The sequence below is a fragment of the Mustela erminea genome, chromosome 15 (assembly GCF_009829155.1).
Source record: "Mustela erminea isolate mMusErm1 chromosome 15, mMusErm1.Pri, whole genome shotgun sequence".
In the NCBI taxonomy this organism is placed as follows: Eukaryota; Metazoa; Chordata; class Mammalia; order Carnivora; family Mustelidae; genus Mustela; species Mustela erminea.
The window spans coordinates 28449341-28590730 of record NC_045628.1 but is presented as its reverse complement, the minus strand read 5'-3'; the positions used below and the strand labels follow the sequence as shown (position 1 = coordinate 28590730).

The 141390-nt window shown below is 36.0% G+C and overlaps 1 protein-coding gene and 1 long non-coding RNA gene across 13 annotated transcripts; one reads left to right on the top strand and one right to left on the bottom strand.

Annotated features, from left to right (window-relative positions):
- Positions 1-23996: 23996 nt before the first annotated feature.
- RBM26 (RNA binding motif protein 26) lies at positions 23997-111176 on the bottom strand. Of its 12 annotated transcripts, none has more exons than XM_032314305.1 (22): positions 110648-111176; positions 81133-81251; positions 80364-80500; positions 77136-77224; positions 76260-76477; positions 74286-74546; positions 73284-73523; positions 72693-72863; positions 72078-72233; positions 65695-65806; positions 64444-64603; positions 62212-62376; positions 61443-61574; positions 60166-60237; positions 52839-52964; positions 52438-52512; positions 50865-51032; positions 49097-49201; positions 45546-45746; positions 42775-42861; positions 34377-34490; positions 23997-27132 (listed from the first exon to the last, which is right to left on the bottom strand). In XM_032314305.1, exons 1-22 carry the CDS (start codon positions 110716-110718, stop codon positions 27109-27111), a joined length of 3003 nt encoding a protein of 1000 aa, XP_032170196.1. In that variant the 5' UTR covers positions 110719-111176; the 3' UTR covers positions 23997-27108. The 12 variants fall into 12 exon arrangements, with proteins under 12 accessions (XP_032170196.1, XP_032170189.1, XP_032170190.1 ...); XM_032314298.1 differs by lacking the exon at positions 23997-27132 and adding an exon at positions 31983-32738 and having other exon boundaries at positions 110648-111175; XM_032314299.1 differs by lacking the exon at positions 23997-27132 and adding an exon at positions 31983-32738 and having other exon boundaries at positions 61443-61565; positions 110648-111175.
- A 20674-nt stretch (positions 111177-131850) lies between these two features.
- LOC116574446 lies at positions 131851-134321 on the top strand. The gene is made up of 3 exons (XR_004279315.1): positions 131851-131890; positions 134069-134175; positions 134282-134321. It is a non-coding gene; the product is annotated as an uncharacterized LOC116574446 (long non-coding RNA).
- The last annotated feature ends 7069 nt before the right edge of the window (positions 134322-141390 follow it).

Below are 141390 nucleotides of genomic sequence, written 5' to 3'. Positions count from 1 at the left end.
CCAATTGGGACGCCTGGGTGGCTCAGTTGGTTGGACGACTGCCTTCGGCTCAGGTCATGATCCTGGAGTCCCGGGATCGAGTCCCACATCGGGCTCCCAGCTCCATGGGGAGTCTGCTTCTCCCTCTGACCTTCTCCTCGCTCATGTTCTCTCTCACTGTCTCTCTCTCAAATAAATAAATAAAATCTTTAAAAAAAAAATTAAAATTAAAAAATTAAAAAAAAGAAATCCAATAAAACACTTAACAAAATTCCAAACCAGAGGCTGAGGGCAAAAGAATGTTGTTCAAACATTTTTAATTCACACAAAATTTCGTGGATTTATGGTAGTTTTTTTTCCCACTCTAAGCTCTGATCTTACCTCGTGCGAGATAAAGGGGGTTCCCTCTCTTTGTTGTCCACAAAGCAGCAAAAAAGGAACCTAGTTCTCAGATCCAAGGAAATGTGGGATTTGGACTGTAGTCAGTATGATCATGTGATTTGCATCGGGCAGGGGAACAACCAACAATTACCTTCCCATAGGAAAGAGGTGTTCCTGGAGCGCCTGTGGGTGGCTCAGTCAGTTAAGCATCTGCCTTCAGCTTAGGTCATGATCCCAGAGTCTTGGGATAGCCCTGCACGGAGCCCCGATCCCCACAAGGAGCCCCAGACGGAGATTCCTGCTCAGCAGGAAGCCTGCCTCTGCCTCTCCCACTCCTCATACATGTGGTCCCTCTCTTGCTGTGTGTGTCTCTCTCTCTGTCAAATATATAAATTAAGTCTTTAAAAAATAAAAATAAAGAGGTGCCCCTGTTTTACTGACTCCTTTCAGTTTTCCTCTCTTTTCTTGAAATATAATAATCTTCTTCTAATTCTCCTGCTTGCTCAAGCTATCTCCCTAGTTTGCTTTTTTTTCTTTCACTGTCAGCCTACGAAAACGAGTTACATCCCCTGACTCTTGTTCATTATTTCTATTTCCTCCTTCGATGTAACTTTTGAATTTGATCTCCAAACCTGCGTCTCCAATCTCAATCATCCAGCCCGCTACATAGCCGTCACATCACTGGACTATCTAACTTCACAGATTCAGAATTGCATGCAGCATTTCTGCCCAAGCTAGCTCTCTCAGTTTCATTATTTTAGTTAATATTCTGCCCAAGTTTGAATTGTCAATAAATTTTGATTTCTTCATCTTTCCTGGCTTTAAATTTTATCTGGTCCCAGGCCTATTTAATTCTTTTCATGAAATCTTTGTTTTGCATGCGCCTCCCTTTCCATTCTTTACCATCATGATACCCAGTACTTCACACCAGGACCACTGAAACCATCTTCTAACTGATCTCCTTTTCTCCAGGCTTTTCTATCTCTGGATTTTAGCATGCCATCTGCACAACCATCCCACACCTTACTTTTGTTAGGTTGACCTCCAGGAAAGGGGAGAAGACCCTTCTATAACTTACCACTACACGTAGTATGAACACTACCTCCTTTTCATGGGTGGAACTTTTATCATGGGCATGATTCCCTCCCAAATAAAATCAAAGCACTCGCTGATTTTAGGAGAGATCATATACTTTCTCTGTCTCTGACTTTCCCCATGAATGCACTGTCCCTGCCTAGCTGGATATAAACTCCCATCTTCAAATCCCACTTGTCATTTAAAACCTAGAACCAATGCCTCCATAAACTCTTCCTGGACCATGTACACATAATCTGTGTACAAGGAGTCAAAAAGCAGCATCCCACAGAATGACACTCAGATGTATTTTGTTAAGTCAACATTGTGTTGTTGCCATCATTTAGGTTATATTTTAATACTCTTAGGGACTACATACACTCTTCAGTTTCCTTACCGCTTGATTTTGAGAACCATGGTCTATGCTATGTCATGCTGATGGCATTATTTCATAATCTTTGTCTATGGTTTGTAAAAATAAGTTTTGTTTATTTTTCCAACTTGTGAATTTCCTAAGGTCAGAGAAGTGTTTCTATACAATTAATATTTTATTTTTTTAAAGACTTAATTTATTTGTTTACAGAGACACAGCAAGACAGGGACCACAAGCAGGGGGGAGTGGGAGAGGCAGAAGCAGGCTCCCTGCTGAGCAAGGAGCCCAATGCATGGCTCAATCCCAGGACCCTGGGATCATGACCTGAGCTGAAGGCAATTACTTGACCTATTGAGCCACCCAGGCACCTCACAATTAAAATTTTAAAAAGGGCAAGATGAAAAAGCACTTTGTACACATAATTAGCCAAAGAGTTATTGGCCACCATGTCTCTTTTACTCCAAATTCTGCGAGTACCAACACCAGGAGGGTATCTTTGAGCCATGCAGGAACCAAAATGGTTTTATTACGGGGGAAGAAAAATCGTTCCGTAAACGTCTTCTCTCCTCTTTTCCTATTCCCCACCCAACTGATAACTTTTATTTTTATATAAATTCACAGATCTCCTCAGCATTTTATCCCAGTTGAAGTTTAATATTAAAACAAAAACTTTTGCATGCAAAAGCATCCATTTGAGACCTCTTCAAATCCCAAATAAGAGTAGTTGTTGAAGCAACTAGATCCAATATAAAGAAATGAGCAAAAATGATTTTAAAGGAAAAACATATGGAAATTCGGAGAGAGAAAAAGAATCTCGGTGTTTGCAATGGTTTGGAAATAAAAGAGGAAAAATATTTGCAGGAAATAGTTTGAAAAAAGAGCAAAAGTAGGAACAGAGTAGTGACCGAAAAAGTAAATTAACTAGTAATTATTAAGTATCTAAAGCCAGTCAAGATTTCACACACCTCATATGACATGTGACTTGTATGTCACAGTGACCATTCGAGTTTGGTATGGTTGTTCTTAGAGGAATTGAAGTTCACAGAATTTACCTGAGGCTATTCAACCCATAAGTAATAACATCATGATTCAAACCGGATCTGTCTGACTCGAAGCCTGCATTCTTGGAACTAAGCTGCACAGCCTCCTAGTAAAATAAAATAGAAATCGTAGGCTTCGTAGATGAACAATTGGTCTAGCAGTTTATTTTAATTAATAAAACTTCTAACTTGATTCAAAAAGAAGTAGAAGCCACAGAAGAAAAATTCTAACGGTCATAAGAAAAACAATGATTAAGAAGGAGTTATCCTAGTGTGAAATGAGTAAGAAGTGAGCGACAAGCATCGAAGCTGCAAGAGAAGACCACAGCAAAAGTTGGGGAGTCCTTGACCTTCGACAGGACTTGGTAGTGATGAGCACACACAGGCAGGAAATACTAGCAAGACCAACACAAGTGAGGGTCGAGATCAAACTTAACATTTTAAAGTGTTCAGACTTTTTGGATGAGGATTTTGCAATATAATTCAATATCCATTAAAATTTTCATGCCTTATGAAACAGAATCTCATCCTCTGGAAACTTAAATCAGCGGAACAATACAAAATGCGGGGTGCTGGAGGGAGGAGAGGCTGAATGAACAGAGATCCGCCATAGCTGTGTTCATGTATTTTAAAAAAACTACTAATAATATGAATATCCAATAGCTTGGGGAAATATTTGGGTAAACTATGTATATTATATAAGCCATTAAAATGCTAAATGTGATTGCTTAGAAATCTTGGGAAATTATTTAAAATAGGTCAAAAGCAAAAAGAAAAGCATTAATCTTGTATGCGCTGTAGTAATAGCTACTATTCTTGAGCTATTCTGATCTAAAAGCATCACACGCATGATCTCATATAAATCTAATAACTTCTCTATGAGGAAGGTGTTATTATAATCTCTGTTATGTAAAAGAGAAGTCTGGAGGTAACAACCAGTTATACCCCAGGTCACACAGTACTGAGTGCATGAGATAGGTTTCCAACCAATGTAGTCTGGCTCTAAGGCCCAGACAATTAACAACCACAGTGTTAATGCCGCCTGCATAATTATAAGATCTGTAATTAAATGAATGCAAAAATGAAATATATGTGGATAAAGACTAAGAAATATTACTGAAGAGGAATTAGCACAACCTCGAAGTAGAATGAAAGTAGACAATGGAGTATATTTAATTTATTATCTTCCTAATCCACAGTCTGTACTAACTGTCATAATAAGAGATCTCTCTGGTAAAGATTTCATTCAATCCTTTCTGGAGGGTTAAATTAATTCTGTAGTCCTTTCCGGATTTTTGGTTTGGAGACACTGAAATCTCATAATACTGTTCATATGTAACTAGTCACATCTAGTTGAAATTTATACATACAGTTTCACAGATACTTCGCCCACAAAAGAAACTACAATGGCATAAAAATAGTGAAGTATAAACAAAATGTAGTAGGAATAAAATTATTCCTCCAGCTCTGTCAAAAACAAAAGTTAAACCCTTAAATTTATCATGTATGTTTTAAAGTAGTGAGCAATTCATACCATAACCTAATTTCTTTGAACTAAAATGTGATTAAACATTGTAAAGAGATTAGTGTACCTTCAAATTTTCAAGTTAGATTTAATCCCTCAGCATCTTAAGGGGGTTATGACAAAGGGAACGCCGCTGTTTTCTTTAGGATAGGACTGTATAAAATTATATATATTCAAATACTTCTTCAATTAGTCCATGTCTTATGACCTACTAAAAATAAATCTCAAAGGAATACTGTAATACATGATGTTACATCCAACTTTTGCAAACCGCAAACTGTCACTGTAATGTCACGTTTCATTTCAACACAATTTCAAGACTATAACACTCCAATTCTCAAAGGTAATTTAAGCTGTATTCAACTTTAAAAGGTTTCAACTTTAGTTAATGCCATCTTCGTTGTGGCTTGAAGATTACATAACCTAAAATACTAGGGACAAGTTAACACAGTAAAGCAATCAGAGGTTTTGTTCTTAACAAAAGAGACATTTTCTCGTGTGGCTCCTGGAAAACAAGTTTTTTCCCTCTGTAGCCACACCATACGTATTGTTTTCATGGGCACCAAGAAATCATCAACTGAACGCCTAGACAAAGAGACTAGTTAAAACCTCTGCGTAATGAACACCGAACCAGACTATACATAATACACAAACATATTTTCAAAACACCCATATCGCATACTATTTAAACAGAGCTCCTATGATTGAGTGTTGTAAGGCAAAGGAATTGTATCCATTGTTTCTAATACTATTTCAAATGGAATCATTTGAAACCTTGATTAAAAATGTATACTGGCATGTCAGGTAAAGTATTAGGGAATAGAAATGTGCTTTTTAAGACCCATTATACAATTTCTGTTATTTGAGAAACAGAAAGTAAGAAACACATAGGTTTCCAAATAATAAGGCTGGCTCCAGCACCCATCCTCAATTTTCTACCAGAGGTTATATAAAGAAATAAAATTATCAAATGGAAGAGCACACAGAGGCATACACCAGCATTGTAAAAATCAATTTAAGAAGTGTAACTGCAGTTGTCTTTCCTGGGTTTTTAATTATGTGTTTGTTTGCCATGGTGGCCTAATTTAGTCAAGAAGATGAGCCAACATTAAAAGCTGGTAGGAGAGGTAAGTAATCCCCAGGGTGGGCTGCTTGTGCTCAAGAGTTTAAAAGCTCCGTACACAGAGGCAGAAGCCAAGACACATTTGAGAAGGGGGTCCACATGACAAACCGTGAAAGGCGAGCAAATCAAATTTTTCACAATTAGTTGAACAACAACTGTGACAGGTTTAGCGCTTAGCATTTTCATTTGTGTGCTCAAATTTGGTTATCTGTCCTCTTTTATGCAAATGCGATGTGACAGGAGAAGCTGGGAGCACTGGAGCAGGCCAATCACTCACAACAGGGGCTGGGGCTGCTCAGCTGAGAGGCCGGGATTAAGTGGACTGAATGCTGATGGATAAATGACAGCAGCCTAGCTGAAAGCCTCATGAACTGATTTAAAACTTCTAAGGGAGGATGCCAAGAATATAATTATGCTTTATGCCCCAGCCTAAACTGTCAAAAATAAAAAGATAAAAGAAGAATATAAATTGTACCAAATGAATATTATCAGCATTCATAATTTAACTAAACCCAACATGTTTATCCTACCCTGGAAAATAGATAAGATTGGAAAGCTCTGTTCTTCTACCACAGCCCTTAGGACTGCAGCAAAGTTTAAAAATTTAAAAGTGGAGCATAATGGAAGGAAATCCTAGACATCGCAGCTTTCTTCTTAAAGGGCACTCATGTCCAGCAAGGCAGGGGCCCTCCCTGCAAAGGTGGCCCAGGCAGTTCACCGTCTACTGTCTCTCTGCAGAGAGCTGGAGGTTCAAGGTTGTGTCTCCTTCAAGCCTAGAGCCGTGAAGCACCATCACCAGCGCCTGGGAGACTCTGAGTGACATTTCCATGAAGCTGCAGGCTGTCTGCATTCTGCCCAACCAGTACTAACAGTCAATGATTCTATCAAGCTGAAAGGGTTGAAAAACATTAGAGCTTGCTATCCCGTTTGCTTCACGAAGGTCTGGTAATTTTATGGTCTCTCTAAGTTCTTAAGAGAATGTTTTACAACACTAAATTTCTCAGAAGGTAGAGCCTCCTGTCTGAAATCCGGGATGTGAACTATTGTCCTCAGTTTCTTTCAACTTCTGACTACAGTCTCTCTATTATCACTACACACACACACACACACACACACACATACACACACATGTGCATGCGCACACACACACAGAGCTTTCTGGGAAGACATCAATGATATAAGACAAAAAAGACAGCAAAAGCCCATACGTATGTACTTTGTGGATAAACACACACAGAAAGGGGAAAATACGATCTGACATTCTCTTCATAAAAAGGGAGGATACCAAACAACGCCATACAATAGGAAGAAACACAGAAAGTAAAGATGGCAACAGAGGCAAATCATGTTTAAATGAACTACATAATACTCATCCTGAAGAAAATAAATACACAAATGGAAAATATGATTTGTCCCAATCAGTGCTATTAGTGGAAGAAAACCTTCCACTCTCTAAGAAACTTTGATATAATTTGTTATCTTAGTCCAGCTCGTAAAATTCAGCATTGTTTACCACAAGATTAACTACTGTAGAGAATGTCATAAAATTCAGAAACTATTAGCTGTTACACATATGTATTTAACAAAACAACGGAATAAAAATACCAATTCTTGTAACAAAGACTTGACCTTAATATGCTAAGAAGTAAGAAATAATTAAACCTATCTTTACAAGACTAGAATAATATAAATAGAACATTTATTACTAAACAAACCTCTTAAAATTTTTTATGGATGTAAAAATATAGTTGCAGAAAAGTACACAAATCATAAGTATATATATCGACATTTTACAAAGTAAATACACCTGTTTAACCACCATCAACATCAAGAAATAGAACTGCAAAATGTTATGTTCCCTTCTCGTTCATTAGCTCTTCAAATGTAGACACTCTTTTGAATTCTGTCAGCACAAATTTCTTTGGCCTGTTTTTGAAATTCATACAAATCAAGTCATACAAAATCTACTCTTCTGCTCTGACTTCCTTTTTTGGGAAGGTGGAAATGTCTGATATCTTTACTTAATATTATGTTTGGGGCATATCTGTGGTGTTGTGTTAAGTATAGTTTACACTTTTTCATTGTATAATATTCCATGGTACGTACAGAATATTCTACTATTGATAAACACGGGTTTGTTGCTATGAGCACTGCTGTACATTTACTTTGGTGCATATATATTTTTGTTTCCATGGAGTATATACTTAGGAATGGAATGCTGGGTCATTGCCTCTCCATGTATATTTTAATATGAATATATAGCGTTAGTAGAATCCTGCCTAATAGCTTTCTAAAGAAGAACAAAGCACTTTTTACATAGTAAGGAAAGCTCCCTATGCCCCATGAAATTTTCTTTCAGGTTACAAAAAAAATTAGCAAGAAAAGAAGTTGACCAAAATTAAATACACATGCCACAGACACAATTCTCAGCCAGAAAATAGTGTGCTTAAATTGAAACCTGAATCGATTTCCCCTATCTCTGTCAGCCAATAGTATTTATTATGCCTCACCGTGAGTAGAAAGCAGTGGTAGGCATCACCTCCAACTCTGATGCAGGCTGCTTAATGAGTTCGTTGAATGCACTAGAAAATGATTAGTTCATTGAGTGGCTTCCCCCAAAGTGTGCCATGTGACTAAAGTTACATATATACTCCCACAAATCTCAGTCATATGTGGCAGACACAGGACCCACTCTACGTCATTCACAACATGAGGCACAATGCTATTCATCTAACATACTGGCTATCCTTTTAGAACAACAAAAGTCTGCTGTTTGGCCTATACAAGTGCTTTTTCAGTGGGTAAATGGAGGCTGCTCTTCCTCGTAGCCAGTCTTATACAGGTGAGGGCTTAGACATCATTGTAAGTCAATCATGACACTAGTGAGGCTCACCTGTTGCCGAAATAGGAATGCACAGCTTAAGAAGCAAATCCAGGGGTGCCTGGGTGGCTCAGTGGGTTAAAGCCTCTGCCTTCGGTTCAGGTCATGATCTCAGGGTCCTGGGATTGAGCCCTGGATCGGGCTCTCTTCTCTGCAGGGAGCCTGCTTCCTCCTCTCTTTTTGCCTGTATCTCTGCCTGCTTGTGATCTCTAATAAATAAATAAAATCTTAAAAAAAAAAAAAAAAAAAGAAAAGGAAGAAGCAGCAGCAAATCCAACTCCTAACTCCTATCTACCAGGCATGGCAACACAGTCATAACTCAGAACATCAGCAGCCTCCAAACAACATTCAAGTTTATGTCAGGGAAGCCTATCCTCTAGTCCACACTCGCTTCTCCCCAAGTTTTCAATAGCTCCTAAGGAGAAGGAGTTGAGATCTGAATCTCTTCCCTCCAAGAAGGTTTCTCATCTGAGACTTTCCCCCACTTTTCCCCCAGAAACAATTATGGTATATGGAGTATTTTCTTTTTCTATTTTGGGGTGGGGTGTAGTTTATACATATTAAAAATGAAATCTTCACCCACTAGCACACAATCAGCTTATCCTTCCCTGGCTCCACATAACCTTTCTTCTGGCAACTGACTCCTCTGTTCACCTGACCCTTGATGATCATTCTCATAACTTCATACTTTACCTTGCTGCTATTCTCTAGCATAAGGTACCATTTCCATCCTTATTTTCCTAGAGAAGTGAGGTCCTTTCCCGGAAGGCCCTTGATTTCAGGCCACCCCCTCTCAAACCCTTACACAAATTCCCTCATGAACCCCTCCAATCCCCTGCCCCTTCCCAGCCGGTATGCCTGCTTCCATCTCCAGTTTTGATCAGCATAGTTCTGTCCTCTCTGCTTCCAAGCTGTTTCCTGGTGTTATCATCCAGAGATATTTAAGCTTCTATCTGAATGACTCATCCCTCCTCTCACAGGCAGTTCAAATTACATTTCCAGGCCTGCATCATTTGACTAAAGTTTCTTAAACAAACATCAGAATCCTCATTAACAATTATATTTCAATTTTTTAGACTCTACCTTAACCAAAACAACCTGAAAAATATAAATAATTTGTGGGGAGAAACTCTTTTTCAAAAATGCCAACATACCTAAGCTCTTCTTCTCCACCAGACAAATTTTTATTCATCAGTTAACACTCTAGCTCAGATATCATCTCTACAGAACCTGCAGCAACTCCTTGAGAAAAGTTAGTCATTTCAATTTTTGAGCTTCATAAGACCATTACAGCATTTAACATGTTGTACTGGAATTATCTACTATGATGTGTGCCTTCTCCATTGGGCCATGAACTCCACAAGAGGAAGGGCTGTGCCTATTCATCTTTCTATCCCCCATTTCAATTCAATTCAGCAAATATTCAACATGCAGCCCTGTGTCAATTTCAAAGTTGGTACTTAATAAATATTTCATGAGAGAATGGAAGAGTGAAGGGAGATAAATTTACATTATTTTAAAACTCTTTCAAAAAGTTCTGGCAGAAACTTCCTTTTTTATTCTTATTTCCAAAAGGAGAAAGTGTATTTTTCCAAAATCCATGTTTAGACCAGGGAACCTCGAGGTTTGTTTTCCCACTTTGTTTTATGTTTATAAACCTAAATTTACGTGATGAATAACTTGAATTATATGGAATAGTACAAGTGGCCTTGGAGGTAATCTAGTCTAGAGAGACAGTTAATATATGGCCCTCTCAGTGCCGCTCTCCACCTCCTGCACCCGGAGCAGACAGCACTAATCGATCATGGCACTCCTTCTCATTAAGCCCAGACTCAGCCTTACAATTCTCAACTCAGCACTTAACAAACAGACTGCTCTCTGGAGTTGGTGGTCAAGATGAATCCTGCTTGTCCCTCTTGGTCTATTCTCTCTTATTACAGATAAGCAAAGTGAGTCCTAGAGCAGTTAAATGACTTTGCCTAGGCCACAGAGCTAATTAGCAGTAGAGGCTGAACCAAACCTTATCACCTAAGACCCTTTGCAATACAATACACTTCTTATGTCTATAGTTGATCAATAAGAATGACTACTTCATAGAAAATGTTAGTTTTGGTTATTATATGTGCATGTGTGTTATACATTAGATTATACATTATATATAATGGTTTAGAACCTTCACTTAGTATTTCTCAACCAATGGTGTCACCGGGCATAAAGACCTCAGTTGATTTTTCATACCAATCCAATCTTCCCTTAAAGCCATGGAGGCAGGGGCACCTGAGTGGCTCAGTGGGTTAAAGCCTCTGCCTTCAGCTCAGGTCATGATCCCAGGGTCCTAGGATCGAGCCCCGCATCGGGCTCTCTGCTCGGCAGGGAGCCTGCTTTCTTCTCTTTCTCTGCCTGCCTCTCTGCCTACTTGTGATCTCTGTCTGTCAAATAAATAAATAAAATCTTTAAAAAAAAAAAAAAAGCCATAGAGGCATGGTTTTTCAAAACTGGTAACAGCTTAGTCCATGTCACTAGAATAAACACACTATAAATTATTTAGTAATCAAAAGTGAAGTGCCAAGAAAAAAAGAAGTGAAGTGCCTCTAAAATTTTGCCATAAAAAACAGTAAACACAAAAAAATTCAACAGTAGCACTGGTCAGTTTAACTGGTATCTTTCTCATAGCTTCTTAGGGTATCAAAGACATATTTGAAAAAATAGCTATGGAAATTATAATATAAGCAGGCCTTATCATCTATATTAGTTTTTCAGTTGGTTGTCCAATTAGTAATTTTTAAACTGTCTCTGTATATTCACATTATCCTCTTCCACCCAGGTGCCACTGCCACCAGCACAAGTCGTGTTAGACAGGACCCCGAACTTCATAATAGTATTTTTTTTAAACAACTCAAATACTGTAGTTGTCTATCTTTATCAGACATAAATGCTTATTATGTGTAAAAGAGTGTATGTAAAAGAAAAAAAAAAAAGAAATATTAAGAAGTACAAACAAGCCATTGTTTTCTTTTCCAGAGCATAAGTTTCAAATTCTCTAAGGGGTGGACTTGTTTCTTCCCAATAGGCCAGGAGGAGTATAAGAAAGAAACCAAGAAAGTTGAAATAAATTAAAATCTCAGAATCCTTAGCCTCTTTTTCTTTGAGTAGCAAACTGAAAAATACTCTCAAAGAATCAACACCCAGGATACCTCATTACCAGAAGCAGAGAGGTAAGCAACCCCACAGCCTGAGAACAGATAAAAGAAGAAAAGCTAAGTTCTTAGACACGGAATCACACAAAGGTTAGCCATTTTAGGAGAAATGAAATAAACTATTAGCAAATAACAATGATAATGGAAGGGGGGATGTCTGATTTTTGTGGACCAAGAAAAAGTGGTTGTTATTGACCTCTGGTTGATATTTGGGCAACCTGTTTCCATTTATTTCAAGGCATGAATTACAAGGGTAGCAGACTTATGACAGTGGCCCTATAGACATGCTTCTTCAGAGACCTGACGTATCAAAGCAAAGCATTAGCAATTTAATTTTTGCAACAATCCTTAGGAGAAATAGTGATGGCTGCTATTGTGGTACTTACCTAGCGCTTTTCAGACCCAGTCCAACCCTCCTACTTCCGGCTTTGATTGTATATCTGCGAATAGCATTTTCTAGACTAAATGCCAATGGGAGGAGCTATTGGGAGACTACCACGGGAAGAAAGGGAGAAGAGATGCTCCCACTTCAGGTCTCATTTGCATCCTTCCAGCATCTTTTGCCACTTTCAGAATCAGCTGTGTGATCCCCTTAGGAATCCAAGCAGCAACTGTGAGTTAGTCCTACTTCCCTGACAGCTATCTGTTCCCTTCTATTCTTTGCTCTTGAAAGAACAACCTCCATCAGTTTTAAGCTGGTGTAACTAATACTCGATTACCCATTTTTATAAACTGCTACATGAACTTATCACTGGGAGACAAGAAGGCAACACAATGACGTGCTTTGCTGTATGTGTGTGAACTGAATAAAAGATGCATAGTGACCAATCACAGAGTTTGAAAGAAGCAATGTGATTGTTCACTGATCATGATACACATCTGTTATTCACACAGTGATATGCAGACTTAAGAGCTAGCATTTAAGTTTATACTTTAAGCAATCACAGTTAATATACTGTGGTTAACTGATTTTGAGTCACAGTGTTGTGGGACTGTGTTAAGTAAACTATGGTACGTGAAATTCATGTACATTGGGTTAGTCTAGAGCAAAGACCGCCTGTAGTTTTTATATTAAGACTCAAATATTTGAGGGTTCATAACTACATTTCTTTTGAATCATAACTCATCCATTTCAAGAAATGTACCTCCAGACTCAAATAACCTTGCTTTTGAAACATATTCATGGTAAAATGTTATGAATGAGGGCTATCCATTCCCCTCTACTCTCTATATTCTCTCATGTGATTGACACCTTTCCTAGTGTTCACATACTAGATACAAGTCATGTGGGTCGTGCCCATTGACCCATTGTTTCCACTGTGGGCTGTTCTACTCAGCAGCGTTTTGTTAAGTACAGCCAAAGATTTGATGAGAGTGGGCACCTGATGTACACATAGATTAGAGTTGTCTGGGACAAAGTTTGAATCGTTGTTTACAATTATTCATAACTTCCTGTTTTAGAATTCTACACCCATGCTCTTTCCCATGTGACACTGTTTTATTAAAGTAAGAAAAGTATATTTACTACCATATTGATGGCTTTGGCTATGTGCCTTGCTTAAGTTGATGAAATATGGGTAGATGTGACAATGTGCCAGACTGAGGTCTCAAGAGGCATGAATTGGTCAATTATCCAACATGAGAAGAGAATGCCCAGGAAGCTGTTGCTTAGCCTCGCCCCCAGAATGAACATACGTTCATATATGTATGAATGAACGTACATACATGACATGAGCTAATGTCAACCCACAGCCTCAAGCAAATCTTCCCAGTTGACCCCAGTTCTAAATAAGTGGAATCACCATCAACCTGTGCACATGCAGAAGAACAAAGGCTTATTGTAAGCCACTGGGATTTTTTTTATATTTCCTTTCACGTCTGTGGGTTTGTTGTTGTTGCTGCTGCTGCTGCTGTTTTATTTGCAATAGCTGAATAATATAATATAATAATAATATAGGACAGCAGAGTGCATTTATTTAGCTAATTAGAAAATCTTCCCAAAGTGTGTACTGGAAAGTACAGAAAAGAATTTCTACCTAGTAGAGAGAGCAGAATGGAGCAGAAACACAGAGAAGGCTGAGAGATTATGGAAAAGAAGCACAGAGTGATAACTGAATAATTCTGGAATTCCAGGCCATATACGCCTCTGAAACCAGTTTTCCCCAAGACATTGAAATAATAGGAAGTAGCCAGAGTTCTCTGCAACACAGAGAGCTCAACTCTGACTATTCCACAGCTGTCATACCTCCTTAGATTAGGGTTTCAGAGTATATTAGAAGCAGGTCGAGTAGAGAAGAGGAAATGATGAGCCTTCCCCAGGATTCTCTGTATCTAAAGCAGATCAGATCTGAGGGTAAATCCAATTCAGATTTCTGAATGCGGCACTGGGAGTGGATGATGGAACTACACTGCATCCATTTTCCTTAACACTATCTGGGCCTTTCCTTTTTCCTAAGATATGTAACCCACAGGAAATAGTTTCCATTTCCTGAGACGTTCGAGTAATTATGAATCCATTGAGCCATTACCGTAGCCCGAGAAAATCCTTAATCCACCCAATTTAATCAGATTTTCTCAAGAGTGAGATGGTGCTATTTTTACCTCCATTATACATACGAGAGGACGGAGACTGACCCTGGAATCGTTCGCTTGAGGTCACACAGTTCCTTTAACCCCAGGTGCTCACCTCCCTACTCCAGCCGTCTTGCGCTGCTTGTCTTTAGGAAGTAGAAGCAAGAACCAAAGTACCAACTCTCATTTTCTTCACCCTGACTCCAAGATAGAGGTCACTGAAAGAAACAAATACCTCAGAGGAAAACAGAACATTTTTGTTTTACTTGCAGCAAGCATAAACAAACATGTTTTTCCTTATACAGGGTGTTTTTACTCTAGTACTAGGTTTTGTTAGTGCACCTTTCTTCTCTGGGATTCTCCCCTTCCTACACCCTTTTTTATCAGTTTTTTCTCCCTTCCCCCCAGAAAAATCCAGGGCAGCCTAATCCACTTATTTTACAAACATTTGGGTGCTTATTATGAGCAAGTTACTTAGGTTTTGTAAATAGAAATTACTATACTTCAGGTGTATTCAGATTTGTAGGGATTGGATGAAAACAGCTATCCTCATACCCTGGCATGGCCCAGCTGCCCTGAGTTCTGAGCAAAAGAACTTTCTATTAAAACTGACTTAAAAGTCCATGAGTTCCATGCATTTCTGTTGGCCTCATCACATTTGGGCAGTCCTCAAATGATCAGGCTGTGGTGGCCGTGTTCTAGTATACTCTATCACTGTGCTCACAACTCATTCTGTCCTCCCTTTCCACGGTGCACCCTGAAATATCTATCGGTTATAAACGACTTCTCTTATTGATTCTTTTCCTTCAGCTTATAAAATACAGACCTTTCCTTTCCTTTACCCAGCAAAGTCTTCAAGCTACCATGCTACATTTTGCCTTCTGCTCGGAATTTCCCACATTCAGTCTCCACCAAACACCAGTCTGACTTCTCCTTCCATGAAATTGCCTATGCACTTTCGAATTTGCCATTCCACGGGTTCCTTCCGTCTTCGTCGTACTGACTTCTTGCTTTATCAAGCCCCCATTGGTGATGTTCTCTCCTTCACTGGCTTTTGGGACATCCTTTCAGTTAGGTCTTTTTTTTAACTAGCTACTCTTTTTCGTCTACTTCAGGGGTACCCTCTCCTCTATCTTTTACAAATATTGGGGTTTACCATCCTTAGTTTTACCACTCTGCATGCTACAAGTCCTCACTGAAGAATCTCACTCAGGTAGTGTATATGGTTCTTCGGCGTGTATCTGCATCCCAGACTCCTCTCCTACACTTCAGATAGCAGACATCTGCCTAGAGGGTATTTCCATTTTTATATCCCTCAAGGCCCTGAAGCTCAACATGTCACACATGAGTTCAACTCCCCTTCTTGTCCTACAAACTTGCTCCCAATCCCATTGGTGCAACTCAGGGTACGACAAGACCATCACCTTTGTTGCTCAGCTTAGAAGCCTGGAGTCTCGGCCTTTGTTATACTCAATGTCATCCCTGCCTCCAGCATATCTGCCTCATCACTGCCAAAATAACCACTTCACATTTCCCTGCCCTCATCTCTTCCTTCTACTCCATCCCCTTCTTTCTTCTAAACTTTCAAACTGTTCAGTGCCTCCCACTCCAACACCTCAGGATGAAGTTCAAAGATCTTACCATGCTCTGAACCTTGTTTCTTTCCAGACTCCTTCTATCTTAGTTTCTATTTCTTTTAAAACCCTTTACATCCCAAGGGCTTCATGCTCCTGGCCACTCCTACTATTTTCATAAATTGATGTTTACGAGAATTTCTTCCCACTAAATATCAGGAGAGTAGATAGAGGGGCGCCTGGGTGGCTCGGCCATTAAGCAGCTGCCTTCAGCTCATGTCATGATCCCAGGGTGCTGGGATTGAGCCCTGCATCGGGCTCCTTGCTCAGCGGAAAGCCTGCTTCTCCCTCTCCCGCTCCCCCTGCTTGTGTTCCTTCTCTCGCTGTTTGCTGTGTCTGTCAAACAAAGAAATAAAATCTTAAAAAAAAAAAAAGAGTAGATAGATCAGAAAAAGATTATAAAAGGGATGGCAAGATATTTGTTTACTCACTGGCTCGAGAGCGCAAGAAATAAAAGGAGCTGTGTTAAAAGATGTTATGCATTGGGTCCCAGGAGCAAAGATGGATAGATTTGAAGAAGGATCATGGACTTCCTCAGACTGCAGTACAGCTTTGCTGCCCTGAAGGTGTGGTACTGGTAAGGGAGAGGGGCACTGTGAAGTGTGGGTGTATCCAGTGAAGCAGTGTTGTAACAGAGGCCACAGAGATTGGCGGTAGAGGCTGTGGGGAAAGGTCCAGTTGAGTCTGGATGACAGAAGAATGACAGAGGACTAGTTGAGACTATTTAGGGAATGCTCAGGGGTAACTGGGAAAAATGATAAAAGTGGGGTGGGAATGATATTTACCATTATAGGGTGGAGGTGATGAAGCAAATGATATTCCTAAGTACCTGCAAAGAAAACTGAAGTCATCTCATGGGAACCCTTTGAATCCTACCCCCAAGCTTTCTAAAAACATGACATTTTCCTCCTCTCCTTACTTTTCTCTATTACCTTCTAAAGGCGGTCCTAAATGTGTTTTGGAGTTTTTCTCATTCCCTGTGTTTTGGCACCTTAAACTATCATTGTTAATCTTTTTACCTTCTTTTTTTTTTTTTTAAGATTTTATTTATTTATTTGACAGACAGAGATCACAAGTAGGTAGAGAGGCAGGCAGAGAGAGAGAGAGGAGGAAGCAGGCTCCCTGCCGAGCAGAGAGCCCGATGCGGGGCTCGATCCCAGGACCCTGAGATCATGACCTGAGCTGAAGGCAGAGGCTTAACCCACTGAGCCACCCAGGCACCCAATCTTTTTACCTTCTTATTAGGACTTTTCTGTGAAGATTAAACATGATTTTCTGGCCTCCCTTTATCCTACTTGCCTTGCAAACTACTGATCTCTCACTCCTACCCTTAAAAAATCTCAAGGAACCTGCCTGTACTGTTTTTACATCCTCACCTTCCTTTTGCTCTTTAGCCTAACCATTTTGTCTCCCATATCCATCATTAAAAAATAAGCAAAACAAAACAACAACAAAAAGACAAAAGCATATTCCGGAGTCAATGATTCCGTTACCCCAAAATCCAATGGACATTTTTCACATTTCATCTTACTTTGCCTTTTAACACTTGACACTTTATCACCACCTCCTTCCTAACATTTTTTTTGGCAGGGGGTGGGCGGGGGAGGGCTGCTATTTATAACTCCCATTCCTAGTTTTGTTCCTACCCTTTGGCTGTCCTTTCTAATTCTCTTTTACAGAATCTGCCTACATTATCTGGATTAAATGTAGACTTCCTAAATCTATATGCAATCTCTAGGAATCTCATTCTCACCCATAGATTAGTATTTCTGTACTAAATCATTCTCAAATTGTTTATCACTGCATTGCAGTCGCACTGGGCTTCCTTCTGCCCTGAAATAGACCATATTTGGTCCTTGTATGGTATTTTCACACAAAACTGCTTATTCCTCAAGAATATGCTCTCCCTCTAGTAAGAGCCTGCTCAGCTTTCAGACCTCAACTAAAAGATCACTTTTTGTGGGAAGACTTTCCTGACATCATAGTTCAGGTCAGGTTTTTTGTTTTTGTTTTTGTTTTTTCCTTTAGAGCATTTAATTAATTTATACTTTTGCTTTTGTTCTCTGTTTTCTCTTTTGGATGATTTCACACACACCACCCACCCTCCCCTGAACTATGGTAAAAAGGGCAGGGAAAAATAAGTAAGCATCAGTTGTTTTAATCATCACCCACCTTTTCATAGGTGAGCTCTGCCATTTCTCAGTATGAAGTCTCTTTCAGGCAGCAGTACTGATGGAAGAATAAATGAACCACCATGTATGCAGGACTACTTCATTTACTGGCACTCGGTATGTAACCAGTGGGAGAAGTAAGTGTGCAGTACTTCCAGAAATTCCCAAGCATGTGAACTCAATTGATTCCTTTTATATACCTCAAGGATTTCATTCGTTATGAGTAGCATGCATCCTTCCAAGGCATTTCTCCAGATTGTGCCCTAAGATGGAACTGGGTGTTAGTATGCCTTTACTTTTTTCCCAAATTAAGCTTTTTGAGATAACTTAAATTCACAAGCAGTTGTAAGAAATAAAGGTCTCGTGTATCCTTTACCAAGTTCCCTCCAATGGTAATATCTTGCAAAAAATGTAGTACAATGTTAACAACCATCTAGTCAAGACACAGAACATTCCCATTACCTTACCATTTCTCATGTTGTCCCTTTACATTCACACCCACCACTTCCATAACACCTAGCAACTTTGTCACTTCAAGAATATTATACAAATGGAATCACACAGTAAGTAGCTTTTTGCGATTGGTTTTTTTTTTTTTTTTAATTTCCACTCAGCATAGTCTGGAAATTCATACAAGGTGTGGCACATACCAATAATGTGGTTTCTGTTTGTTGTTGTTTTTGATGCTGAGTAGTACTTCATGGAATGAATGTATCAGATCATTCACATATTCAGAAACATGTTAGATTACTTCCAGTGGTTTATTATTGTGAACATTTATATATAAGTATTTGTGTGAAAATAAGTTAAATGCCCAGGCGTATAACTTTGGTTGATATGATGGTTGGTTTAGCTATTTTAATAAACTGCCACACTGTTTCCCAGACTGACTATACAATTTAACATTCCCACTAGATCTCTATGAGTGATCCAGTTTCTTTTTAAAAAAAAATTTTTTTTTTTTTAAGAGGTAAGGGGACAAAAGCAGGAGAGAATTTTAAGCAGGCTGCATGCCCAGAACTGAGCCCTGTGTAAGGCTTGATCTCTGGACCCTAAATCATGACTTGAGCTGAAAACAAGAGTGGACCCTTAAGCTACTGAGCCACCTAAGTTCCTCAGTGAGTGATCCGGTTTCTGTGTATCCTTGCCAGCATTTGATTTTGTCACTTTTTCTTTGGCTATTCTGATAGCATGTAAGAACATCTTAGAGTGGTTTTAATTTCCACTTCCCTAATGGCAGAGGATGTCGAGTATATTTTCATGTGTTTATCTGCCACCTGAATAGTCTCTTGGGTGAAATGTCTTTAGCCCATGTACTAGCTGGATTGTTTGCATTTTATTGTTGAGCTTTTAAGGAATTATATATTCTAGATACCAGTGCTGACGCATACTACATGTGGTTTGCAAAATTTCTTCCATTTGTAGCTTATGTTATTACAACAAATTCTTTCACACAGCAAGTTTTAAGTTTTGATGAAGTCCCATTTGTCATGTTGTACGGGACCATACTTTCAGTGTCAAGTCTAAGAACTTTTGCTTAGTCCTGGATCACACAGATTTTTCTTTTCCCTAAAAATTTTATAGTTTTATATTTAAATCCTTGATTCATTTTAATTGTTGAATGACAGGAGAATTCGTTTTTGCCAATAAATGTCATTTGTTCCAGGATCATTTGAAGATTTTATTTCCTACATTCCATTGTTTTTGTACCCTGTCAAAAATCAGTTGGGCGTATTTGTGTGCATCTTTAGGAGGTCTCTATTCTGTTTCACTGATCCATGTGCTTATCCTCCCATGAAGACCCCTCCATTATAAAAACAATCTCAATTACTATAGCTTTAAGTCTTGAAACGGGTAGACTGATTCCTTTCCATTTCTCTTAAAATTGTATTCTCTTTTGCCTTTCCATATAAACTTTAAGATAATCTTACCTATAAAAAACTTATTGGGATTTTGGTATTATATTAAACCTGTGTGTGAATTCGGAGAATGAACATATTATGTTGGGTTTTCCAATCCATGAACTCCAGCTTTCCATTTATTTATGTCTTCCTTGGTTATTGGCATTTTGCAGTTTTTAGCATACAAGTCCTGTACATGGTTAGATTTTCTTTTAGGTATATCATTTTTTTTTTCCCCCAGTTTGGTTGTAACTAGCATTGCACTTTAAATTTCAGTCTCCCACCTGTTTGATGCTAGTATATAGAAAAAAAAATATTCTTTTATGTTTATGATTCGTAGTAAGCAATAGCTAGAATTGCACACAGAAAGGCCCTAACTGTTCATCTTTTGGAAAATTCCCAGGTCCAACTGGGCAAGAGCAGTCACACATAGGTTATGTAAGTATGTAGCACAGTGAAAATCTTAGGAAATTGAACTTGGTTGAACATTAGGTCTGAATGGTGTGGCTTATGCTTTATGTGGTAATGTAAGTTATGCTGAGGTGCTCTTGAGGCAGAGAAAAAGGGTGGGTCTTTTTTTGGAGGGATACCTTAGAAATCAGGCTGCAATCACCCCTATATTGTTTCCCCATGAGGAACAGAGGAGGGTCATTGTATAAATGTATTCTTGGGTACATGTTTTATAATACACAATTTTGTATTTTATATAACTCACACCCATGCAATCAAGACCTGAGCTAAGATCAAGAGTCAGACACTTAACTGACTGAGCCACTCAAGTGCCCTAGATGTGTACTTGTAATAAATTTTATAAACTGAGCTATATATATATATAGCTCAGTTTATAAGTCAAAATATAAGTTATAAATTATATATAAAATATATATTATAATTATAATATATAAATATTATATTATAAATATAATTATATTATAAATATAATTATAATATATAATATAAAATAAAATATAAAGTATATATATATATATAAAATATAAATATAGAGTATATATATATCTCTCTCTCTCAATAAGGCTCATCAGCTTGGGAAAAAGCCTAAAATACAAATGCATTCTTGCTTGTAGGCTGCTTTCTTTCAATTAGTAACTTCCACAAATGCAGGACTAAATCTAGTCTCCCCATCTCCAGCACCTTAGAAGGCTCTATTCCGTGAGTATTCCCAATTTGAGGATTCTCTCCTCTTTTTCACTGGATATCTTGATAAAACAAAATTTAAAAACTCCTCTAGGTTAATCATAGAATCATTGGTTAGGATGCTATTTTGTTCTCAATATATGTAGTTTTCATCCATTTATTATTACAAATATGGCACATGTGAGGGCTATCGTGGCTAACAATCAAATCAATACTCAAAGAATATTTTTAAGAGTTACCTGTTTGATGTTTAAATTCTTACCTCATTCAGACATGACAAATGCTAAGTGCCAGAGATCTTCTATCATTCTTTAATTTCTGTTAACTCTGAATATTAACTTGATAAAAAAAAATAAAATGTGAAATTGGCATATTACCTACTAGACTTACCACACAAAAACTAAAATGCTGCATTAAACTTAGTACAAATTTGACTGCTATCCATTTCTAACTCCAAAATTGCAGACATCTCTAAGTATTTCTTCCTAACATCAACTTCTAATAAAAAGTGATGATCATTAAGTCTTAAGTCATAGATATTACTCTTTTAAAAATGGTATGGTAACAACCCTGAAATTTTTTTATTTAAATAAGATCTTTGGAATAAGTAACGTTTTAACATTAAGTGTTTCAAAAATGTGGGAGATTTTAAAAGCTTACTTTGCGTTTAACTTGCACTCTATCCTCCTTGAAGCCAGAAGTCTTTTCATTAACTCCATTTCCTAAATTCAAAATCCTCAAAACAAATACATTGCATACTCATTTTATATCATCAGAATCGTGATTCTCATAGCACTGAAAAGTGTATTGTTCCATACTTCAGTAACACATTCTAGGTTTTAAAAAGGTGAATCAAAGACTGGCAAGAAAACACCACAAGGCAAACCCTCAGATACTGGAATTAATGTCATACAATGTAGTAGATTAATTAGATAAAACATTACCATTACATAAATAGCTCAGGAGAATGTTCATGCTTTGCATGGGATTTTATTCTTCCCAAGAAAATGGATTATCTTTTCAATTTTTTTTTTTTTTTTTTTTTTTTTTTTTTTGCTTAGGACATAGAAGGAAAATCTATGGAACCCACTGTCTTCCCATTTCTATATAATTTCCTTCTTTTATTCCATTTCATGCTTTGTGTTTCAGAAACAAATGTTCATGAACTTCATGGGGAAAACAAATTGTTTTCCTGAAGAAAAGCAGTTTGGAGTTGAAATTTAAAAAAAATATGGGGAGTTTGTCCTTGCTATAAATTATGTGGTCTTTGTGTATTTCTAGTGCTTGTGAGATTGAGAAATGGAAATTCCAGTCCTGATTCTGCCATTTATCTTACTTAATAAATGTAAAGATTATTTGTCCTTTCAATACAGACTAGATAGGAGACTATAAAAAAATTTTGGTATGGTATACAAAATCCTGGCAACAACATACTGTGGAAAATACTAACAGTGTCACCACTGCATCAGAGTTGAACTACTCTATCAAGCATAATTTAGTTCCTGTTAAAATATGAATATAAAGTCGGTTTTAACACACGCAAAACACTGAATTTATGCTGCTCTCCAAAGCTAAACTGTGGAAGTACCAACACATTTATACATCTCTGCTTTGTAAAAGATCAAACTGAAGATCAAACTGAAAACATAACGTGTTTTAAAAACAAGTATACTTTAACCCAGTAGTTTTGAGAATAATCAAAGATATTCAAGGGTACAGCATCATATATATTAAAATAAAAAACAAACAGACAGGCCCTACACACCCAAAATAAGGATTCAATACATTATGATTCATCTACAACTAGAGGGGCTTTAAAAAATGGTATGAATCTACTATCATAACTGAAAAAAGACCACTAAATTATATAACCCCATTTTTAAATGTTCTGTGATAATTTATAAATAACAGGCTATCGTGCTTTTTAACTTCTAGCTTTCTATACAGTAAGATACTACATGTGATTTAAAAAAAAATTTTTTTTAAAGACCAAAGTCATTCATACTTCATGCAGAAATATTTTTTTCAAGTTAAGTGAAGGTTGATAATATGCTCAATCTGCAAATATCCACAGGGCTGGATATGTAAAGTATGTTTTAAAAATAATTTTACCCAGTACATCATTATTAACCAAAAACCTCCACTATTTCATAAGCAGCTTTAACTAGATTTGTACCAAGACTTGTGCACTTTTGAGATGATAATGTATTTTCTTGTAGAAGCAGTGTCACAAGTGGAAGACACGTTATTACCAAGCTTATTTAACCCACATTATAGATGACAGGTTATCTGCAATGAAAACAAAAAAAAATTGCAGTATTTATCAATCAGTGAAACTGAATATGAAATGAGCATGCTGAATGCTGAGAAAGCAGGTCAAATCAGGAAAACACTGAGATGAAAACTGAAAATTAGAGGGAAGTTCTAGAAACTTTCAATGGCTTTGGAGGTTGACAGCATAAGCACTTTACAGAATTTCATTTCAGAATATATGTCAGTCTTTCTTTGACACACAGTAGTTATGTTTATTACTCATGATAAGGAAAAACTTTCTGGCCCCCGAATAGAATGAAGAGACAAATTCTAGCAGTAGAGAGGCAGGTATTAAGGAGAAGGGTATGGAGGATCTGTATGTGTGTTAGAAAAGGAGTCACTAGGCCAGTAACAAATTGGTACCAAAGGTGACTTAGAACAATTTAAAGTGGGAATGGAGGGTAGAGAGGAGAAGAGGCAAAGTGGAGCCACTTGTACGTATATGTGTATATATATGTGTGTGTGAGTGTGTGTGTGTATATATGTACACACACACATATATAAATATTTTCAAAATTCTCAACTGTGAAATACCTGAGGGCTGCAAATTCTTCTTTCTATTCCATATTAATATAACTGATGCAAGATGCAGGACAATTTTAAAAAGTTAACAACTGTTTTTAGTAAGACTATTTTATTTAAAAATTTTTCAAAATATAAAAATAATAAACATTATGGATATTTAACAAACAAAACAACATAATTCAACTATAAATAATAAAAATGTTGACAACCCCACATAAACATGTAATACTATAAACATTCTAAGCATACAAGAGTAGTTTTCTAGTTCAAGTTTTACCTTTTTCAAGTTTTATTATCACTTTGAAAAATAAACCAAAAAAAAGCTGCTACAGCTTAACCAATTACTTTCGCTCCACTCAAAGAGCAGGGAACTTTTTCCCCATGCCAACACACATTCGTGAAATGGGATACTTATGGGCACAGGTATTAAAAACTGGAACAATCCAGTCTCCAGACAAGAAAAGACTCCTTTGGTGTTTTTAGGTTCAACAATCCACAGAAATTGAGTAGAACTAAACCATTTATTAAAGGAAATCTTGTGCCAGATAACATGTTCTGAAGTAATATCACATCCAAAACAGATTCAGGATTCTGAGAATCAAAAGTAAACATCTATGAATGCTTTGTTGATACTTAAAAACTGTATCTTAAGAACATTCACTAAGGTGCTGGAATGAAGTCTTCTAGATGTAGAAAACAATCTACACATCAACGCAACACTTGTAGAACGTAAATACATCCCTTTACAACTCATCGAATGTTCTATTATTATGTAAGAATACCCTGCCGCCTCCTGTTCAGTTAAAGACAGATGGGAATTTGAAGCAGAGCAGGATTACACCATATCTTTAGGACTAGAAAAGTTTTCCACTTGAAATTTGGAATAACTGAGCCATGCTGAATGTATCTTTTTTTTTTTTTTTTTTTTAATTCTAGCCAGATTCAAATTCCTCTTATCGAAAGAGCTAATGACAAACTGAAGAAACTACTTTCTTTTTTGGAAGCTGGGCACAAATAAGTGTACTGTAATTCTGTATCATATTTTTAAATTCTAACAGGCTGGGCTCTTTACCTGACTTACCACAGATCACTTTATGCTGCTAGATTAGAGTAAGTCACAAGTGATCATACATTAAAGCCTAGCGAAGTCTAGATAACAGGTTCAAAAATGATATTGAAAGGTTTTTTAGCACCAATAACTTTTTCCTAAGACACTTGAGGGGCTGCATCACTTTAAAGTATTATTTATCTTGTAAACAAGACCAAAAATATTCAGTTGATCTGTATTTTGAGCATAAATATTTATAAACTCTATTTAAAAAAAACAAATATAGCATGACTAGAGCTGCTAATAGTGTAAAATCTAAGTATATTGAAAAATATAAAGATATATAAAAGGCTTCCATAATGCAATCATGCAGAGGTAAACCACTTCATTCAATTACACAAAAGTGATTCTGTACAGTTATCTACACATAGCTCCATGAGAATTCTATTCAGGAAAACAAAATAATGAAAATCCTTATCTTTAATTAATAAACACATAGAAATTTAAATATGTAACTGACCTATTGGCTCTCATAGAAATTTTCAAAAAGTACAATGATCTTGCTGAGAGTCAAATCATCTCGACTTCTGATTCCCAATGGCATGTTTAATTTTGCTTTGCTTTATTTTGTTTTTTAATTTAAAAGCAAGGGAAAGAAAAAGAAAGATGACAAAGTAATTTGAGGGTGCTGGTATGTAGTCCGCATCCAAGAACCAATCAAAACTGTTAACAAGTATGGTCTCTCTTCAGTCTATGTTCTTTGGGTTTCTAACCTAGCAAGTAAGTCACTACCATCAGGGAAGAGAATCTTCTTTCCTTGAAAAGAAAAAATACTGAACTAACTAGGGAAAGTATCTTTGAACTCCTTGTGGCTATATGCTAGTTTGCGAATATGAACTAAAACAAAAGTCTAATTTTAAAAATGTCCTGTATGCTACTAGGTCATAATTATATTAGAAGACCTTCCGAAATATATGTACTTTGCCTTTAAACACAAACCTAATATTACCAAAGCAATTATCAACTAATGTGGATCAAAATAATTTACATTATGATTGATGTGTTCATTCTTTTTATTTTTCATGAAGACAAATGCACTGCACACTCAAGTAAAAAGTGTTTGCAGAACAGTCAACTGCACACAAAAAAAAGTGAAAATATGAGCATGGCTTAAAGAAACTAAAAAAACAAGGATGAATAGAATCAAGTATAATTGGGCTTTTCTAATCAAGTGTAACTTTCCAACTTCTCAAATGCCTCATGAGAATCTATGAAGGAATACGCAAATTAATTTTCTGAAAGCTTCATATGATGCTCACTATAAAAAAGGTATTTGGGGTGAATATTTAGGATCAGATTTAATCACACTCTTTATAAATAATTCTAACCCATACTGCTTATAAATAAATATTATGAACATACACCTTTTAAACAACGTTAGACATACAACACAATTTCCCCTTGCTTTTAAGATTGTCTTTGATGTCTTGATTGCAAGTGAGGAAAATATGGAAAAACTGTGTAAATTAGACATTTAATAGATATTTCTCAATATTTATAATCCACAGATCATCCTGTATGACTTGAAAAGAAAATTATTCTCCTTGTTGGCTTTGAAGAGCTAAGAAACTTTTTAAAAAAATTATTTGGATAAGTGGCCTTGGCAACAATTTCAGTTAAGTATATTTAGAAGAAATAGGCAAGTTATTACAGTGTATAAAAAAGTATTTTAGCATCTGTTCAAAATTATTTAAGTGACTATCCTAACCCCAGAAATGTATCCTAAAACCCAGAAAAATTAAAAACAGACTGATGCTTAACTGTTTAATCATTTTCTTCATTCTAAATTGTTCGTGCTAATGAACACAATATCATGGCTTTATAGATTTCCTAGACACAATTTTCAACTTGGCTGAGACTGAACTTATCTCGTATTAGGAAGCCAAGTGTTTTTTCCTTCTTAGTGTTTAAAAACTAAATGGCTATAAAGTAAGGGGAGAAGACGTTTAAGAGCAAGGTCAGACAAAGCACACACTCAGACATACTTCTGGACTCAGGTGTAGCAATTAGAGAACTGTGAAAAGACAAAATGCGAATTATAGTACATGTAAACATCTATTCAAATTGATAAAGAGCAAACATAAAATGATAGGATGATATTATAACAGTCGTCTCCAGACAGGAACAGGTCTTGCTGTTGTAGTCACAAAGCTAAATTCAGGCAATGATGATCTCTCTCTGCTGGAAAAAGAGAAGACTATTAAAAAACACTTTGAAAATTGTAAATAAATCTAAAAACTGAATCACACCATAAATTGATCTCCAACTTTTCTAAACATTAAGAAAAAATCTATTGGAGAAAGGAATCAAAATCAAAGTTGCAGACAAATTTCAGAAAAAATCAGCTTTGGGTTAAATGATTTTAACAAAACCTCTCTGCATCATGCTTCCTCCTTAAAACATTAAGCCAAAGATCACAGCGCTACAACACAGCCATGATCTATAACTTCTGCTCAGGAAGTGCAGTAACTGACAAGATAGTCAAATATTAAAGAAGTGTGGGTAGGCAAAGTAACTTTAAGAAATCACAAACAAATTCCAAGATAGAGTACATAAATATAAAAGCAAGAACAATTTTCTTAAATTTCCCAATGATTTCAAAGTAATTGTGAGGTGTATCTAATTTCCTTAAACTCTGTATGATAACCATTTCATTCTTTAATTACACTACAGGACATAAAATTCTATACTAAGCACAATGATTAAACAACCAAAAATAAAAAGGAACACATCAGAATAAGACAGTGCTTCATATACAAAGGGGAGACTAACTGGATGATGGGAAGTTACTGGATGGATGAAATAAAGTAAGAGGGAGGGAGGAATCAGGAACAATAATAAATTGATACCAAAAAAAGGAAAAACAAATAAGTGCTTTCAATACACTATGTAATGAATACATATTACTGATAAACTGCAAGAAAGTTATTTACCAAACTCAGAATTTTTCTACTAACCAAGTATGATGTTTTCATTAGAAAATAGTGAGAATGGCAGTCATTTCACCAAGATTTCTTTTTTTCTCAGAACTTTTAGGTAGCTAATTTGGAAGATAATCTCTTGTCATCTGATATGTATATAATGATCAGAGAGAGAGAGAGAGAGAGAGAAAATAACAACAACAAAAAAAAATGCTACTCTCCTCTAAAAGCCTGTATACATACCTGAGAGCAACTAGCCAGTTCAAGAAGTTAACAAGAAAAGGGTAGTTCCTGAGATCTGGAAAAACGAAATTTTCTCTCTGCCTTACAAACATCATTCATTGATGACTTAATCCTAAATTTTTGTTTTTATTTATAGGGCTTTAGAAGAATAAAAGCCCCGAGAGAAAAGACCAAAAAGTGAACTAATTAACTAGAATTCCACGCAGGATATTTTTGTTTTAAAAGATTCAAAGATTTTTGTGTAAGGTAAGAAAAAAAGCTTGTAAATATTTCTACAAATTCTAAGATGACTAAAACTAATTTTCTACAACTGGTTCACTTTATGTGTAAGGGGAAGAAAAAAAGAAAATATAGATCGGTAAAGTTTGTATAACACTCTAAAATAACCATTGATATTTCAACATACCAAACAAGCAAATGTTTTGCTTTCTTATGTAACCCTTAGAGCCAATGATTAGTGTCCCAAGTTGAAGATTGGAAATACAGTCCCCATAAAACAGTTCTAGTCACAGGAAATTTCCTACAATTAAGCTCAGCCATACTTTTCTGCAGGTAATCAGCCTAAACCACTGAAGTTTTGTCTTTATGGTAAACTATTGGTTGATACACTTGACTGTATTACAATAAAACAAGAGCTTTGGAATACTCTTCCATTCCTGCAACATGATTTCATTAAATAGTTGGGCATCAATTAAATACTAAAATTAATTTTTTTAAATCTCACAATTATTCAGTAACATTTAAACAACACTGCTTAAGACATAAAATATTGAGTGAAATATATAAAATGACAACCATCCCTTGAGGTAATCCTAATCAATCTTTTAACCAGTAATATAGAATTTCTCTCTCTTTTTTTTTTTTTTTTTTGGTTAAGTAGCAGCTACCTACACTGTTCTGAATCTTTTTTTCACTTCAAACTCAGCCCAGATCTGTACTAAAGCAAAGAACTTGTTTGGAGAATTGTAGAATTAAATATATGTTTCAAGTTTTAGGTAGCATATCATTAACAGAAAGAGTTTTAGACTTTGAGTTTAGAAGCAAAAGGAAAGTAGTAAGCAGAAGTCTACCAAGTTTAGTGAATAGGGAAGCTGAGCTATACTTTAGAAGTTAAATTAATTTTGTGCCAGCAAAAGCAAGCATTTGGGAACACTATATACAAAACTGTACTGAGACACATTTATTCAGACTATCATAACCAAATCTAAGTTGTTTCCATTGATGACAGAAACAACAATACCATCAACAGGTAGGGGGAACTGGCACAGATACATTAAAGTGTTTTATATTAAATATACTACCAAGGAAATTACAGTGTGAAAGGGACCTTAAGATCATCTAGTCCAAGCCCTTTCATTTTACAGACAAGGAAACACCCCTGGATAAGTTGAGAGACTTGTCTAAGGCCAAAGAGTCAGTTGCAGAGCTGGGACCAAAAGCTAAATCGCTTAACTCTTATCTGGTACCTCCATGCTAGGTCATCTTTGGATATAAAAAAGTTAGTGGGATGGACTAGATTGGTGGCTCTTGGCATTTCTATTCTCACACACAGACAGAAACCAAAGGCTAGCTTACTCCTGAAACGGACTACAACATTTAATACTCCAAATTATTGTCTTAACTGTTGTGGAAATTCCATTAGGACTATATGTATATTCCTCCATCAGTATTTTTAACCCCACTGTTGCAATACGTAACTGTTCAACTGTTTAGCAAAATGGTCTCAATAACTGAGAAGACCTTCAGGAGAGATTTGAAAAATTGATAAGAATTAACAAGGGAGGTAATTGTCACTCCATTATTGGAGATTTAAATATGCATTCATTCATTAATTCACCCAACAAACATCTGAGTGCCCATTATAAGCCAGGCTTTGTGATAATCACTAGAGATAAAAAGATGAATAAGACATGGTCCCCTTCCTAGAGGAGCTTGTAATTTAGTGGGGAAGACAGACATATAAACCAGATAAATTATATTACAACATAAGTACTATAACAGAGATATGAACAAAGTGCTGCATTAGAAGGGAGGGTAAAGGTATGAACTGGCTAATGACCAAGTCGTCTACCAATTTTGTGCAAGAACTACCGTATTTACTGCAAACACAATCTCATGCTCAATCAATATTTAGGAAGGAGTAGCAACGTAGAGTTTAAAAAAAAAAAAAAAATTGGCACCCAAATCAGAACGCCTGCATTCAAATCTAGTCCTTTCATTCACTAGCTGTGACTTTCGGAAGTCACTCCATCTCTATTAGCCTAAGTTTCCTTATCTGTAAAATGGGAACTAGCAACTACTTCAAAAGGATACCTTGAGTTTAAAATCAGAACACATGAAAGTACATGCATAGTATTTATAAGCATATTCATTAATTTCAAAAATCCAGTAGCAATTAAGTACTAATATTTATAGTTAAAATCATCTTAATGATAATGAAAATGTAACTCTGAACCTAATGAATGTAATATTTACTCTGCATTCTTTGGAACGAAACTGAAACGTACTTGTTTTCTGATTCATTCAAAGCAACATGGCTTAAAACATTTTAATTTTAGGTTACGAGAAAATTTAAGACTAGGGAAACTGATAAGCTATTTATGGATTTAAATAAGTAGGTAATTTCAGTTACATTATAAGGGAATTTTATAAAAATTTCTAAAAATCAGGCTAAAATTTCTAGTCAAATTATAAAGCCAAAAATCAGCATGGAGATTTAACTGGCCTTTGAAAGATTTTCTTTCTTTGTAATACCTGTTTGGTGTAAAGAGAAGAAACGTGAGCCTCTGCCAATTTGGCACCTTTCACGACTACTAAAAAGAAAAGAAAACAAACTTACCTAATGAATCAGAATAGCACATAGTCAACATACAAGAGACTACATAAAAATATATCACAGATCTAAGTAAAGAAGTTTTTGAGTAAAGTCACTATTTTGACAAAAGAAATCGATTTTGAAATTTTAAATATTAAGACATGTACCAAACGTAAGCCAAAACATTCCTATGAAATAGTATTACCATCAAGAACATATATACAACTTTAACCGTAAGTGTGGGAGGAAAAAAATAAAAGAGGAACAGCATCCATTAGTTATCCCACTGACAGCGGATTATGGTGTTGGAATTACAGTTTGTGACTGTGAGGACCCCAGTATGGGAAGAATGTGATTTTTTTTAATGTGACACTGAATATAATCACTATAATCTCAGGAGGGGAAGAAACACTTGCAAATGAAATGATAAATTTTGAAAGGTAAATATGTAATCTCCCACCCCCTCATTCTACAAAGAATGCATTTATTTCCTGAAACTGCTGTATCAACTTTCAACGATCATGTTCATTTGCCAGAGAAATCCACTTAAAAATCACAATACTGTTGCAAATGTCAAAGATTTTTATACAAGAATAGGAAATGCACACTTAAAATATCAGACTGGAACACTTACCAAACAGTGTTTTCCTAAAGTAGTATCTATAGTACATTTCTTTATTCATACATCTTCAAATGGTCAAGTTTTCTTTCATACATCCAAAATGTAATGTGATGTTTTCTTATTCACCAAATGTTAGCTCTACTTGAAGTCTGGTTCCAAACTAATCAGCCTGCTTTTAAATTTTAAGACATCTGTTGAAAATTTATAGGATCAAACCAAACTGAAGTGGTATAAATTTTTTACATTGGATTGTACATTATTGTAAAGGTACCAGTAACCATTATTAATAAATTAGTGATTATAGCTCCTTTTGTGATAATTGGGGGGAAGGGTAGATCACCATCTGGAATGGTCTATTTATTTTAATTTTTTTCTTTTCTTTTTTTTTTTTCTTTTTTTTTTTTTTTTTAAATCAAGGAACATTGTCTTGGTCTTTGTGGGGTTTTTTTGTCATTGTTTTTTTTTCTTTTCTTTTCTTTTCAAGAGACCATTCCACTTTATTTTTAACATCTGAATGCATAAGGACTCATATGCAAAGCAGTCATACACCGTTATCATTAAAACCCATATGGTAAAATACATACACAAGTCCAACAAAAGGCTAATACATAGTAAAGCCTAAGCATACTACTATGTAATATTATGAATACATAACTTGGAGACTTTAGTTAGAGTACTATGTTATCTATTCATTTTTGAAAACATTCATTAAGATTTTAAATGCAAATTCATTCCTTATTTGGAGTAAAACAAAATCCTCTAAGTTATAACAAGTATTGGTCGTAAGGTTTTAGACCTATTCATTAAATTACAAAGAACCCAAAGAATTCCGTAATGTTCAGTAGAAGTATGTAATAAAAACATTGCATATGTTTCTAGTGTGATGTCTTTAGCAATTGTTTACTGAAATAAAATGCAAACATCAATCTTTCAAAATACAGGATCAGAAGGTAGTTTGCTTCTCTTCTATTTGTGAAATCCATCTTCATCACATTTTACCAAAAAAATTGTTTTTACAAATATGTAAAAGTACATTAGATAATACTAATGAAACACAGGTAGAGTTCTAGCATATGCAGATCAATGATCAGTCAAATCATCTTCTCCAAGAACGAGATTCATTGTCCTCTTCTTCTTCATCATCATCTTGAAGTAATGAGTCATCCACCAAAGACTCTTCCTGAAACTTTAGGTTAAAATGCATTTAGGAATTTACCCAAAAAAAAAGAAAAGAAAAAAGGTGACACTTTTAAATACTGATTTCTCTCAAAAGAGGCGAATACAAAAGGTATTTCTATAGCTACAATATTCAAGAACAAAGAAAAGCAACCTTTATCCACTCAATGGTTTCTCTACAATATCTAGTCTATGGTTTATATTGAACAGATACTAAAATAATATCCAAGTAAGCCTTTTACATGCCATTTCTCCTGCCTCAACTTGATCAAATTATGCCATCTTCTACACCTACAAAACAGTGCTCAATACCTTTAGTTTTTAAAAAAAGAAAACATCAATAAGTGTTCTCTGACTTACCCTGTCTAACCCTGGACACTAAATCAACCAATAACTTGTAGAAACATCTATCAAGATTTATAGATTTATATTTTTTTCTGCTATATGAAACAAACATTTCTTTTATAGCATTCCTTGCTTTTCCCCATTCCCTTCATAAAAGCTTCTCAGACTGCTTTTCAAACTTTTCAAAATACCTAATACCAGGAGCTCTCCTGCTTTTCTCCCCATTCAATTCAAACTCATGGAAGGACAAAGGTATAATCTAAAATATAAAATGACAAATCATGTATATGAGTTTCAAAATACACATTTTATTCTTGCATTTGACTATGGATATGTATAACAGCCTCGAATGCTCTTCAAACAAAATGAAGTGCCATTAAGAAAATCTAACAAAGGCAAAACATGGAATCATTATTTCCCCACCTTACCTTTATTAACCTCAACTTTTTCCTACAGCTTATTTCATGATCAAACAAACAGAGCTGTGTTTATGTCTATGATTTCAAAGGGCCCTCCCACTGCATTGTTCTTTATGTTCACACCTTTCAGCCAGCATACTAATTGTTGTTCCCAAGAAAAATGGACTGTTCAACACCTAGTCCCCTTTCACACCTAAAATGCCTCTCTCAACTCTATTCCCAGTCCCAGCTCTTGGTAATGGAAAGCTTTTTTTATCACTTAGGGTTCAGCTCCACTGTCACCACCTTCTTCAAGACTCTTTTGGTCAGAAATAACCACTCCTTCCCCAGGGTTCCCACAGCGTATTGTTCAGATCTCTTATTGAGCGTATCACTCTGCCTTTCATTATAATTAGTTTCTTATGTGTCTGTCACCACCCCCCTTTCCCGATTAAAGCTCCTTGATGATAGGGACCGTGTCTTATTCATTTTTGTGCCTATCACAGTATCTACCATATAGAAGGCATTCACGCTAATGAACTAAAAAGGTATAAATTAAAGGAAACCTGAAATGTTAATAAAGCAAATAAGTAGGAGATATACTCTAAAACTTAAAATATTACAAGATATCCTGTGGATAAAAATCTAAAGAATAATTATTGTTTTCTAAGAGTAAATGAAAACTGAGTATATATATGATTTTCTTTCTTTCTTTTTTTGGATTAGTAATCCATAGTTCTCATTAATCCAGAAAATTTAAAGTTGGTCTGCATTTATCTGACATCCCCTGCCTGGAATATGGCTCAGGAATAAAGGTTTTATGTTAAAATCACAGCCATAAAATATTTCATATAAAAATGTGAACATTTAAGATCCAACACAAATTAAAAAAAAAAAAAACATACTTCCTCTTCATCAGGTTCAACTTCTTCTGTTTCAACAGCTGAAATATTAGTTATTGGTTTATTCCATGCCAGTTTTAGATCCTGCCCTTTGAAACGAGCTCCATGAACTGCAGCCTAAAATAATTAAGAACATTAGAATGCAGAATATTAATAATTTCTAAACAATGAAATGTTATAGTATCTAATATTTAAATTAGTAAAACAAAAGTGAAGATACCTATCCATTTACTTTGTGGTTATTTCTCTATTTACTACTTATTATTATAATTTATAACTTACTTTTTATGGTTATTTACTTCTAAAATCAGCTTTGTGTTTGGAAATAAGTTTAAAAAGAAAATGAGAACACTTTCTCATGACTGAGCAGAGCTATTCTATAAATGGCCAGTATGTGACTATTACTATGTCTACATGTTTACAATACAATGATAATGGCTATTAAAGGCAACAATCTCAAGACATTTCAAGATTCTGGCTGTAGGTTCTGAACTGAAGTCTAAATTAGGATCCACAGGCTAAATGTACTTTATTGTATTTTAATTCTTGTTAATTTATGAATGACATATGTAGTAACTACAAACTAGAAACCTTAAACAGATCTAAGAATACTTCTGCATGCGTAAAGTGCCACATTATTTTAAAATTACATCAATAAGGTACCACATTATCTTTAAATATATGATGCTCAACATGTATCACTCTTACGAAACCTAAGTATCTCCATGAAGAAAAAAAATCCTGAATGTTTCTACTGAAACTAAAGTACTTCCTACAAAGCTTTCAGAACTATGTAAGGTAAAAGTCAAACTTAGTATTTGCTAAATTAAGTGATTAGGAAATCGTGCATTCAAATTAAAATAACATGAAGGAATATAAATGAATGTTAGCAACATACCAGAATAACTCATAGTCATGAAAGATTTATAGCACAACTTCATAGTATAATGTGAAATCCAGAAACAATTACATGTTCAACAACACCTAATCATGAGTTGTGTAATATTTAAGTCTCCAGGTATAAATTTTAAATCTGCACATGTAAATCTATTATAAATTTAAGAGATTTCATACCTATTACAAAATGCAGCTCAGGAGTTTTTAGTCCATGACCTCACCACAATGTCATATAACTAAAATAATTTTTAAGTACTTATATATGATATTTAAGTTTAGAAATGACTTGTAATTTTTTAAAGCTAAAACTATTACATAAAAATACATTACTATAAGAAATTCCAATAGTGTCATGCAAAATGTCTACTCATAAAGCTCATCTTTTCATCCAGTTAAAAAGGGCCAAAAATTTTCTCTAAGTTCTTAAGTTCTTAACAGTTCTGATGACCTAATACTGTAAATCTCTGTATTTAGCACATATCTCTTCAAATTTATAAGGTGAGTCTACAACCCTCTAAAGTTTTTAACATTTTATAGGATGATTTCAAAGCTAGGTATATTTAACATTTTATCAACATTCGCCATTAGAAATTTTTGATTTGGCTATATAAATTTGAGATAACTGAGTTCTTCCTTTTTAAATATACAAATTTATTTTAAGTCATTTGCAACATAAAATCTTTAATGTTTAAAAAATTCTATAATCTACCCATTTTATTTTTTTAAAAATTCCAAAATTTCTGGTTACATAATATAAAGTATCATAATCCATGACTGTCCTATCCTGAAAAGATAACCACTATTCTATGAAGAGTTTGGAAAAAAGTCCTGTAACCCACTAAAAAAAGTCCTATGCACTTATGAAGAGTGTTCATGTATATAGATATATAGGATATGTACACGGGAACATACTTTACCGGTCTCACACCTCTTTCTTAAATTATTAATTCAATTATTTCACAGACACTTTCCATAGCCATACCAATAGATTTTTCACTTTTTTTTGAATGGCTACTTACATACACACACACCTACACCATATTTAAACTAATTTCTTAAATGGAACTTTGTCCTATTTGTTTGGCAGAATATTCTTTTCTCAACTAGACCTTGATTTTACAATTACAATGGATGTTTTACTAAAGGGAAAGGGGCTGCTACTGATCTTTTTGTCATAAATTTAAATAAGTTTAAATTTTCATGTACTGTAATTTATCAGTGTTTACCTTTATGGCTTCCAGATTGTGCCAGTCCTTTAAAAAGCCCCCTCCACACTAAAATTACTTTTAGGAATTCCCAGCTTTTTACTAGTCATATGTACAGAAAAAAGAAAAAACTTTTATGCAGCTTTATTTATTTTTTTTTTTTTTAAGATTTTATTTATTTATTTGACAGAGAGAGATCACAAGTAGGCAGAGAGGCAGGCAGAGAGAAGGAGGAAGCAGGCTCCCTGCTGAGCAGAGAGCCCGATGCGGGACTCGATCCCAGGGCCCTGAGATCATGACCTGAGCCGAAGGCAGCGGCTTAACCCACTGAGCCACCCAGGCGCCCCATATGCAGCTTTATTTTGATACCAAAAATAAAGGCATAATGTAAAATGTTTTCCTAATAGTCAAATGTCGTAACATTATTTTCAGATTACTCAGTAAATTTAAATTTCCTGATTTAAATAAAATACCTTAATCCTCTATAATTCTTTCATACATTCAGGTCTTTTTCTGGACTATTTTATTGTCTGTCTATCCATACCATTACTATATTAATTATTTCACAATGAATTTGGTATCACTCTTCATCTTTTTCAGAATATTCTTAGTTATTCTGACATTACTTTGTCCTTATGCTCTCTGGAATATTTTGGCCAAGTCCAGTATCACACTGTCTTACTATTGCTTAATAGTATAATATCAACTAGGTCAATGCTTTTCAATACTGTGGCAGTCACTTCAAGAGTTCTGCAACCATTTTATTAAAATGTACATTTAAAAATGAACTTTGTAACTACTTATAAAATGTTAACAAAAACATTATGTTTAAATGTATTCTACAGGATGCTTATTTGAGCAAGGTGGTAGTGATTATAAAGGTGGAAGTGGGGCTAACTGTAAAAATAAACAAAATAAGGAAAAGTGGGGAAAATAACTCCAGAAGAAGATAAAATTAAAGTTGCTCATCTTAATGAAAATAGTTGATAATTTCAATGAAAAACCACCAACGTAGGGGTGCCTGGGTGGCTCAGTGGGTTAGTGCCTCTGCCTTCACCTCAGGTCATGATTCTGGGGTCCTGGGATCAAGCCCCACATCAGGCTCTCTGCTTCAGCAGGAAGCCTGCTTCCCTTCCTCTCTCTCTGCCTGCCTCTCTGCCTACTTGTGATCTCTGTCTGTCAAATAAATGAATTTTTTAAAAAATCTTTAAAAACAAAACAAAACACCAAAGTACCAAAATAAAGCCAAAAGAGAAAAAATATATATATCGGGACTCCTGGGTATCTCAGTTGGTTGAGTATCTGCCTTCAGCTCAGGTCATGATCCCAGGGTCCTGAGACCAAGTCCCGCATCCACTGGGCTCCTTACTCAGCACGGAGCCTACTTCTCCCACTGCTTGTGCTCACTCTCCCTCTCCCCTTCTGACAAATAAATTAAATCTTTTTAAAAAAGCAATAAATAAACAAATCTTTTGACAGAAAAGAAAAATGTTTTAAAAAGATACATGAGTCTAAAATCAGTAGAAGCTGATATATTCACAGATAAACTCTATTAAACATTTAAGAAAATGCATCTCCAATGCTACTTAAAATTAACTCAGTACAAAGAAAGATGGAAAACTTTTCAGTGACTTTTTATAAAGCCAAGTAGTATTGATACCTGATGTAAATAACACCCCTCCAGTCTACAAACAAATCTTACTTCCGAAGACTAAATTAAAACTACAAATAAATACAAGAATAAAACCTTATCATCTTATCATTGACAACATGATGAATCTGGAGGGTTATTATGCTAAGTGAAGTAAGTCAGAAAAAGACAAATACCATATGACTTCACTTATATGCAGAATATAAAAAACAAAGCAAACACTCTTAAATACAGAAAACAGACTGGTGGTTGCCAGAGGGGAGATGGACAGGGGAATGGGCAAAATTATCTACAGAGAATTAAGAGGTACAAACTTTGGTTAAAAAATAAGTAAGTCACATGGATCAAGAGTATAATATAGGAAATATAATCAGTAATATTGTAATAATGTTATATGGTGACAGATGGTGACTACACCTATCATGGTGAGAAATGAGTAAGAGAATTGCCAAATCACTATGCTGTACCCCTGAAACTAATATAACATGCCTATCAACTATACTTTAATAAAGTCTTTTAGAAATAAAAATAAATAAAAATTTTTTTTAAAAAGGAAGACTTCAGACTTCAGTGATTTATCAGAGAAAAATACAGTACCATGGGGATCTGTACCAGAAGCAAATGGTTAGTCAATCTCAGGAAACAATATAAATAGATGGGGGGACCCTCATATTTCTATAAATACACAAAAATTATGATAAAATCTCTCTCTGATCAAAACCCAAAATCACTACAGCTTCCAAAAAACAGGAATCATTTGTATTCTATCTTAATCTAAAAAGCTAGCATCATATATGATACTAAAATTATTAGAAAAGTTTTCATTCATTTCATGAGCAAGACAATGAATGGAATGTCATGAGTGGAGACACAATTACTATTCCTATTTTTAATATTTTTCTAAAGGTACCAATAAGTAACAGAAAGTAAGAAGTTAAAAACATTAAAGACAGATATGGTTACCTGAAAAACCAAGGACAACAAAACTAAAAAACTATCAAGATAATTTGGTAAGATGGCAGCTACATATTTAATAAGAACAGACAAATGATTTTTCTACATAAAGAAGACCTCATTTAAAATAACTAGAAGTTAAATGACTGGGGGAAAACTAATATATTTATTTATGTAAAAAATTATACGAATATTATATATATTTCACATTAAATACTATATGTTACTATATTATATACTTATATGTTATATATTATGTAATCTGCAGCATATGAATATTACCTATATCGATTTTACATATATAAATAAAATCTATATTAAAAAAACCTCTAAATGCTGTTAGAGAATAAAAGATTGAAATATAATGACGTTATAGAGGAATATTTGTATCACAAAAATGTTAAATCTCTCATAAATTATTCTATCTTATTAGAACCTGGTAAGCTTATATAACAAATAAACATATAAAATCTATGAGGAAGATGTTTAAAATGAGTTAATAGGTGAGTACAATAAGAGGGAATCCAAACAACAACCCTGACAAACTATTAAAATATAAAGTTTAGCTTAATTAAAGTAGTGCAGAAGAGGCACATGAAGAGAATGAATCCCGAACATGATCCAATAAACATGGAAAATTTTTACACACTAAGGGTAGTTCACCTAAGTTTGGGAAACTAGCTTTTATTCAGTAAAATCAAGTAGGCTCCCTATTTCACACCTTATGCCAAATAAAAGTCACATGAATTTTCACTGAAATGTTTAGAAATTATGAGCTAATTTTCTAGGAAAAAAAATTGAAAAAAATCAGAAAGAAAAAAATCATAATAGAACTCAGCAAGAGAGTAAACAAATGACATTAACAGTTGACAGAAACAGAAATAAAGAGCATTTAAACAAGTATGAAAATGTTCAATTTTAATCATAAAAGTGTATTAAAACTGAAATGAGTTGCTATTTTACCAAAATAAAACTGATACTATTCTGTGGCTCATGTACCCATGTATTTTATATGAGCAAACCACTACGCAAAGTATACACTACGGCAAGTGTGTGGGGAAAAGGCACTCTCATACATCCTTGGTGGGCAAGGAAATGTGGTACAACCTATATGAGGGGGAATGAAGGAAGCAATCTTAGAACTATCCAGCAAAAATTTAAGCGCACATATGATTTCATCCAGCTATATTGTATCAAGAATGTATCTTATATTCATATTCACATATGTACACAGAGAAATATGCTCCAAGAACATTCACTGCTGCACTGTAAGAGAACAAAAACAATTTAAAGGCCATTAGCATGGTTGATTAAATTTGGTACATCTATATGGGGAAAATTTCTCACTTTTCAGTCATATATGAATGTCTGAAGTACCTTATTTTGTACTTTCACTATGAAATACTATGCCATCTATTGATTACAGAAAATACAAAGACATTCATTCACTCGTCTAGGACAACGGTTCAGAAAATAAAAACAAAGAAATATTTGGAAATAAACATTTAAAAAGGTAGGTAATTTTCTTTTCCTGGGAAGACCTCTCATTTACCTTGAGCTTATAACCTCTTACATTTTTGGTGTCAAAATTTCCTTTATTTTACAAAATGATGATGATGGTACATGAAATTTGTTTTGTATTTTGTAAGTGTTCATCCTTAACAAAATTAAAAACTGGTGCCTCTATGTCAAACACATTAATTTTTTTAAATTCCCAAACTTCAATGGTCGCCCAAATCTAGACGTTTGGAAAACCGCTACCTTAGCCTATATAGTATGGAGAAGATAAGCTTCAACTTAATTTTCTATTCTACAACAGGAAGTCACAAAATTTCAAGAACTGTTTTGGCTTATTTGGCTTTGGATCAACAACTTCTATAACTTAATTCAAATGTTTATCATAGCAATGGTAGTTCTTCCTTTCAGGCTATTAAGTAATTCCAACTAAAATGATATTTACTCTGAAAAGATAATTCTTATTGGATCTAACTTACTCTGTCACTTCTTTAACCCCCATAAAATTCAGTGTTTGTCATACATCAATCCCTAGTCTTCTGAATTGATTGCTATTCATTTGGAAAACATATGCATTGTATAAATATACATGTATTTATATATATAAATATGTACATATAAAAATATATTTTATATATAAATATGTACACATATATATAGTATGTACATATAAATATACATATCTGAGGTGGAAAAAGCAATACCCAAGAAAGAGGTTGTATGTCAATAAATTTTCCAAGAGCCAAACTTTCAAAAATTATTTCAAAGGTAAAAAGGTTTTTTCCCTTAGCCACATAAACAAGAAGTTTTAACAAACTTATAATCATTTATACAATGACAACTACCACTGTTTTAGGACTACTGCCTAGAAAACAGAACATAAAGAGACTTACTCAAGCTACCTAACAAAAAGAAGCTTATTTTTCAACTTATACTCAATAATACCTTTGAGAGAAAACTTGATCAAAGATCTATTTTCTAATATAACATGTACACATACAAGTTTATAAAAGTTTTAAACTCTCATCAATAACAAATTTTACTCTGAAAAAAGATCTTTAAGTGAAACATTACCCAAAAGTAGATTTTAAAAAAACAAACTCTAGGATCAGGAACTCCTATTCCATAAAACTATCCATCTCCTACACCACTAATCTTGACACTAGTTATTACAAGGCCCCAGCTGAGCACTTCACTGAGACTTTTCAGACCCACAGTCTTTTATTGGTTACAATGTTCCAAGCCCAACTCCTACCAGGCTAGGTCCCCAGTAAGGTACCATTGTGTTGTCAGAGAATATTCACTACAAAGAAGACAAATCAATTTAGAAAGTTTTTAAAAACTTTAATTTAGACCACAATCCACTTAAAAACTTCTGAAAAGCATACTACTCTTTTATTCACATTAGGTTAACTGTTTGGAACTCTTACTTTTTCCAAGGATAAGATGGTACATCTATTTCTCTACAATCCTGAAGAAAGCACACACAGGGCTAAAAACATTCCTATCAAACTCCTATACTTTATACCCATTTTCCTTTTTTTAAAAAATCTTTTAAACCCCGATGGAAGACAGGGTTGCATATACTCATCCTTTATAAAGACAATTCAAGATGCATGGTTTAAAACAACCATAATAAAAGGACCCTAAAAGCTAATGCAATGTATCATGCCTGGGCAGAAAGTTATAGAAGCTTAGTTGAGGATATGCTGAGCTAGGGACATGTTAAAGTTCAGCCTACTGGGACTAGGAAGCAGCAGATAAGGGATGCTTTAGAAGATCCGACATCACGATTTATCTTAGCTTCTACCTTATCTCTCATCACTCTTTCTGCCAAAGCAGACTATGTTCTGGGCCAGCTGAGAAAAAGGATAATGGAAAGTCGGGTGGCCCTATCCCCTGTGAAAGAAAAAGGAAGGAGAACTGCTAGTGTCTCAAGACAATACAACTTACTATTCATCTTGGTGACTATTCTAATTATATCATGTGATAAACAGAATTGCCTAACTGCTTTAGGACATTCTTTGTGGCCATGAATTACTTCTTATAATCTATCTACTGTCAAACTGTAGTTATTTAGTAAGTAAAAAAAAATTTCTTTATATTAAGACTTAAAAGCAATATTTATAAAACATTTAAATCTGAATTTTCAACAAATCAGATTATTTCTAATACTTACTGCTTCAGCTTCTGCTCTTGTCTTGAATGTAATTACTGCATGAAGTGAAGAGTCATCAATCTGACAATCTTCAATTTCACCATATTGCTTTAAATTAAAAAGAAGTATTTCCTCCAAATAAATATTTTGAAACATCCAAAATCCTAATGGCTTTTAAAATTACCAATAAATGTAACCCAGAATATATAACAATTCATGGTGATTAACAGAAAAAAATGATGAATAATTCATTTTAGTACTTGATATTATTAGATAAAGAATGGTCCTATTTACAATTCTATACTTTTTAGAATTAGGGAAACTTATATTTGAATCAACTATTCCTTAAAAAAATGAAATAACAGTCACAATTGGGCTTCCTTACTGACCTTCATAATCCTAGAATATGCTAAATTCTTTCTGAAACAGAGTATTTAATCCTCAGGATATTCTATGAGTTTTTTGTGTCATTCCCAATTTAAAGAAGGTGCCAAAAAGAAGATTCAGAGAATTTAAATAATTTTCCCAAAGTAATTTAAATTAAATAGCAGAAGAGTCTAGGTCTTTTGATTTAACATCCGAACTGACCTTGCTTTCACTCCTATTACATACTCCTCTACACAGCACACTCTAAAAAAAAACCTAAATAAATTATGCTTGCTTTTGTTTTGTTGGATTTTATTTTTTCTCTATGTAGAAGGATTTTTTTAATCATATTTCCTTTAAACAGCAACCTTTATCATATAAAATTCTAGTCCTTTATCATTACTAATACCTGCCTTCTTTCCTACCCCAAAACAAAATAACTATAATCTCATTAAATACACACATACACACACACACACACACACACACTCCCCATATTGAAAATTTCTGTAAAGATAACAATACTCTAGCATCAATCAGCTCCTTTCAGCTCTGTCAGTTACTAGCTGTTTGAACTTGAACAAGTTACTTAATCTCTTCATGGTTCATCTTCATCTCTAAAGTGGGTACGTACCTCAGAGATGTTGAGATAACGCAAAATATAATGAATTATATAAGACACTCAGAATAATACCTGCCACAAAATAAATGCTCTAAAACTTTTAGCTATTATTTTTATTACTAATACTACTACTGGTTTAGGTGGATAAATTAATGAAAGCATGTTGTTAATCACAATCTGTAACAGTTAATGGTCCTATAATAACGCAGTTTTCTTCTGTTACTTGTCACATGTTCAAATCCCAGGTTGAGACAGAGAACTAAATTTTAAACATGCACCATTTTTAAAGACTATTTTTAAACATGCATTACCACTACTAACTTTGAAAGGAGTTCAAATCTCTAAATACACACAAGCATCTCCATTTAGAGACTCTGAATATTTATAAAACCAAAACCCATCCTAGTTGTCACTAAAATACATTATAACAAACTCACTGGTGTATCTGGATTATTTTAGCATATTCTTTGCTAGTTTGTTGATTAGCTATATAACTGCAGGCAAAACAATTATCTGAATCTCCTTTCCTTTGTGAAAGGGGTGGGAGAAGCTGGGGTGAGTAACAGACAAAAATTGGGTTAAATTATCTCTAAGATCCTTTCTAGTTCTCTGATCCCTTTCTTTCTCCCTTTGAAACCATCAAGCACAAGACTTTCCAGACTCCTCATCCTTAAATATTAATCATTTTTGTTACTTCTTTAATATTTTCCATTTCTTTCAATAATTCCCTATGTCCTGACAAAATATAGTTTCACCTTTGTAACTTCTATTAACAGCCTAGAATATAACTGTCAAACATCTAAATCGGAATTTTCAAAAGATTCAATCTTTTGTGTACCTATCTATAAGCTTACTGATCCTTCAAGATCTAAGCTCCAGTTTTCCTACCTTATGAAATTCTCCTATACTATTCTTTTTCCATCATATGCCTATGTGAAAGATACTTTTCTGAGTTACTCAAGTACTTACAGTTTTTAATAAATTTAGCTTGATGATGTGGTAAATTATGTTTGCAGCTTACTTTAACTGCCTTGTGTTAAAACAATATATATAAAGTCTTTGAAGGTGAAGAACTGGTTATTTCTTTTGTATCTCCAGAGCAATTACTATAGTCCTGAAGGCAAGGCCGATGCTTAGTAACTAACCTTTGGGATACCACTAAGAATCACAATATTTAAGTTGAAAAGGCCTTTAGGCAAATATAATTTCTATTCTACACACAAGCCCAATGGATCCCAGGAAGTCCAAGTAAAATAATGGGTTAGCCAGGACTAGAATCTCATTCTCCTTTCTCATAGGTCTACATTAGACTTACTCCCTTTAATTATATCCTGCCAGTGAATACAGGCAACTTCCAGGTCATATATCAAAATTTTGTCTTGTTTCATTTCTAAGGTCAGCAAGATCAAGAATATGGTATTAAGACATAAAATTCCATCTTAAGTTTAAAGTATCTGGGTGGCCTTTGCAATGTGTTAAGTTTTCTATTCCATGTATATATCAAATGAAACTAAACTATAGGACATTCCCCTCTGAAACAGCAAAATTTAAATCATTCATTTCACAATATCTGAAGGCCTACTGTTAAGAATAGCAACCTGTCTTCCAGACAGTAATTAAACAAACAAAAAAATCCCTCAGTTTATTTTTTAAATAATTAGCAAAAGACTATTATGCATTAATCAAACCCTTTGGTCAGATTAAAGGGTTTAAATTACTCATATTTTCATAATTTGCCCTTGCAATATCCATTATCCCCAACAATGATTATTAGTACGTGTTCTGTTGGACAGTAAGAAAGTACCGCAAAATGAGGAAGAAGATCTTCTCTATCACTCTCTGTAAACGCAGAAATCTCCAATGCCCTGGGACGATGATCCACCACGGCATGACCAGGCACACCTCGACCTCGACCTCGACCCCTGCCTCGGCCATGAGCTGCACCTCGACCTCTTGAGTGAATTCCTCTACCCCGACCAGATGAAAGGATCCCTCGTTTTGCAGCCTTGAAGAGATCAGACACACAAGTTAAACATCACAATTTCTAACACAGGCCGTGTTACATATATTCTGTGAGAATAGTCAATCTTTTATACAATTTGACATCATATTCAAATACTGGCCTATGAAAGGATCTCATAATTTAAGGTAGGGTTTTAGTTTTTGTTTTTTTTAAAAAAATATTTTATTTATTTATTTGACAGAGAGGCAGAGCGGCAGGCGGAGGGGCGGGGGTAGGCTCCCCTGAGCAGAGAGCCCAACATGGGGCTCGATCCCAGGACCCTGGGATCATGACCCAAGCCGAAGGCAAAGGCTTATTAGCCCACTGAGCCACCCAGGCACCCCTGAGGGTTTTAGTTTTTAAAGTGAAAGCATTTTAGGTAGCCGATGCAATTAGAAAACAAAATAACATTAATTTAAACAAAGTTTTGAAATTATTAAATGTGCCTTTTTCTACTAAGTTCCTACTTTCCAATCAGACTGTATCTTAAAAACACCAACAATTCTTGATTTCCAAATAATACACAATGTTAAAATGTTACTTCAACAGTTTAATACATACAAAATATACAATAAATTTATTTTTCCACTTAAAACTTCTAAGTAGTGTATTTGTTTGCCTGTTGGACTTCAGTAGGTATAATTATCTCGAATTCATCATTTTAGTCACTTATACTAACATCACTTTATAACCAATGTAGCACAATAACTTATATTCCACCACATTTTTCTATATGGATAGTATACCATTCCTTCACTGCACAAATATTTAACAGTACTTCCTCTATGCAAGTCCTTTCCTTCCTGAAACTCAAATCCTAGAGGGGTAAGAGACCTTTAGCAACCAAGTTACTTAATAGTACTAATGAGAAGTAAAGCAAAGAGTTAAGGAAATGCTTTAAAGACTTGAACAAAACATTAAAGACTGGCAATGAGTAAGATACTAGAACGAAAGCTCCATGAGGATACTTACTTGTTTTATTTTCTACTTGATCCCTAGCACTTTACAATAGCAGCTGAGAGAGCAGATATTTAATATGTGTTCAGTGAATCAAAGAAGACACAAAGAACAAAAAACGTAAGGGTATGGAGTGGGCTACAGCATGAACAAAGCAATCGAATTTGAAAGAAACATGGTACATCCAAGAATACAGGAAATGCAGTTCAACTGGACTACATGCGATGGAAAAAACAAAGCTAGAGAGACAGGCAGAACCATATCACGAAAAATTTTAAGGACCACAATTAAGGATTTTTAATTTTATCCCAAGAGCCAAGAAAATCAGTTAAAACATTTTAAACACAAAAGCAGAGTGATACCATCAAATCAGTATTTAACATGTTATTCTGGCTAGTTTTAAGAACAGAGTAGAAAAAAGTAAGAACAAGCTGGGAAACCAGTCAGCAGGCTACTAAAATAGCTCCAACAACAAGATGGAAGCTTCGTCTACAGTGGTGGCATCACAGAGAAGTAAACATATTTTAAGATATATTTGGAGGTAATATGTATAAAACTTGGTAATTAATTGATATGGACAATGAAGGAAAGGGAGGAATCAATGAAGATTCCCAGATTTCTGGTTTGGGTAACTGTGTAGATGGAATTTAGGGGCAAAACAAATTCAATTTTGAACAGGTTGAGTCTGAGGATGTGAAGTATCCAAGCAGAAATGTCAAGTAGGCACCACTGACAAATCTCTTCAAGTATAAATATTTGTTTGTTCATCTCAAGACAGTTCATCTTAACATTTGTTAAAATAATAATCTAAAACCCAAATAATAAATATCACAGGTCAAGGATTAATGTTCATAATAGAGCAGCATATACAGACATACACTTTGAGCAACACTATCTCAAAATATTCCCTGAAAGAGGATTCATGAACAAATCTGAGCAATACTGAATACTGAATATGTATATTTAGGGATTCACAAACCAAAAACCTCTAAAGAAACCCTATGGTAACAAGCATGTTTAATATAAACTTTTCCAAATTTATTTGGCCTCAAAAGCTTTTTGCACTAATATGTTAACGAAAAAATGGAATTGGTATGGTCAGTGACACACTCTGGGAAATAATACATTATTGCATATTCCAACAGTAACTACAAACTGAAGTCTAGCCATCATACAAGGAAACCAGAAAATGCCATTCAGCATTTAGTTTTATTATGATAGAGAAACAAAGCATGGACTAATAAAGATTACTGGTAGAACCACTATTTACTAAAATTTCTGAGCCAAAATTTTAAAAATAACTTGTTTTTTAAAGTATCACCAACAAACAATGAATTCTGAAACACTGAAATTAAAAAAAATAAATAAAAATTAAAAATAACATAAAGTGCCACCAACACAGGCAAGTAATCTCTATAATAAAGAAAACACAATTTCTATCTTAACTGAAAGAAATCTATCTTTTTCAAAACCTGTTCCCTTGGCCAGAATACAAAGGCAACCCTATCAAGTTTCCAGAGAATGCAAAATATATGCAGGTTGTGAGACCATCCTATGTTTCTATGACAGGCAAGATGGAGCCTTAAGACAGCACAGTGGTTTGGCTACTAAATGTTAAGTCTTTAATATCCGGATGCCAGTACTAAATTCAGAATATGTCCTATTAGAAAAAAAATCAAGGTGCTAACAAATTTGGGCAAAAAAAGCATAATTCTCAGATGAAGGCAAAATAATTTAAAATATAAAAAATTTTAATTGTGGCATCAATCATAAATGTACCCAAGGACCAACTGCATTAATGACATTAATGTCTCTGTACTTCAAAATGTAATTCTGATTTTTAAACACTTTTTTGCTAAATGTTACAAATGCTCATTATAATGATCAATTTCACTAAATTTTTCTTATACAATCATATAGCTAAATTAGAAGAAGTTTATTTTCTTTTATAAACATCCACAGCACCATCTATAGGCAAAACTTAAGTAAGCATGCTTTTAATACAGTTCTCCACTAAAGTCTAATCCTTACAGCAACTCAATGTAATATGTCTGTATACACACAGAATATCTTTGTAATAACTGAAAAGGCTTTAACAGATCTTGGTCCCAGGGAGAAGGAGAGGACTAAAATTAGGAAAGAACCGAATTCACTAGAAGTGGAAGGACTTAGGTGTACAGGTAGAACTGCCGCCACCCCTCATTAAATAACAGATTTTCTCTACCAGTTCTGAAAAATTTGCTAATTTCTTCTCTCTTTCCTGTACCAAATCCCAGTATGTATGTCACAGACTACCAACAATTATAGACTACAATGAGGGGGATATATTTTCAAATTGACCACCATAACTACATCTGCTTCTCTTTGGCATACTACGTAGTTGTGGTGAAACATACTTCCAGCTGTAATTCTGTATACTTTCTCCTAAGTTCAGTGACTTCTTCTCCAGCTTGCATCTTCTTATATAAATCCAATTCTGTATCAAGCAATTCTTTCTGCATCTAGAAAATGGTAATTAATAATTTAAGTGACAAAAATTAATATCCTGCATTTACAAAAAAACTTGTTTTTTTTTTTTTTACAAAGAGCTTTTATACATTCCCATTTAATCCGTACATTCCTTCTGTATCTCCAGTCCTACCACCCTAGTCCAAGCCATCAATCACTTCTGGTCTACACTACTACAATAGCTTCCTAACTTGTTCCTACTTCCATTCATTTCCCTATAGTTCATTTTCCATACAGAAGCCAGAGTGAGATTTCTATGGGCTGATATGAAGTAATTTTCAAGAAATAACTGTGAAAAGAAAAAAACAAAAACAAAAAAACAAGATGTTAATGAGCAATATATAGTATGCTTTTACGTAGGGAAGGAATACATACACACATACCAAGAGGGAGAGAAAAATGGGGATAGAGTGGCAGGGATCAAAGGGAAAAGGTATTTCTATATATACTTTTTTAATGTAATTTAACTTTCAAAACATGTTTATGTTTTTATTCAAAAAAATAAAGGCAACAAGAATGAAATGGAGGGAGATCCAAAATTGACTACGAATAGACATACATTTAACTTCATTAACTTGATGGCATAATCACACAAAAGGGGAAAAAATGTAAGCATAGGCCACAGTTCTGACCCTATACTCTTAGTTGAATATACTGTGAGCTTGTAAAAAATACAAATACATTTTGAATCTTAATGGTCTTTAATCTTAATGGTCGGAAGTGCTATTGTTAGAGCAATTCAGGAACTATGTGGAATGTATTAAATGACTGTGAAAATGAGTACTGTACTGATGTTAGTGGGAAGCAAGCTGTTATTATGGCAACAGGAGATAAAATATGGAATAAGAGGAGGAAAAGAAGCATCCTGTGGTACTGGAGAGAATCAGAAATATCAATATGAGTTCATGATTTTACACATATACGTACATACACACAACACCAAGTATAAATGTTGTGTAACTGGAGATTTTTAAAAATCACTTACTATCACATGAAATTAACTTCCTCACTTATTCACATCCAACAGACTGATGTACTTGAATTTCCCCCCTTTTAATCAATTCAATATAAGGCTGCTGGAATGCTATTGTTTTTTTAAGATTTTACTTATTCATTTCAGAAAGAGAGACAGAGAGAACGAACAAGCAGAGGGGTTGAGGGAGAAAGAGAAGCAGACTCCCCACTGAGTAGGGAGCCGGACATGGAACTTGATTCCAGGACCCAGAGATCACGACCTGAGCCAAAGGCAGATGCTTAACCAACTGCGATACCCAGGTGCCTCCGGAATGTTACCTCTGTTTTTAACCTTTTGTACTATGAACTCCTTATAAAATGAAGTTCAAATTCTTCCCTCAAGTACCTGTATCACTCAAGTTATCTTTTAAAGATTATCCATAACTATTCTCCTAATTACTGACTTTCCAACTGTAATCTAAAGAATTTAAAAAATTAATAGAGATAGGATTTAAAAGAATAATAGAGTTTGCTTATCTATACATATTTACTATTAATTAAGAAGGAGGGAAAAAATGTTAGCATATAATAGTCGGATTTAAGCAAAAGAATATTACCTAAAAGGAAAATAATCTTAAAGCATTTAAATGTTAAATGTTTTTGAGTAAGTGGTATAATGAAGAACAACACGAAGTAAAATACCTGAGTCTTGGTTTTTATACTTTTTGGAAGACAGCGTCCAGGAGAAACAGCTTTGACTTCATCTTTCAATTTGGTAATATTTTTGGTCAAAACCTCTAAAGTTTTCATTATTTCTGCTTTATCTTCAGACTTCATTGATTTGTTTTTCTCCAGTTTTGAAATTAACATCTGCCAAATTTTTTAAAAAGAAAAAATTAAGATACTTATTCCTCATACTATTAACAAAGCAAACACAGCAAAATAAACATAAAAATAAATAACTACTAGTTTTAATTTATATATTTATGGCAAGGCTTACAACTTCTAAGCAGAATAACAGATTTTGGTGGTGCTATCTCAAGTCTTAATCTTGGCCACTTTGTCAAGAATTTCACGTTATCACTGGTCTCTCAGAATATAAGTTCAAAGCACAAACATAAGAAATTCAATCTGACCACTGAAAAGTTGTCAATTTAAAGTAATATCAATAATTTTACTTTCAAATCCTTGTGATTATTACTGGCTCTAAGTATTCCCACTCCAAATGTAGTCTGCAGCCCAGAAAGAACCAGAGGAAGTTTTATGGCTCCCTTCACATAATGAAATCTTAAAAAATTACTTACATTCTTTGTCACAGGGAACAATAACTGGCTAGCCTAAGACTGATATCCCCAACTGATTCCTGATGGACAGGAATCAAAAGATAAACAAGGCAATATGGGGGAGAAGATACCACATACTACAGGTTTTCTCAGTCAAGCTGGTTTCAGTTTGTGGTGTAAAGTACTATAATTTCTCTTTACCAAGTATATCCAAATTTAAATTAGAAATTTTAAGTGAAAATGTAAGAAGTTTCTGCCTTTTCAATATTTTGAAATGTCATAACTTTTATTACAAGACATAATCAAAAACTGACACTAATTAAATGTCACAGAGCAACCCCGTACAAAATACTGTAAACCATGCAATTTTACATTTTTCTAGCAGCTATATTAAAAAGATTTTTAAAAACCCAAACCAGTAAAGTTAATACTGTGTTTAACTCAATATATCCAAAATGCTATATTTCAAAAAAATTACTGAAATGTTTTACTTTTTTCCTTCATATTACATCTTTGAAATCTAGTATGCATTTTATATCCACAGAGCACATAACAATTTAGACAAGGCTTTTCTCTAGTACTCAAAAGTTGGATGAAGCTACTATCTACCATACTGGACGACACAAAACTAGAGGATTCCAAGCCAATTAAAGAAAGGTACATATTTCAACAGAAAAAAAACCTGAGAAAAAGATTCCAATTCACTATCAGTTGACAAACTACTATGCAGCAACATATCTTGATAAACACTCATTTTCACTTCAAGTTGACGACCTGAGTTCCGTGAAATCACTCCAAACCCCAGTTCACCATTTAATGCTCTTCATCCTCAATACATTAAATCAACTGATATATACCTTATCAGACAAATATTTCAGTTTTACCCTTTCGAATTACATAAAATATATTTCTTAGGATTAGCTATAGTGTCAAATTAAATTTACTTAAAATTAAAAGAACATAAATATATTTTGCCAAATCTAATATTTTACCTTCTGTGTTTCAATGTGCTTTTCTAAAATTTCTTGTTTCCTTTTCCTTACATCTTGCTGAAGTTTCAGTGCCTCCTAGTGAAAGAGACCAAGAATATCATTAGAGTATTTACTGTATATTTTTCTGATAAACAGATATTCCAGAGGAAAGAAATGGTTGTAGATGCAGCAGTTTGGCAACAAATAAATGTAAAGTTTACAAGTTAAATACATATGTAAGTTTCAAGAGAATCCTTCAACCCAAAATTAATACCTATTATTACACTATGAAAAACAGAAGTTCAGTGGCAGCCAACATACACTTTTCTTTTAGTTCTGTTTTGTGATAAGACTTGATAAAACACATACATGCAGAAAAGCTTTCCCACATGCACATTTTGGACACTATTATCTGTACTTACCTGCTTTTTTTTCTGTGCTTCATTATTATCAACTGCAGAGGTGGAAACAAGTAAGGTTTTCTGCGCAGCCTTCAAAGCAGCTGGATTATATACTGTTTTAGTTAGGCCAGTAGATGTAGACAACACCTACCGATACAAATTCAATTTATTAAAAAATGTATTAAGCATTCATGATACCTGTCTTTTCTATAAAACCCAATTTTAAAACACTTTTGTCAAAAATCAGTACACTGAAATAAATGTATTATTTACCTGTAACATTATTACCTAAACCACATTTCGTGATTTGAAAGGGTATGACTGAGGCATAAACTATAAAATAAAAAAAACTAAACAGTATATATCTATAGAAAAAAACATACAAAAACTGGAAATCAAGAAAAAGACACTGCAGTTACTTCATCACTGAGAAAATATTAGTTGCTAAAAACATTTACTTAGTATCCCTAGTGACTAGAACAAACACTGTACACAGGAGCATGACACAGGAGGAAACTGGATACTGTCCCTCAATTTAACATGATCGTTCACGATTTATAGTTCTGAAATTAACCTTTGTTAAGAACTTAAGAAACTGCTTTCTTGGGGCGCCTGGGTGGCTCAGTGGGTTAAGCCGCTGCCTTCGGCTCAGGTCATGATCTCAGGGTCCTGGGATCGAGTCCCGCATCGGGCTCTCTGCTCAGCGGGGAGCCTGCTTCCTCCTCTCTCTCTCTGCCTGCCTCTCTGCCTACTTGTGATCTCTGTCAAATAAATAAATAAAATCTTTAAAAAAAAAAAAAAAGAAACTACTTTCTTTCTCCATTCCTTTTGATGCATTGATCCCTCTGTTTTAAGTGACCTTATTCCCTTAAACCTAGCTCAAGTTCGGCACCAAATGGTCAAGACCTCCACAAACCCCTAATTATTTATTTCTTCTACCCAGATCCTTCCATGAAATTTTATTCCTATTCCTATTCAAACACCTAACTAAAATGACCAAATGATATATTGATTTATGCGTCTGTCTATTCAGTAAAACCACCAAAACCACGTCTTTCTCCTCTTTGTGCTTCTTCTAGTACCTAAACCTTGTTACCAACTAATTATGAGACTCTGGGTAACTTCAAGCACCTTCAAGCACCTTCTTTGGGCCTCAGTTTGTTCATCTATAAAATGAAAATGTTTAAATTGATGGCATCTAATGTCCTTACAAACTCAAAAATTCATTCCATGAGGGTACAGCTTTTTTTTTTGCTTCATTCACCACTCTATCTTCAGTGCCTAGAACAGTGCCAGGGCATGTAGTAAACACTCAACGAATAGTTTTGCACCTAAATTAAACTGAAATGATGATAAACTGAAGTGTACAATCTATACAAGGGTCATTCATGAAAATAAAAGTGTATAGGCTACCTTTTTCATTCTTCAAAAGCAGAAAGCTGTAGGTTCCAGAGTGTGGTCAGTTACCAGTTTTTAAGAAAGGAGTCTAGAGATCCCTTAAGAGTAATCTATGAATGTTATAAAAACTAAACATGGAACCATATGTGTGAACGATGTAACTTTCCAGAGGAAAAAAAAACACAGTTTCCAAAGTGTTAAGGGAGTTCCCTTCTTAAAATTAGGTTAAAAGAATTACAAAAACAGAAGATTACCAGTGAGAAAAAGCCTGACCTTTTAGCTACTAAAATATAAACATCTGGGTCTATCAGAGAAGTACCAGACACTATTTTCTAGTGTGCTTTCATGAAGTTAGATTAGTAAACATCACAAAGATTAGACAACTCATCACTAGTCTAAGTATTTAAGAATGTTTTAGCCTCCAAGTAACATAAAAACCTAGAATACTATTAATTATACTGGTTCCACACAATAAAACTGACGTTTAAAAATAAAGGTTCTTTATAATATTTGAGATGTATCAAATCTGACTGATAATTTTCTTCAATAACGAAAAATAATACTCAGATAGCACTAAAAATAATGAAATGGTTGCCTTCGGTAATATATGGAGTAAATACAGATTTACTTTGCAGTCTAACTTCAGTCACCATTCTCTGTAATATCAGAAAAAAAAATTTCTTCTATGCTACCTTACCATACCATGTGATGCTAAACTGCACGATCATACAAGGATGACATTATAACTTTATAGAGAAACACAAGATAATGTGCTAAAGACAGTCTGAGTGTCTCATAAACTGTTTCCTTCATGAGTGTGCCATAAAGAGTTGAAAAGTTGTGACCAAAAAGATTTTTATACTCAAATAAGTTGGAAATAATACAAACCTACTTTCTAGTTTCAAGATGCATTTTACCATAAAAGCTGTGAGAAGGCCTGAACTAAAGAAACCCATGTAACTTGTTTAATTTGGCATTTCTCCAATTTCAGTGAGAAGGGAACACTCCTTTTCAAAGTATACTTGTTAACATCTGATATCAGACTAAGGAATACTAGTTCGAAGTGAATAAAACTGTATGACAAAAATGAGAAGACTCCTTTACTCCTAAAAGCATCCCACCTCCTTGTTTTATCCAGGAACCGCCTTCTATTCTCTCTACACAGAACATTAGCTGGCATATTTCACTGAGTTCAAGACATCACTACGAAACACATTATCACAATGTACCCCTACTAAAGACAAATATGTTGCCAATTATAACCTACTAAAGACAAATATGTTGCCAATTATAACCGCAAACAGATAAGATGTAGCTTAATTCAGAGGTGTTGAAAGGTGAAAATAAAATGTCTTATAAACAATGAACTATATGATCACAAAAACTGCTAACTATTTGAATCTATTTGGTTCTAGAGTTTATAGACAGTAAGAGTATGAATAGCAAGGGATATCTGTATTTTCAAAAGACAAAGATGGAGTTGTGATAAAAGAGAAGAAAATCTGTTAAGAATGAAACCAGTGGAAGGACATGACAAATCCAAAAGAACAGAAGGTGCTACAACTTCTAAAAACAAAGTCAAAGCACAGGTGGTGGCTTTTCAAACAATCACACCTTCTCTATTTTCCAAATGGGTTTCTGCTTGTGCTGTATTTTTTTATATATTGACCTTACTGCATTCACCTATTAATTCCAAAGGTTGGTGAATTCCTTTGGATTTTTCACATATATGATGTCATCTGCGAGTAAATACAGTTTTGTTTCTTCTTTTGCCATCTTTTCACCATTTATTTCACTTTCTTGCCTTACTACACTGATTAGGCTCTACACTTAAAAAAGTGATGATTTCAAGAAGAGATCTTGTTCCTGATCTCAAGAAGAAAATCATTCAATATTCCACTATTCGGTATTTTAGCTCTAGAGGTTTTATGAAGATAAAGTTTATCAAATTAAGGAAGTTTCTATTCTTATTTTGTGTGCTGTTTATTGTGACTAAGTAATAAATTTCATCATATGCTTTTTCTACTGAAATAATCATAGGAGGTTCTTCCTACTCTTCTCCCCCTTATTCTGTTAATGTGGTAAATTAAGTGGATTTTCAAATGTTAACTCAATCTTGCATTTCTGGAATAAATTCTACCTGGCCAGCACGTATTTTCTTTCTTCTTATCACTGAGAACCTGCTAATATTTAGCTTAGGATTTTTAGGTATACATTCATGAGCTATTGCTTATAATTTTCCTTTATTGTAATATACTTGTTAGGTTTGGTGTCAAAGGTTTGTTGAATTCAAAAAGTGAGCTGAAAAGTATCATATATGCTTTGTTATTAAAATGTACATCACTACCTCTCACTTTCCAAGACAAAAGTCAATTTCTTAATAAGTTACAATCCATTAACACCTCTTTACCTTATTTCCTATGTGAAATATTATCAGACGTAAACTACTATTAATTCTTGTAAATAAAAAGAAAAACAGGGGTGCCTGGGTGGCTCAGTGGGTTAAGCCGCTGCCTTCAGCTCAGGTCATGATCTCAGGGTCCTGGGATCGAGCCCCTCATTGGGCTCTCTGCTAGGCAGGGAGCCTGCTTCCTCCTCTCTCTCTCTCTCTCTGCCTACCTCTCTACTTGTGATCTCTGTCAAATAAATAAATAAAATCTTAAAAACAACAACAACAACAACAATCTTGGTAATAATTCTGACTAAATAATCCAGGTAATAATCCTGAGAGAGATCAATGCATTTAAAAAAAAATCAGGGGCACCTGGGTGGCTCAGCCATTGAGCATCGGCCTTCGGCTCAGGTCATGATCCCAGAGTTATGGGATCGAACCCTGCATCAGGCTCCCTGCTTTTTTCTGTCAAAAAAAAAAAAAATAAAATCTTAAAAAAAAACAAAAGTATTCAGTAACAGTTACGAAAAGAAACTCATAAATTCCTTAACTGTTATATTTAAAAATTACACAACAAATGAAAATTAAAAAATCAGAGGGTTACTTAGATGGCTGCGTTTTTTAGTTAAGGAAACAGAGAGTAAGCTTTGTTCAGGATCATACCTAATGTCAGCTGTTAACTCAACAGCTGAAGTCTCCAAATGACTCGCAATGTTCCTTCAGTATACCACATAATTTCCCTTTTAAAAGTCCCATGGTGCTTATGTTAACATATCATATTGCAAAGAGACAAAGATACATATTTTTAGATTTTAAAAAAGGTCAGGGGGAGGAGGGAAAGAAAGAAACTATTGCTAAGCTGCTAAGGAACAATAACATCCTATACCTGAAACTGATAATGATACACAAACCTTAAATATTCATGTAATTAATCATTTTACTTTCTTAGTTAAGAAGGGTCTAAGGGAGATAATTTGGACAGTCTTAAGTCTTTCTGTAGACTAATCAAGGTGGTACACACAGATGCCACCTTTATTCTTAATAAATCACTGTATCTTGAGAAGTACTCAAACATCATTTCACTGATCAGTCTTTCCAAATCATACCATTTAATAGCTACTGCAATGTCTTAAGATTTCGGTGTATAAATTAAGTTTTAAGTTTTCTCTTTCAACATAAAAATGGACTTTTAGAATAAAGAATCAGTGAAGGGTTTACTCAGTGTTGTTCAGAGGAAGGGGAAATTTTTTATATTTGTATACTTACTTGCTTTCATAACGACAGAAGACACTGTATAGATACTAGTTTTGAGTATTTCCCAGCCTTCAATTTGATGATGGGAAACATTCTTCTATCCTTCCTAAGACTTCTCTGAATCACTAAGCTCTAAGGATTCTTCATCAAAAACCCCTACAGACTTGGGGAACGGGAACAACCAAGAATAAGCAAAAACAAAATGCTATTCTATAAAGAAGTTCACTGAAGATGACTAAAAGTTACACACTTCTAAATAACTGCTTTCCTTAAAAGATTCTTTATAGTATTTACAGTATTTCTTCATAAAAATACTACCATTAGTGATTTTTCAGTTAATGGTAACTCTATTACTAAATATACACTATCAATTCCAAATCTCTTTTATCCTAAAGCTATATAAAACACATTAAAAAAAAAAAGAAGCAAACATACCAGAAGAGTTCTGTAAAAGCTACAAATTTCAGAGTCTAAATCTTGACAAAAACAGATGCTAAGTATAAAGTTTTTAGACCTCTCCAGAATTGGTCATTACTAAACAAAGTGTAACAGACTTATTTTCTTTATTCCTTAGTTACTTACTATCAAGGTGGATAAACCTAATCAAAGTTAATACTTAGATACTGCTAAAGTCAGTAGCATGGACTAAGATATAGACAAATACAGGGGGGGAAAAGGGAGGCATCATATGGGGAAAAAAATTAAAGATTTTACAGACTAGGGTAAAGAGATTTTTTCAAATCTTTAAAAGAATGACTAGAATTCACTTAGAGGAAAATGGACTCCAGGAAAATCACCATCAAAAAAAGAAAAAGAAAAAAGGCAGGAAAGAGTGAGAAATAATGAGCAGAAAAAGGCTTGCTAAGGTAAAAAGAAGATCCAACACAGAGACATAAGCCCCAAATAACTGAGATATGATACGCTACGAATAAAGCAGGTATGTAGCTGGGGAAATGAAGTTCTTAACTTCTGTAAGAAGTTAACATTAAAATAAGTCTGAAAGTACAGTGGTGGTAGTATAAATCTCAGGAGGAGCATACGGCTAGGACACCACATCCAGAGGCCAAGAAACTGAAGGTGGGGAAGAAAAAGAAGTGGATGACAAACACAAGTGAATGACTCTCAGGTTTTTAGACTGCACAACTTGGAAAATGGTGGTAGAACTTCCAGAGTCGGAGTGAGGAAGAGAGGTTAATTTAGGTGGCAAATCATCATTTTTTAAGCACATTATGCCTGAAGTAATGTTGAGGTGCCCAAGACGAAAATGTGAAATACAGAATGAGATTCAAATTCAAATTTCTAGAATTGCCTTAGTTTAACATGGCAAATAAGGAAGAGGATATACTGAAAAACCAGTGAGGAGAGGTTAGCCCTTTCATGGGATGCTCTATGTAACATATAAGAGTCAACTTTCTACATAACTTAATAATGGAAAGAGCCATGGATATAAAATAGAGGAGACCCACATTCTAGTCCTGACTCAGTAATTCCTAGTTTATCCACCGGGCCTTACCTTCCTTCTAAGGTGAGGACACAGAAATGAGAAAAATGATCTAATCCTATTCTGTGATTCCATATATCAAATAAGACTAAAGACCAGAGCATTCGCTCATACCTAAATGGAAAAAATAAATAATACACCTACACAAAACTATGAGATAGGTCCATTTAATCAGTAATTACCCCATTGTTTAAAAAAAGAAATGACAAATGACAATTGTCAGGCTATGTACAACAGCTGTTAGTAATAGGTAACAAATTTACATTTACATCATCCTTTCCAATTAAAAAATACTTTTAAATGAATCATTTTATTTAATCCTCACAAAACTCTGTGAGCAACACAAATTTACAATCTTCATTTCACCAACGAGGAAAAAGAATCGGAAAGGTTAAGAGCACTGCCCAGTATCATGCAGTTAGTAAGTGAAGAGCCAAAACTCAAACTCAGGTAAAATTTCTAATTTGTGGCCTTTTCCATTAGGCTGCGAGAGTTTTCAAATTAAAATGCAAAATGTCGCTAAAGAAAATACAGTAATAAAATGAGAAAATGAAAAGAAGGAAGCACATAGACATATAGTGAGAGGCAAATATTAAAATGCTGATGCAAAAGTAAAAAAAAAAAAAAAGGTAGGCAAATTTTTTTCTTTTTCAGCAGATGGAAAGCAAAAAGGTAGGAATAAGAGATACAGATACTATTAAGAAGCAAGAGTTTAGAACTATGAAAAAAATTAAAAAATTAAGATGCCACCTGAAAACATTTATGAAGCCAAGACAAACAGATCATGCTATTATTCTTCTTACCTTTTCAGTTGCTGAAACAGATGGCTTTGATACAAAACCCAACCTGTCCTTCACAGATAACTTAGTTACATTCTAAAAAAATTAAAATGGACATATTCAGTGTTTCCCCAAACATATAGGTCTGTTGGGATTTTGAACATTCTGATTCTACTAATATATACTAACTCGTTAAGTATACTGATGTTAATCACACAAACCTGGGCCTTTTTCAAAGACAGAGACAGAAAGAAAATGTGTGTGGAAAAACAAACAGTATGCAGTATTATGCACTCATAAAAAATCATGATGTAAAGTAAGGTTTCAACTAGGTATTTATTAAAGTCCCTCCACTGATACAGAATCATTAATTCTTAGAATCCTATGTTGACAAGTGTTCAGAAAGTGTGAACACTGTAAATATTAGATTTGAGAAACTAAAATATCTGCCTGCTTCTTGAGCTTAAAAATAAAAGCCATTCTTTCCTAAAGTATGTTTCTATAGCCAAATACACTGTATCTGGCGATGATTTGAGATTACAGGATGGGGAATTATTATCACTGGGGGTTTTTTTAGTAATTGAAAATTTATCAATTTCCGTTCTGCATGTTTCCATACAATCTCATTATCTGACTCTTCAGGAATTACCTAGAAAACTATTTTAATAAAATAGCATCCTAACTATATCCTAATGCTTACACTGAACAACAAATGCTAAAATACCTAGAGAAAAAGAAAGCTAAGTTTCAAAGACAGAGGGTGCAGAAACAAGAAACTGCCACTCAAGTGTGGAAGGGAATGACATGTGGAGAAGAGAATCTGAAAGTCAGGAACGAGTGATGCAAAGTTCTGAGAACTATGTAAGTAACTTGAAACAGTATCATCAAGCATGCTAAAACCTGATGGCTTAAGCCTTCCCTTCACAAAAGCTTTTGGTGCAGTCTACTGTATCATCTTCTCTGGAATAGAAATGTAGTTAAGTAAAAGATGATGGGAAAAAAGATTTAATATACTGAACTTCATTTTTCAGGCAGTTTTGCTTAAAATTAATTCCTTCACAAAGTGAAAGGGAACTCAAGTATTAACTAGAGAGAAGAATTTAAAATTCAAATACTATAGGAAAAACAGAATGTGAAAATCTTGTGCTAATGGTAAAAAGAAAATTTACAGGCGGAGTTCATATATGTACAGACTGTATTTCTGTATAAGATACACACAATTAACTATAATTCGAATCACAAGGGACACTAATTTGCTGAGAACCTGTTATGAGACACACACAATAAGACTTTTCATTTACCTGAGGAAGGTCTGAACTGGCACTCTGTGCTTCTGCTGGTTCAATAGTATTTGAAGGTACCGGACCCAATCGCTCTTTAACTGACTGCTTCACAACAGGCAAAATGGGCTGCTGGACTAAGGGCTGCATTACCTCAGAATAAAAAAAAAAAAATGTTAAACAAGAGGATCAGCTCATGAACATGTCAAGTAACCTCTGTTATTTGTTATTACATTGCCCATGCAGAAAGTTTTAAAAGTGCAGCTTATAATCAAAACCTGTCTTCCAAATTCCTTCACACACACATATATGGATGTTTTTCTTTGCATAAATTAACTTATTTATAAAGGAAATAATGAACAGGAGAAAATTCAATCGAGAAACAAACTGCTATAAAATCCTCCTATAAGCAACTGATCTAACATTAGTGACTGATTCAGTGACTGAAAAAGAGAAAGGGAAGGTGGGCGGGGGGGATGGAAGGATTTCCAAAATGAACACACAGTATGAGTTTCTGAAATATGTATAAGCTACCACATACTGATTGGCTCCTACCTACTAGGCACTTTTCTATATGCTTTTTATCTTATCATCCAATGATTCTCTAAACTAGGGACTAACTTCTCAATAAAGAGAACAGGTTAAGGACATTAAATAAGTTCCTTCAGTCTTCACAGTTTTGGAGAATCTGAATTTAAGTCTACCTGACTGCAGTACTCCTGCTCTTAAACACTATATGCTAAGAGCTTTCTGAGAAAAGCATTGAGTTTCACACAAATCTCTCTCTTACCTTTGGAGAAGTAGTTTGCAACTGCTGGGTACTTCCTTCTCTGTGCCAATAAACCTTAATAAAGCGATTGTTTAGTACTGCTTCTGTACTTGATATAGCTTTCTTTGCTTCTTCATATGTTGCAAATTGGATAAGGGCACCTTCAGGATCACCATTATAAGCAACCTAAGATTTAAAATATTAAGACCAGTGAATTCCAAAAGAATCCATTGTTTCATCCAATAAAATTCCTCAAGAGATGAAATTCTGGTCCTTCCAGGAAGCATTCTATCTTTACATCTAGATTATTTTCTTTCTTACGTCTAGATTATTTACCACGGTTTACTTTCACTCCCAAAGAAATGTTAACTAAGGACTGTATTAAAAAATGCAAACTGAAACAGTAGTCAGATACCATGTTTTGCTCCTCAATTTTGAAAATTTCCCTAAATTAATTTTACCAGGGCACTTAAATTACAAGAGGAAAAGAATATTCTGAAAACTTTTTTGTGTCTACATCTAAATGTGGTAAATAAAATTGAATTGCTGTAAAAAGATACTCAGATGTTCAAGATTACGTAACTGTGGAGTAATATGTATACCATGGGTCCGCATATTTTTTAATATATATATCTTTTGCGCGTGCTAACTGAAACACAAAAAACCTAGAATAATATATGATATATTTTTAACACTAATAGGATTATGGGGATATATGGGGAAAGGAATGAGAAGTACACGAAGAGTTAAGGTGGAAACATTTCCTTTAAATTCTATATAAACTTCTATTGCCCCCGGGCGCCTGGGTGGCTCAATGGGTTAAGCCTCTGCCTTCAGCTCAGGTCATGATCTCAGGTCCTGATCGAATCCGCACATCGGGCTCTCTGCTAGGCAGGGAGCCTGCTTCCTCCTCTCTCTCTCTCAGGGAGCCTGCTTCCTCCGATCTCTCTCTCTCTCTCTACACCTGCCTCTCTACCTACTTGTGATCTCTCTCTGTCAAATAAATAAAATCTCTAGAGGGGGAAAAAAAAAAAACTTCTATTGCCCCACACCAAGCAAGCATGCATTTTTTCATGTTCTTTTTATATTATTTATTTATTTATTTTTAAAGATTTTATTTATTTATCTGACAGAGACTACAAGTAGGCAGAGAGGCAGGTAGAGGTGGCAGCGGGGGGAAGCAGGCTCTGCCGAGCAGGGAGGCCGATGCGGGGCTTGATCCCAAAGCCCTGGGATCATGACCTGAGCCGAAGGCAGAGGCTTTAACCCACTGAGCCACCCAGGTGCCCCTATATTATCTTTTAAATGTCAAAAAAGCAAAATTTTCCAAACAATCGACTTCAGTTGTACTCTCTAAAAGTTATTTTTATCAGGTTATGGGAAGTAATTATTTTAGTTGAAAAGAACACCATACATACTGGAAAAAAAGCCCAAAATAATTACAGTATTTTTGACATATATAATGTTAACTCATACTAAATAATCTCATCTAAATCTAAAATACCCAACCCAAGGTCTAATTTTAGGAGAAGTCATATACAAATTACACTGATACTTAATCCTTAAGGATGTTCAAAAGTGACAGAGGAAAAAGTAAATATTTGAACTAATTAAGTATTCCTTAATTAGCTGATATTTGGGTCCCCCAAAAGTTAACGTTTAAGTGCTTCCTGATATACGAGCAGCAGAAACATCTTGACTAAAGCATTCTGTTGTAATGCTTCAGAAAAACTGAGGAAAACTATTAAAGATTAGATATTGCTGGGCACCTGGGTGGCTCAGTCGATTAAGCATCTGCCTTTGGCTCAGGTCATGATCCCAGCTTTCTGGGATCAAGCCCCACGGTAGGGTCTCCTCTCAGTGGGAGCCTGCTTCTCCCTCTCCCTGCCACTCTCCCTGCTTGTACTCTGTGTCAAATAAATAAATAAAGTCTTTTTAAAAACTAAAAAATAATTTTAAAAAGATTAGATTTTTCTACTCTAATTATTTAAAGTTTGCTATAATTTTGTAATAACTTCTATTAGGTAGAAAGTATATAATATGATCAATCAAAACTCCTTGCCTTCTGAGAGCAAAAAACTTACTCAAAATCATACATCGTTTTAAAAATATAGTTTTGTATCATTCCAATTTTCCAAATTTAGAATGTCACCAAATTTTCCATATTCCTTTATAAAAGTATTTTTCTTACTACATTAAAATCCCTCCCTAAATAATTAAGCAAAGACCATAGAATTACTGCATAGCTCTTACCTGTAAGTTAACCAAGGTTCCAAATCGACTAAAATGTTCATTAAGTTTGCTGATATTATTTAATTCTGGAGGAACTTTTCTAAGTTCAAGTTTGGTGTTTTCATTTCCAAACTGAACCTTCTTCTGGAAGCCTGGGCTGTTTGTTCTATTAAAATTTGGCCTGTAACAAAAAATCAAGTTGATTAATATATTTATTTATAAATCCTAAACCCTACCAAGCACAGATTAATAAGGTTTTACAATTTAAGTTCTATTGTTTTTTCAAACTGATTACTGGTTGATAAAGAAATTTTCTTCCAAAAACTGAAATTTCTTAATTACTACTGTACATATCTTTCACAGAAGCTAACTGAGAAGGCTTCTCCTATGCCACTTATTATGTCCCACTCGAATCCACGCCCACTTAAGCAGGAAAAGTCCAGTGCTCTTTCAGTAAATTTGCATACACAATTTTTGTTGCACTTCTGCAAAAGCTAGCTTACTGAAATGTATCCTATTCTAAAACAGTGATTAAAAACAAGGTATAACCGTCTCAACCACTTTCCACCTTAAAAAAAAAAAAGTCAAAACTGTAAACCATACATTTGGCGCTTGAAAAAAGGCCAAAACTGTGGCCCAGAGAGGTTACACACTTTCCTTACATCACAGAATTACAGGCAGAGCCAGAACTAGATAGTACCCATTACTAAATTATGTTAAAGCTCTGAAAGTGTGATCCTCTCTCCTTTAACTTACAAATGTTATAAGAATCTTCACACGCACCCCAGCATTCTGGTTCTTTCAATTATCCTCTTTCTCTGAAGCCCTTCCCTGACAACTTTAATGACTATCCAGTCTCCCCAGCCCCCCAAAAGATCACTTTCCAGCTCTAAATAGGACTTGCCTACATGCTAAAGCCTCTTCCCAAACCTGACCCAACTTCTTTCTCGAATAGTGGTCTCATGAGTACCCTTTCTATAGGTAGTTTTCACTGACATCTCTAAGTTAAGCAGTGTTTTTTTCTGGACGTGGGGAAAGGAAGGAAGAGGAAAAATTGTGTCCTTGACTACCACAACAATTCTGTATGCAAATACCCTCCAAGTACCTATTAACTTACAAATATTTAGAAATCAATGTACACTATAGTGTGAGACTGCTTATAAAACAGAATTATATAAAGCTCATTTTGAAAGAGAATACTATACTGCCAAATAATACTCCAGTATCCTAAAAATCACTATACATTAAAACTTCTCAATCCTGCCAGCTTACTTATCAAACCAGGTCTTCTTTGTAGGAGCTCCAGGCTCCCCGGAACCAATGGTTCTTTTCCTTGATTCCGAATCCACTACTATCCTCATACTGCTTTTATTAGGAGGTTTTTCTATTTGAAAAGAAAAGAGAGCACAGATTAATATTTTCTGTTTACCACAGATACTTCCTTAAATGCATACTGAAAACAAAGTTCTGGCTTCTTGTCCAAATATACATTTTTAGAAGAAACAGAAATAAATGCAGATTCAAATATAATAATCTAAAGGATTTTAACTTATTCTGAATTCACTTCATATCTAACTAAAGACGACTCAGGAATTCTTACATGTCAAATTACAATATGACTCTATAGGCCACTTCTTTTCGAGGTAGCGGTTGGGGGGATGGTAAAGGTAAAATCAATGTCACTGTTTTCATCGGCCATCACCCTCCCCGTAAATAAATGTACAAATAAATCAGAAATTTAAGTTTCTGATTTATTTAAGGCTTTGAGTTCATAGTTTTGAAATCAAATGCATGACCTAAATTTAACATTTATTCAAATTTAAATTTATTCAAAATTTAACATTAACCCAATGACCTTCAAGAATTGATAACTTAAAAAGAATTGATACTATGATCTCCCTGATATGAGGAAGTGGTGATGCAACATGGGGGCTTAAGTGGGTAGAAGAAGAATCAATGAAACAAGATGGAATTGGGAGGGAGACAAACCATAAGTGACTCTTAATCTCACAAAACAAACTGAGTGTTGCTGGGGGGAGGGGGTTTGGGAGAAGGGGGTGGGATTATGGACATTGGGAAGGGTGTGTGCTTTGGTGAGTGCTGTGAAGTGTATAAACTTGGTGATTCACAGACCTGTACCCCTGGGGATAAAAATATATGTTTATAAAAAATAAAAAATTAATTAAAAAAAAAAAAGAAAAAGAAAAAGAATTGATACAGTTGTGATTGAAGTTGCCTATTTAAATATCAACACAGTAACACAAAGCACACTTGATTTAGAAAGGTATTCAAGATTGAAAGCACACTTGATTTAAAAAGGTATTCAAGATTGAACTGCAGTGTAAAAGAGCTGTACACATCTGCTACTTCCAACACTTTACATTTACTTAGTTGGAATGTGACAAACATAGGTACATTTAACCTGTTATTCTGAAACAACACTAAAGCTTAAAACATGCAAACCTTAATCCACATAGAAAAATATAATTTTAAAATTCTTTTTAAAGATGGATAAATTGATTGCATACATCCTGTTCTTAATATTTCTAAACACATAACTAACCAAAATAACTTAAGGTGTTTCAGCACAACCTCTTATGGATCGCTACAACTCAATCTCCATGCAGGAGATCACATCAATCTCTCCACCACACACTGAACTCTTGTCCAGAAGTCAGTCCTCAATTCCTAACTTGTTGGTTTTCTCTGGCCATCTAGTTCTCAAAATCCTACAGGTTTCTCAAAACTCAAAATTTATACATACGAAGTACAAATTATCTTCATATCAAACGTACTTTTAAATCTTTCTTAAGCATTTCTATTAATGAAACTACTATTTGATTTCTGAGTCGGCCCACATCCCTTCAATTCACCTTGCATATATTTCCTCTCATTTCTCACCGAAACAACCTTGGTCCAAACTTGTATTACTTCTCACCAAGTCTAATGTACTAACTGAATTTCTGCTTCTGGAGTTCCTTCCAGTAATTCGTCCCATATAAAGATCAGCAAAATCAGTGCCCCAGAGCTCTGCTGTTTTCCTTCATCTTCAACCTCTTCCTCTAAACTGGAACTTCCCATCAACATTTAGCAAGCTCAAATTACCCCACTTTTAAATAAAATCTCATAAAACTACTTCCCCGGCAGATACCACCTTCCTTTGCTCCCCACCCTCACAGCTATTTCCTAAGAGATGTTACACTTGCTAACCTGCTTCCCTACCACCCAATTCACTAATCCTCCAAAAACTGGCAGCCGTTCTCATTACTGCACTTAACTTTCTCATCCTGAATTTGCTGATGTCCTAACTGTTGCTTAAGCTTATAAATATATCCCAGTCCTTCTCTTACTTGACCTCTTACCATTAAATGCTGTTGATCACTTCTTTTCCTATCTTCTTTGGATTTTTCAGGACTCCTCACTCCCTGCTTTTGATTGAGCCTTCCTGACTTCATTTTCTCAGTGACCTACTTAAGCTCCCCCTTCTCTGCCCACAGCTTCAAATACTGGCATTCTCCAAAGTTACTTACTTGAACTTTCCAATCTCGCTCTACACAATCACCTTAAGACATCTATTATCATGGCTTCATTCATCATTTTTAGTGATTCTCATATACTCGAAGAAAAGTATATCAGAAACACACGAGAAGAGCTTTCAGAACCCATATCAGTCAGGCTTGCAGATTTGGATATGCCTCATTCCATCTCCCTATACCTCCCATAATTACTAACAGCACAGAAGAAAAGATTAAGAACTACTGCTTTACATGCTCATGATTAAAAATCTGTATTTTCTAAACCATCTCTCTTTTAAGAGACCTGGCATCCAGATCTTACTTCCAACTGGATATTTCTCTTCAAACGCCCCAGGACACAACAAATTAAACACTTCCAAAACTAAATTTATTTTCCTATCAAATCTGTTCTTCCTCTCAATGATATTATCAGCTGCCCAATTATCCAGAGCAGAAATCTGATGTATTCAATTTCATGCTCTCCATTTCACCCATTCTAAGTCCCGCAATCCAATAATGTCATCAATTCCACTAAATTTAGATCTTTCATTTTCCACTATTAGTACCCTACCCCAGCTAGTATACTGTCATCTCTTTTTCTAGAATTCTTTAAATGCCCTTAACTGGTCTCATACCTCCCTCCATGTATCTCACTCCCTCTGTTCCAGTCATCAAGCTTTCAGTTTCTCAAAAGTATTATGAAATGTATTTGCTTTACCTACCCCCTTTCTCTGGCTAAACCAACCTTTGTTTCCACAGCAGATCAGGTGGAAACATCCACTATCTAACACTGGTGATATTCATAGTGCAAGCTGGCAGCTTCTGTGCTCAGTGGCACCTTCGCAAGACCAGTTCTACAGGATTTGTGTCCTTACTCTTGCCTCCCACCCGGTTCACTGACTTTCTTAAAGTTTTTGAGTTATCAAATATCCTTTTTTACTTTAATATGTTCTTTATCCGAAAGTTCACTAAGAAAGGCAGTGATATATTCTCCCCTAGTCATTGTGATGTGTTTGTTCCAATTCATCTATATTCTCTGACTCAGACTGCCTTTCATTGTTACTTATTTAAAGAGTATTAAAAATGGAAGTAAGTTCCTCTTGGTATTCAATTAGCAAATGAGTCTATTAGTTATATATACTGAGTTTTCCCCCACAGTATCCTTTTAATAAATTGTTTTTATGCTTAAAATTTTTAGCCCTGGTTTTGTTGACAGCAAAAGGAAAACCACCTAGCCCTTACTCCTACCTATATCCAGTCAAGGAACATCTATCAAATTCTCTACCTCCTTAGAAATCTGGAAAGGACAATTCTCAGAGCCTCTCAGGCACTTTTATTAGTAATTCTAAGGTATCAATGGGCCTAAATTTTTTCTTTTGTTTAATGATGATGATTCCCCATCAATTTAAAGTATGGAACAATATAATTATCGCATAATAGCCTATAACAAATTTAAATTAAGCCTATCATCTATAGATAGTAAGAAATGTACACTAATTATGTAATAAATAATAAATACAGTAATAAATACATTAATTATGTATCTGTCACCATCCAGGAAAATAAGTTTCAAACCAAATGGGCAAACGATGAAAACATTTTGCAGGGGGGATAGGGGGAGAGGAGGAAGAATGAGAAAAGATGAGGAAATAAAAATATAGGTACTACTCACTTAAAATGGGGGTGCTAAATCAGTTCTGTGGTATATAAAAACAATGTTATTAGTGGAGAATATATTCCTAAACCACATGACAAATATACTATGTGATATATATGAAGAACAGTACAAAAATAATCACTATATACAATGAATCTATAGGAAAAGGCATTCAAATTTCTAACCATACATACTAGACATTGCTCTCTCAATGGGGTCACTTCCCATAACTTGTAACTACACATGTAGAGCTGAAATTACCATAACTGCAATTTCTACATGGTAGGAGATTTATGTAAGGAACATGATCCCTCTTCCTTTTCTTGACCACCATCAGAAAAATTTGCCTGGCATTGGAATGAGTCTAATATTGATCTGTAGAAGCATATATTTTTGCCACACCTAAGCAGGTAAGAAAGAGATGACTTCATGTAGGAGGTTCCAGTAAAAGCAAAGACTATAGGTATGATAAAAAGAAAGGTGCTAAAGCAATGACCAAAGAAGAATGGGGTTTTCTCTGAACTACGCAGGAGAGACTTGGGAGATGAAAAGCCACAATCTTAAGTGGCTTATAGTTTTCATTTATAAACAATCTTATCCCTTATAAAAAACTCAAAAAAAAATTTTCTTCTGTTGTTATTAATGAGAGCTATTAGAATTCCTTAATAAGAATTTAAAAAGTGTGAGGGAAAAGTGATATCCACGTGAAATGCTTTCCTGTAAAATCAAAGATGATATAAATTAAATTGGTTATAAATTATAATGTTCCTCATACCTCTGTGACAAAGTTCCCTGAACACTCAAGAATGATCAAAGAATTTGATCATTTCAATGAACAAATAAAAAAATGCAAAGTGTAAGTATTCATAAGTTTACTAAACCACATTAGGCACTACCATTCAACAAGTTGTAGTTTTATTCATAATTGATGAGGCATCAATCATGATTTTTTGTTGTTGTTGTTACTAGAAAAAAAAAAGGCAAGACTACAAAGAAAATGGGATTTGACGTCTGGGTGGCTCAGTTGGTTAAGCAGCTGCCTTCGGCTCGGGTCGTGATCCAGCGTCCTGGGATCGAGTCCCGCATCGGGCTCCTTGCTCAGCGGGGAGCCTGCTTCTCCCTCTGCCTCTGCCTGCCATTCTGTCTGCCTGTGCTCGCTCTCTCCCGCCCTCTCTCTCTGATAAATAAATAAAATCTTATAAAAAAAAAAAAGTTATTGAAGTAGTTAGGGAAAAAAATATATTTTATTGCCTACATACATTTTCCATTATGGAAGACAACCCCTCACTTCCTGTTATCTGTAGCCAACGCTCCCTCTTTCAAATTAAATGTGACCTTTCTCCCTTCCTCTAAACCTATCAGTTTGTACTTCTAGCAGAGCAGTTTTGGCTGCCCCAGCTTGTGACTTCCTCATCTAAACTCCTACCTTCTTTTCTCATTTAGAAATTTTATCAAGAAGTCTGTCCCCTCTAAGAAAAATTTTAAAAGCTGGTAAGTCACTTCCTAAAACATAATTCTTTTTGATTAAAATATTATGATCAAACCAGTAACCAATTCTTCTAAGTAAAATATGTATCAAGCACAAGTTTGTAGAAGCTTGTAAAGCTTACTTCATTATCCAATCTACAAAAAAAATCTTCAGGAACTAAAGCATTTCTCGATCTGAAGGCCCCTGAGATCACCACCCAGCCAAAGGCAGATGCTTAACTGACTGAGCTACCCAGCACCCCTAAATCATTACTTTCAAGAGCGCAAGACTACAAATAACAGAGGTGCCTGAGTGGCGCAGTTAAATGTCTGACTCTCCATTTCTCTTGATTTAAGCTCAGGTCATGATCTCAGGGTTGTGATATCAAGCTCCCTATAAGGCTCCATGCTGGGGCATGGAGTCGGCTTAATATTCACTCTCTCCCTCTCTGCCCCTCCCCCCTTAAAGAATAAAATAATCTTTAAAAGAAAGACTGCAAATGATACAAAATAACCCCCCAAAGAGCTACCTTAAAAAATATGTATTTTGGGAGCACCTGGTTGGCTCAGTCGATTAAGCATCTGCCTTCGGCTCAGGTCATGATCACAGGGCCCCGGGACTGAGCTCTGAGTCAGGCTCCCTGCACAGTGGGGAATCTGTTTCTCCTTCTGCCTCTGCCTCTGCCTCATCCTCTTCCCAGCTTGTGCTTTCTCACTGGCGCGCACTCACTCTCTCAAATAAATACAGTCTTAAAGAATTTTTTAAAAGATTTATTCTCCTTAAAAAAAAAAGAACTTTCAGGAAATTCCCTTCCCCTCCAGTGATGGAATAAAGTGTCACCAGTAACACAAATAGAAAACTACACATTACCTTTTCTCTTAAGAAAGACCAAAGGATCAGAGGAATAAACTTAATCACCATCCCTTATTCAACCCCAATAAATGCAGGACCATATTCTTTATAAATGTTTGCCACTCTTGATATGAAAATAAGAAGAGAAGATTAATCATAGTACCTCTGGGTGGCAAATCCATATCCCCTGATGTTAGTCCTATCAAGTTAGGCCTTTGTGCGTGCACTCTGTGTCTATACATAGGTCTGGAAGTGTTTGTTATGCTTGGGGCTTCAGGATTGTAGCCATCTGTGTCATATGTATCTGGTAATACAAAAACTGTAATTAAAAAACAATTATAAAACACCACTTGGTAATTTTTTAATATTGATAAAAGAAAAAGTAAATTATATAACATTACTAATACAGAGCTAACATGCTACATGCATTAAAAAGAAAATTTAGTTTTCTAAAAATAAAAAATTAAATAGAAAATATAACAGTAAAAGAAATTATATATATGTATATATATGTAATTATATGTATATGTATATATATGTATATATATGTAATTATATATACATATATACACACATACATAAAACTTAGTCTTTTAAAAATCCAAGGGACTTATATTTAATATACAATCCCCATGCCTACATTTTATTCTATATGATTTTACTAAGAAAAATAAACCTAATAGAGCTAGTCACTCTCTAGACATTTTTAAATTCCTTATCTAAAACTCTGCTCTAAACCCTCACTACATTATGAATATAAAGAGGGGCAAAACTGCACCTGCAGTAAAAAGAGAGGGTGGAGCAGGAGGAGGCTGGTGATGAATGCCAGTTGTTACTACAGTAGGAACAGAACTGGTTGCAGAGTTTGGGGGAGCATCCATGCCAGATGGCTGCAAAGGAGGAAGTGGAGGTGGTGGTCCTGTCAAAACCAAAGAATAAGAAATATCATCTGAAAGCAAACAAATAAAATAAGTTATTGTATATCCAAACATGATATTCTCATTTATCAGCAAAATTATAGTATCTATAAACTCAAATTCTTATAACTATATTAGTTTTCTAGGGTAAAATATCCTTTTACTGTATTCCAAAACAGGTTTGTCTTAAGCTATAAAGTACTACTGAGAGCTGGGACTCGTTGGGGATGTGCTAAGTCAGGGCCCCTCCAAACCACAGTAAACCATAGGTTTGGCAACACCCACAAAGTGCAGGTATATTCTAAATAAGAGTATCTTGCCCTTGGTTTCTAGCAGGAATCTTTAGGATTACTTCAGGTATTTTTAACAAAAGCAAGCATCAAACTATTAACTTCTAAAAAGGCTATGAATGGACAGATAATGGGTACTGGCAAACAAATATATTTACTTACCTGTGACAGGTGGTAGGCTGGGTGGTAATGGGCCTGGCGGAGGCACTGGGGGTCTCAGATTCACAGGTGGAGGTGTAAGAATTGGTGGAGGTGGGGGAAGTCCAGGAGGAGGTGGTCCTTCAACAACTGGCGGCTGTGCTGGGAAAGGCAGCATGCCAGGAAGATTCACATCTTCTACAACTACAGGGTCACTTCCATGGTCAAAAGGGCACATGTCTCCTCTCATACAGAAACCCTTTTCTGTAAGCAAGAATAATTAGAAACATGGAAAGTGTCAGATAAATAATTGTAAGTTAACAAAGGTAAGATATTTAAAAAGAAGAATGTTTTTAATATTGGGCCAGTATAACTAACCATAACACAAGAGCTAATTTCCAGTAACTTAAAATACTTATGATGTAAATACAGCTAACAAACACATTAAAAAATATATCCACAAATTAAAATGAGTATACCTAGCTAGCAAGCAGGCATAAAACTTTTACGTACTCTCTGTCATTAGAAGCAATTCCTTTATTTATTTTTCATTTCCTTTATTTAAATTTCACTTAAAACTCTGAGAATAATGCAACTATAACTTTAGTACAATTTACAAAGCTTTTACAGTAAAACTTTGAGTCTTCATTTATAAAATTCTTATAGGTGATATTCACATTTCTAGGTTCTAATTACATGCCAATAACCATTTATTTCTAAAGAAGTGAGTTTTGTCAAGAATGTTTCAGTAGCAGATTCCCAGATAACAACTCAGTAAATACTACTCTTGTTTGATAAACTCCAAAAATATATTAAGACTTATGTGTAAAGAAGCAGTGTCTTTAGACTGATATACAATAGTCAGTAGTGACTAACAAAGGTTTAAATAATACTGAAGAATTCAAGAAGTGCCTAAGACTAACTTACCACCATTAACTGGGCTGTCCATGAATAACTGTGCAACCTAAACTTACAGAATTTACTGGAAATACTAATTCAGTACTTCAGGAAACAGTAAAAACTTACCATCATAGTCTCTACACCGTTTCTTTGGCATTGGTGGTCTTACATAGGAGTTATGGTCCACTTGGTCCTCATGAAATTCAGACCAACTTTCGGTAGTGTTATTGCCATGATGAGTAGGAGCAATTACTGTAATAGTGCTGCTCAAAGTAGGTACAGGGTAGTGACCAGACGAAATATTTGGTACCGAAGAGACAGGAGTATAATTGTTTTCTAGTGGATCTGTTCTATCCAGGTCATATTTAGGTTTTACTAGATCCCTTTCTGCAACAAAATATAAATAACTTATAAAACTATATAAAAAAGTCACAGATATACAAAATAGTGGTATTTTTGCTAAACACAGAGAAAATGTTCACATTGTACACAAGCCTCCTTTTCTTTAAAAACTACTAAATGAATACACAATGTTCCAAGATAAGCTAATTTTTTTTTTCAATATGACCTGAACTATAAAATCGCACAAAATTTGCTGTACTTAATGAGCTTTTTCTCCTTGGAGTGCTGTTTACAGAAAAGAGATTTTTTATTTTCTTCAGTGCAATCTTAGTATGCGTAACTTCAGCCCGCAAAACAAAATATACAGTAAAGTACGGTTATTTTTTCTGTGATGAACATTTGAGTTGTAATTCACCTAAAGATCCCAGCATGGGTTTTTAAATAAGTAGAATACACTATTAATATTATTAGTGGTGAAAAACTATTTATTGAAGATGGAAACAGATGAGCCAAGAGAAAGGAAAAGGAGTTCATACTAAACATGAAAAAAAAACATTAACTAGGCTATGTATGGTCCCAAGGAGAGAGAAAAGGAATTAAGGAAATTAGTGAAGTGAAGCCATGTGCAGAAAAGACCTAGTATACCTAGATCACAGAAAGGGAAAACGCCAGGGCAAGTATAAAGCATATAAAAGGCCACAAATATTATTTCCCAAAGACTAAAGGTGACTACACAGTAAAGGCCAAAAGAGTAGCAAAAATCTAAGTTTGAGTAAAAGTGTTTTACTTGAAAGTGTTTTAGTTGTTTTATTGCCTCCAGTATCTTCCTTTCAATAACACACACTGGAAAATAAAATGTTGGAAATGACATGCTCCTGCAAATATATTCACCTGAAATGAGACTTTTAACTGTTTTCCTGATTTTAAAATATAACTCTTATATAATAAACTGAACATATTTATACAATTTAATGAATTTTATCTATGTATATACATGTGAAACCAAACACAACCAAAATTATATAGATATTCATCACCCCCCAAAATATCCTTGCACTCCTTGATAATTCTCCACCCTTTACTCCATCCCAGGCAACCAATGATTTGTTTCCTGTCACCAGAGATTAGTTTGTATTTTCTAAAACTTTATATGCATGTATATTCTTTTTTTTCTGGCTTCTTTAACTCAGCATTATTATTTTGAGATTCATCCTTTTGTGACATATACCAAAAGTTACATTCTTTTCTTCCACTGTATGGATCCACCAGTTTATCCACTCACATGACATCTGGGTTGTTTCTAGTTTCTGTCTATTTCAAAGGAAGGTACCATGATCATTTGTGTACAGTCTTTGCGTGGAAATACACTTTTGTTTCTCTTAAATAAACAGGTTGGAGTTGGGATGGTTGGGTCATTTGGTAGGTGTAGATTTAAAATTTAAGATACTGTGAAAGTGTTTTCCAGAGAATTTCAGTTTACCTCTATCCTTAACAGTATTAGATAAAGTCAGCCTTTTTACTTTTAGTCATTATAATGGGCATGCAGTGGTGATTCACTGTGGTTTTAATCAGCATTAAATAAAATTTTTAAAGGAAATTTTTAAAAAACATTCACTTAGAACACAAAATACATCAAAAAAAAATAGAAAAATGAAGACAAGGCTGACAAAAATTAAAACCATTTTTAAAATCCTCAAATATAGCTCATTCACAAAAGAAGAATGCTAATCGGAACACACACATATGTGGATTATTTACCCCGGCTTCGTGTTCTGCTTCTGCTTCTAGTCCTGCTTCTATCCCTATCCCGGTCACGAAGCCTCTCTTTACTCCAGCTTCGACTCCGACTCCTGCTGTAACTGCGACTTCGGCCTCGTCTTCTATTGTACCGGTCTCTGTATGAATCTCTCCGAGGAGGGTTTCGATCATAATCTCTTTTGCGAGAACGATCATCTTTTTTCCTCTCATCACGACTTCTAAAGAAATAAATGATCACTTTTAGGAAAATAATTAAGTGGATACAGAAAAAACTCATTAAATGCAAAAGTCACTTTTAATTCCTATAAACATCATGATTCTTTATTCCACCACTTATTTAGGAAACTCAAATTGAAAAACTGAACATTATCTGCTCAAGAACTCCAAAACCCCTTTAAAGGGAAAAAACTGTCAAAGTCTCAATCTTCACCCTTATACACAAAGACATCTATACATTTAGGATCAGTACATGCCATCTCCTAGCACACGGTCTCCTGTACACACATAAACTCATACTTAAAAGCATGTAGCCCACCTATTGCCCACACTAAATGCTTCTGAAATCTTAATGGGAAAAATAACTTATTCACACTAAAGGGAAACTTCATGCAAAAAAGTTCTCACATTAAGATCTCACTGGAATTTGAAGTTAGAAATAAATACCATAATAATTTTTTTAAGCACTATTCCAGATCTCACTTCCAGGACCTACGAATCTGACATAGATAGTCTTTGTAAGAAAGGAACTGAGTTACAGTTTCCTAGACCAACAGAGTAGATATTACTTGCCCCTAGGTGAAAGACAATCAAATCTAAGCATTCATATAAAAGATATCCAATTTCTAAACACTGAACATGGTTCAATCAATCAATCACCTATTTTCTCTGTATCGGGAACTTGACTGGGGAGGACTATGATTTAGCCTTCTGGAAAACTTCTTCTCTCGCTCTTCCTCCTTTGTGATCTGATATACAAAGAAAAATATGCATTAAGTTTAGCAAATTATTCCTTGCCATGTTACTATCTCAATGATTTAATTGACATTAAAATACAGTCGTGAAATTATTCTTTTCTAAAAGCATTAAAAAAAATTTCTCTTCTAAGTACAATCACTTAATTTAACCACAGAAGAAAGGCTTGCTGAAAGTTAAAGTGAATGCTAAAGAAACCCAGAAATGTTTATCTTAGAGAATAGTGGTGAGAAAACACTTAGGCCAACGTCCTCATTTTAACATTATTAGTAGAAAGTCAATTTTAATTCTTTCAAAATTTCAACACACACTCTTGTTTTGGTTCCACAGATTTGGCCTGGCACCTAACACATTAGGAAACATAGCAGAATGCATTAGAACTAACCAAGTCAGAAAAAGAGATATAAGAGAAAATGATACACAAGATCAAACAGCTCTCCAGTTCTCAGCAGTATGGCAGCTATATATTCCTCTTTCCTACAAGGGGCCTCCATTCATATTATATTATTAATAGAAAGCAGCCCTGGAAAACATTCCCTTTATCAGTGCTACTTTTCTGAGGCCAGAATTTTCCAGGCTATACTGTCCAGAACACTGGTTATATAGGACATTAACAGGTGTTACTAGAAAAAAAAAGGATTTAGAGGATAAACAAATACAGGAAATACTGAACATGTGGCTTCTGTAAATACAACTCAAGATTTTGCACTTTTAATAAGAACTCTCAGACAATCTGACGCAGGCAGTCTGCAGGATAATATAACAGTGTCCCAGCTCATGCCAGCTGTTCCAATATCCCTCTGGGTAAAAGTCTCTTACTGTCAGAAGTGTCCAATGTTGGGTGATAAATTAAATGGAAATCCTATCAATAGGCCAAAATCTGAGAAGCACTGCTTAAAAGCCTTCTTTTTTTTTAAGTCTTTTTGTTCTTATAAATACTTTCATTCTCCTTTTCCCACCCATTTCGACCCTTTCCCACCCAAAAAAAACAAACAAAACAGGGTACAATGCACCTTTTCCCTTCTACTTGCTTCAACACACACTCGCGAGTAATTTATGTTGAGAGATCATCATATTCCACAGTACATGCTCAACTGGGAACTTTTACTATACCCACGGTATTTTAAATCCAGGTTGTCATCTGACATTTTGACAGTTCTGAAAGATCAGGGATAAATATCCTTCACAATTGGTCAAGAAAACTGTGGAGAAATATTATTATGTCAATAGACGTAGGACTAAGGTTTTTGCCACTAACTCATTTTGGGGATAGACTTCTTACTGCTTCTCAAATCAAGAAGACTGCTTAAGATTATCTAAGAATTAAAATATGATTTGCAACAGCAAATATCTAGAACTAACCCACCAAACTTCCATTGGTGAGCAAAACTTAAATAAATTATTGTGCATCTCTATGTGGTATAAGCAGTGTGCCAGTACGACAGCCACTCTTCCTTTCTTCCTTATTAACAGAAGAGAACCCCTACTGTTAGGTATGAAATACGCACAAAATTATTTCTGGTTTTCCCTTACACAGAGAAGTAATAGAGGTGTTTTATGTGCACGTCTGTGTAACTATATACATGTACATGTGTGTAGATATGTTCAGATACAGAAATAAAAATATATTTGAGAATTACTATGTGAAGTTATACATATATTTATATTATTACATAATAAGCATTACTTACATAATCTGTAAAGAAAAAAAAGAGTATGAGGGGAAAAAACCCAATCACATCTTCCATCACACAACAATCTCTTAACAATAATAGGAACTGCCATTTATTGAGAACATACTATGTGCTACACACTACACCAAGTGCTTTAGAGACAACATTTTATTATTCCTCAAAAAAACCCTATATATTTCCATTTCACAGCTAAGCAGACTAAGGCTTGGAAAAGTAACATTTTCAAACTCATAAAAGTAACATTTTCAAACTCATAAAGCACTGACTGATAAAGCAAAAATTTAACCAAGATTTATTTGGCCTAAAGCAAGACGAACTGCAGAAATATATCAGCTTATCAATTAGTTATACTTGAATTTACAATCCTTAAACATCAAATTGAGAAGATCTGAATTTTTATGATTACTCAGCAAGAATGGCAATCTTGTATAAAAGGTAAACTCTTGGGGCGCCTGGGTGGCTCAGAGGAAAAAGCCTCTGCCTTCGGCTCGGGTCGTGGTCCCGATCCTGGGATCGAGCCCCGTATCAGGCTCTCTGCTCAGCGGGGAGCCTGCTTCCCCCTCTCTCTGCCTGCCTCTCTGCCTGCTTGTGATCTCTGTCTGTCAAATAAATAAATAAAATCTTTTAAAAAATAAAAAATAAAAAAATATAAAAATAAAAATAAAAGGTAAATTCTTCAAAATCTCTTAAAGGATAAAGTCATGCCCACTGCCCTGTGAAGGCCTTTATACATGACTACCTTAAAAACAGTCCCCTACAAAATGCAGGCAGGACAGAGCAAATCGGTCTAATGTTAATCTAATTATTTTCACAGAACACAGATAATGAAAGTCCACAGATATAAGATATTATGCAGAAAACAGTTAAAAAGCAAGCCTGAGACTGTTGTCTTTAGAAAGGCCTGCTTCTTATAAGGTAGGCTCTAGGCTAGTATCTGTGAACTTTGATTTCTGGAGGGTTCCCATCATTCCCTGATAATAATAGCTCACCATATGCCTGAATTGTTTTGTCACTGATATGGCTCTAAGCTGAACACATGCTTTCCTCCAGGGAAATCGCAATTTTAGTACATAGTAGGCAGAAGGTGCATCTGTGACCAGCCTCAAAAAAAAAAAACCCTGGACACTGAGTCTCTAATGAGCTTCCTCTTTGTTCAAATATGTTGAAACTACTTGTTACGTGCATCCTTTGTGATTCTCCTAGGAGAAGTCTCTGGAAGCTTACGTCTGTTTTCCCCCAGACTGTGCAACACCTACTTTTTCTTTCGCTGATTTTGATGTAAGAAGTCATAGCCATGAGTATGACTAAGTGCTAAGTTCTATGACTGCTCCTAGGGATTATCCTGAGGATCCTTGACACAAATACAAAAATTAAAACTCAGTTTAATGATTCCTTATATTTTTAAAGAACATCTAAGATTTAACACACAAATCCTTACCTCTTCTTTTTTAATATCTTTTTCTTGGTGCTGAAAAAATTCTACCTTTAAGCTTCCTGATGATGGCTGCTCTGGAGGAGGTAGGTAACTCTTTGTATTCACAGCATCAAAAAGCTTTTCCACAAATATCTGTGTCTCTAAAAACAAAAACCAAGACGAAAAAAAATGCAGATTAAAGACACTTGCTAAGACTGAATCCTCCTCTTCTACACATCAGAGTTCAATATGATGAGGTATACACGGACTTTCCTAACTCTCAAATATACTGCTGAGACCAACAGCTTCCCAACCAGTGAGTCATGACACAAATCTTACGGTAATATTAATCCATTCAAATTCAGGGTAGTGGAACTACGATGGCCAGAGCTTCTGGGCCAGTCACTTCCAGCCATTACTAGGCTCTGACCCTGCACCCAGAGTGCTGAACATAAATATTATTATTATCTAGATAGTAGCAAAATGAAAAAAGTTAGAAGCAGTATCAAGCTAACATTCCAAGTAGTTTCTTAAGCAACATGATCTTTAAATAAACAAGCATTCATTTATTTAATCTTTTAAGGAAAAATACCAGCTTGCTTTAAGAAAGAGAATAAAGATATTAATGAAAAAGGTTTTCATTATAAATAAGCTATAATCAGTAATAATACTGTTTATTCAACTTTGTTACAATTAGAGTCTATTCTCTTATTGAGTTCCTTTAATATTATGATAAATCTTGCTTTAAAAAATTTATTAAAATAAACTAGTATTTTTAAACTAAAGATGTTACCTTTTTGAAGAAATACATCCAGTTGATCAATACATAATGCCTTTAACTCTTTCTCACTTTTGTCTTTCTTTACCAAAGCGAGAACATATTTCGCTAGGGCTGATGGATCTGCATCACAACTGAAGAAAAAAAAGCAATATTGATGGAAATTTAGCCATAAACAATTGCACATTCTAAAAATTCCAGTTACAGACTTAGTTGATATGATAAACAGTTAAGTGGATTAATACATGTAAAAAGCAGCTACCCATGGAAGGCAATAAAGAAATGTTAAGTTCTCCTTTATAGTAATATATTTTATATTACATACATAGCCACTACCCTGTATCCTTCCACATTTGTACTAATATATGTATTAAACTCAGTAGGCTTTATTATTACTAAAAGAGAAGTTATAACACAGTACCATCAAAAACTATTAGCATGGAAAGAATAAAAATACAAAAAGCGCCCTTGCCTTACCTCCACCCCAAGTACTAACTAGAAAACCCAGACAGAGAGGGCACTAGAGAAAACCTGAAAACATACTACAGATTTAGAAACAGACTCAAATAAATAAATGTATGAATTTTGATTTTATAAAGGTGGCATCCAAGTCAACGAACAAGGGATGAATTACACAATAAACGATACTGAGACAAGTTGACAGTTATCTATTTAATAACTAAGTTGGTTCCATAACTGATTCCATACAGCATAATAAATCTAAAACTGAAAAACATGAAACCACTAAAGTATTAGGGAAAAAAACAAAGTTATTTTATAACTTTGGAGTAATGAAGATTTTCTGAGTAATGACAGAAATCTTTAAGAATAATTTGATTACACACACATACACACACACACAAACAAAAGGCAAAAACTTTGGAATGAAAGAGTCAAAAGACAAATAAAAAAAAAGCTTCCCATTCCAAAAGGTGAATTCTCCTAATATGTAGTTTCTATCAGTAAGATCAAAGCCATAAGAGAAAGAAAACAAATAATATACATAGACACTAAACAGAAAAATAAGTCTAAATGAGTAAAAATACACCCTCATCCATAAAAGAAATTAAAACTTAAGCTATACTGAAATACAATTTTTCAGTTATAAAGCTGGCAAATATAAAGGTATGAAAATATATTCTGGAGGTAAGACTATAGGGATACAAGCAGTTTTCAAACACTGTGGCTGCTGTGAGGAGACTGGTAGCCCCTAAGGAATGGTAGCGTACAATCCCAAGTGCAAATGACCTAGCAATTCTACTTCTCTGAAGTTACTTTACAGACATACTTACATATACAAAGTGACACATGAACAAGTCATTCATTGGCACATTCATTGCAAAATAAGAAATGTGCAAAATGTCCATTTACAGAGGACTGGAAAAAGAAATTATACTAATCTACACAAAAGAATGAATACAGCAAAAAGACACAAAAAAGAATGAGGACGTGTTCCTGTCACAGAAATTCTCCTTATCAATTTGTTATGTTTAAAAAGCAAGGTAGAGAAAACTGGTCATCATGTTACCATTTGTGTGGGGGGAAAGAGAAAAAACTATGTATTTGGACTGGCTTATGTTTAAATAATAAACATATGGAAGTACAAACAAACATTACTGGGGTTTTTTTGGGGGGTGATGGGGGGAGACAGTGGGGACTAACTGAAGGAGGAAAAGAGTGCGGCCATCAAGTTTTTGATGCCTGAGCCACACCCATCCTGACAAAAAGCCAAATAATTGTTTTTCGATGAAGCTACAATTGTTACCCATTTAATTAATGATCACTTCATAAGTTAGGTTAAGTAAGAATAAAATAGTAGCAATAGCCAAACACTAATATCTACCGAACACTTAGTCTGTGCCATGAACTGTACATACTGTATTCAGCTCTATTCTGTAACAGTTCTACAAAAGAACAGAAGTAACGTATGTCACTGAATCAAACAGTACATCTTTTAAAAGATAATGAAGAGCTTTGGTTGCACAGTAAAACACCTATAGAAAAACCTGACTGCAAGTGAATCAACAGACCTAATTCAAACCATTTGTGTTTTGCTTTGTTGTTTTATAACGGCTACACAGATGAGTCTAATACAGCATAAGAACTGACAACTACTCTATTAAGGAACTAATATAGAATTTATCATATGTTCTAAGACTTCCTAATTTACATTACTGTGGTCATTAAGTACATCTGCCAATTCTTCACTCCTCCCTTTGAAGGCAGAGCCTGATTCCCCACCCTTTGAGAGTAGGCTCAATTTAGGGACTTGCTTCTAAACAAACTGAACAACAGAAGTGAGGGTGTCTACCTTCAGAGACTAGGACTACAAAGTATTGTGGCATCATCCTTGCTCTCACTCTGGAATCACTTCTAGAGAAAACAGCTGCTATGTTCCAAGGACAGTTAAACAGCCTTATGGAGAGCAATGTGGCAATGAAATGAGGACTCTAGTCAACAAAGCACTGAGGTCTCTTTCCAGTAGCCAAATGTGAATGAACTTGGAAGTGAATTCTACAGTCACCGTAGAACCTTGAGAAGACCGCAGACCTGATCTACAGCTTAACCACAATCTCATGATTCAGAGCCAGAAATACTTAGCTCACCTGCTTCCAAATTCCTGACGCAGGGATGGTAAGTATCATGAGGTGGTGAATGTCTGCTGTGTTCATGAATTAAGTTGAAGGGTAATTTGTCAGTAATCATACTTTTCTCATAGATCTATTTACATTTATTTACAACGACTTGAAACAGGCTATTACTTAAACAAGAAGCAAGAAAAAATTCCATTTTAATGGTACATGAAAGATTTTTAAGGAGTTTTTCTTTGAAATTCTTTTTTCAATATACTTAACAAACATTTTTAAAAAAATAGACAAAATGATTTAAGACTTTTTGTTTTATCACAATGAGTATAGAAATACTTACATCGGTGATGAAATAAGCCCAAAGAAATGGGACATATATAACCTCATGATGTATTTACAGATATATACTCATACCCACCAATTCAGTAATACTACTCAAGAAATAATGAAACAATGCCTATTCATGTTAGGTAATAACTGAATAAGCACAGTCAACTAAACACTTAACTAGGCAACAAGCTAAACATATTCAATTAATTGAAAAATCAATGTGAAACATAATACTACCACTGTCTTATACTGTTTTACTGCAACTGCTGTTAATGAACAAATTTACAGTCTCCACATTGAGTCCAAATGCTATAGTTTAACTCAACATTGGTCTTACTGTTGTGGTGAAATCCACTTAAAAATGACTTTTCTAGTGACTTAACTGTGACTTTACATTTCTCTTAACTAAACACCAAATCTATTCCACTGCCACTCCATTATTTTTCTAAATAGGACAGGTTGAGCCAAATAAAATTTTAGCAGTTAAACACACAGGCACGCCTGGTGGCTCAGTCAGTTACGTGTCCACCTTCAACTCATGTCATGACTGCAGGGTCCTGGGATTGAGCCCCATGTTGGTTCCCTGCTCAGCAGAAAGTCTGCTTCTCGCTCTCCCTCTGCCGCTCCCCGCTGTTTGAACTCTCTAATAAATAAAATCTTTTTAAAAAATGTATTAAAAGACTTTTGTGATTTCTGTAATTATTATGGTTTATAGACCACAGTTTTATAAAACAGTAAGACAAAATCATTCCTGAACAATCACTGCTCAACATCTTTTATAGGAAGCTACTGAACTGAATAAAAAACCAATAAAATCACAACTACAGCAAATCAGCTACTATACACAAAAATTCTAAATCCCTGAAACAGTCTGAAAGGGCAAATTACTTCTTAAAATTTGTTAAATTACAAATTATATAGTAGAAACAAGGTTTATAATTTCACATTTTATGCCAAAATGGGTAGATTTACATTTGAGAGGCAATTTTTCTTAAATCCTATAGTCATTTCCTATTCAGGATTTTTTTAAAAAGAGATACGTACATGTAAATTGCAGCTAAGTAAAAGACTATGTGAACTACAGAAGTTTAATAATATGCCACATTATAAATCAAGGAGAAAGGGCAAAATACATGTTCTCTTTTCCATGTTTTAATTAAAAGTGCCAATGCTACTTCATCTGAACACCCAACAACATGCTATGCAATTAATTCAGTAAAAATGTTTAAATTACCTAATCAAAAGAAAATTACATTAAGATACTAAGAGGTTATTTTAAAAAAAAGTCTCCACGGCAAGCGAGACTGATGATGGCACCAGTTGCCATTGTTGATGATAAGTTTGCAGTTTCAATGAACAGATCTTGTCAGAGTTAGACTCCACCCTACACTATGTTACTAGCATTCTAGAAACAGTGAAAGAAAAGTGGAACTGAAATCTTTCAGATCAGAGAGAAGGGACAGATTTTGAAAATGTTTAGGTACAAAGAGCACTGAGTGACAGGTTTCATCCCTATCTTAGCAAACAGGCTGAATTCCCACTGATTCTATATTCCATAAGGACTTCTCAATCCAGCAAGTACATAATCTGCTAAAAAAGCATCAAACCAACCACAGAGTGCTCCAACTCCAATTACTCTTGTGTCTTGTGTGTGTTGGGGGGTTGAGAAGGTTGGGTGGGCAAAACACAAAACAAACTACAGAATAAGGCAGGCATGAGACACGACTCGCCAACAGCACTTGTGAAAGGTGGGTTGGAGAAGGAACAACTAAGTATTTTAGTATGTCAAATGAGATAAAGAGTGACATGGTTGGGGGGAAACTTAAATCATAAAGATGCAATTTTAAAAAGGTAACAGTACTATGGTTTGTCTCCCATCCCAATCCCATCTTGTTTCATTTTTCGCTCTCTTCCCCTCAAGAACCCCGCCCTTCCTCTCCAACTCCTCATTTTGAGAGATCATATGATAACTGCTTTTCTCTGAGTGACTTATTTCGCTCAGCAAAATACCCTCTAGTCCCATCCACTTCGTTGCACATGTCAAGATTTCAGGGTTTTTGGTGGCTACATAATATACACACACACACACACACACACACACACACCACATCTTCTTTATCCATTCATCTGTTGATGGAAATCTAGGTTCTTTCCATAGTTTGGCTATTGTGGGCACTGCTGCTATGCTGCTATAAACATTCAGGTGCACATGTCCCTTTGGATCCCTACATTTTTATCTTTAGGGTAAATACCCAGTAATGTGATTGCTGGGTCGTAGGGTAGCTCTATTTTCAACTTTTTGAGGAACCTCCATACTGTTTTCCGAAGTGGCTGAACCAGCTTGCATTCCCACCAACAATGTAAGAGGGGATTCCCCTTTCCCCACATCCTGGACAACACCTGTCGGCTGCTGGGGTGGAGGAGAGGGATGGGGTGAAGGACACTGGGGAGGGTCTGTGCTATGGTGAGTGCTCTGAACTGTGTAAGACTGATGATTCACAGACCTGTACCCCTGGGGCAAATAATACATTATATGTTAATTTTAAAAGAACACAGCACTGAAGAGGAAGCAGTGCAGCTCCCAAAGCCTTAAAGAGAGCCACAGCTTTCACTTCACTTTTACAAATACATGAGCAAACCCAAACGGATTCCCGGAAAATGACCAGAATGGTAAATGGTAAATATCATTATCAGAGAGCTTACTAGGGATTCTTAGCCTGGAAAATTGAAATGTCAGGGAGAACTTGGTAGATTTTCAAATAATTGAAGGGCTATCATAAGAAAGATTACACTTATTCAATACATCCTCCATGAGATATAATTAGAGCCAGTAAGTAGAAGCAACAGATTTTGGCTTAAAATAGAGATGAACTTTTTTAATAATCAGAGGCCTCCCAAAGGCAGAATAAACTGCCTGAAACAAAGTGCATTTTCCATCATTAGAATGGTTTCACGCATAGACTGAACGGCCCCTGGCAGATAAGCACTGGATTGAATAGTAAATCCCTCACAAACCTGAAAGAGTATAACCCTTAGGTTTAATTTTGTTTGTGGAATATTTTGCAAATATATGAAATATAAGACAATATAGTATTCTTTTAATTAATTTTTAAGTATTAGCAATAAAAAATTTTAAGTGACCTGGCACTACAGATAAAATATGTACTATGTAAGAGTTTATACCAAAATCCAAAAACAGAACTTCTTACACACACATGTAGCCTCTGTGCCTAACACAATACCTAAGAAAGAATAATAAGACAGAGAAAATATATACAAATCTATCCCACTAGATCAATAGCTCACTTTTATCAAGGACACTTTCTTTTTCATCTTCTTGAAGGTAAGTACTGAGAATAAAATAGTTGGTTATCTTCCAAATATCACATTCATCTTTCAAAAATACTTAACAAGCACCTACTATGTAAGGCACTGTTCTAGATCCTAAGGATTCAACTTCAAAAATAATTTAAGTTCCTGTCCTCACAGAATTTACACTAGGGCTGCTGAAACTCCAGTGGAGGAAACAAAATATGTACATAGATACATACAACATATTGTCATGAGCAAGTGCACTGAGGAAAAATAATGTAAAGCATGAAGTTAAAATACAGAGTAAAAGGAATGAAGGGAAGGAAGGAGGAAAGAATAGGAAAGAGGAGAAAGAATGAATGTATATATATAAGATCATCAGGGAAGAACCTTGAAGTAACATTTAAACAGGGATCAGAATTTAAACAGAGATCAAAATGGAGTACAAGCAAGCTCTGGGCTAGCTGGAAAAAGAACAGCCCAGGCCAAAGGAGCCCAAAAGCAAAGGTCTGAAGTGGATGCCTACTTATACATGAAGCACAGGATCCAGTGGGATAGAGAAGAGAGAGCATTCATGAACAGCTGGATTTCTAATCTCTCACCTCTGAAGATTTAAAATCAAATGCTCAATGAGCTTTAACAAATTAAAATGTCCAGATCACTATGAAATCATTCAAATCAACGCTTTTAAAGGCAAAAAAAGTAAAATTTAAGCAATCTCTGAATTTGTGTTAAGGATATAGTAATAATAATGAAACACATTAGCAAGGGGTAACCATCTAGGAAGGTCATTCTTTTCCTAAAGTATCTGAGGAGGGATGTACATACACTAAGAATGTTGGAGAAGCCAAACCAATGCAGAAAATCAAATGTTATAATAAAAATAAAACTTCCCAAAAGCACTGACATGAATCAAATCACTCCTAGGTATAAAGATCATAATTAATCTTCCTAACACACTCTTCATATTAGCTTTTAATTTTAATTTAGGACTTTCAAAATAGTAATGACAAAGAAAACAAAAAAGCCAGCCTTCCAGTACATTCTTTCAAAAAGAAGTTTGTTTTGTTTTGCTCAAGTTTCTTGGAGGCTTTAGAAATTCTGTGGAAGATAACTTAAGGAATTTAACCCAAGCTTCCATTTTTGGTAATCTTGAGAAGGTGTAGCTGGAGGTGGCAGTGGAAATTAAAAATTAAATTTGAATATGTTAACTCAGTAACTTTAGAACACGGATATACACCCACATCTGTTCCTACCAAATTTTCACTTTATATTCAAGAAAAATATCTAATCTGCATCAAAGTCATAGTTCTATTATTCTGTACTTGGGATTATTCTTTTAAAAATCCAAACCCCCTTACAACAAATATAATACATACACTGAAAAATTCAATTGCCATAGTTTACTATAAAGTTACATTCAATTCAAATAAGGAGGCAACAATAGATTATTTGCATGTAGTAATTAGCTACAGCAAAGGTTATTCATTAAGAATTATCACACCCACTTCATTCTACAAAATAAAGTCAGGAACACAAAATAAGCATATCTTAACATGATCCATCCATGAGCACCATATAAATCACTTCTTATCACTGCAAACACTTACCACAATACATGTAATTACAACACTGAAAACTATTCAGTCAGGTCTTTCATTCCCTCTCTTAGTCCCAAGAAATAGCAGCAATGTCTTCTTTTCCTGAGATCAGTAGTCCTCAAACATTTTGGTCTCGAGATCGATTTACATGTTAAAAACTACAGAGAACTCTAAAGAGCTTTCATTTAAAAAGACTACATCTATCAATATTTATCATATTAGGAAAACTGAAAAAATTTAAGTTATTTAGTTTAAAATAACAACTCAAACAAATTAAATAACAAACCTACAATTTAACATAAGTAGCCCTTTGGGTTGGGGTGGGTGGTAATCAAAAGCAGGAATTTAGTAAATTAATTTTTGAATTAACTTAAAGGCATAGCTGGATCCAGAGGTTCCAATAATAATCACCAGGACCATCTTTCCATTCTGCTTTCCCTTGAATTCATTTTATTTTAAGCAGGCCCCTCCACATGGCAACAAAGATGGCCCTGAGCAGTTCCAGGTTTACATCATTCTGATAGCTAGTGAATCCAAGGAAAGGGAACTGTCTTTCTCTCCTCCTGCATCACACTGCTCCTTGAAAATGACTCATCCTCCCCAGTTGGGGCTGAATCCCTACGCAGGGCAGGGATAGGCAGAGTTCCATGACTAACAACCTGCCCTGAAACTAAATACCCTACTTTTTTTAAATGAAAAAATACTTCCACAACAGAATAAAAATTTGGTGAGAAAACAATGTTCCACAATTTTACAAATACCATTAAATGTCTGGCTTAAAAGAACAATTCTAATATCTTTTTTTATATTCAATCTGTTGGGATATGATATTTTGGCTAAAATACATTAAAAAAAAAAAAAAACTGACCTCTCAGGGCGCCTGGGTGGCTCAGTGGGTTGAAGCCTCTGCCTTTGGCTCAGATCATGATCTCAGGGTCCTGGGATCAAGCCCTGCCTCAGGCTCTCTGCTCAGCAGGGAGCCTGCTTCCTCCTCTCTCTCTGCCTGCCTCTCTGCCTACTTGTGATCTCTGTCTGTCAAATAAATAAATAAAATCTTTAAAAAAAAATCTGACCTCATACAGATAAATAGTTGGAAATGGGAGGACTTCACAGACCTTACGAAAGGTCTCAGGAAAGCTCTGGAGTCCTCCCATCACACTTGAGAACCACTGTTTTAAAACTCATTTTAAAAATATCTGTTAAGGGCGCCCTGGGTGGCTCAGTTAGTTAAGCGTCTGCCTTCAGCTCAGGTCATGATGCCAGGGATCTGGGGCGGAGCTCCGCACTGGGCTCCCTGCTCTACAGGAAGCCTGCTTCTCCCTCTCCCACTCCCCCTGCTTGTGTTCCCTCTCTTCTATCTCTCTGTCCAATAAATAAATAAAATCTTTTAAAAAAAAATAAAAGGAAAGTATCTGTTAAGTATGTGATTCAAAGACAAAGTCAATTTCATCTTCTCAAAGATAAGACCAACTAACTCAGATTGGAAAACTCTATGTTGTTCACTAAAAAGAACAGTAGCCCAAACGGCAAACTGAGCACAGACAGGTACGGTTATAGTATCATGTCACAGAACTCTCTCTTAAAAGAAAAGTGGGACTGGAGGTGAAATGCTGATATGGCAGTCCACAACAAAACTCCACATTTAGTCCATGTTTCATATTCCAATTCATAGAAGACTTGAGTTCTCAGGGAAAGGACTCTGGCCTCCAAAGGCCACCGCTTCACTTACTCATAATCACATTCTACCTACTTACAAACCAGAGCTGAGGTAGTTCATCCAGTTACTAGAAGAGAAAGGAAGCCAGGAAATATTTTCTTGTTGTGACCAAGAAGAGGCAGAATTATCCAAAAGAAATAGCACTAAAACAAGAAGTTTGGGAAAAACCTAGCTAACTGAACTTTAAAATAATTCGGTATATAAAATTAAAAGAATTTCCGCCTACCTATTTTTCAGGAGCCACAGAATCGCCCTTTCTGAACACTCATGAGTAAATTTTAACCCTTTGGAAGAGATAAAAACAAAATTCAACTAAGTAGAAACATTTTACAGATTTTTCCTTAACTGCCAGACCTTAAGATCTGTACACATGTGTGTCCTACTAAATTGTTATTGTGGTATGCTATGCTTGTCTGTTTCCCCTACAGGAAAGGTAACTATGTCTACCTTTTCCCCAGACCCAACTACAAAGTGCTGAGAAGTATCGACTAACTGTCACACTATTTAAGAGCACACTAAATCAAGAGTATTACCAACTAAACTCACAAAAAACAGCTCTCACTTTAGGTCAAAACCAATTATGACATACTTAAGGTGTACCACCAAGTTCAAAGACCTGTCGCACATATAAAGTCAATAAAATGTCTCTAGCATACTGACAGGTCTTTCCTCATTGCCTTTCCTTCTCATCTCTATCAATACCCAAGTCCCAAGAACATTGCCATTTCTTCTTAACCTCCTGCCAAAGTCCAAATTCAGGCACTTCACAACTCACTCTTAAAGCTACAAGAAAGAACAGCTAACTAATCTTCTCTGCCTGCAAAAGTGCTTAACCTAATCAAACCTCCATACACTCATCATTCTTTAAAAAAAGAAAAAAAAATCTGTTAGTTACAGCCCAGATTTAACTTATCTTTCCCAGTGTACCACAACCTGGTCCCCAAAATGTCCAAACACTTCTGCATGGCAGTAAAATCTCATCTTACTCTGAAGCCAACAAAGCCTCTTCCTAACCCAAATGAACAGCCCTAATTCCTCACAGAACTGTTCTTCCAATTTTGGCTACTTAATGTCATCAGAAGCTTCAAAGTTTAACAGAATCCAACTTGAGAGAGTACATGAAAAACTTCAGAGACTGAAGATCACTGCAAGTCTATGAATAGTTTTCAAAATGGGACCTATCTCATTCACTATTATAAAGAATTAAACTTTATAAAACGTAAAGTAAATACTAGAGATATCATTAAAGAAAATATAAACATACAAATACAGTTATATTGGCAATTTCTTATAAAATGCCCCCAAAAGGTCTTGAAGTACTTAATACATTTAAAACTATATTATAGACATCAGCATCATGACAGCATGGGTCATTACCTTTTTCTCTCCTCTATGATTTACAACTAACTAGATATCCACAACTGAAGTGGGGGTGGGGGGGGAGCACCTCTGCAGAGGACACACAAACACCAGAGAGATCTATCCATCTGCACACCTGAAAGTGAGTGGACTTGACCACAGAGGCTGTAGCAACAGCAGAGAAGGTGGTGGCTGGTCCAGCAGGAAGCCAGCACAACCTTTCCGGCAGAGGAGGTGGTGGGTAAAGGCACAACAGCGGTCTGCCCGACCACGCATGCTGAAGCTGCAAAAACCAGTTGCTCTCTCCGCAGAGACCACAGTGACTGGGAAGAAGGGAAGGAAAAGGAAGTAGGCAAAAAGAACAGAAGGAAAGGGTCTTTTGCTATAAGCCCTGGGGGACAAGAGGACCACCCAGGACCTCTGGTATCTTCCCCCCAACAACTTGAGGATCCCCCGCAGACCACTAACATCCCAAAGCCTGAAGTCTTCCCCAAGCTCTGCAGCCACCCTTTGGTCCTTTTTTTTTTCTTTTAAATGAACCTGCTCAACAACCTTAATCATGAAAAGTAAGCTCCGGTAAGAGAAACCAATGGCTTGTACTATAGCGCCACCTTCTGGGAAACAAGATGAAAGCTCCTAATTACAAACCTGTTGAATTGTTAAGAATCAAAATAAACAAAACCTTACCTAAATAAGAAAGGTGTTTACTACTTTATTTTTTTTTAAAGATTTTATTTATTCATTTGACACAGAGAGATCACAAGTAGGCAGAGAGGCAGGCAGAGAGAGAGAGAGGAGGAAGCAGGCTGCCCGCGGAGCAGAGAACCCGATGCGGGACTCGATCCCAGGACCCTGAGATCGTGACCTGAGCCGAAGGCAGCGGCTTAACCCACTGAGCCACCCAGGCGCCCTGTTTACTACTTTAAATGGAGAAATTGAAGCACTTCCATCAAACACCATGAAAAAACACAGTAATATGGCATCACAATAAAAAATGACAATTTTCCAGTAACTGAACCCAAAGACACGAAATATTGTGATCTAACTTGGAATATAGAACAGCTATTATGAAGAAATTTAATGAGTAACCAGAAAAAAACTCAGAAAAACAATTCAGTGATCTCAGGGATAAAATTAACAAACAGAAGGAGTATTCTGCAGGAGAGATTAAAACTAAAAAAAAAAAAAAAATTCGGGGGTGAAAAACTCAATATATGAAGAATGAATTAGAATGTACTAGAAATACAGCAGATCCTATGGAAGAGAGAATTAACACATTCAAGAACAGAAATACGGAAATGATTCAGGTGGAAGAGGAAAAAGAAGTAAGATCTTTAAAAAGTTTTTAAAAAACCAAAAACCAAAAAACAAACAAACAAAAAAAACCACCCCAGGTGTTGGCTGGCTCAGTCAGTAAAGCATACCATTGTTGATCTCAGGGTCATCAGTTCAAGCCCCACAATAATAATGGGTATCTCAAAAAAAGAGTGGGAGAAGGGAGCACAGAACCTATTTAAATGATAGTTCATAACTTCCTAAACCTAGGGAAATAATTGGATACACAAATCCACAAAGCTAACAGAACACCTTATTGCACCAACAAAAAAGATCTTCTCCAAGACACATTATATGAAAACTGTCAAAAGTCAACGATAAAGAATTTTAAAGCAGCCCAGGAAAAAAAGCCAGTAACCTACCATAAGCTATCAGCTGACTTCTCAGCAGACACTCTATAGGTCAAGAGAGAATGGAATGACATATTCAAAACATTGAAACTGGGAGAACCTCTACGTCTCCTCTGAATCTCAAAAATAACTCTGCCAGTGGAATACTCTTGGCTGGTTGTTTTTATTTATTTTTGAGAGACAACAGAGACATAAAGGTCTTCCCAGACAAATAGAAGTTGAGGGAGTTCACTATCATTAGACATGCTCATAAGAAATGTCAAGCGGTGCCTGGGTGGCCCAGCTGGCTAAACGTCCAACACTTGGTTTCCACTCAGGTGGTAAACTCAGGGTCCTGAGATCAAGCCCTGCATTGGGCTCCATGCTCAGCATGGAGTCTGTTTAAGACTTTCTCTCCCATGCCCACTTGCTCCCTTTCTCTCTCTTTCTAAAATAAATAAATAAATCTTAAAAAAAAAAAAAGGCTAAAAAGAGCTCTTCAAGCTGAAATGGAAAGACCAAAGGACAGAAAAGTCTAATTAAGGTAATAAATAGAATATCCAGAATGAGAATACTGTAACTCTTTTTCAGAACAGTGTATTAAACTCCTCCCTATGGCATAAAGGTTTAAAAAAGCATATTAGGGGTGCCTGGGTGGCTCAGTGGTTTTTTGGGGGGTTTTGGGGGTTTTTTTTGTTTTTTTTTGTTTTTTTTAAAGATTTTATTTATTTATTTGTCAGACAGAGATCACAAGCAGGTAGAGAGGCAGGCAGAGAGAGAGAGAGGAGGAAGCAGGCTCCCTGCTGAGCAGAGAGCCCGATGCGGGACTCGATCCCAGGACCCTGAGATCATGACCAGAGCCGAAGGCAGAGGCTTAACCCTCTGAGCCACCCAGGCGCCCCTGGCTCAGTGGTTTTTAAAGCCTCTGCCGGGATCAAGCCCCGCATCGGGCTCTCTACTTGATGGGGAGCCTGCTTCCCCCTCTCTCTGCCTGCCTCTCTGCATACTAGTGATCTCTGTCAAATAAATAAAAATTTAAATAAATAAATAAATAAGTAAGTAAAAAGCATATTAAAGGGTCACCTGACTGGCTCAGGTGGTGAAGCATGCAACTCTAGTCTCAGGGTTGTAAGTTTCAGCCTCACATTAGGCATGGAGCCTACTTAACATAAGGAAATAAAAATTTTAAAACAAGTGCATATTAAAAATATAGCTACAACTTGATAATGAAATCACAATATAAAAAGATACAACTTATGATATCAAAAATACAAAAGGGAAGATTAAAAAAATGGAATCTTTATAAGAAGATGAAGATAAATTTTTATTAGCAGAAAATGGCTGCTTGTCTAGATTTTTTATGTAACCTCAAGGTAACCACAAAGCAAAAACCTACAGCAGAGACATGAAACTAAAAAAAAAAAAATGGAAGACTGAGCAAATCACAACGGAAAAGCAACTTACAGACAGAAACAAAAGGGAAAACAATGAAAAGAACAAAATAACCAGAAGAAAAAAAGATGAAACAGCCATAGTAAATCCTTAAATATCAATAATCATCCTAAACATAAATGAACATTAACTCACCAATCAAAACACAGAGTGGCTGGATGGATAAAAAAACAAAATCAAACTACAAGAGACTCATTTCCACTCTAAGGACATACACAGGCTCAAAAGTGAAATGACAGGTGGCTCAGTGGGTTAACACCTCTGCCTTCGGCTCAGGTCATGATCTCGGGGTCCTGGGATCAAGTCCCAAGTCGGGCTTTCTGCTCAGCAGGGAGCCTGCTTCCCTTTCTCTCTCTCTCTGCCTGCCTCTCTGCCTACTTGTGATATCTCTCTCTCTCTCTCTCTCTGTCAAATAAATAAATAAATAAATCTTTAAAAAAATGATAATAACAAATCAAATACTGTGGGATGCAGCAAAAGCAGTTCTGAGAGGAAAATTTATAGCAGTAAATGTATATATTAAAAAATTAGAATATCTCATATAAACAACTTAACTTTACAACTCAAAAGAAAAGAATAAATTAAGCCCAAAGTTAATAATGACTACAGTAGAAATCCATGAAATAAAGACCAGATAAACATCAGAAAGGATTAACAAAACTAAGAGCTGCTTCTTTAAAAAGATAAACAAAACTGATAAATCTTTAGCTAGACTAAGAGGAAAAGAAGTGAATGCTCAAAAAAAAATAATAATAATAATAAAGTAAGAAATGAAAAAGAAGGTGCCTGGGTGGCTCAGTCTGTTAAGAAACTGCCTTTGGCTCTGGTCATGATCTCATCTCAGGGTCCTGGGATCAAGTTCCACAATGGGTTCCCTGCTCTGCAGGGATCCTGCTTCTCCCTCTGCCTTTGCCCACCCCATCTCTCATGAATAAATAAGTAAAACCTTAAAAAATAATAAAAAAGAAGGCATTACAACACAATAGATATTACAGAAATGCATAAAATCTTAAAGTACTATGAATAATTATATGCCAACAAATTATATAAACTAGACAAAATGTATACATCCCTAAAACACACAGCCTACCAAGAATGAATCAGGAAGAAATAGAAAATCTAAACAGACCAATAATTAGTGAAGAGGTTCAATCAGTAATCAAAAACTCCCAACACAAGAAAATGCCAGGACTGGATGGCTTTACTGGAGAAGTCTCTGATGTATTTAAAGAAGAATTAACTCTTCCAAAATAATACTCATACTTTTCCAAAATAACGAGGAGGGAACACTTCCTGACCCCTTTTATGAGGCTAGCATTACCCTGACACCAAAATTAGATAAGAACACCACAAAAAAAACTACACACCAATATCCCTAATGAATACATATGCAAATATTCCCAACAAAGTATCTGCAAACCAAATTCAGGAACATATTAAAGGGATTATACGGCAAAACAAATGGAATTTATCCCTGGGATGGAAAAATGGTTCAACATATGCAAATCAACAAATGTAAGAAGACACCACTTTAATAAAAGATAAAAATCACACAATCATCTCAACAGATGCAGAAAAAACATTTGACAGTATACAACATCCCTTCATAATAAAAGACCTTAACAGAGCAGAAAAGAACCATACCTCAACACAATAAAGGCTATCATATAGGACAAACTCACAGCTCACATTATATCCAATGGAGAAAAACTGAAAGCTTTTCTTGTAAGATCAGGAATAAGGCAATGATGCCCACTCTCACTTCTCCTATTCAATACAGAACTGTAAGTCCTTACTAGAGCAATTAGGCTAGGCAAAAGAATAAGTGGCATCTAAATTGGAAAGTAAAAAATAAAACTATTTCCCAATGACATGATTTAATAAAAAGAAAAAAAGAAAAAAGAAAAGACTCAACCAAAAAGCTTTTGAACTAATCAATGACTTCAGTAAAGTTGCAGAATACAAAATCAAAATACAGAAGTCAATTGCATTTCTTTATACGAATGATGAAACACTGAAAAATGAAGAAAATATCCCTTTTACAATAGCACCCAAAATAATAAAATGCCTAGGAATAAATTTAAGCAAGTGAAAGATTTGTACAACAAAAACTACAAGACTGTGAAAGAAATCAAAGAAACAAATGGGAAGAGAACCCATGTTCATGGAGCAGAGGAATTAATATTGTGAAACTGTCCATCACTGCTCAAAACAATCTAAAGATTCAGTGAAATCCTGACTAAAATTCCAATAGTATTTTTTAGGTAAATAGAACAAACAATTCTAAAACTTTCATGGAAGCACAAAAGACCCTGAATAGTCAAAGCAATAAAAGAAGAACAAAGCTAGGGGCACCATACTTTCTGATTTCAAACTATATTACAAAGTATAGTAATTTTAAGTGTGGTATTGGGATAAAAACAGACACACAGATCAATAGAACAGAGCCCAAAAATAAACCCATGCAAACATGGTCAATTAATTTATAACAAAGAAGCCAAGAATTTACATTGGGGAAAGGAGAGTCAATAGTCTCTTCAATAAATGCTGAGAAATTTGGAAAGCTGTATGCAAAAAAATAAAACTAGATCAAAAGCTTATACCATATACAAAAATTAACTCAAAACAGATTAAAAGACTTAAATTTAAGACCTGAAACAAAGGTCTTAAAGACAATTGGTCGTAAACTCCTTGACAAATGTATTGGCAATGAGTTTTTGAAGCGGACACCAAAAGCAAAAGCAGTAAAAGCATAAACAAGTGGGACTACATCCAACTACAGGCTTCTGTAGAGCAAACAAAATCCTCAACAAAATGAAAGATAACCTGAAGAAAGGGAGATTTTTGTAAACCATAAACTGGAAGGGTTAATATTCAAAGGATATAAAAACTCCATCAACTCAAAAACAAACATTCCAATTAAAAAATTAGAACTAAATAGCCACCTCCCCAAAGAACATCAAAATGGTCAACACACAAGAGAAGATGCTTCATGAATCACCTGGGAAAGGCAAATCAAAACAAGGAGAAACTGTCTCACACCTGTTAGAATAGCTACCATCAAGAAGATGGTAGAAAGAAACAACAGATGCTGGTGAAGAGGTAGTGAAAAGAGAACCCTTATACACTGTTGGTGGGGGGAAAAAAAAAGTGGCCCAGCCACTATAAAAAAATAACATAGAGGTCTCAAAAAATTTTTAAAAGAGCATTCAGTCCAACAATTCCTCTTCTGGGTATGTACCCAACAGAAATGAGAACAAGATTTTGATGAGATATATGAATTTCTATTTTTATCACAGCATTATTCACAACAGCCAAGATCTAAAAACAACCCAAATGCCCATCAATATATAAATGAATAAAAAAGATGTGGTACATAAATACAACAGAATATTATTCAGCCACAAGAAAGGAAGATATCTTTACTTTTGTGAAAAAAAAAAAAAAAGATGGACCTTCAGTGCATTATGCTAAGCAAGATAAATCAGACAGAGAAATAGAAGTACTGTATGAATCACTTACAAGTGAAATCTAAAAAAAGTTATACCTGTGAAAAAGAGTAAAATGGTGGCTACAATGAGTGAGCAGGTCTGAGAGGCAGGGGTGGGTCATACCAGGCATGATGGTATTTAAGGTCACAACTTGTAATGAGTAATAAATAGGCCACAGAGACCTAATCCACAGTATTATAGACACGGACAATAATACTGTACTATAATTATATGATAAATATCACTACATTGACAGTCATATTAAGATACATAAATGTATTAAAGAGACACACTACACCTTAAAAATTATACAATTTTACTCACCAAATTTATTCAATTAAAAGAACTGTATTACAGGTGGGGTTATGGACATTGGGGAGGGTATGTGCTTAGGTGAGTGCTGTGAAGTGTGTAAACCTGGTGATTCAGACCTGTACCCCTGGGGATAAAAATATATGCTTATAAAAAAATTTAAAAAAACAAAACAAAACTGTATTACAAAGAGCAACAAATGATCTGCTAAACAGCATATTTTAATGCTTTTATGTAGAAATTGTAATCAAGTATCTTTTACTTTTGGTAACTTTTTAAGATTTGTATAAGTCTTAAATTTGTAGAAATGCCTTTTCACAGTAACTTTTAAATTGCCAGTAAGCAATGGAAAATTAATAATTGGAGAATGTGGGCAAAGCAGCAGGGAGTGTCAAAACAGCAGGATGTAGAAAGCTATAAAGTCAAAAACAGACCAGAATTTATACTGACACACTATCTCTCCCTCTGTCACTTTTTAAATGGCTCTCTGAGACAAGAACACTAGATATAGTACTTGCCACAACACAGTACATGACTTCAAAAAATAAGTTAATCTGAACTACCGGATTTATTAAACAATCACCACCAAAAGCACACCTGGCTGAGCTTTCAACACATCTTTTAATGTTAAAAAGGCCTCCAACAGCAGTATTCGGTGACATCTGGAAAATAATTCCTCTCTAATGGGAACCAGGAGCGGGGTGGGAAGAGGAGGAGAAACGAAAAAGAGAAGGAAAGGAAAGGGAGAGAGATGGAGAGGGAAGGAAAGGAAAGAAAGAAGGAAAAGTTAGAGAAAAATAAACTACAAATGGCAAGATGTTCATTGCAGTTATTTATAAAGTAAAAAAACAAACCAAAAAACCTCTAGGAAATGAACTAAATCACAAGTAAAAATATGGCTAAGTAAAGTATGGCAGAGCTACTCAAAACTGGAATCGGCCATTTCAAAGGTATAAAGAATACATATTAATATTAAAAGTGCTAGGGTGAGAAGTGTAAAGAAGACTTTAACTTTTCATTTCAAAGCCTCTGGCAAGTTTTCTTTCTTGCAACTATGTGCAGGTATTTAATACATTAAGAAAATAAGCTAATTTTTTTTTCTAGAAAGTAATGCCCACGTCTTAGGTAAAACACTATTAAAGTAAATGATATAGTATATTCACATAATGTAATACTATGGAACCACTGGGCAGAACAGGAAACTAAAGAACATACTCACATGGGAGTATATGCAGAGTGTCTGCTACCCATATCACTTACAGTAGCATATAAACAACATGATCCTGCCCATGTTTAAAAAATTACAGCTGATCCTGGAACAACGCAAAGGTTAAGGGTGACAACTCCCACACAGTCAAAAATCTGTGTAACTTATGACTCCCCCAAATTTTAACTCTACTAACCTACTGCTACCAGAAACCTTACCAATATAAATTAACACAAATTTCGTATGTTATATATAATTATATACTGTATTTTTACAATAAAATAAGCTAGATGAAAGAAAATATTGAGTTATTAGAAAAATACATTCACAGTACTGTAAAACATTCATGTGTAAGTGGATCCATGCAATTTAATTGGTTTCTTTCTTTCTTTCTTTCTTTTGGAGAGAAAGAGAGCATGAGCAGGGTGAGGGGCAGAAGGAGAAGCAGGCTCTCTGCTGAGCAGGGAGCCCGACTTGGGGTTTGATCCCAGAACTCTGGGAAAGTTCTGGGATCAAAGGCAGATGCTTAACCAACTGAGCCACCCAGCCACCCTGGACTCATACAATTTAAACCAGTGATATTCAGGGTCAATTGCATATACCTACATAAACACAGTATATGTATGTTTATTTTTATAAATATACAATTATGTTGATCTTTTTACATACGATATCAAGATGGGGTTAGGAAGACTCACTTTTGGGTTATATTCCTATACTCTATGAGTTTTTATTAAAATAAGTATGTATTATTTTTAATTAAAAAGAAAAAAGAAAAATTCTGTTAAATTAACTAATCAGTACTAAAAAAAATAGCACGGGTATTATTGTAACTATATAGCATGCACCTGACAATGGACTACTACTCAGCAGTAAAAAGGAAAAACTAAGATACATGCAACAATATGGATAAATCTCACGAACATTCTGAGAAGTAAAAAGAAGTCCTGCTTAGAAGAGCACCTAATCTAAAATTCCATTTAAATGAAGTTCCATAACAAGCAAAACTGATATACAGTGGGAAAAAATCAGAACAGTGATTATTTCTATGGGTAAATGGTAGCATGGGATGGGGAATGAGGAAACTTTCCAGAATGATGGGAATGTTCTTTATTTTGACAGGGAATTGAGTTACAAAGATGTATACATTTGCAAAACTCATCAAAGGATACAGTTTAAGATCTGTGTACACTATTATATAAAGACTGTATCAAACTTCTTTTAAAACTATAAATAATGAGGGGCGCCTGGGGGGCTCAGTGGGTTAAAGCCTCTGCCTTTGGCTCAGGTCATGATCCCAGGGTCCTGGGATCCAGCCCCCTGGGATCCAGTCCTGCATCAGGCTCTCTGCTCAGCAGGGAGCCTGCTTCTTCCCCTCTCTCTGCCTGCCTCTCTGCCTACCCATGATCTCTCTCTGTCAAATAAATAAATAAAATCTTAAAAAGGGGGGGGGGCGCACCTGGGTGGCTCAGCTGGTTAAAGCCTCTGCCTTCGGCTCAGGTCATGATCCCAAAGTCCTGGGATCAAGCCCTGCATCAGGCTCTCTGCTCAGCGGGGAGCCTGCTTCCTCCTTTCCTCTCTGCCTGCCTCTCTGCCTACTTGTGACCTCTACCTATCAAATAAATAAATAAAATCTTTAAAATAAAAAAAAAAGTGGTGTATTTGGGGCACCTGGGTGACTCAGTGGGTTAAGCCTCTGCCTTTGGCTCAGGTCATGATCCCAGCGTCCTGGGATGGAGCCCCACATGGGGCTCTCTGCTCAGCAGGGAGCCTGCCTCTCTACTTGTGATCTCTGTCAAATAAATAAATAAATAAAATTTAAAATAAATAAACAAGATTATAAATACTGAACTCTAATGATATGCATAAGTACTTAGCAGTAAGTTCACTAACATCTGCAATTTACTTTAAAATACGTCAAAGAGGACGCCTGGTGGCTCAGTGGTTTAAAGCCTCTGCCTTTGGCTCAGGTCATGATCCCAGGGTCCTGGGATCAAGCCCCACATCGGGCTCTCTGCTCCACGAGGAGCCTGCTTCCTCCTCTCTCTCTGCCTGCCTCTCCGCCTACTTGTGATCTCTGTCAAATTAAATAAATAAATAAATAAAATATATCAAAGAAGGACAGGGCAAGTACACTAAAATATTAACAGCAGAATCAAAGTGATGGGTATACTTGGGTGTGTCATGTGGTAAATATATACACTGTAGTACTTTTTGTCCAGTTCATCAATACAGATGATTAAATTATAGTATATCTATTACATTAAAATACTACGTAACCTTAACAAAAAGGAAACACTTTTATGTATTATATAGAATGATATCCAAGTATGATACCAATTGTGTACAAAGGAGAAAGAAGAATACATAAACATACCTGCTTCCGTGTTGGTAAAATATCTCAGGAAGAATCACTCAGTAAACAGATCTCAAGTGAATTCCATTTCACACACACACACACAATATTAAATATGACCCCAAGTTAAAAATAAACTTTCACCTGCTTGAGAAGTTACTATTTGTAGACTAAAAAGGACTGTTCCACAGAAATAAGGCAGCGGGAGTAAGTAAGTGACTAAGTTTGGTAGGAAGGGCTTATACCATCCATTCATTTCTCCCCTTCTCTTTTCTCTGGGACTAAGGAAGCAGGAGGAAGGAAAAAATATTCCTAGAAGCTTTTTAGCTCAAGCTTAAATTAGTCATTCCTGATGTGTAGATACCAAACACCGGAATATCTGACTTCCTATTTTGCTCATAATAGTACCTCTGTCTTTTGATTTATATGCATATAAAATAATCTTATTTGAGAACTATTGTAAGCCAAAGACAAGGATGTGCTAAAACATACAGAAAATGCTAAATCCATTTTAACTACTCAGCACTCAGATAAAAAAGCCAAAAAAGGTCAAGCAGCAAAACGTGGTAATGAGAGTCAACTCAACAAAAGTTAAAGGGATAAGGAAGATAATGAAAAATATTTTAACCAATAATTAAGCATAGAAAAATTCTTTTTTTTTAAAGATTTTATTTATTCATTTAGAGAGACATAGCGAGAGAGGGAACACAAGCAGGGGGAGACGGAGAGGGAGAAGCAGGCTTCCCACTGAGGAGGGCACCTGATGCTGGGCTCACCTGAGCTGAGGACAGATGCTTAAGGACTTAAGACACCCAGGGGCCCCTAGAAAAATTCTTCTACCAGCTGTAAAATTCATCAGACTAGAATTATCATACAGCATTCTTTTCTGGGCAGCTCCATGGAGGCCCGCAGCTTACACATAACAGAATTCAAAAATACTTTGAGTAAATGTTATTATTTTTCAGTGTCCTTTCCCCCTTAAAAAAAAAAAATCACTTAGGCTTTACATAATCTGAAGGTGCTACGAAGTAAAACTAAAGAGAAACAGACAGAGAGATTAGTAACTTTTCAAATTGCTCACACATCTGCTGCTCGGAAATAAAATTCTCATTGAAGTATGGTAGATTTTAGAGTTTACATTTCTCTCTCCTTAGGTTATGATTACCCAAACTAGAAATTTCAACCAGTGCATTTAATTTATGACACACAAGGCACTATGCTGTGTGCTGTATACGACAGGAAGACAGTTAAATCTTATGATTTGGAGTCCACTTTCAAGGACCTAAGATTCTAATAATGAAGCTAAAGTAGTAAGAATTAATTACTAAACAAGTAAGCAAGTGATGAATGTCATAATTGATGCAAACTAGTGCTAGGAGAAAAGAGTCATGTCACTCCTTCCAGATGGATGGATCCTAACATTCTGGAAGAACTGGCATCATCCTTCACCTTTGATTTCAACATATATAAAGGAAATGGAGAAAGGCAGTATACCATAACATGCAACAAAGCTCTGAAATCAAAATATCTTGTTTGGAATCCTTTCTCCATTATTTATCAGCTATGAATGAACCGTATTACTTAATCTGCCTAAGACTTAATTTCCTCATTATTTAAAACTGAAATAACAGAATCTAGATCACATTCAATGAATACACAATGATTAGTATATGATAAGCACTCAATGAATGTTACCCTCTAACAGTCTGGAAAAGGGGACAGTATAAACAATGTGATATAGAAAAAAGATCAGCTTTGCTGAAATTAAGACCCACCAAAAAAAATGGGAAGACAAAACTGGAAAGATAAGCAGATTATACATTTTGAATCCTAAGCCAAAATGTATGCAATTTATTTAGGAATGCTAAAGATTTTGATCAAATGAAAGCATATAACCAAGACTGAGCATCCAGGTAGGAACTAAGGGGAAGGAAAAAAAAAAAAAAAAAACCTGCAAAAGTTTAGATAAGGAGTGTGAGGCCCCCTATTGCAATGTCATTAGTAACAATTATTAAAAGAGATAGAACCCAATGATTAACTGAAGGGGAAAAGATGAAGGGAGGAAAAACTAAAAAATAAAATTTCAAGCCTAGAAAATTTGAGCAAATGAAATGGAAATTAGTAAATTCAGAGAACATTTATTTTCAGAAATGTAGTTTGAAGTTCAGATGGGAGAACCAGGTGGATAAACAGCTAGCAACTGGAATAAGACTCTGAAGAGAGGTTATGCCTAAACATACATATGTGAAAAATGATGTAGAGATTAGAGGTTCTCTTGGAAAAGATCCGAAATTCAAAGCAAATTTATATACAGCATATGCAATATCCTAAGGAAGGAAGTCTTTAATCAAACTTTCAAAGACTCCAACACACACACACACACACACACACACACACACACAGTTTTTAAGAACCACTGGAACAGATTATAATGGAAACTATCCATGGGAATGAACATGAATGAGATGACAGAAGTAGAAATAGTTGAGAGGAAAAAAGGCATGAAAAAAGAACTTGAAAAAATATAACTAAAAGGCAAGAAAAAGAACTGAAAAGGACAGCTGATTTGAGAAGAAAGAGAAGTATTAGGGATTTAAGATAGGAGAAGTTTAGGGGCGCCTGGGTGGCTCAGTGGGTTAAGCCGCTGCCTTCGGCTCAGGTCATGATCTCAGGGTCCTGGGATCGAGTCCCACATCGGGCTCTCTGCTCAGCAGGGTGCCTGCTTCCTCCTCTCTCTCTGCCTGCCTTTCTGCCTACTTGTGATCTCTCTCTGTCAAATAAATAAAATCTTTAAAAAAAAAAAAGATAGGAGAAGTTTAAAAAAAAAGGCAGCATCAGCACTGCTTAGTGTTATATATATAGGACAAAGAATATAAAATTTATATAAAATCTCTACATTTAATAAATTCATTGGTAATACTGAGGTAAGCAATTTTGTGTGTAAGGAGGAAGAAACTAAATGAAAAAGGAAACTAAATGGTTGGGGACAAAGGAGGGAAAAATTAAAAACTGACTACTATTTCTAGATTTACTAGTGAAAGGAAAAGCTAGCATGAAAATGACTGGAAGAAAAGTATTATTTTATTTTTTTGTTTTGTTTTTGCTGCAATTGTTGCTGAGTTTTTCTTCCTTAAGGACTAGGAAATTGACTTTCTATGCCAAAAGGAGTCTGTAAAAAGAGAAAGATTAAAGGAGGGAAAGAGGAATAAAAGTTCAGCAATGAAAAGATCACCTTTCAAATTCTTCCTGTAAAACAGGAACAAAAATCATTTTAATGTGGTAAGAAAAGGATAGCTAACAAGTGTGGGTGAGGGGAAAAAGACTACAAAAATTCTGAAGAAGTTTCTTTCTTAAACTGTAAAGCACTGATAACTATAATGCTTTCGAACTTTACTCCTTTATAACGGCAGCTAGTATTACGAAAATGTAATAGGATAAAAAGTGCATACAGTAAGAGGGCAGAATACACTATACTGTGTAGCAGTAAATTAAGTACATGGCTCCAGAGGCAAAAAAGCGTGAGTTTAAATTACTGTGTGACTCTGGACAAGTACCTTAACTTTGTGCCAAAGTGTCTTCACTTGCAAAATGGAGGTCTCCTTACCTCTCAGAACTTGGAAATAATAGAAAACTATCAACAATGCATACAAATGCAAGTGTAGTGGCAGCAGCAGTGGTCGTAATAAAAGTAACCTATTTATGTTTAATCAAGCAGTATTTAAGGAAAGACAGAAGGGCTAGGCTCCTAAAAATGTGTCTCAAGGGTTGCTGGGTGGCTCATCGGAGAAGCATCCAACTCTTGGTGGCTCAGGTCATGATCCCAGGGTTGTGAGATGAGCTGGCAGGGCTCCAAGCTCAGTAGGGAGTCCGCTTAAGATTCTCTTTTCTCCCTCTCCCTCTCCTCACGGTGACCATCTCAGGCCGTGGCTCTCTAATTAATTTAGAAATCTTGAAAAAAAAAATGTGTCTCATTTCGTTCAACTGCAGAAGGAAATAAGTATAATTCCCCCTATTATACCAATAAGGAAAAGGGAGGTTCATTTGGCTAGATTACTCAGTAAGTGGCAGAACTTAGATGTGAACACTAGTTTATATGGTTACAAAACTTGGCTTCTTTCCACTACACAACATTAACTCCCCAGCACTACATAGCAGCAGGAACACAAAACTATGCATTCTGTTCTTTACTACTAACCTCACAAAATGTGGGCACATCATTAAGTCTACCTGCCTCTCCATCGTCTGAAAAATTAAGGAGTATTTTTTAATTTGATTTGATTTTGAGGTTTCCCTCTGGCTAAAAAAGTCTATGATTTTATTAAGTTACCCATTTAGTGATGTATAAACTCATAAAAAGTTTCAAAATACAGCAGAAAACCTTCTCTATTTATTTGAAAAACAAAAACAGAAAAATTGCACACACACACACACACACACAGCTTAAAATTTTTTTCCAGGACTTCACATTAGCAAAAAGAAATAAATGTTAAAGACAAGACCAACATCTAATTTCATTTTATTATAGCAAGTATGACTAAGCAAATGCTTGAGAGAACAAAATATCAATCTTAAGTATTTCAAGATGCCAATTTTAACACCTACATTTTCAATGGGGGGAAAAACACAAAACTCAAAGCCCTGACACATCTACAGACCTTATAATCAAATAACAAGCAGATTTACCGACTTTTATTTCATGCCAAAACACTGCAACCAGGCTGGGGATTTGTTTGTTTTCATGTCAATCTGAAAACTCCTGCACTAAAAGCCCTCCCCAGCTTCCCACTATCTTTCAATTAACATCTAAAATCCTTAACATGACTCAACAAAGTCCTGAATGATCCAGCTCCTCTCTCTCTCTGGAGCTATCCTCTGCTAGTCTTCCCTTTGCTCTTTTTTTCAATTTCTTTCATTTCCCCCAAGACACTTTTTTTCTTTCATTTTAAGGCTTTCATAAATCTGTTCTTCAAAACCTAGAATGCCTTCACAGCTCTCCCACTGTTTTGCCCTAGCAAACTGATCCTCATCCTTTTAAGCTAAGATCAAATGTTATGCCAGCAAAAGCCCTTCTTGACCTTCCAAACATACATTTCACAGCATTCTGGACTTCACAATACTCAAAGATCTTCACAAAACTCAACATCTGTCTTCCCTGCTAAATAGTAAACAATATGAATATAGTTATTTCGGGTCGTTTCCCAATATCTCCAATATCTAACACACCGCAAAGTACAGATTAAGTACTCAATGTTTGCTGAATTAACACTGAAAATGCAGGGGAAGTCCAAAACCATGAGATATTTTACTAGCACAGGTAGCTAGAAAGTTCCATACAAGTTTTGAGTTACATCTTAACCCTGGGCCTTCAAATATCCTCCTTCAAATAAGTGCTATTTGGCAATTACACTTTTAAAGTAACGCAAAAAAAAAATCCCTTTAGATAACACATCCTAAAGTTTCACAAAACCAAGGCTAGAAACCACAAGTCTTAAGCAAATAGAATCAGCTTTAAAAGTTATCGAGAACTCACCTAAAATGCAATGAAAGGACAGGAACTTGGATAAGGGCTCAATTTACCACAGCAATGTACATTATGAAAGGGCCAATCCCAATTCCTACCACTGTCTAGGCTGTACTAGCAGCCTTATTTATCCTAACAGTAATGACTGCAGTGCTACAGTCATCTAAGTAAGCTATAAGGTATCTGAAACATACTTTATTAAAACTGAATAAAAGTCACAAGCATACACTACGTAACTATAATCTCCTTTTAGGTTACAGTATAACATATAGAGATGTTAAATCACTATGTTGCTTACCTGAAACTAATATAACATTGTGTGTCAACTGTAACTCAAAAATTTCTTTAAAAAGGAATGCTATTTAAACTCAAAAAAATTTTTTTACATTTCTGTTCATCTAATACCTATCGAGTGCTAATTACAAACCAGGCAGTGTCTAAAGATTAATACGTATTATTTCCCCATACAGATGAGGAAACGGGACACACTGAGTTAAGTAATTTACCCAATATTACACAGCTGGTAGGTGGCAGAGGCAAAATTCAAAGTCAGCCATTCTGACTCTGAAGTTCATCCTCTAAACCACTACAACCACTGTTGCACTCTCTCTCTCTCCATCCTGAAATAAGGCTTCTATCTGGACCATCTCACTTCAAAGAAACTATTTTGCTAAGGTCACCAATGACTCCTACCTTTCCCAACTTAAGGGCCACTTATCTGCCTCACCTTTTTCATCCACTCTGCAGCATCTCATCAAGTTGACAACCCACCTCTCTTGTCATACATTTGTTTCGTAAGTACCATAAATCTCAGTCTTGAGATCTACCTCAAATGTGGGCCCTCATTTCTTCCCTATCAACATTCTGACTAGGAAATCTCCCACAATTCCATAGTTTCAAATACTCTCTGCATGACTCTTTTCTTTCTCTAGTCCTACGTGAGTTCTAGACTCAACCCAACCACCTCTTAAATATCTAACTTGAATGTGTAACAAACACCAATTACCTTTCCTCCTCCCCTCAACCTGTTCTCCCCCAGCCTTCTCCATCATCACCCATCCAGCTGTTTAGGCTAACCTCTTAGTCATTATCCTTGATTTCCCTTTCCCTTATCTCCCACATCCACTCCAACAGCAAGGTTCATCAGATCTACTTATAAATCATATTTTGTTCTGCCTCCATTACCATTTTAATATAAACGACCTACATTTCTGCCTACAGTGCCCTTCAGAATAGTCTTCTCATTCTTGCCCCCTTAGTCTCCGCAAAGCAAGCGGTGTTAAAATCAAATCAATCCCTGCTTGCTTTAAATTATCTAAGGTCTCACTGTATTTTAAATAAGATCCTAGGTCTTGACCATGACCTCACAGAACCTAAATAATGTGCTCCTGACTAATTCTCCAACCTCCTGTTACTCCATTCTCTCCCCCACCACAATGTTCCTTGCAGCCAGAGTTGCCTTCCTTCTCTTCTGGAACACACCATGATCATATCTGCTACAGGGCCTTTGCACTTGCTGTTCCTTCTACAAGGAACAGTCTTTCTCCTGACTTTGACACAGATGGTTTCTTCTCCTCCCTCAGGGTTGCTCAAATGCTACCTCCTGCGAAAGGCCTTCTAATCAGTCTTTTATATGACCCTCTATTATTACAACCGTCACTGCTATTTTAATCTGGAATTACCTTATTTCTTTAATACTCATTTACTACTGTCTCCTCAACTTTGTAATTTAAAAGCTCTATCACCAAAGCTTCCCACAATATACAGCAGGCACTTAATAAACTTATTAAATGAATGGATTTTCCCTCTTTCATTTTGTTTATTGTAAATCAACTAATTTTGATAAAGCACCTGACCCATGATATGTTTTATATGTATTAAAAGTTAAATCCTTAAAACACTCTTATTTTTTCCAAAATAAAACATTCCAGCATTCTGAACAACCCCCCCCCACACACACACACACAAACAACTGAGTCCATCTACAGCATCCCACTTAAACGTGCCAAATATACCATATGGATAAATAACATTTTCTTCCTCCTCTCCAAGCTAACAAATCTGCTAGTGGGAAAAGGGAATCTTACTGGGCAGCTTAGCACCTGTTACATCTTCAATCAGTTAAGAGAGGTGCGGGCGAGCCAGATAGCACATGGGAAACGTGGCCTTTCTTTCGGGGACTATATTTAGGTAAAACGTGAATGGCTTACATTAGAACTGTCCTAACCCCTAACTAGGGCCAGTCACTTCATTTAAAGAAACAAGGTAAAACAGTCTGTGGGCAAGAGGTTATGCTCGGGTTCACTAAAAGAAAAGAAACCAATTTGGGGGCCCTCACCAAATGTGTGTGTGGACTGGGATCGGTCTACATATAACGGGAAAACAAGGGAAGGAGGTATCAGTTGGAGGACCAACTCAGCGGTATGATAAAGGTCAGCTCAGGCTCTCTGGGGAATCCTGAACCTGTAAGCGAGGGTGGAAATGGAGAAAACACAAAACCCGGGGATCTATGTTCCCCGCTTCGGCCTCCATCACAGGCACTTCGGGCAACTGCACAGATCTCTGTGTCCGCCTATCTCCCACTTTCAACCCTGCAAGGAGAGAGCCCCCGGATACTCACATGGGCTCGAGAGTCTTGCTGAGCCAGGACTTGAGTGCCTCGAAGTTTTCAATGATCATTTTAGAAACCATCCACAGCGGCCCCGAGGCCCGTCACACTCCTCTGCCCGCCCAGGTCGCGGCCGCTACAGCCGCCGCTGCCCCCGCCCCCTCCTCCGCGCGCCTCCCGCGTGGGCCGCGGTGGGAGGCGCCGGTGGCAGGTTCCCGCGAGCCCCGATCAGCGAACAGCTCTGCGGGTACCGTCGCAGGCCGCGAATCCACGGGGTGCCAGGAGCTCCCCGTCCCCGGACCCCGACTGAGGCAGCAACGGTTTGCCCGGGCCCTCCCCCTTCCCTCCACCCGAGCAAATCTTGAACCGGGAGCGCGACACGCGCCTAGATCCGGGCTTTCACTCAGCCTCGGGATCAGGTGGTGTTGGCAACGCAGAACAGGCAAAAGTGAAGAAAGCGAAGACGAAGGGCAGCTCAATGGGAACGATTCGGGGGGTCTTCCCGGCTCCCAGCACCCCCAAGAAGATGGCTGCCGATAAATCTCGCGAGAATTGATGAAGTCTCGCGGTGACTCCCGGAGCCTGCTGGGAAGAGACGTAACATCGGCGGAGAGCGCGCTGGTTGAGTGCGGTACTTCGATTTTTTTTTTTTTTTTTTTTTTGGCTTATTTACGTGGTTTGCGGCCTTTGTGTTTTTTTTACGCCTTGGCCCGGGTACGGAATAAAGATTTCCTTTCTTACGAGACGGGAGAGGCCGCTGACTTCAGAAACACTGGGAGTCCCAGTTCGTCCTATGTAATAGATGGCTGTGGCGCAGGAGTGGAGCGAACCTCCGGACCGGAGCGCTCCTTGAGAGCGTCTGCACGTTGTGCTGGGGACGCAGGGCGGCCCGTGGTCTCCAGGTGTGCTGTACTGCCTCCTCCGTTGATCTCAGGGTCCTGCAGTACCGTACTGTGCGCTGTGGTGTGGCCAGGACTGGGAAGCACGGGCTGGTGTAATCTAACCCTTGGAGACTTCTAGAGGATTGGTGTCTTGTCCAAAATTACTCGCCTTGATCGCAGAGAGGTAATGATCTAGGGCTGCCCCAAAGGAAAGGTGAGATGACGCCGACGGTTCCGAAATAGTTTTCCAGCCATCTGAAACTTCGGACGTTTCCCCCAGCTCAAGATAAGAACAGTGTGTTCTTAATTCTCTTCTTTTAGAGCCGATTCAGCCACAGATAGGAAATTAAAGTGTCAAAAGACCCTTCATATCAGCCTTCTAAATAAATGAACTTCCCTTCTGGGGAAGTTTGAATCCTGTCTGTGTAATTTATTTGCTATTATTGACTATGGTTAAGGTACGAGGTGGGATTTTGCGAAAGGTCTTGTGCCTGTAAACTAAAATGAAATGAAAATAATTAGCAGCATAAAGACATTTAGAATAAGTAGAACAATAAAAAGCTCTCGTGGCAGGCGGTGGTAGACGAAATTGTCCTTAAGAACTCTGAGTTTGTAATTTGCTGGATTGAAGTGTCCTTAAGCAATAAGTGGGAAAGATTATCAAATAAGAAAAGCTAGACATTTGTTTTAAAATACAGCATGTAGAGTAGAATGAAATTAGAATTCAGTCACCGAATAACCCGGATGTTGGTTAAAGTAGTTTAGCCAAGTGAAATAAGTTAGAAGCAAGAGGACAAATATATGATTCTACTTATGAGGTACCTAGAGTAGTCAAACTCAGAGACAGAAAGTAGAATGGTTGGGTGTCAGTGGTGGGAGAGTAGGGGGAGGATGGGGAAAGAGTTTTACTTGGGATGCTGAAAAGTTTCTGGAGAGAAACAGGGTTGATGGTTGCATGGTTAATGCGATCGAATTGTACACTTAAAAATGATTAAAACAGTAAATTTTATGTATACTTTATAACAATAAAAGTGATATTTTTATTTTTTTTTAAGATTTTATTTATTTATTTGACAGTGATCACAAGTAAGCAGAGGCAGGCCGTGTGGAATGGGGGGGGATGGTGGGGAGCAGGCTCATGGCTGAGCAGAGAGCCTGATGCCCGGCTCAGTCCCAGGACCCTGGGATCAAGACCTGAGCTGAAAGCAGAGGCTTTAACCCACTGAGCCACCTAGGCACCCCTGATTTTTTTATTTTAATGTTGCTGTGGGAAAAGTAAAATCCTAATTGTTTAGCTTGTTTATTTAATAGACTTGTCTCAGGCTGACTCCAGGAGGGTGTTCAACTTCATCACCAACTGTTCCTTAAATGTCCCTCTGCTCCTGCCTTCCAAAGCTAACCACCGTTCTACCAATACTGTATACTCTAGGTAAACCGATTTGCTCACCCTCCACTTCTCCAAATACTTATCTACATCATTTCCCCAAGGAACACCTCCACTTCTTTCTCTGGTTGCTCAAATCTTACCCACTCTCTCCTAATACCACTGGTACTGTATGTTTGAAGTCTTCTTTGACTTTTCCTAAACAATAGCAACAGCTTTTTAATCTCTGCCTCTCTGGCTGCCCCCTTTATCAGTTCATCTTTAGGTGCCTTTATCATCATTGACTTTAATAGCAATCATTGTAAAATTTGCATGTAATGATGTAACTTCCCGGCTTAGAATCTTCAACTCCCACATTGTCTTTAGGATAAAAATCAAAATTTTCCAACATTCTATAAAAGGGCTTTCGTAATCAAACCCCTACCTATTTGCCTTAGAAAGTTCTTTCACTTTCAGGTTTTGCTTCAGCCATCTGGAGCTATTCCATGTTCCTTGGAAGGAGGTGTGTTCCCACACTAAATGGGGCTATTGCGAATGTTTTTTCTTCCCTTTCACTTGATGAAATCCTACTCATCCATCATAATTCAGTGTATACAGCCTCACCTTTGGAAAGGCATCCCTAACCTCCCTGCTGTAAACCAAGAGTCACTCTGAGATTTTCTCCTGTGCTTGTGTCTGTTATAGCACTCTTGCTTTATTTTTCCAAGTATCTGATTATCTGTCCCTTAGTAACTATAGTTTTGAAGCTCCTGCTCCAAGCACAGCCCCAATATATTCAATCAGTTCTCAGTTTTTTGAATGATTCAGTGAAGCTCTGCCATTTCCATGAAATTTTCCATGACCAACGAAGCTGGCAGTGACCTCTTGCTCCTCTGAATCCATTGCACAGTGCTTGTTATTATTCCATATTTAGTCATCAGTGCTTTGTAGCGTGCTTCTCTTTCTTAACCATTAACATCTATCCCTTATCACTTCAGCTTCATCTTTGGCTTTGCCTTCAAAAGTGATAATTAGGGGCACCTGGGTAGCTTAGTGAGTTAAGCCTCTGCCTTCAGCTCAGGTCATGGCTTCAGGATCCTGGGATTGAGCCCTGCATCAGGCTCTCTGCTCAATGGGAAGCCTGCTTCCCCCTCTCTTGCTGCCTGCCTCTCTGCCTCCTTGTGATCTCTCTCTCTGTCAAATAGTAAATAAAATATTTTTTTTAAAGTGATAATTAGCTAGTGTTATTGTCACTGCTGCTAAGAAATGACTAAAACAACCTCTGTTGAATACTTTCTGCATTCAATAACATTTCAGAATGTATGTCAGTATTAGGTTACCTAGTTAACGTTTTCCAATACACAGTGCTCTTTGAAAACCTGTTGACTTTGTTAGTGATGTTCCTTTAGCCAGGAATGACTTTCCTCATTGTTCAAAAACCAGCTTCTCACTGATGCCCTAGGCAAGGATAGTTGCCTCTTGGTTGCTACCTGTAGGATATGAGTTAAAACATCTTGTTTAGTTTTCTCCTCTGTCTCCTTAACTAGATTATGAACTCTTTAAGGACTAGGACTCAAGCTTATTCATCATTGTACTTCCCACGCTTAGCACAGTGTCTGGAACTCAGAAATGTTTACTGAAGGATATGTGCTTAATTTTAAATAGGAAAGAAGTAGAGGCAAGGGAAAATATTTTGGACAGACAAGCCATAATGATACTTCCTAATAGACTTGTATTTCCTCGTGGTTTATTTAGCTGCCCTGATCCTAGGAAGATTCTCCATAGTGTAGTGAACTCCTTCTGAGGTTCTTCCAGTTCTCTCTCCTAGCTGAGGGATGTAATCTTATTACTCTCAGTGGTGTCTTTGGGCTCTAGTTTAAAAATTCAGCCTGCATTTTTACATCACAAAGATACTCTATATGTTCTATTTCCTTTAGAGTTCATTACTCTCCAGAGAATCACATTTAGATCCTTATTCTCCCTGGAATACATTCCTTTATTTGGTGTAAGGTGGGGAGCTAGCCTATTTTGTCTCCAGATGGCAAGCCAATTTTTCTCTGAAATTCTACACAGCAGTATATCCCTTTCTCATTGGTTTTTGATGGCACTTTTATTATATATCTTCTTTCCATTTATATATGGCTCTGGATCTGAACTCTTCAGTTGGTCTCTCTATTTATGACTACAACAGTCATAAATAAAACCTGTTGTTTTTATTGACCAACATCTTATAGTCTATCTTAATACCGATAAGGGCAAATCCCCCCTTTTTTGCTTTTTTTTTTTTTTTTCAAATTTTACTTAATGTAAACCTTTGTTTTTCCAAATACTTCCTAGAACAAGATTGTTGAGCTTGTAAAATAAAAATCCCTTATTGAATGTATAATTTAATTGGTTGTGTGGTAATCACAGGTGCGCTTCTCAGATCTTCCTTCAAGAAAGGGCTCGCTGCCCAACTGAAGGCATATAGTCAGCTGACAGCTGTTAACTCCTTCTAGGTTCACCTGAGCTTTCAAGCTGAAGTTACACTATTTTCAGGGCAGCCCCTTTTCCCCAAGCCCATCCTCAGCCAAAGACAGTGTCAGGCATTGTATAAGGATATACTCAACGTTGATGATAGAGGCTCTGTCAGATCTTCCATGGCAGTCTGACAGCTCCTCCTGCCCAGTCCTGCTTCCTCTCTTTCACTTTCACAAGTGCTAGTCCTGTAAACCTTTTGCATTTCTTTTTTTTTTTTTTTTTTTTTTACCTTTTGCATTTCTAACTCAGCATCTCCCCAGAGAATCCAACTAATGATACAAGTCATCTGATTCATTCTATTTTTATAAATTAAAGTCACAATCAATAACAAAATCTAGCCATACCTTCTGGCCCAATTGCTTCTTTGAAACCATCCCTATCCAACTCAATTTAATATAATCTCATCCCAACACATACCTTCTGGCAAGCCTATGACTTTTTCTGGCCGTCATTGATTTAGCACCTCTCATTGAATTGAATTCCCTGTGACCTCCTTGAGTACTTTTTTCCTTCAGTTACTTCTTTATCTCCTGTGTTCAACCCTTGTACTCTACTAGGCCTTTCCAATGCAGTGTTCAACAAATGTTTCCTAGAGGTCTCTTCTCCACTGCTTGTTGAGAATACAGTGGTAGATAAAAAAAAAGACACTGTATCTGCCCTAAGGAGCTTATAGGCTCATAAAGAAGACAGACTTCTAACAAATAATCATATAGGAAAAAAACTTACAAAATATATTAGTATTCTAAAGAGGGGGAAATGAACCATTTTAACAGTTTAGAATGCTGAAGCATGGTTTCTCTAAGGATATGATATTTAAATGGTTAAGAAAATGGAATAATGAGTACAAGTTAGCCATGTGAAGCAAAATAGAAACAAGAACATTTCTGGCCTACATAATAGCTTGTGGGATGTTCCTGAGGTAAGGAAGGGCCAGGATCTTAAAAGGTCAGAGAGGTGAGAGTGTGTCAAGTCAGGAGGAAACATAGCTATAGGCCAAATTAGGTAAACAAGGGCCATGTTAAGATTTTTAAACAAGATTTTATTTAAAACCTAATGTGCAGGGGCGCCTGCATGACTTGGTTGGTTAAGTATCTGCCTTGGACTCAAGTCATACATAATCCTGGGGTTCTAGGATTGAGCCAGCTTCTCCCTCTCCCTCTGCCACTCCCCCGCTTGTGCACTCACACGCAATATCTGTCAAATAAATAAAACCTTTTAAAAATAATAAAAATAAAATACAATGTGCATCAATTGAGAGGTTTTCAGTGTGGCAGGTTGAATTAAAAACATGAACGTATACACTTCTTAGAAAGCTTAATTAAATTTGGGAGTTTTTAAATAAAAACAAAAAAAGGCAAATCACCTTTACATAAAAATGCTAGGATTTTTGTCTCTCCTAGAAGTAGAATCAAGATCATCTTAATAAAAGGAATACAGTTTTCTCATCTGAGACTAGAGGCCAATAACTTGGAAAGAGAAATAAGGCTTTGCTGTGGTGAGGTATGTCCTTAGGTAATTCGAGAGAAAACCCTTCAGCAATTGCTAGTAGTGTAAACTAGGATCAGAGGACATATGATTTCCCCCTTAATAAGATCAGAGTACTTCTGGTTGCAATAAAAGAATTTGAAGGACAATCACCAATTCTTTAGTGGGCACTCCATTTATACCCATAATTGATTATAATGACTCCCTATAGCAGTACTTTAATGGAAGGGGTCTAAAACCTAGCAGAACAGTACAGAGTAAGAGGACTAGGAGTTGTGTTATTAATACACTGAGCTTTTTATTCTACATAAGGAGAGTAAAGTTCTTCCATTTGGGGAAAGCACTGTCCAATAAAAATATAATAGGAGCCACATATGTAATTTTACATTTTCTAGTGGCCATAATTTTAACAAAGTTAAAGGTGAAATTACTTTAATAACTAAAATACTGTTTTTTCAGTGTGTACTATAAGACTTACTGAGATATTTTACTTTTTTCTGGTTACTAAGTCTTTGATACTAGTGTGTATCTTACCCTTGTAGCTATCTCAATTTAAGCATGCCACATCACAAGTGCCCAGTAGCTACACATTGCTAATGGCTATGCTCTTGGACAGCACAGCTTTAAAACTAGAGAGTGTCTCATGTGGGTATTTAATTGTGGCTGATGTCTGTTGTTTCAGTGTCATTCGTTATTTTCCTCTGCTGAGGTACTGGCCTTCAATAAAATTGGGCTTGAATTTCAAAGACCCTCATTAAGGTTCTACATCATTACTTTCATAATAGATATTTTTGCCCTGAGGCTACTAAGGAAACAAAAACGAAATGTAGAGTTGAACTTTCTTCAAAAGATGGTTCATTCCTCCCTCACTTTTTATTAACCAGGCAGTGAGAGGGGGAGGAACAAAAGGATATACCCTGTTTTCTTCTGATTCTTGGCTTGAAGGACAGAGATTGTTCCATAATAAATATGGGTTGGGGGAAAAAAGCAATGAGGTGAAATGATTTGGCAGAGTCCCCACAGAGGCTCTCTAGAGATCATATGCATATAAGCCTGTAAATACCTACTTCTCATGGAATTCCAAAGTGAAGTTTGTCAGTCTTCTTTGCTTTCTCTTTGATATGTTTTTGTTTTTGTTTTGAGGCACTCATCTTTACAGTAGCTGATGGAATGTTACTTGTATCATGATAGATGAAGAGAAGCCCAAGACCCTTTACTCTGAGCCTAAGCTGTGAGACTCTCACCCAGGTTATAAGTCTTGTTCCCCAGTGTTTATTCATTCAACAAATAATACCCTGAGAGCCTACTGTGTGCTATGAACTTCTCTAGGTCCTGAAAATATAGATGTAAACAAGACAGGCAAGCTTCCTTCCTTAGTAATTTCTTAAATGTTTTTTTATTTTGGAAAAATTTAAACATGCACAAACACAATAGAGTACAATCTTCCCTATCATCTAGTTTCAACAATTATCAACTCATGATCAGTCTTATATCATTGATACTCTAGACTCTCATCTTACTCCATTTCAAATTATTTTGACAACAAAAACATCACATCATTACCTGACAGATGGGTGTTTTTTTAATTTTATTTTTATTTTTTAATTAACATATAATATATTATTAGCCCCAGGTGTACAGGTCTATGAATCGCCAGGTTTACACACTTCACAGCACTCACCATAACACACACCCTCCCCAGTGCCCATAACCCCACCCTCTCCTTACTCCACTTCCACCCCCGCCACAACCCTCAGTTTGTTTTGTGAGATTAAGAGTCTCTTATAGTTTCTGACAGATGGTTTTAAAATATTACAGATTTTTTTCCTCTGGATACTGAGAATTATACCTATCTGTCATCATCTATGGCAGTTTATACAAAAGGCTTTGTGTGTGCATATGTGAATATGAATATGTAATGTGTGTGTGTATGTGTGTGTGTGTGTATATATATATATATATGCATTAATCTCTTCAACCACCATTCAATTAATCATTAATACTTACTGAGTCTTCCTCATAAGTACACCTACATTTACTCATTATCATTTAGCCCAGGCTACACACTGCAGCCAAAGAAATCCATAAAAGCCCATGCTAATCATGTCACAATTTAAAATCTTTTATTGACTCCCTGATTACCAGACTGAAGTACAAATTTATTCATAATAACATCTAATTGAAATGTAGTGTGTTTTATGGTATTAAGTACTGTGCTAAGTGCTTTATAGATATTATGTTAATCCTCACAATTTAGCATTCCCATTTTATAGCTGAGAAAATTAAAGCCTTGAGTGGTCTAAGTACATTCAGGGAGTACTCAAGCATGGTAGAACTTGAACTCAGATCACTAAACAACAGTGACTGCTTCTTTAACCATATTTTACTTAATCTTTCATTATTTGGTGTCTGTCTGGCTCTCCAAATTCATCTCACTTCCTCACCTTTCACACCCTACCGAAGTATTTGTGTAGTTCCCCAAATAAACAGTACTGTATTGAGCAATAAGCAATCTGGTATATGCTGAAGAAAACATCAAAATAGGGGATGCTTGGGTGGCTCAGTTGGTTAAGTGCCTTCCGCTCAGGTAATTCCATGTTGGGCTCCTTGCTCAGCAGAGAGCCTGCTTCTCCCTCTGCCTGCCACTCCCCCTGCTTGTGCTCTCATGCACTCTCTCTGACAAATAAATAAGATCTTAAAAAAGAAAAATCAAAACAGGAACCTAAATATATTTTTTAGAGAATTTGGGAATTTCTCTTAAAGTGTCCAACCAAACATGATAAAAACCAGACAGAAGGAATTTCCTGCATGTATTTTGTTATTAACATTATTTTGAATTTGACTTTAAAATGAAAAAGCATTATAATATTTTTGATGCCTTAGGCCTATAAAATCCTCAGTCTATTCCTAACTGTCGTTTATTCTATTCCAAAACACACTGCCCTTTATTCTCGTCTTTGCACAAAAAAACCCTGCTGTTAAGAACATTTACCATGCCCAGCCTTATTCTGTACTTCACTCTTAATCACACTTCAGAATTTATCTTAAAAAAACCACTTCCTCTAGGAAGTCTTTTCTGACTGGGTTGAGTGTTCACAGTGTGCATCCCTACTATAATTATATCACCCTGTATTGTTAATAGTTGTCCACCACATTAAAAGATCACATTTCTTGAAAGCAAAAGCTTTTTTCCATTCACTGATTTATTCCCAGTGCCTAACATATAATAGATAGTTCTTTTCTCTTTCCTTCCTTCAAATCAGGTTTATCAGCTGGCTGCTACGAGGGAGAATGTACACTGTGGGGAGTTCAACATTTCAACAGGTGGCACTTACAAAAGAATACCTATATAGAGTTTGTAGAGCCGGAAGTAGTCATAGGATGGCCTTGGCAGAGATGGCTCTGAATTTGTAAACTAGGAACCATCGGTAGTTGTATCTTTAGGACACATGACTTTTTGTGGAGTTATTGTTCGGTTGGTCTGTCTGTGTGGTCTTATTCAGACTACAATGGGTCCAATGAGTTGCTATGCAGAGTCTGGAGACAATTTGTCTTGCGTGTCATGGTTTTGTACAGTTTTTCTATTTTGTGAGTGATGATATGGTTTTGCTAGTGGTAGTTTCTGTTTCAACTTTCAGTTCCCTTTTCACATCCTAGTTGCCAGGTGAACCAGTTTTCCCTTTATCCAAAGAATAATGACAAAGCTCTTGTCCTCTCAAGGAGTTCCCAATCTAGGTTATTATAATTTGATATAATAAGATATAAATAAAGCATTATGAGTTCAGAAGAAGCAACAAACTTTTTTTTTTAAACTACCATTTTGTTGATATTCTGCCATATGTGAGGCTCTACATATGATAAATTACTAGGCAATTACATACATTATTTAATCCTCAAAAATCCTATGAAATTGATATTATTTTTCTTGTTTTAAAGTCAAGAAATTGAGATGCAAATGGTTAAATAACCCACAGAGGGTCACCTTGCTAAGAAATGATAGATCTAGAACTTTATTAGGCAAATATTTGCTGGATACTATTCTAGGTGCTTTATCTAATCTCCAAAACGGACTTTTGACGTAGCTACCACTCTGTCTTATTTCACTGTGGAGGAGACTGATTCATGGGGAAGTAAAATAACTCATCTAAGATCACAGAGCTTGTGACCACATTGTAGAGGCAGGATTCAGACCTTCACCACTTGGCCCCGTGGTCCACAACCTTGTCTGCTGCTTCCCTTGAGCCCTATACTTGGGTTCTCACTGTGCTGATCTGGATCATTGACAGAGAAGAAGCTTTACAAAGATGTTGAATGTGAGCTGGGGCGTGCCAGTTAAGTAGGATATTTCTGGATGGATCAGCGAGATAAAGCTGTGCCATTCTATTCAGGGGGAGTTAGTCGTCCAGAGTCCTGGGAGCAGGGAGAGTCTTGTTCAGGAAATGGTAAGGTTTGAGGAATTCTGAGTGCCTTGCACGGGGAGTTGTGGCAGCTGATAAAGCGGGGTACATGTATTGAGACCAGATTAGAACTTCACAATTGCCCCTCACATTTAACTGAAAGGACGCCCCTTAATACTACACTTGTCTCCGATTGGCCATTCTGGTCCTAATGTATCCCCAAAGGAAAGAGATTTGTCACTACAAAAGATACTCATGCTGGAGGCAACTTCAAAAGAAACGTTCCAGGAATGTGTTAAGCAAAGAGACCTTTAGGGGAAAAAATGCTGCTTAGAGATATTTTTAAGGCAATTGCTTTGTGGAGCATAAGGGGCATTTGATGGTCTATGTCCTTGTCAAGTAAAGAAAAAATATGTCATCATTTTCCATCAATCCAGGGTCTTGAATAGCCTATTTTGTTCATGGAATTCTGAGAGCTGACAAGCATTTACTCATCACATGAATCCCATAAGGTAAATACTATTCATGTCCCCATGTAGAGATGAGGAGATTGAGGCTGAGAGGAAGGACTCAGGGGATTTGGGCACATCGCACAATGGGAGGTGGGAGAGCCAACATTTCAAGCCAATTTACCTGATTTCAGAGCCCGTTGTGCCATACCCTCAAGGAGTCTGAGATCTTTTAGCTTGTGGAATTGCAGAACATCCAAAACAGAGCAGGTAGTCAAATGTCTGGAGAATAAGTAGTCAGGAGATAGAGGGGCCAAGAGGAGGGAACTTGGAGCTTCATCCAACCCTGCCCCTTTTGGTATCAGACCCCTTCCCCACCACGTTTGCATACATCACTGGGAAATCTAATACCATCACTTCTTTCACATTCTGTTCTTTAGAGTTACAGTATAGCTCACATTCCGGTGGGGGTGGGGGGTAGGTGCTGTGGACTTATATAAAAAGTCCTCAAAGAATTTATGGACTTACTTTAAAACCACAGCACTACCATTGAGGCTGCATGAGTAGTACATCAGTGATTCCTCCGGGAGCATCAGCAGAGAATTGACTGCTTGCCTTTCTATCCTACCTTTGGGGATAGAGACTGGGGCTCTGCTGGTTAATGTTTAGCAACTGCCTTTCTAGAAAGTAAAATGTATGGATACATACGTATGTACTAAGTTTGACTGATACAAAGGATATGTAAAACACAACTTAACAAAAAATAAAATATACAATACTCTTTATTACAAATTCCCTACAACAAATTGATTCTGACAAAATGTTTTAGATGATTTTTACAAAATGCTTTTATCTGTAACATTTTCTGGATTACTTTTTTATGTCTAGAAAGATAATCAACAAAACAATAAATCGAGTCCAACTCTGTGGCAGTTGCCAATTTCCATGGTATAAATGCTCCCAAACTAGCTTATTTCAGGTTATCAACACATCGCCAAATGCAGAGTTGGAAAGAGAGTCACAGTAACATATCTTTGCGCACTATTTCCACCATGCAGATTCAATAGATGTAAATAACCCGAGGGGCACAAATAATAATAATATAGGGTAGAATAATTAGGAAGTAATACATTTTTAGTACTTATTGCCTTTTAAGGTACAATTGGGTAATTTTAAGTTTAGATCGTTTTTAATAAAAGTTGTCCAAACAACCAGCTTGCAGAATTCTTGTAAATAAGCTCTTACAGGCTGCTAACAGAGGGCTCCAGCACACCATTGACTAGAAGCACTTTGACCTTCCACCACATGGGGAATTCCCAATATTTCAGCAACCAGAATTCAGCAACACATGAAACGAAAAGCACCAGTAGTTTGAGAGAGGAATAGCAGTCAGAACAAGCAAGAGGAAAATGGAACTGATAAAAAATAAGAGAGGCGAAAACCTGAATTGCTTTTTTAAAAGGCATCCTTTGAGAAGTTTAATTAAGTTCATCACGAAAAAATTGAAGAATTTAGTGGATAAAGAGAAGGATCAGATGGTCACCACTGAGACACTAATAAATGTTTTGGAAAATAAAAATAGAAAACATAAAAGGAAGAGGTAACTTGTAATTTTGCAAAGCACATCATAGATTGTGCTGTTGTGACAAAAAAACTATAGATACTCAAAATTGTCATGTGAATTATTGCTTAACTCTACAAATATTTTACATTCCTCCCTAGCTTCAAAATATGCATATATTTTAAACTAATTAAATATGAATATACTAACACAACGGGAACATTTATGATTACTGAAATTTGAAAGGCATAATAAATTAAAATATCCCTATACATATTGTGCATGTAGAAATTTTTTCCTATACAGCCCACTAATGTGGTACCATATTTAGGAATTTTTTTTTTTTTTAAGATTTATTCATTTGACAGAGAGAGAGACATCACAAGTAGGCAGAGAGGCAGGCAGAGAGAGAGGGGGTAGCAGGCTCCCTGTTGAGCGGAAAGCCCGATGCGTGCTCGATTCCAGGACCTGGGATCATGACCTGAGCCGAAGACAGAGGCTTAACCCAATATTAAGGGATGTATTAAATGGAACAGGCACATACTATATAAAACTTCAACATTAATATTGAATGTTCATCTTACTTGCTAATAGTAGTAGTACATTAGCAGACTTTAACATGTATAAGAGTATGGAAAACACACAGTTTAAAACGATTCTCTTTAATATTGGCAAATGAACTAATGGCGTTAACTGTGTGCCAGTTTCTAAATAAAACCAAACTACATGCTGATGTGCTACTACAGAGCCGGCAGAGGGAGCTCAAACATTTTTTGCTTTGTTCTTTAAATCACTACCAAAAATTATTTTCTTTGAAAAGGTGCTTTGTTCTCAGTTTGTTTCTCAGAGTCCACAGTCTCTCATAGTTTCTCTCCCCCTCCAATTTGCCCTACAAACTGAGGGTTTTAGAGGGGAGAGGGGTGGGGGAATGGGTTGACCCCATGAGGGTATTAAGGAGGGCCCTTATTGGAGCACTGGGTGTTTGTTTATATGTAAACAATGAATCTTGGCCCACTACGTCAAAAATAATGACGGACTGTATGACGGCTAACGTAACAATAAAAAATAAATAAAAGGTGCTGGATTCTGAAAAATATGTAGTTATTATTTAAATAATAGAATGTATTAGTAAAAAGTCCTTCCGTTTAAAATATATTCACAAATAAGATATCAATATCACTAATTTTATTTAGAAATGGTAGACAATTGAAATGTCATTCTTTCCATTTATTTTTTCCATAGCCTGTGCTTCCAAAATTGTTTTTTTACCAAGATTTTTGGTTCTGGTAAAGTGGACCAAACTATAATGAAAACTTGCTGGTTGTAAACATTTAACGTGATAGGTAAAATATGACACATTTTATGTTTAATTCTTATATATTTAATAAAATATAAACACATTCCCATTCACTCAGTTCTCAGCCCCTCTACATACATAAACACCATTCATTATTTTCTTAAGTATCCTTCCAGGATTTGCTTATGAATACACAGGCATACATGAATGTAAAGTCTCGTTCTAATCCACCTTTTCCTATGCAATAAGTAGCATATCATATATCCTATTCTGTATTTTAGTTTCATCACTAATATATCTTGGAAATCTTTCCAGTAAGTCTATTATAGAAAACTTACTCATTTTTCTTAAACATCTGTATAGTGGAGGGACGCCTGGGTGGCTCAGTCAGTTAAGCAGCTGCCTTTGGCTCAGGTCATGATCCCTGGGGTCCTGGGATCGAGCCCTGCATCGGGTTCCCTGCTCAGCAGGGAGCCTGCGTCTCCCTCTTACTTTGCCTGCTGCTCTGCCTGCTTGTGCTCTCTCTCCATCTCTCTAATAAATAAATAAAATCTTTTTATAAAAATAAACATTTGTATAGTGAATAGCAAGTGCATTTCAAGAACATATCATAATTTATTTACATGTTCCCATTTGTTGAACTTCTGAGTTGTTTCTGATCTTTTTCTCTTGCAAATAATTTTTTTAAAGCAGTATTTTTTTTTAAGATTTATTTATTTGACAGAGATCCCATATAGACAGAGAGGCAGGCAGGAGAGAGAGGGGGAAGCGGGCTCCCTGCTGAGCAGAGAGCCCAATGTAGAGCTCAATCCCAGGACCCTGGGATCATGACCTGAGCCCAAGGCAGAGACTTTAACCCACTGAGCCACCCAGGCACCCTGCAAATAATTTTTTAATAATAACCTTATATACATGGACCATGTTGTTTATGTAAAGAGTGTATCTAAAGGATGAAGTCCCCAAAAGTGGGAATGCTAGGTAAAAAGACATATGAATTTATAATATTAATGGATGTTGCCACATTACCATATATGAAGGTTTTACCAATTTACATTCCTTCAGGAACAGTGTAGCTGTTTCATCACAATATTGTCAACTGAATGTTATCAAACTTATGAATTTTACCAGTCTGGTAGGTGACATGTACATTTCTCTTACTATGAGTGAGTTAATTGAACAGCAGTGACAAAGCCATTTTTATTTCTTTTTCAGGAACTTACTGTTCATAATCATTTGCTCATTTTTCTGTTGGGTTGTTGGTCCTTATTAAATTGCTGTCTCTCCTTATTAGGGTGACTAGCCCTTTATGCTATGTGTTGCCACTTTGTTGTCTTTTGGTTTATGGTATATATTTAGCATGCAGAAATTTTCATATCTACCTAATCAAATTTATCAATCTTGTTTACAGCCTTTTAGATTTTGATTTATAGAAAATCTTTCCCCACTCGCAGGTTATAAAGAATTCTCCCATGGTTTTTGTTGGGTTGGTTTGTTTGCTTGTTTGTTTCAATTTTGGAGGCTTTTCTACATAGGTGATCATGTCATCAATGACAAAGACAGTTTTATTTCTTCTTTCCCAATCTTTATAATTTTTATTTCCTTTTCTTGTCTTATTGCATTAGCTGGACTTAACAGCATGATATTAAAAAGCAGTGGTGCAGGAGACATCCTTGCCCAGTACCTAATCTTATCTGAAAAACCTCAACTTTCTCGGTATTAAGTATGACATTAGTTGCAGGGCTTTTGTAAATGTTCTTTAACAAATTGAAGAAGTTCTCTTTCTATTCCTACTTGACTAAGAGCGGTATTTTGTTTTGTTCTTGTTGTTTAAAGGTGATTAACATCACTGGACTCACACTGTCTTACCTATGGAAGGCAGCAGCCGAAATCTCTGTTCAGATCTTTTGACTTCTCTGGGTTGCTTTAAATCTGCCTTGAGCAAGTTAGAGTTCAGTCTTTAACTAAAATTTGAGCAGAGTATTTGGAACTCTCCTTTCTGAACCTCTCTTGTATATTTCCCCTTTTTATTTCTGACTATAGTGGTTACCCCAAACTCTATGCTTTCTTATTTCTTGAAACCAGAATGGCCACGGGTTTCTCTTCAAATTTTAGCTCCTTCACTGGAGCTTGCCCTCAGGATAGAAATCACATATAATATTTTCACCTGTTGCCTTTTACTTCAAGTATTGACCTCCCTCCAGCTTCTGCCTAATTTTGCTTACTCTCCAGTTCATTTAGTTGTTCTGTGAGGAATTTTTTTAAGATCATGATATATATCTGAATGATTACTGTAATGCCAGTACAGAGAATTGGGCTTAGTAACAAAGGTTCGATGTAAGAAATCCAAGTAACAAGCTGACAATGACTTAAAATGGATTAACGAGCCCAAGAATAGAGAAGGCAAACAATTAGGAACATCTGCAAGCTCTTGTGACTCTGAACTGCCACATTTGACCCATCTAGAATTTTCTTTAGTGTGTAGAGATGAACAGAAAAAGGATTGAGGTAGTAGCAACCAGAATTATTGCTTGTCACCTGAAGTTCATAAACGAGGTAAATTAATGATAGCTTGAAGCAAAAATGTTCTCTCTTCAGTTTCCATTCACAAAAAATAAATTTAAGCATTTCATGAAGTGCCACTAGTATTTGACTACAGATGTATCATATTACATAGGGATTTTATCAGCTGCTAATAATAGAAACCTGACTTCTATGGCTTAAACACCTATGAGTTTATTGTTTTACATAAAAGAAGTTCGAGTGTTGACTCTCCACAGTGGCATGGAGTTTCACAAAGACAATAGGAATCCAGGCCTTCCTATAGTTCGACAGTGCTTTTCTTGACACATAGCTTCCATCCTCAAGGTCACAAGATGGCAATAGGAATTGAAACCATCATATGTCCATTTTAGGCAGGAATAAATAGAAGGGTAAGGAATGAAAGGACTCATCCAAGCCTTCTGTTAATAAGAGCCTTCTAATAAATCCTAACCTATTACTTTCACCTATATATCTTGACTAGTATTTAGTTACATAGTCATATCTGTCTACAAAGGAGGTTAGAAAGTACTTTTTGTTTTTTTAAAGCTGGGGCATTTGGAATCTTAAATAAAATTGAGATTATGTTGCTAAGGATAAAGGAGAAAATGGATGTTTAATAAGCAACCAGCTGTCTCCGCCACAGGTACCAAATGCTTTTGTTGGAGCTCTCCCAACAACTTAAGCCAAACAACAGCGACAACAAAAACCAGGGAATATATTGACCCCCATAGCGAACTTTAGGTTAACTCTACGCAGGCATACCAATCTAGGCACTCAAATAAGCATTAGGAAATTATTTCCTTGATCTCTCACCTGTGCTTTTACCTGTATTGGAAACAGGCTTAGACCTATTTTCCCTCCTGGAGGCAAGAGAGCTACTAGAAATAATGGACTTACATTCTCCCAGTTTAGCAATCTCAGTGGAAAAAGATCACCTGTTTCTTCATTTTAGAAAGAGTCATTAAGAGGAAGTCATGGTTCTTGGTATCATGTGCCTATTCCTACAATTGTAGACAGAGTATGTGCTGCTCTGATTTGTCCGATCTGTGCCATGGGTCAGTACCAGCTGAACCATATGAACTGAGTTGGTGCAGGATGGTCTCCAAATCATTTTATTGAAGATTTTGTTTTTGTTTTTGTTTTTAATTTGACAGAGAGAGAGATCACAAGTAGAGAGGCAGGCAGAGAGAGAGGGGGAAGCAGGCTCCCTGCTGAGCAGAGATTCTGGATGCGGGGCTCAATCCCAGGACCCTGAGATCATGACCTGTTCGAAGGCAGAGGCTTTACCCACCGAGCCACCCAGGCGCCCCTTGTCTCCAAATTAAACTTGATCTAGAAGAAGGGTGGATGGACACCAGGCAGGCAAAATAACAGGCCTGGTAGAGAGGGTAAAAACTTGGAAGAAAAAATAATTAGATACTTTCAGTCTAGAAATGAAAAGACAAAAATGGCAAAATACTCGTGATCTATGAATCCCTGGCATGATTCCTATTCTCATCAATATTATTCAATAATACAATGTCCACAGGGAGAAAATCAACTTCCAGCCAGTGCTGATAATACTTTGAACATTATGAAAAGCTTTTAGAGTTCTAAAACAACTACCAAAATACCAAGAAAAAGATTTTCATAAGTTTGCTATTTATAGTGGTATTTATTTGTGGTAACTCTTTTAAGAGCTAAACCAAGAAGAGTCAACGTGATGCACAATTATAAGTTAATCCTTTCAGTGCTGTCTTGAAAAAGATTATGGGGAGAATAGGGTTCAAAGCAGTGATGTGCTTTTTTCCAAGGTCATAAATTGAGTTAGTAGCTGACCAAAGTTGCAGATTCCCAAAATATATGACTCATTCTGCTCCACATTTCTATAGTTTATTTTAGTTTATCACAATGGTTGATCCTTTTACGCTTCTTTTTTTTTTTTTTTTTGGAGGTGAATGGCAGAAAATGAAAATGGCCATATGTTTGAAACTCAGCAACATATGCCCTAAGGAAATAATAAACAAAAGAAGAGAGCACAAATACTCAAATGAAAGAAGCAAATGGGACACAGCCAAAAAAAATCTATGGAGAAAATTAGCCAGCAGCTAAATACAACCAATAGTTATGTAAATTGAGGTGTCAGAACTTTCAGCATTTGGTAGGACAGTGAGTACACTTAGGGCTGTCTTTTATTTTGTTTTTCTTTAACATAGTGTCATCCTTACAGAGAAGTTTCAAAAATAGTACAACGAATTCTAGAATAACCTCTACCCAGATTCCGCAAATGTTAACTTTTATTGTCTCATAATCTTCTTCATTTTTTCCCTCTCTACACGTGAGTGCGCGCGCGCGCGCACACACACACACACACACACACACACACACACTCTGAATCATTTAAGTATAAGTTCTTTCCTGCTATACATTTCAGTGTGCAGTTTCTAAAATCAGGAACATTTTTGTATGTAACAAGAGCACAATTTTCAAAATGGGGAAATTACCGCTGATACAACGCTATTATATATTACACAGCCTTTACTCAGATTTTACTAATAGACCAGTAAAGGCAATTACAGAAAAAGAAATTTGGGATCATGCATAACATTCAGTTGTCATAACTCTTTACTTTCCTTCAATATGGAAGCCCCGAGACTTTCTTTGTATTTCATGAAGCTGGCCTCTTTGAAGAGTGCAGGACAATTATTTTGTAGATGATCCTTCAAATTGGGTTTTGTCTGATATTTTCCCTTTGTTAGATTCAAGTTATACAGGAATATCACAGAAAGGATCCTGGGTTCTCAGTGTACCACCTTAGGAGGCATATGCTGCTGACTTGTCTCACTATTTGTGCTTAACCTTGATCATTTGGCGAAGGTGGCATCTGTCACGGTTCTCCACTGTAACATTGTTATGTTACCTCTTAGAATTAGTAGAAGACTTTGGGAAAGATACTTTGAGATTGTGTAACCATCCTGTTACTTCTCAAACATATACACATTAGTTTAAGCATCCATTGATGACTACTACCTGAATCAATTAGAATGAGTATTTTTAAATTAAACTTGTTTCTAAAATGCACACCACTCATGCTGTGCTAAGTGTGAGCATAATCATAGGACTTTTATTATAGATGAATTCCTAAAATCTAAAAAACATAATCAATGATGAGGGTAGGATACAATTTTAATATGCCCAATAATGGATTAAAGACTGATTTTATTGGGGGTTGCAAGTGTTCTAAAATGGACTTATGGTGGTAATTGCAGCACTCAGTAATGTTACTAATTGAGGAGTGCTTTGGTGGTGCAATTAGTTAAGTGTCCAACTTTTGGTTTTGGCTCAGGTCACGATCTCAGGGTCATAAGATGAAGCCCCATGTGGGACTCCAACCTCAGCGTGGAGTCTGCTTGAGATTCTCACTCCTCCCTCTGCCCCTCCTGCTTGTGGGCGCGCACTCTCTTGCTCTCTCCCTCAAATAAGTAAACACATCTTTAAAAAAATAACGTTACTAATTGAATCACTGAATTGTATACCTGAAGTGGGTGCATTTTATAATATGTAAAATACATCTTCCTAAAGGTAGAAAAATAGGAGATAATATGAGTTAAGGAAAAAATTAACTAATTTGAGTCAGAATACAGAAACAAAGGCCAGTGAAAGTGACTATTTAGTGTCATAATTGACATAAGTAATAAATACCTCCTAATTCCAGGGCTCTTAACTTTTTTTTATATCATGGGCCCTTTTGGCAGTGTGGTCAAGCCTATGGATTCCTACCAAGAATAAGGTTTTTAATACATAAAATATATAGGATTACCAAAAATAAGTAATTCAACTGAAAACATTATAAAATATTATTTTTGTAATGTAACAACATATGAGCTTTTAAAAATACATTAAATTACAATAGATTTCAAATCTGTTAATTTCAAGTCAAAGTTAAGCTTTATTTTTAGAACACTTACCTGTGTGAAGGTCGTTGTTACTGAATAGGAATAAGAACGATCACCTTTGACAAGGGAATGTGTCTGTCATGTGAGGTATCCTGTTGATGTCCAGTTTGGGGGTTTGTTGGTTACAAGTGTGGACAATTTGGATCGCCAAAAAATATATTATCATAAATTTAATTAAAGTTTCCATGCCTTGCTTCACAAGAAATGGATAGGTTCCCTCAAAGAATGCCAAAATTCTTGGAAGCTGTGGTAGTTAAATTTCTATTATGAGGTTATATGGCTTCACCAGTCGGAGGACTGGACTTGGCCAGCTCCAAACTGGGAGGCGGAGAGCCCGTACGCAGCACTTTTTGAGAAATGATTAGCACAAATGTTAGTTTAAGGTATCTGTAACTTCACTATGGTCTAAAAATATCTATGAATTCTAGCGGTGACCAAGTCACAGAGACCAAGGTTTTGCCAACATTCATACTTGAAAAACTTTCTAAACTTCAGTTAAACCTTACTGAAAATAAAGATGTAAATTTTTTACCCCTCAAGTTCAAACACCCGCTGAATTCTATCCATGGACCTTTCTGGCACACCAGGACTTCCGGTTAAGAACTCCTGATATAAACAGATAAACAGAATTCATAACCCTCACATTTTGGTTATTCGTCCTAAAGACAATGTAAATACATCTTGAAGCAAAAAAAAAATTTTTTTTTTTTTTGACAGAGATCACAAGTAGGCAGAGAAGCAGGCAGAGAGAGAGAGGAGGAAGCAAGCTTCCTGCTGAGCTGAGATTCCCAATGCGGGCTCCATCGCAGGACCCTGGGATCGTGAGGTGAGCCGAAGGCAGAGGCTTTAACCCACTGAGCCACCCAGGCGCCCCGGAGCAAGAATGTTTTAAGAGAAAAGTCACATTCCTGGGTCTTGTCTATGTCAAGTCTAAAGACTTGAAAACAGAGTCCTAACTCGGTTTCTCTCAGGTTCTTTCTCATAAAATGTGGTCAGAATACTTAGTGCTTTTAATAAAAAAATCCAATGACAAGACATCTCTTCTCTCTCATTACTAGGCATTATTGCTGCTTGGGATTTTTCTGCCTCATCACTTGTGATAGGAAAAAATTGATCTCTTATTTCTTATTCTTATCTCCAGTTTGGGGCTGCCTTTTTTTATTTTTCATTATCATCTAAATTTAGATATTGAATTCTTCTTAAATTCATTGTAGGCAGGAGCAGTCCATTTACTTGTTTCTGGGCTATTAATTCTTTCCTCTCACAAAACTCATTTAGTCTCAAAATATGTTATCAGGTCCTTTAGTTCTCTGAAAGAAAAATACTGGAGATAAGATTTCTGCAACATATATACTAATCAAAAGAAAAATTTCTGGAATTAGGAATTAGGATATAATAAAATTATCCTGGTGGAAGCTATATATGTGCTGTAATCCACATTGTGCCAAATTAGGTACTCTTAAGACTATGTCTCTGAGCCTCAGTGTTGCTTATGTAGAAAATGATTGTTGTTTTTTGGGTTTGGTTTGGCTTTTTTGAGAAAGCGGGAGTGTGCGAGCAGTAGGGAGGGGCAGAGGGAGAGGGAGAGACAGAATCTTAAACAGGTTCCATGCCCATCGCAGAGCCCAATGCAGGCTTGATCTCACGACCCTGAGATCACGACCTGAGCTAAAATCAAAAGTTGGAAGTCTAACTGACTGAGTCACCAGGTACCCCTCTATCTAATCTCTAAAGTACATTCTACCTTTAAAAATGTAAGTCGTGACGGTTTCTAACAGTCATCTACTAGACTGTGTGGGTGGCCACCTTCCCTTTATCTGGCTGGTTTGTCTATCCCCAGTCCCCTAGCTGTTATGAGTTCCTGTTGTTAGCCATTCACAGCTGTCCCCACCTCAGGAGAATGGCTCTCCTCTCTTCCTTTCAGCAGAACAGGAGACTGGAACAGCCACACCCTGAGAGCTATAGCTGCCATGTGATAACCAACCAACAAGGGGCACAAAATTTGGCCCCATTCACTCAAGATGGGATGAGAATTTCCTCGGGAACTAGACTGAAGCTAATGTCTTAAAGAGATTACGTCCTTCCCAACGTTTTCCCCTGTACCATCTTGCCTCTCTCACCCACCTTCTTTTGAGATCGCTTCCTCAACTAATTATTTTAACAAGAACCCTCATCTCGGGCTCTACTTCTAGGACTTGATATAAGATATAATCAAAGATTCAGCAAATCTTTGTGGACTAAGTAAATGAAGGAATGAATGAATGGAGTTAATTTGTTCAATGTTCATCTTAAAATTTATAGACAAAGCCTAAGAATGTTTCATACAGTTTTCAGCAAGTTCCCTGTGTTGCAAATATTTCCTAGCAAGTACTCTGAACTGTACACTTGCTTCTTTCTGTCTTTTCTGATCAAATTAATTAGCTCATTTGCAGAAGGAGCCTCCTGAAGATGCTTATTCAGTGTTCAGAAGAGGATGGGCTAACCTTAACCACTGATCCAAGTGATCCAAGTAATAAACTCAATATTTAGGGAGGAAATGAAAGCTGATAGCTCATATTCCCAGAGTTCAACACCTTTAATTAATTATTTATTTCTAATATAAGGGGGTGCATTATCAACTTATCAGCAATACAATATTAAGAATGTATGAGAAGACAATGCAGTAAGTGCCCAAATGTGAAACTAACTTTCAATTATTCAGTGATAGAGATGAGTAATGTAGATGAGTAGGTTGGAACAGATTATACAGCTTGTACCCAACCACAGAGAACAGACAAAACTCACTTATCAACACTTCTTTTAACTAATAATCGAGATTTTTTTTAAGTAGAAAAAAGAGTTGTATAAATTTTTTAACTTTTTACTAAAGAGAAATTCTCTGTAATTTCTCCTCAGAACAATCACAAATACAAGAGCTGCTCCTGTTTTGTAAGAATAGTAGAGTCCTGGATACCATGATTTGAATTCTAGGTCTTCTGGTACATGATCGCTTTTCTCTACTCAGCTCTAGGTATCAGTCTCCTGGCCTGAAATTAGGATCTTTCAGTGGGTGTTTAGCCATTAATGAACACCTGTTTGGAAATCTTGAGGATATTCTCCATTAAATGTGGTGTAAGTTTTACCATTTTTCCTTCTTGCAGTAACGTGGTTAAGCTGAAAGAAGTGTTTTTCATTAATTTTTTTGAAGATTTTATTTGTTTATTTGCTTATTTGACAGAGAGACACAGAGAGAGCACAAGCAGGTAGAGGCAGAGGGAGAAGCAGACTCCCTGGTGAGCATGGAGTTCAATGTGGGGCTCAATCCCAGGACCCTGAGACCACGACCTGAGCCGAAGGCAGATGTTTAACTGGCTGAGCCACCCAGGTGCCCCTCATTAATAATTTTTTCATAATTAAACTGTATTTACATATTATTGTGGGGATTTACGTATTACAGTCCAAAAAAACACTGTAAGATTTTAGTGATCATGAACAGACCACTCAGTTTTCTCTTCTCTTTATTAAAGAATGTAAAGGGATATATACATATATTATTCTGCCTATTAGAGAATATAGGATCTACCACGGTGGTCTTCAGCCCAGTTAAACGTTTTAAATTTCTTGAGTGAACAACTGTTTCTTAAAATGTTTGTATTCCCCACAGCGCCTAGCACACAGCTCACCCTGGAAAAAAAATTTTTTTAAACTCCTTGTGCTTGCTTGTTAGAACTATCATAAGCAAATGATACAAACTGGGTAACCTACACAACAGAAATTTACTTCTCACCTTTCTGACCAAGGTGTCATCAAGTTTGGTTTCTTCTGAGGCCTATTTGGCTTACAGATGTTCATCTTCTTGCCGTGTCCTCACATGGTTTTTCCCTTGTGCATATCTATGTCCTGGTCTCCTCTTCTCATAAAGGATACCAGTGTTATTCGATTAGAGCCCACCCATACAGTCTCTTAATTACCTGTTCAAATGCCTTCTCTTCAAATACAGTCACAATCTACAGTACTGAAGGTTAATAGAGGGGCCTCTGGATGCCTCAGTTGGGTAAACATCTGACTCTTCATTTTTGCTTGGGCCATGATCTCCGGGTCATGAGGTCGGGCCCCTCATCTGGCTCTGCACTGGGCATGAAGCATGCTTGGGATGCTCTCTCTCCCCTGCCCTCTGCCCCTCCCCACCCTCTCCTTCACTTAAAAAAAAAAAAAAAAAAAAAAAAGAAGACTTCAACATATGAATTTTGGGGAACACCATTCAGCCCATAACATTCCTTTAAATTGATCTTAAACATGTTAGCTCTTATTAAGTTTGTATACTAACAGAAAACAAAAATAAGTACTTGAATGATTTTTTTAAAAAAATATTTTATTTATTTATTTGACAGACAGAGATCACAAGTAGGCAGAGAGGCAGGTAGAGAGAGGGGGAGGAAGCAGGCTTCCTGCTGAGCAGAGAGCCCGATGTGGGGCTCGATCCCAGGACCCTGAGATCATGACCTGAGCCGAAGGCAGAGGCTTAACCCGCTGAGCCACCCAGGTGCCCCTTGAATGATTTTTTAAATAATAGTTATAGATTACAGAATCACCTTTTTATTAGCCATTTGTATGGAAAATTATGTATATGCAATACAGTTTAAGAGTTGTTATAAGGTCTATAAACATTCTACCCATGCAGAAGCAAATATTAATGAGCCTAAGGGAAAAAATTTGAACTTCCATTTCCCAAAATCTCCTTGTACAGAATTCTCTGATTAAGACAAATCTGGGCCTTTTCATTGATACCCCTTTTATAAAGGACATTCTTAACAGTATTAGAAGTGGGAATTTGTTTTTGTTTTTCTTTTGGTTTTTTAAAGATCTTATTTATTTGAGAGAGAGAGAGAGAGAGCACAGCAGGGGAGGAGGGGGGAAACAGGCTTCCTGCTGAGCAAGGAGACTGATGCTCGGCTCAATCCCAGAACCCTGAGATCATGACCTGTGCGGAACGCAGATGCTCAACTGACTAAGCCACCCAGGTGCCCAGAGCAGGAATTTGTAATTACAGTAAATCATGTGTTGTGTTTCATAAACAAGTAATTATATTACGTCTCCAGCATCCAACCTAAATTATAAAATTACTTTAAGCATAACATAAGGAAGGAAAAACCTGGGGATATTCACAACAGAACTACTGTTTTAGTTGTAGTAATTATAATGAAAGACATTTCATTCATATGAGAAACTTCTGTCTTGAAAAAGGTAAAGAGAGAACAAACTACACTTTGGAATTCTGGCTTTTCTTGTGTAATTAATTAATTTTCTATTTAAGGCCAGTCAAGTGAAACAGTGGGAGTGGAGAAGGAACAGAGAACTCTGTAACTGGCTGTGATCAATGAATTGTAAACACCACTTCACTTGGACCAGCCTCTGTTGTTGTTCCTGTTGTTTTAGATATTTTATTTATTTACTTGACAGGCAGAGATCACAAGTAGGCCCGCAGGCAGAGAGAGAGAGGAGGAAGGAAGCTCCCAGTGGAGCAGAGAGCCCAATGCAGGGCTCCATTCCGGGACGCTGGGATCATGACCTGAGCCGAAGGCAGACGCTTTAACCCACTGAGCCACCCAGGCACACCTGTTTTGTTTTGTTTTGTTTTTAAAACCAAACAATATTTGGATCTTCTGAAGATAATGATATAGTATCCCATGAAAATGAAAAGAAGGGAAAGATTGTCTTCTTTATGTGTTATTTATGCAAACAAGTGACCCAAGTCACTCATTACAGAAGGCCTTTATGTCAACTTTATATCTTGCCTATGACAAAACCATATGTGTTTCAAGTATATATATATTTGATATTGGTTTGAGGCTGTTCACTTAGAGAATATTTCGTAGATGCCACTTACCAGGTTGAGAAGGCTCCTATCTATTCTAGTTTTTTGAGAGTTTTTATCATAAACAGGTATTGAATTTTGTCAAATTTTTTTTGCCTTAATTGGTAGTGATCATGTGGTGTTTTTCTTTAGGCTGTTACTATGGTGAATGATGACGATTGAATTCTCATGGTGAACCAACTAGCCCTGCATTCCTGGGATAAACCCACTTGGTTGCGATGCATTATTCTTTTTATATGTTGTTGGATCTTATTTGCTAATATTTTGCTGGGGTTTTAGTATCTATGTTCTTTTTTAAAAGATTTTATTTATTTATTTGACAGAGAGGAAGAGAGATCACAAGTAGGCAGAGAGGCGTGGGGTGGGGGGAAGCAGGCTCCCTGCTGAGCAGAGACTCCGATACAGGGCTCAATCCAAGAACCCTGAGACCATGACCTGAGCCAAAGGCAGAGGCTTAACCCAGTGAGCCACCCAGGTGCCCAGTTTCTATGTTCTTGAGGGTATGAGTCTGAGTTTTCTTTTCTACTAAAATCTTTGTCTGGATTTGGCACAAGAGTAATTCTGGCCTCATTAAATGAGTTGGGAAGTGTCCTCTATTTTATTTTTCTGTTAACTTCCATTTATTCTATTTTTGCTTCTATTTTCTGGAAGAGAATGTATAGAATTATTTTTTATTATTTTTTATTTCTGTAAATATTCACTAGAATTCTCTAGTGAAACAATCTGGGCTGGATATTTCTTTATCAGAAGATTTTAAACTTGAATTCAATTTATTAAATAGTAATAGGATTATTCAGGTTGGATAAGTTTGATACTTTGTAGTTTTCGAGGATTGGTCTTTTTCATCTTATTATCACTCATATTATTATTCTTTTATTGTCTGTGGGATCTGTAGTGATATCCTCTCTTGCATTCCTGATATTAGTATTGTTGTGCTGCCTGCTCAATGTTGCTCTAGGTTTATCAATTTTATTTACCCTTTTTAAAGAACCTGTTTTTTGTGTCATTGACTCTCCCTATTTTTCTGTTTTCAGTTTGGTTGATTTCTGCTCTCCTCCATGTTATTTCCTTAGTTCTTCCTGCTTTGGGTTTATTTTTCTTTTCTTCTGCTAACTACTGAATTAGAAAATTACATTATTGATTTGAGACTTTTCTTCCTTTCTGATATAAATATTTAATGCCGTAATATCCTAGTAAGCACAGCTTTGGCTATTGTCGCTCAGTTTTAAGATTCATTATACATTAAGATTATTAAGTCCTTTGTTCATCTTATGTCATTGATATTTCTCACAGTTTGTCAGTTCATGACAAACTTTGTTTAGAGTTTTGTCTTGCAAAATTTTTTAATTTTTATGTAATCAAATTTATTGTTTTCTTATTGTCTCTGGATTTTGAAGCATGACTAGAAAGCCTTTCATTATAGCAAGGTGAAAGAGGAATTCACCCATGTTTTCTTGTAGTATTTATATGATTTTTAAATTTACATTTAGATTTCTAATCTCTTTGGAATTTAGATATGGATCTAATCTTATCTTTTTCCAAATGGTTTCCTAGTTGTCCAAGTACTTTCATGTTTTGAAATTAATGGAAAACTCAGCAACCAAAAATAAATGAACAAATGAATGAATAAATGAATGAATGAATGAATGACAAAGTTATTGAGAATACAGACTCCTCAGGAATTAAGTTTGGGATCATTCCACCAGGTAAAGAGCCCACATAGGTGATATCTTTCCTGAGAGCAAGCAAAATATGGAAAGGGTAGTAGAAGAAAGAAGTCTAGTATCGACTACAACCTCATGGCCAGTTACAAAATCAAGGATTGTAGCAGCTTTGCTTTGCTTTTTTTTTTTTTTGCATAAATGCATATATTAGTGATTTTCTTCTCTGTCATTTATGATTTTATATACATGTTTTTGAAGGTTACATTTAGATAGCCTTTAGATAATAATATTCAGTTGAGCTGTGATTGAATTACAGTGCAATAATTACAATAACCCTTGGAAGGGTGAATCTTTCCATTTTGAGAAAAGTGTGAGAACTTTCTCTTGTGTATGAAGGACAGCTGCATCTCATTGGGTAGAAAACTCGAGTTGTTTTGTTGTTGAGTAGAGGTCTCCATGTATGGAGAGAAGTGCATTTAGCCAGAGCATGGGCTGTGCAGTTATCAATTTATTATCTATCAACTACATATTCACTTCTATTTGGCTTACTTTGTGATGTTATACCTGGATTCTCAGCACTGGTGTGACAATACCAATAGCAGTGGGAGCACACTTCCCTTCCAGATTCCTGTCTTCAGATATTATCCAGAGCAGAAACAGCTGATGTTCAGAGGAGCTCCAGCCGTACCCTAAGGTGATGATCTCCCTACCAGAAGTCTGAGTGGGTCTGCTCTGCCTACACTTTCTGGCAATGGTGCATCACTTCTAGAAACCAGCTCCATCCCACTCACAATTTCCAGCAATGGCGCGCCCTTCTCTACAGACCAGTGCCTATACTCCAGTGGCAACTTCTTCAGCGACCAGCAGGCTGTGTTATCACTATGGTAGCCACTTCATCTCTGAAGATATCAGACTTTCAGCCTGGGATAGGGGACAGCCAGCTCCTTGTAATTAATTCCTTTACTATCTGTGTTTTCACAGCCTCCAGATACTAGCTGCTTTTTTACACCTGACACTTTTGGATTCCTTTTACTCATTTTGGTAGATGACCACCCTCTACTTATTGTATAGCAACAATACTGTCTAACAAAAGAATTGTCTAACGAAAGAATTGTCTAACAAAAGAATTCTAACAGTTCGTTATTATTGAGCTTTTCCTGTTCAAATAAACTGGTGGTTTTGGTTTGGTTTGGTTTGGTTTGGTCTGGTTTTTTAAAATCAAGTAAATTACCATTTGCTCATCGGTTTACTAAGTTAGGAATTAATGTCCTGCGTCAGATTGCATTTTGTTTTATAGTGTACTTTCTGTTCTTCAAGCCCCTGTCCCCAAAAAGAAGATGATGTACTGTGGAACCTGATTTTATCTATTGTGAAAGACACAATAGGAACCTTTGTACTTGAGTAGGTGTAAACGTTTTGTGAAGGATTGTCGTAAATAATTGCCTAAAGTCATGATACAACAGCGAGAGCAAAAATTGATGATGGTTCATAAATTTAATCCGTTGGTGCAAATGAGTCAGCAGCAAGTTCACTGCTTTCTCTTTTGAAGTCTTTTATTTTCAGAACTATAAAATGTTCATTGTAACTCTCAGTGGTTAGGGGAAAAAAGCGCATTTTTTTTGGTAGCAGATCTTTTTAACAAAAGAATTTGTGACTGATTCCTGAAATCTAAACACAGTGCAAACACAGTGCAAACATTTTGGGTGGGTTTTTCTTTTTAAAAATAATTAATTAATTAATTAATTAATTTAAAAGATCTTATTTATTTATTTGTCAGAGAGAGAGAGCACAAGCAGGCAAAGCGGTAGGCAGAGGTAGAGAGAGAAGCAGGCTCCCCGCTGAGCAAGGAGCCTGATGTGGGACTCCATTCCAGGACCCTGTAGTTTGTAGTCAAACTACATTCATCTGAATGTACTCCATTCCATGACCTGAGCCAAAGGCAGTGGCTTAACCAACTGAGCCATCCAGGTGTCCCAGCTTTTTCTTTTTTAAAATAAAAACCTTTAACATATGACAGTCAAGACAGAAACTGGCACTTGGAGTTAGGCTGAACTTCCTACTCCCGGTACAACAAGCAGCAAATGCTGATATTCTGAGAAGTGGTTCTCAAACTTGAGCTTGTCCTGCAATCCCTGGCTGTGCTTGTTAAAACCAGGGTTGTTGGATCCCACCTAAGAGTTTCTGATTCAGTAGATGTGGGGAAGGGCCTGAGAATCTGCATTTCTAACAAATTCTTATGAGTTATTCATCTGGGCTCTACACTTTAAGAACCAATGTTTGGGGCAACCATTCAGGAATGACTTCCTCTATTATCCCCCATCTCTTCCTTCCTTCTATTTAATCCTAAATTGTTCGCACTTGATGTTATTTCCTGGGAGTCCATATTCTTGGCACCATATTCTGTCTTCAATTCCTGAACTCTTTTTCTAACATTTTGGATATTGGCATGTTCTTTTTCTCTGGCTTTCCTCAATCACCTGGCCTTGACACTTCCCACTGCCATAGCCTTTTCATTGCCTACTTTATTGTGCAGTGTTATGTTATACTAAATTCCGTTGCAGCCCCATAGCCAATGTCCCTCTTCTTTTCTCCTCTTCCCCTCCTTGAAGCTCACAAGCACACTCTTCTATTGTTCGTAATGAACAGTAGGTGTGGAATTTGGAGAGATAAGGTTAGGGTGTATTGATCTTCTCAAGTTAATCCATGCTGGGAACTAGGAGGACATGAAATTTTCCTTAATAGTACAAATAGAATCTTGAGATCTACCAATTTAGAAATTTGTGGAATGATCTTATCTCTTCTGAATGT

Excerpts from the sequence above, each read along its gene's own strand:
- RBM26 (XM_032314298.1), bottom strand. The coding sequence starts at position 110,718 with ATGGTTTCTAAAATGATCATTGAAAACTTCGAGGCACTCAAGTCCTGG. Across the intron at positions 74,547-76,259 it reads AAGCAGAACACGAAGCCGGG|AAAGGGATCTAGTAAAACCT; the intron begins GTAAATAATCCA and ends ATTTTGTTGCAG. Across the intron at positions 42,862-45,545 it reads ATCTTCTTCCTCATTTTGCG|CAATATGGTGAAATTGAAGA; the intron begins GTACTTTCTTAC and ends TTTAATTTAAAG.